The 144,179-nt window shown below is 38.5% G+C and overlaps 1 protein-coding gene across 5 annotated transcripts; it reads left to right on the top strand.

Annotated features, from left to right (window-relative positions):
- The first annotated feature begins 84,855 nt into the window (after positions 1–84,855).
- On the top strand, positions 84,856–122,111 carry THUMPD2 (THUMP domain containing 2). 5 transcript variants are annotated; one of them, XM_063078113.1, is made up of 11 exons: positions 84,856–84,998; positions 92,920–93,055; positions 94,195–94,604; positions 95,329–95,406; positions 97,448–97,500; positions 102,129–102,216; positions 108,633–108,704; positions 109,206–109,320; positions 111,911–112,019; positions 120,759–120,831; positions 121,305–121,430. In XM_063078113.1, the coding sequence occupies exons 1-11, from the start codon at positions 84,873–84,875 to the stop codon at positions 121,341–121,343; spliced, it is 1,299 nt and encodes a 432-aa protein (XP_062934183.1). In that variant the 5' UTR covers positions 84,856–84,872; the 3' UTR covers positions 121,344–121,430. The 5 variants fall into 5 exon arrangements, with proteins under 5 accessions (XP_062934183.1, XP_062934184.1, XP_062934182.1 ...); XM_063078114.1 differs by having other exon boundaries at positions 120,759–120,899; positions 121,305–121,383; XM_063078112.1 differs by lacking the exon at positions 120,759–120,831 and having other exon boundaries at positions 121,305–122,111.
- The last annotated feature ends 22,068 nt before the right edge of the window (positions 122,112–144,179 follow it).

Raw genomic sequence — 144,179 nt, 5'->3', positions numbered from 1 at the left:
TATTCCCATTTTATACATAAGGAAGCTAAGTGTAGGAAAGTGATTTATCTCATCCAGTGACTAAAAAGCAAATCCACTGCTCTAAACAGGTCTTCTGATTAAATCCATGGTTCTTTACACGATTTGTACTTAAACTTGGGTATGCACCAGAATCACCTGAAAAGTTTGTTAAGACACAGATTGCCAAGGCTGGAATCACAGAATCCATGTTTTTGACAAGCCCCCAGGGGCAGCCAGTCTTGGTTTCAGGATCAGCTGCCAAGTTGACCGACATTCCACCACAGCTGTCTGGAGAGCTTGAAGTTGGCCGAGTGCCCTCAATTGCCTAACAAATCCACTAATCTGGCTTAACCAAACTTTAGTTGGCCTTCCCCTCTCCCCACAGACCTCTGAACTTTTGCTTGCTCCAAACCTGAGCAAGCACTAAAATACAGAACATCTGGCCTGAACATCCCGTCCTGACAACTGGTCAACTAAGCCAGAAACATGTCCTGTCAAACCACCATCCCACTGTCCACCAACACTCAATTGCCCAATTTCTCCTCAAAAGTTCCTGCATGCTCCGCTTACCCCTTCCTATAAAAGCCTCTTTCTCTTTGGGTTTGAGACACTTGCAGATCCCAAGATTGGAGATTTCTCCCTATCGCAACAGACTCTTTGAATAAAGTTTCTCCTCACCTAAGCCCAGATTTGTTTTTGTTTGACAAAGTCCTTAGCCACTGACCAAGCCTCAAGCTTCATCGAGGCTTCTCCACAGAAGAAAGGATTTGGAGACACCATTTTGGGTTCTTTTCGTATATGCAGCAAACCGGCTGAGGATTTTACCCATGGGCAGGCTGATACGTGTTTGTTTATAGCTCACTGTAGACCTTTCTGATCTTAGCTGCAGGACTTACTTCCTGACGTTTGAACGTCAGGCCTGTAGGGATGGTAAGATGACAGGCTTTCTTCATCTCCAGTTTTCCTCAAAACTCCAAGAAGGTAAATGTGTCTGCTGTGAAATATTTCTCTCCCAAGATGTACCCAGCATCCACAGGTCCTTGGAAAATGTTTTGTCACGTTGCCAAGACACTTTCTGTCAAAGCAATCTTGAAAGCTGACTTCCTTCCCCCAAGGAGCTGCCTCCCTTGGCTTTTACAACTACTCAAGGTTGAGACATGCACTTTTCACAAACTCTGACTAAGCAAAGTCAAACAGTCCTAGTCTGCCTCTTCTACTCTCCTCCCAGCTGAATGCTTGGCCTTTGCAGAACTCTTGCCAAGAAATCACCCAGGCCCTTAAGATGCAAATTTTATGGGAAGAAGAGCGTGCCAAAGAACAAAATTAAAAGAACTTTCCTTTAACTCTAAAATCCTTCCCATCAGAGTTAGAAAGCATTAGGCTGTTTCCAGTCTAGTGCTCAAAATGATTTTATTTGGTGATTGTTTCTATTAATAATTATATAATGATGCCCTATTATAAAATTTTATGATAATGCCAACTTTGTCTTTTAGGCAAGAGAGAAAATAAAATAAATCTATATTTTTTTTCTTAAAAATTATGAGTATCACGGAAAATGCTGGTCTGAAAGATATATAGTATTGCCAGCACATTTCTGAAGAAACACTCTAGTACAGATTTCTGGGTAGGTAATGACTTCTTGTCTTTTCTACTGCCCTAAGAGAATCAAAAAGGTTAAAGAGCTAACCAATTTCTTTAATAGAAAGCAGCATGTGTTGACAAGAAGAAAAATCCTACAGTCAAAATACTTGCTTTAAATCCCAGCTCACCACTATCTCAGGCAAGTGTGGTCTTAGGCAAGTCACCAAACCACTCCAAGCCTCAATTTCTTAATCTACAGATCACATAACGATCCAGCCTAACCCATTTAGTTGAGAAAATGAGGGAATTCAAAGCATTGAAAAACAGTCAAGTGTTTTAGAAAAGCAAAGCAGTCAACAAACATAAAGTGCCATCATTCTGGCCTTCAAATTATTGCAGCATAATTATTTATCTGAAAAGAAGGGAGAAGAATTCTCACCTCTGTAATATATTTGTGAGTTTTCACACATGCTTTTATCAAGAGGATGACTATACAGGTGAATGCTGGCTCATTGACAAACACCAAAGTACATAATTTACACAAATCTAAGACAAATCTTAGATACTGTATACCATAAATTTAAATAATAATAACCAGTTGGGACTACCACATTGTGCAACTCTGGAGCTGTGTTTCACACAAAATACAATGTGAGTTACACAACAGGGCCTTCTCGACCACTCTTCACATTTTTGTGAATATATTTCAAATGTATCTGTTGGAGTAAGCAGGACTGAAGCCAGGTTGGGACTTAAAACCATATGTGTGGACACAGTTTTTTGTTTGTTTTGTTTCAGCATGCCTTTCTCTGAGTTCCCTCTTTTCCCATGGTTATTTGATATTTTTAAACTTTGATTACAAGGTGACACCAGGTAAGATGGCATGTCTTACATAAGTGTAAAGTTGTTTTCCAGTTGGCCTGGAGTTGCAAATTTGCCACAGGACAAGTACTATCCAGACCCCAAGAAACCAAAGAAGCCATCAATAAAACTATGCCGATTCCACCCTGAAGCAAATCAAAATCCTGCAGGACCCTAAGATAACATCAAGGATGAGAACAGAAGCCAGACAGAGCCTTGGTGAGAATTTGCACCTGGCCCCTTATACATCCTCCTCCCTCCTGCTTTTCATTTCCCATGTTCCATTCCCTCAATCTCCTCTTTAAAAACTCCTCCGTAAATCTGAGTCCTTGACATGGTTTTAGTCTGGCCAATCTCCTTCAGGTTTATCAGCGGGATGGGTTAGCCCAACATCTCTTCTTAGGTCGCCGATATTCCTGAATAAAGCTGACTTTCTATTCCACCAACATTTGACTTTCCAGGTTGTTTTTGTTAAGGGCAGGCAGCCGGATTTGGGTTCCATAACAAGATTTTGGAGAGCCAAGCCAGGAGCTGAATGCCCTGGGGTAACAGATTTTGGTGAGCAAAACCATGATTTTGGGGTGGGATAGGAAGCCTTACTTGGGTTCTGGTACATATCCTCCAAATAGAATTAAGGGTACCTACCATTTTTGAACCTGCTTTTTTTCATTGAAGGATATAATCATAAATACCTATGTTGTTAAATATTTCTAATGTACCATGTGATTTTTAATGACAGCATGGTGGTCCTTTTAGTGGATTTACTATAACTTTTAAAATCCCATATTGTTTGATATTTTGGTTATTTATAATTTGGAAGCTTAAGAAATATTACAATGAACAAATTATGGCTGTTGTTTTGTGCATGCCTGTGGTTTTTCCCATGAGGTAAATTCTAAGCAGAGAAGTTAAGAATAAGTTTGCTTTTATTTGCTCTTTGTACTGTAATTCTGTTCTTGATAGCAATGACTAAACTCTACATTTCAGAATCTTTCTGAGTTACCTGTTTATGTTTGTTCCGATAAATATGGCTAGGCTTTTTCTGTCTTTATTAATTACTGAAGCATCTAGATCAACAAGAATCAGTGAGAAAACACATGGATTGGTTTGCATGCTGTTTCGTTAATGAGAACTGAGATCCTAGCACCAAGAGGAAGTTTTCTTTCCAGACAAAGAAGGCCTGATGATTCACCATTAACAGCGATTATCCACATGCTTCCTGGAATCAGAACAGCTCCTTTCCTTATAGCTTTGCAGAAAGCTAATTAGCCAAGTTGAGGTCTGTCAGCTGAATCACATAGGAGAATTTTCCACCTCATGCCTGACGCTCTTTGGTCATTGAATTTCAGCTACTTTCTAGTATCTGGAATCCTTTAGTGGCCCTTTTTTAACTTCCACCTGTGACTAAATGGACCTTTAATCAATTTGCCTCGTGTAGAAGCAAAGCCACACTGGCATGGATGGCGTTCCCGTGCACTTGGTGCTGGCGGTGATATACTGCAGTCTTGCAAGCCTGCGAGCTCATAACAGGAGGCGTGACAGGCACTTCATAACCCTGAAGCACTGTGATTACAAGCTCCAGAGCCTGCCTTAGGCAGGCGGGCAAAAATCCCCACGTCGCCACAGCACAGTGAGGCCCCTCATTGGAGCACTGCAGTCGTTTGGCTGAAAGCTGCACGGCCTTCTCCAAGGCACCAGCTGTGGAGAGGAAATGAATCACACAATAAAACTGAACATGCTCACCACTCTGGCTGCCACATTTCTGTGTGCAGGCTGGTCCCTGGATTCTCAGCCCAACTAACTGGGGCTATTAACCAGTTTGCACGGGCTGCAGAGAATTTAGTTTCTCATCCTTCCAGATTTTAACTTGCTCTGCTGTGTTCCTCTTTCCTCCAGTGTATAGCAGGCACTGTATTACGTGGAGAGGGAAGCAATGTGGTCTAGGGGAGAAGGGGCTGGAGAAGTTGTGTGGAGGTGGAAATCATGACAGCCTTGGCTCCATTTCTTCCTCCTCCACAGATTCCTCGTGTTCTCCCCTGTAAACTAGTGAGAATGCCAGCTGTCCTCTCTCTCTCTCTCTCTTTCTCTCTCTCTATCTATCTATCTATCTATCTTTTGTGCAGTCTGTGAGGCATGACCAGCAATTTCTGTCATTTATGAACTACCCCTGAACTCTACTATTACCTTTAGTCTTTTTAATTTTTTTTTTTTTTTTTGTCTTTTTTGTGACCGGCACTCAGCCAGTGAGTGCACCAGCCATTCCTATATAGGATCCGAACCCACGGCGGGAGCGTCGCCGCTCTCCCAGTGCCACACTCTCCCAAGTGCGCCACGGGCTTTAGGGGCAAGCCCTGCAGTAATGGGGGGGTTAAGTATGTCAGAATTCAGAAATACATGTGTGCCTCATTTTGTCCATGTGAAGTGGTCTCTTCCCACTTATCCACCTATCCAAATCCTATTTACCCTTCAGTCACCCTTCTAAGTCATATCAAGTCCCAACTCCCACCCTGCACCTCACCACCAAGCTCTTTCAGACCACCCAGTTTGCAGTGGGCTCTCCCATCTCTAATCTCCTATAGCAGCTGTTATCCCTCCCACTCCCTTGGGGCTCATACTTGTTCATGTTATTTAATTTTTTGAATATATGTGTCTCACTTCTGCCACCAGACTGTAAACTCCTTACAGTCAGGGGTCATGAAGCATACAAGCACTTCCATGCATGCCCTACACCACCTTCCCATCACAGGACTCATCCTAAGAAAACAATCACTGGCCCCTATGGTTGATTAGTGGCAATCAATCTGTCAACAATAATAACTAGTCCAAATGATTATTTTCTCCCAATAGAGCCTGAAAGAGCAACAATATTCTGTCCTTCCTTCACTTATTGTCACTGTCACCTGCTTTCTAATTCCCTACATCCCAGGACCCAATCTCCTATAAAAGACTGTTCTCCAGTCCTCCAAGAGACTCTGAGATTGATGGACTAGGAGTTCAAACATCCCCAGTGTTTAACATTAAGATGCAATGGGTTGTTTCAGACCCTCTACCTAACGCAGGCTTTGATAGCAGAGCAATAAGAAGAGATGTCACTGAATGAAGACAGAGAATAGAAAAGAGCAAAAGTCTCTCTTCTGGGCCAAAAATGAATTTTATCCCTTTCTTTTAGCCTCAATTACATCTGCTCTAGAATAATAATAAATCAACAGACTCAAAAATAGCAACTTACTCTTGTAGAGTGGGTTGTAGTTTACAGAATACCTTCATGACTATCACCTAATCTGTCTCCCAGAACAACTCTGTGAAGAAGACATCATTCTCACTTGACTGGTGAAGAAAATAAGTTTCACGGAGACAAAGTGAGGACCCCAAGGTATCACAGGTAGTGAATAACAGAATCAGGTCTCAAAACTTGGCCATATGTCCATTTATTCAGCAAATAATTATGAAGGGCCTGTTATAGGCCAGACCTGTGCTGGGGATAAAATGATCAGCAAAACCCATCACAGACTCTGCCCTTATGGACCTGAGAGTCTAACAAAGGAGAGGCGCGCTAAGCAACTAGTCACAGAAAGAAACGTAGCATTTCAGAAATAAATGTGCCATTGCTCCAAGAGTAATGGGAGTGATAACAAGGAGACCTGTACTTGACGGGGGTGACTGAGCTGAAGGGAGAGTATTTCTGTTAGGGAGGAGTGGGACAAGAGTTTTCCAGATAGAGGGAGCTAGCACAAGCAAAGGCCGGGGGCAAAGAGCCCCTGTGCCTGCATTCCAGGAACTCTAAGAAGGCCAGCTGGGCAGCAGGCAGAGAGCAAGGGAGTGGATGGTGGGGATGGAGTTGGGGAGGTAGGCAGGGGCTAGATCATACCGGGTCTGGTTTGCCATGACATGGACTTCAGTCTTTCTGCTAAGAACAATTGATGTAGCTAAAATGTTTTAAGGAAGGGGATGATTTCGAGAGGTTTCCATGATTGAAAAGCATTGTTATGGATGTTGGCATCAGGTTCTCATCCCATAAACATTTCAATTCGAGCTGAGTAGCTACAGCATAGAGCCATAGCCCTGCCACTGGCCACAGCTGTCCAAATCCAAGGGGCCTGTACCTGGCATAAGGCCATTATCTCTTCTTTTTCCATCCAATCAGAAATCTCCAGAGAGCCTACATGCAAGGTTCCTTGCTGAGAGACCCTGCCAACAATGATGTCATAGACTCACACTTTGTTCGCAAGAAGCCCAAAGCCTAGGAAAGGAGAGGAGCTGTGTAGACAAAGAACTCTCAAAGAAGGTGGAGAGTGATGACTGTCTCCTGATAAAGGGAGAGGAAATAATCACAGAATGACAGAGCTGCAGTCTTTTCTCAAGCTTCAGGACCCTTGGGTTCCATTGTTTTGTGACACTTATTATAGCAGGAAGTCAGAGCCATGCTGATTCATTCTGCTTTATGCAATCTCTTTTTACTCTTTGGACATAAGCAAGCTTTATTCCTGTTTCCTTGCCATTCAAAAATTTGACTCTGACTCAAGTCTTTTCCATGATTTTGCCTACACTATAGATAGTGCTTTCAATCAGCCTATTCTAACCTTTTTCAACTCAGGAAAGTTTTCAAGTTTGACATGTTCTGGTACATCCTGAGGAACATGTATAAGGATTAAGTTGGTTTTCTGTTCTGTACTATATAAATAAATACTCGTGTATACATATACCTATACACATATGAATTTCAGATGATATTATATACTTGTACACGTATACATGAGCATATATCTGTGTATGTGCATCTACAAGGGAACTTCAAAAAGTTCATGGAAATTCATATTATCTTTTATTTCTATTTTTCTGCAAACTTTTTGAAGTATCCTCATGTATGTACATATACAGATATATGCACTTATGTATACATGTACAAGTATATCCTATCATCTGATATGCATACATGTAGGAGGTCACCTTATCTTTCATCCCTTATCTCTTTGTCCTTTTCCTCTGAATTCTGAGAGAGCTACTCCGTTTGCTTTCTACATCATTGATTTGATGTTTGCTTATATCCTTCTCCTCGCTGCTTCTGATGAGATTTTTTAAACTCTACTTGATTTATAATGTTTTCACCCTTTTTTATTACATTGGTAGCCCTGATTACATCTCTAGTTGTTCTCTCTTTATAGTTTTCTGCTTTTGTTTAATAAATACTGTGTCTTCAAGCTTTTTTGAAGCAGCTAAATAGCTATTAAACTTTCTCCGTGGCCCCTACAGTAAATAATTTTAATAAGTTTGCTCTTTCTCCAAATTTTCAGAATGATGTATCTTCTCACTTGTTTTGCAGAAAGTTTTGTCCCATTGCAAACATGTTTTTTATCTTATTTTTATTAAAATTCGGATGAAGAGAGACCTATCTAGGCCTGCATTTGCCAAGAAACAAGGAGTTTGAAAGGCCCTTGAGCCAACTCCCTGTTCTATTTAGTTTTTATTTAAAATCCATACTCACTTTAAACCACAGATTGCTTTGCACCATTCAGACAATAGTTTCCAGTCTTTTGACAACTGGCCAGTGTGCGGATCTGAACCCTTGATCTTGGTGTTACGAGTAAGTACTCTAACCAACTGAGTTCACCAGCCACCCCAGTATCTAGTCTTGAATGGACTTTTCCTCAAGAGCAACTCCTCCAGCCTTCTGTGACATCTTCTGTGACACAGGGAGTCAGCATCAACAGGGTTTTAAGAAATCCAGCAAGTCCTCCATTGCCACTTCCTGCACACTGGAGGCCCCAGTCCCAAAATGCAGGTGAAAAAGAGAGAGGGGATTGAATTGTGCTGACACTGAAGTCACATCGGCCATGCAGTAATAGAGATGACGCACAGTTTTCTGGTTGATACAAATCTTTCATTTCACCTGCAGGGAGCTCCTGTGAAGTGCATGCCATGGGCACTTTCTACCTCCTCTTAGGAAAGCCATCTACTTCACTTCTAATTACAGATGGGCTATGGATTGTTTTTCAACTCAGTTCTTCAGCCATGTAGTTTGTGGAAATTTCTCTCAAATTCTGGCAATGGATTAACTATCAGTTATGTTCCCTATATTTTTCAATGTCTTCCAGGGTACTTCATTCAGAAGCTGAGAGGGATTTTGTAGGGACCATTTTAAATACCATTCAACACATGTTTTTATAGAGGCATCTTCTCTATAGTGTCAGAACTCAACTGCAAGAATTATCTCCCAAGCTAAGAAGATGGCAGGATAGAGAATATGAGGGCTCGAAAAATTCAGTCCACTCCTCATGGGTCTGCACATTCTCATCTGTCTATTGAAAGGAGAAGCTACAAGTGAAAACATAAGCACCACAGGGTTCACTGTGTGCTGGTTGCTTCTTAGGCCCACTGCATCTTGGGCTGCACTTCTATGACTTGCCCAAGTCTGGTGAGACAGCACACTCGCACACGCAAGTCACACGAGGCAGGGTTATTACTTACAGGGAGGCAGTAAGGGACAACAGAAGCCTGGGATTCATGACGAGCTGTTCCCAAGTCTCAAGAAAGCTGTTCAGGGTGAATGGAGCCTTGTGTGCGTGCCCCACTTGCACCACAGCTGCAAGAGCCCAGAAAGCAGCCTGCCCTGGGTTTTACAACCCAGGAGCGACAGGAACCACTGGGATAAAGTGTTGAAGGACATCCTATTCTGGGAGGGGCTGGAACACAGCCTGGGCTGTTCCAGCCAGGTCCTCCCTATCTCGGGATGTCATGTTCTCAGCACATTCTACAGTTATTCTTGAGAACGACAACCCAGAAAGTGGGGAGAACTGGGTCAGTCCAAGGCCACCCTGAGAACTGTCCTGCAATAAGGACTTTAACCATTTGGGGTTTCTATTGCCTGCCCCAGAGAGAATGCTTCCAGGAGCACATGACAAATTCATGCCAGAAAACTTAGTGGCAATTAAACCAAAAATAAAAACAAATATAATATGAAGGTTTAACTAGCAGCTAGGACTTCTAGGTTCTAGGTCTAGCTCTGATTCTCACCTGGTTGTATGGCTTTGAGAAAATTACTTTACTCAAATCCTTGGGGGCACTCGGCCATTTTAAAAGGTTGCTGTTCTAAATCAGTGATTCTCCACTAGGAGAGATGTTACTGTGTCGCTGATAGGATGGTACCACACACCTGAATAGCTCAGAGGCAGATAAAAGGTTGAGAACTCCTAAATCCCTGCCCAAGGTGGCAGCCAGGTCTAAAATCCAACAATTTTATGAAAACTGAACTTGGCAAATGAGAAGTGAAGCTCTGGGTGATATTTGGTCCCACTTGCTGAAGGCTCATAACTTCCTCAAACTGCTGAGAAATGGTTTTGCCAAGATTACTGGAGTGGTTTAGCTCAAGATTACTTGAGGGCTGGTATGTGCTTTCCAAAGTGGTAACGTTCCTCAGATTGCCAAACCAGCTGTGCTGGATTCAAACAATGATAAACAATAAACGTAAAGTCTATTAAACCCAACCAGGCAGAAAGCAATTTAGGCAAATGTGTACTGTACAAAATGGATTTTATTTTTTCCTTTTTTTCTAGTGAGGTGGAGAAAGGGAGAGAAAACCTGGATCTCTTGGATTTCAATATGAAAAGAGGAAATGATGCCCTCTGGTGGTACCTTTATTATGTTTCCTTTGTTTCAGTTATTTCTTGCAGCCTTCTCCAAGTATCCGTGGGGCTCCCACTACTCCCACCTCTTTGCTCCTACACACACACACACACACACACACACACACACACACACACACACACACTTTCTCATTTTAGCAGTCTTTCAGGTCTTCATCTTATATATTCACTAGTACATTATGTGTATTTTTTTGTAATTATACCTACTATTTATTGGGTGCCTACTATATAGAAGATGCTTTTAATGTATTTCTATATTATTTCATTCTCACAGCATCTCTGAAAGATAGTTAGTAATTGTTCCCATTTTACAAAAAGAACCTGAAGCACAGAGAGAAGGAAACGTTCTCAAGGACCAACAACTAGTGTTAAAAAAATTAGGGAGAACATTAGGTTGAGGTGGCCCCAGTGCCTTGGGCACCTACATAAACGAACCAAAACCCAACCCAGTGTAAACAGTAAAATGAAATTTAAGCTTAACCAGTAAGAAACTGCCAGCTAACGTCTAACTAGGGACTTTCCACTAGAAGGGTCCAAATGAGGCTACTGCTCTGCTTTAACCAATCAAATATTTTCTTTGCCTTGCTTCCGTGTTCACCTTATAAAGGCCTTCCCCCATGCCCCATCATTAGAGACCCTGAACTGCTTGCGGTCTGGAGCTGCCTGGTTCGTGAACTGCTCTCTGGTCAAATAAACTATTCAAAATATTAATGTGCCTAAGTTTACCTTCCACACTAGAAAATGGCAGAGCAGGTATAAAACCAGGCATTCTGTCTTTAAAACTTATGTTCTTTTCACTTGGCACCCTGATTTCACTCTTTTCACCCCATAAAAACTCCTACCATTTCCATGCGCTGATCACAGCAATTATAAAGGTTGAAATCTGGTGAGCCAAAAGATGCTAAGATTTTTGAAATTCACATGCTGGATTTCATGTTAAGAAGATGCTGGATTCAGTTGCAGATAATGGAAACCACTATGGCCATGTTAAGAAGAAAGCAGCTTAATACAGGTGATCAGGTACTTACAAAATCAGTGGAAGACCTTAAAGGAGCAGGATCTAGGCTGGGCTGACTCCCAAAACACCACTGCAACCCTGGCCCACCAGTGGCACTTGCACCTCTGCCATAGTCAGGAATCCAGAACCCCTCCTGCACCACCACCCTTCTCCCTTCCGAAGCGAATTTCTGAATTTAAGTCTTCAAGTGCACCCAATTGGAGGAACCCAAATCATATCCAAATCCCTATTTCAAGGAAGTCTGGGAAATGAAGTTTATTGTTTTCAAGCCCCTGCGGTAAAACAAGGCACACAAGAAAGAATTTGAAGTAGGTGTCGAGAGACCCAATCTGCGGTCCTCACCCCATCATTTTTAACAGAAAGGAGTTTCTGCCTGCTCTGCCATCTTCTAGTGTGAAAGGTAAACTTAGGTACTAAATTTAACTCTAAAAAAGGAATTTCTGAAAGTGTATTATATGCAAGCAGGGGAGCCTCTCAGACATCAGCAAATAGCCCCTATTCTGACCACTAGTAAAGCTAAAACTTTATGCTAAGGAACCAGACTTGTCCTGGGAATTTTTTAAATATCCTACTTGTGACATTGAGGGACTCCAAAGATTACTACCCATTAAAGCCATCAATAGAGTAGAGAATTATGGGCCAAGCTACTCCCAGTCTCTAAACGGTGAGAGTATCTTTCACAACACTAAGAGAAGGCAGAAGGTACTAAATCGCCCCTCGATGGGTTGCAAGAGTTAAAGTACTTCCCAAGAGCCGTCATTTGCTGACCTCTCACCACCTGGATGTGGCCCAGCACTCGGCATTTCCGTTGGGCATGCTGAGGACTGGGCAGGGAGAGAAGCCACGCCAATCCAAACCAGGCAGAATGAAGCACTGCTCTCTCCTAGTGCTGAGGCCAAAATATGCAGCAGTGACTCCCTTCTTCCAAAATCACCTTGATTTTAATCAGTTGTGTTCACCTGACTTTCAGGTCAGATGGGCTGCAAACCAGAAGTGGCAAGCAAAGCAACTAAACATGTATTGAAAGATTCCTTTTTTAAAAAAGGAAAGAAAATTTATTTTTTAATACCTTCCATGGACCGGACACTGTTCTAAGAAATCTATACATTACTTGATAAGCCGTCACACCAAATCTATAAAGTAATTATTACTCTCTCAATTTTGCCTCTGGGGAAACTGAAATTAAGTCATTTGCTGCAGGCACACAGCTACTACACTGTGGAGCTGGGATTTAGACCTAAATCTCTGATTCCACAACTCTCGTAGTTCCCATTACATGGGTATTTCTCAGCCCTTTTTAACCATGTCCCAAAACTCTGACAAACATTCCTTTTGGTTACTTATATTACAAAAGCAATAGGCACTTTTTAAGTTTCCAGATATGAGTAGTTATGTTTTATTTACAAACACAGAACTATTATATCATCATATTGTTTCTACTCTTTCAAGCTTCACACACATCCCAGTTCCTTCAGGGGTTATAATCATACACTGTCTCCTTCACCACTGCTATTATGCCATAAAGGATTAAAATAACATCAACCAATGAAAAATAATTAAAAAGGAAGCTGAGGCAATTTCAAAACAAAGAGTCATGAACTTTAATCACCTTAGAATAATTAGCCCAAATTGAAGTTGGCTCTCTTGGGATTTGGCTTCTTCATTTATACATTTATGACATCCCACATCACTTAAAGAGTTGTGAAGATGAATTCTAAATTATGTGCTATGTAAAATACTTTATAAACTGAAATATTGTACAAAGGAATGTGAAGTGTTATTTTTGGATAATAAGACATTTACAACTAAGTTTGTCCCTATGACTTGAATAAGCCAAAACTCATACAAAAAGCAGTTGCTTTCTTCCTTAGGTAGATGTAAGCATAATACTCTGGAAGAGATTTGTCTCAGAGGCCTATGCATTAGACCCAGAAAGTGTGGCCTAGTGAAAGAAAGAGCACAGTACATGCTTTGGAGTCAGAAATCTGGGATTTAAATCCAGTTCCTCCATGCACTACTTGAGCAACAACTTGCTCTCTGTGAACCTTATTTTCTCATCTTGAAACTTAAGGGTTTACTTACATCACAGGCTTATGGTGCAAATCATGGGAGACAAAGTGTACGAAAGCTCTCAATATACACATTAATTATTACATTACATTCAATATATCATCAATACTGAATTGACCATGCATTAGAGAAAACACAAAGTTGGCTTTTGATAAAAAGTTGATTTTTTATTTAAAAAACAAGGGCTGTATATCTGTATTGTTCCTGAGGAAACAAAAAATAACCCACCTGCCCAAGTGCATGATGATATTCACTAAAGATCAAACCTTTCAGCTTCCGCAGCTTCTTCTCTGAAACATTAAGATGAATTTTTTGTATTCTTTTAGTTTTCTTCTCAAACATTTACAGGCCAATACTATTTGTCTAGCAGTAATATAATTTTGTTGATGTTACATGTAGCCCCATTAAGCTGAAGCAGTAGTGAGAGCTAACTCTCAGCAGCGCCACCTAGTGGGATGGAAAGCAAGTGCACACCCAGCCTCCACAATGTGCAGTAATTAACATTTCTCCAATTCTGAGACCTTTTCACAATCTTGTACTACCTACTAAGTTGTACTCTAGACATTGAGGTTTATTAAAGTAAGTAAGGTGATTTTATTTATTTACTTAATGTCTATTAAATATGAAAAATAGTTTATTGACTCTTTTTGAAAATATTTAAAGAAAATAACAGACCCTGTATACTTAGAACATGAGAAAAGCATGCTGCTAAAAATGTTGAAAATACCCTTTCTACACATAGATCTAAGAATATTTTTGGAGAAATTAAAATTAATATGACCAAAATATTTTAGCAAATTGTTCCCAAAATGGCAAAAATTGTATCTTTGTTCACATATTCCAAGTATCAAGGAACACAAAGTGGTTTTTAGGAAATGACACAAGATACATGAAAAATGCACATAACTTGATGGGGGAATGGACAGTGATGCAAAAAATATCTGAATAGCCATGAAGTGCCAAGGAAAAGCACATATACATGCACTCACGTGCACACACACACACTTACTTCAAGTTTGTGTGATGTACTTTTTCTGGGTCTACAAATACAATTGAGAGTCACTTTTATCTACATTGATGCAACTATTACACGGTGATGAGATAAAAGGATGTACGCCCCTGATAGCCCTGGGTAATTTGCCAACACCTGGCCTCGGCTGATTCTTTTCATTTAAAAATATAAATTTATGACAGTTCCTGGAAAATTATCATGTAGAACCCTAGAGAACAGATGCACACCAAACCCCATTTCATAGATTTGGTTTTTATTCTCTACTAGTAATATTTAATTATTTCAAACATTTGGGAAAGTGTAAAGAATAATGTAAGGGCTAGCCAGTTGGCTCAGTTAGAGTGCAGTGTTATAACACCAAGATCAAGAGTTCAGATCCCTGGCCAGCTGCCAAAAAAAAAAAAAAGTAATAATATAATTAACACACTTAACACACATGAAGTCACATGAACAAATGTTAACATTTTGCCCAATGTGCTTCATATATTTGTGTTTTGTTTTGAGGAATAAAATATTGCATAAATTATTGAAGCCCTCCATTTACTCCTCCCACATCCCCCATTCCTTCTCTTGCTGCCCAGAGGTGATCACAATCCCGAGATTTGTGTCTTCATCCCCATGCATGTTCTTATGCTCCTACTGCTACCTTTCTGTATATGGATGTATTCACAAATGAAATAGTATAGCAATGGGTATTTCAGCCTTAAAGAAATGCTATAATACTGTACATGCCACTCTGTAATTTGTCTTTTCACTCAACATTATTGTGTTTAATATCCATAATGATAAATGTGGTCCTAGTTCATTCAACTACAGTGTGGTATTCCCATGTATTCTTATCCCATGATTTATCTTTCTATCTCCCAATGATGGATATTTAAGTTATTTCCAACATTTCCTGTTTGCAAAAAAGGGCATCGATTAAAACTATTATATAAATCTCATTAAATAAACACATGTGCAAAAGTTTCTCTAGGATATATATATCATATATGTGATATGAGAGAGAGAGTGAGAGAGACAGACAGATCTGGCACTGTGTACAGTCCAAAGTAGAATTAGTAAACAGACATATCCTAAGCTTTATTAGCTATTGCCAGATTACTCATTAAAGTAGTTATATCAATTTACACTCCCACTAGTAATGTATGGGAATTCCTATTGCTCCATAGTCTTGTCAACACTTGGTCTTATCAAATTTTTTAAGTATTTACTAATCCTCTGAAATCATATTCCATTTTACTCTGTTTGCATATCCTTGACCACTACTGAGATTTGGCACATTGTCATGTGTTTGTCCATTCAGGTCCACTCTTAGGGAGCTATTTAAATTATTTGCCCATTTTTATATTGAATTGATGGTTCTTTTTTCATTGATTTCTGTGAGTTACTTATATATTCTAAATAGTAATCCTTTGACAGTTATGTGTGTCTTTTTATGGTCTGTGACTTGTATTTTCAATTTATTTGTGCTCTGTTGTATGAAAATATTTTGATGAAGTCAAATTTAGCAATATTTTTCTTCATAGTCCATGTTTTTTGGCATCTTAAGTCTTTTATTGTTTCCAAGGTTATAAAAATAGTCTCCTGTGTTTTCTTCTAAAAGTATTTAAATTATGTTTTTAACATACAGATCATATCCATCTGAATTTTTAAAAAATAAATGGTTAAAACAGGAAATAAGTCTAACTTTTTTTCTATATGAATAACCTAAATCATTTATTAAATAGCCCATCTGTTGCTTTGCCTCCCACGGGTATGTCACCCCTTCTCCCCCACCAAAGATTACTCAACGCCCATCTCTTCTGAGCAGTGAGAAGCCCTGAAAGGGGGTTACTCTCCCAGAACCCTCAAGAGAGAGGCATTCCTTCCATTTGAGAAATTAACCACAAATTGGGGTTCTCTTCCCACATTTATTCTCCAGACCAGGAAGTTACAGGAAGAGAACATAGGTGGGGTTTTTGCTAAGTATAGTTTAACAAGTTTAACAGTAGAAGCTGGTAACATTCAGTAAAACAAGCAAGGTGACCTTCTGTAATGCAATTTGCAACAAAAGCTTGATTTTAGCAAACATTCTCTTCTTACAGCAATTTCCCAGTATCTTTACATATCAATTGGTAACCCATCTGTCTTTAAGCCAGCAACCTTGCTATGTTACAACTGTTTGTCTTACAACAGAGACTATAGCCTGGGGGAAATGTCCTGTCCTTTGCAAGGTCAATATTTGAAACTGCAAGGCTTTGGAAGACCAGCCCCTATGAAATACATTTGCTTTATGTAAATGTATTCTTCACTGCCATAGAATACCACCTCTGTCATAAAGGAAGTTTCGTTTTTTTAATGTTACATATTTGGGGTTTCACTATGTCATTGGTCTACTTGCCTTTCCATATGTCGCTATCACCCTATCTAAATACCTATATCTTTATAGTCAGTTTAGATATCTGATAGGGAAAATGTTCTTACCTTACTCTTCTTCAAAATTATTTGGTTATTCTGGACATTTTAACCATCCATATGAATTTTAGTATTAATTTTGTTCCCCCCAAAAAGCCCAGTCTTTATTTTCATTGGAAATACATTTAGTTTATAGATGGAAAGTTGGTATTAAGATATTGAGTCATCTCAACTATCCCCTTCTTCTGGAACTCATATTAGATGTAGACTGGAGCCTGTTGATTTATCTCCTATATCTCTTAACTATTTTTTATATCTTCAAAATGTGCTTTCTGGTGAATTCCTCTTTGTTACTACAATTTGCTAATGTTCACTTTCACTGGATCAGTGACCACTTTTTATTTCCATGATTTATATTGTTTTACTTTTTTATATACCTGATATTATTTCACATCTCTGTGTTTTATTAATAATTTATTGTTCCTGTTTTAAAAAGAGAAATAAATGTCATTATGCCTTTGTGTATCTCTTTGACAAATTCCTTGACATACTATTAAACTATCAAACAGTTTTTAAAAGCTGATGTTCAAAGCTGCTTTATTATTTTAACATCAACTGGGTTGAATTCACCTTTTTCATATCCCTATTATTTATCGGATTGGCTTGGGGATTTTATTTGCAAGCTTATTTTTATGCTGATGTTATTTTTCTTACTTCCTCTTCCTCTCCTCCACCCTTTCCAGTCCAAGAGTTTTATGGTTACTCTACTCAGAATTAAGTCCATGTTGGTGGATAATGTGTTACCACCTTAGACTATTATTAGAAATACGGCAGATACCCATCCAGAGAGCACCTTGCTTCCATTATTAGTTAAAGGTTGGATATAGGTCACTTTCTAGGTGTTGCTCTTAAGAGCTTCAACCCAAGGCACTGGTCAGCAGCAGGGTTTTTCCCCGCTTCCTCTAACAAGAAGTAGAAGCCCTATGAAAGCCCTGGGTTCAAATGCTCAGCCTGACTCTGTTTCTCCACCTTATAAGGAGCAATTTTAGTACCATCAGCCCAAAGGAACCAAACTTCTAGGTACCAGAACATGTTTCCAATCCTGAATTCCAGCTGGTCTGTAGCTTCAGTCCCACCACCACTTTGCGTTTCTGATTCTGATCTTGTCCATGAGATGTTTACTCTGTTTTTGGTACATAAATGATTTTAATGTTCTCTTTTAAAATATATTATCCTTTATTAGGTAAAAAGGGAGTGACTTAAATACATAGAGCCAATTTTATTAGAAGTCTTTCTTCAGCTCTCATAATACATATCATCATAGAGTCAGTGCTTAGGATTTAAGTTCCAAAGAAGTTGAGTAGAGAAATGTTTCTCTAGGAGGTAGTTTAAGCAACCTATACCTAAGTGATACTCAGTGATTCCATGGAGAAGTTAGTGTCTACTTAAGTCAACGAATAACATGTTGTCAGATTACTAGAAGATCCAATGGAGATATTTTCTGGGTTTTTGGCTGAGGACTAATCTAAGAATAGTAGAAAACACCCATTTCTACCTTATTCCCTCCAAATCCAAAACAGACATCACTAATTAATCACCCCCTTAGACTAGAAGTAGCTTCAGAATACTTAACACAGAGCACTAGTCGACCAACTCTAATCAGTTGGTGCTGATGCAAGAAACGAAATCTATTTGCCATCTCTGGCTCAAGACAATAAATACACAGGTGTGGCCCAAACAAGAGTCACATGTATAAGAATTCATTATAACCAAATATTAGCTCCATTTAGTAAGACATGTTGGTATTCATGCTGACAATTATGAAAGAATATAAACAGTACTGGGTGAGAATAGAATGTTTTATCAATGGTAGAATGTTTTATCTTTTTTGTTTGTTTGCTTTATTTTAGAAAATAAACAAACTGATTAAAATATATCCCAGTGTAGAAAAAAAATCAACGTTTAAAAATTAAAACGGATAAGACTCTGTTACAAGGATGGCATTCTTTCTAGTCTGGGTGATTTTTTTCTCCAGGCACAACAATATCGGCCAAGAGGCTCAGTACTGCTTCATTTCTTTTGTTCCAACATCTTTGTTGGCAATATTTTTCCATTCTTCATGTGGTATTCATTACCCAGACTGTTCAGGATCATATCAGCAGCTTACATCAACAACCAATGGGATTTCTAAAAATGGCGGCAGTATTTCAAATCAGTCCATAGTCTTCTCTAACATTGACTGGTAACTCACTGTCATTAAACACTTGGTCTGCTGCTTCCTGGCTTTGTGGCCACATTTCCTGAAACCTCTATCATTTTAGAGCTATTTTCATGAACTCTACCATCTTATTAAGTAAATCACAAAGTCTCCATTCATCTCCTTTCTGAGATAACTTTCTGAAATCACCATAAAAGAACGAACTTTTAAAATCTTCTGTTGCCTCTTGTTTCAAAATTTTACATCATAAGCCAAGGAAGAATTGTGGAAGTACATCTTCCCAGCCAGAAAAGTGAAATATGTAGCACACCCAAACAGAAATAAATTCTGTTTGGAGGTGCTGAATCATTTGGTTTTGCCTGCTCTCAAACTGTCTATGTATTTATGTATAATACCAAAAGAGGCTACCTTTAACTGCAGGACTTTATGACAACAAAAGGAATTCTCAGGATGACTGAATCCACACTTGCCAGTGAAAATTATACACAATTTACGATACATAGTTACATATAACAGTGTATTAAGGTTCAGCAACTGGTAATAAGCTTTGACTGGCACAGCCAGGGGGACAGTTGTGGTGGTCTTTATTCAAGCTCTGCGTGGCTCTTCATCGCTGTTCTTTCCCTGAATGGTCGTATTTCAGAGTCCTTGTTACTCTCGCAGGTAATTTGTAGGCTTCTGTATTGAACCTGGGAAACTGCAAAATGCTGCAGCTCTCCCCCTCTGCCTCCACACCTGGAACCCGCTCTCTGCAGAGTAGCTTCACTGTAGCTCTGAGATCCATCTGAGCACGGTGGCACTGGAGGTACAGTAGAAGCATTGCCTTCTGCTGGTAACGCAGCTGCAAATGGATTCTACACTTGCATTGTACCACTTTCTGTGCATCAATACACACTTTCCAACCTCCTCATAAAAGTAACTTAGGAGTATCCAGGGCATTATTATTGAAGTAGCCTCATGCCCAGTCACTTAAGTACAGGTGTCCTTTGACAGTCATGAGGGACTATTAGAAGTCAACTGATCTATTTCCTGATCTTCCTGGCCTAAAATATCCTGACATTTTGAGCTGAATCTTGAAAATGATTGGCCATGAAAATGAGCTGAATATCATCAATATTAACATAAGAGGATCTTCATGGCCCTCTCTAGCTACAAGGAATGTGCAGCCACAGGAAATGGAGGTTCACTGACTCCAAGGCAGAAAAGAAAACAGATCATATGGCTGAATCCTATCTACCTTCAAATTCTACTTCTTTCACAAGCCCTGAATCTCTCACCCTTACTAATTCTTCCTTCTTTGAACTGCTGCATTTAATCTCTGCTATACATTATCACTTGGTTACCCACTGGACCGTGTACTCTGCTGTTGGTCTGTACCTTAGTCCTGACTCTGCAATTTATCTTTGAGAACAATTGCTCCCCAGTACATAAGAATCCCTCTCAGCATCTACCCTACATCTAAACATGTGTTACATGCTCACAAATACTATTGTTTGATAGCAGATTCACTGTCCTTTAAGAACTAAGAAGATATTCTTTGTATGTTAGCCTTCCCAAAATAAAAGCTAATAGGCTACAGAACCAAACTCTTTCAAGCAGAGCGATTGTCAAGCATTTCTTTGGTCAATGACAAAATCTAAGTGGAATAGGTACAGGATGGAAGTTGGAGAGTATGGAGAGTAATGAACCGACTGTGCCCCTGATACCCTACTAGTTACAGTGATGCCCTGTGTGCAGCTGTCACCCCAGCTGATCTTGGTATTAGGTGCAGAGCAAACCTGCATGATACCAGTGTCAGAGTGAATGTCACACTGTCATGCCAACTTCCCCTTGAAATGCCAACATCTTGCATCAGCCTTGTGTTCCCTCCAGTCAGGCCATGAGCCTTTTTTTTTTAAGAATAGGGGAGTGGGTAGAGAGGGGAGTTGTGGGGATGTCTACTTTTATCTTGGATCAATTCTGTTGTGTTCTTTTGTTCGTTTTTTGGCAACTGACTGTTATGGAAATCTGAACACTTGACCTTGGTGTTATAAGGCTGTGCTCTAACAAACTGAGCTAACTGGCCAGCCCCAGCCCATGAATCTTAATCAAGATTCTGTGTCATGGTGGGTATCCAAGGCAGAGCAACTATTGCTCTGTTTGGGGATGAAGAAAGTCTGACTCTAGGCCATTTTTGTCTTTCTTACATTGCTTTGCAACTGCTTAAAAAGAAATGAGTTGTGGGGCTAATTGTGATAAAGCCCCTATTACACCTGTGACCCTGAAAGAGTGAAGAGAGACCTGTGTGGCCCGCTGTGCCACTGAGGAATAAAATTCATTTCTTTCCCTTCTGAAATAACTGATTTCCACATCGACATTTATATCTGAGGCGTGCTGTGCTTGCAGACCACAGAGGGCCACATTCTTGCTCTTCAGAGTGTGTATTTCTTCTGAAAATTGAGTGTATCAGGAAAGCAGGCAACAATGCTAAACAAAAAATAAAATAAAAATAAAAGCAACACTTGCATTAAAGAGAAAAGAAATCAGCAGTACAACCAAAAAGAGATCTCTACATTAAGGCTGGACGTAGTATGCTATGGTCTGTCTTGTGGGTTATGGCTATGCCTGTAAGTAATCCCCAAAGTACTCTCCCATATTAATACTTCTCCTCCTTTGTAGCCTGACTTGATCAGTGGGACCTTATCTCTGGGCTAGACAACGTCAGAGGTACCCATAACCACACAACATATCTTTCTAAAACATCATTTTCACCTTGCTATGCCTCTGGTCAAAACCCATCAGAGCTTCTTTAATTAGACAAGGGATAAAGTATGACTTTGGTTATGCAACATCTAACACTTGCAGAGACTGCCATAAGTGAAATTCCAAATAGTATTTCCTGCTTTGCCTAATAAGCAAGCTTTTCATTGCAACTAATACAGCCCTCCCAAAATGCCTAACATTTTCCTGCCTTTACATCTTGTTCACCCTGTTTCTGTCTAGTTAGAATGCTCCTGCTCCCTAACGATCTAAATTTTATTCTTTCTTCAAGATCTAGCTTGAATTCTAGGCCTGAGAATGTAGAATCTGGTTGAGATTACTTTATTGATGAGAATATTGAAACCTAGAGTTGAGAAGTAATTTAACAAGTATCTCACTGCTAGGTAGCATCATAACAGGCACTCAGTCCGAGTCCTCTCGGTCTTCTTACCATACCACGCTATCTCTGTACAGGGTGTGTGTGCACGTAAATGCAATCGCTGTAAAGGTCCATTCTGTCTTATCAAAATTCTGCCTTTACTCAGGCAAAACCAAAGCAAAAACTCAATATGTAAGAGTTTGGGGCATACCAGTCACACTTCTTCACAGTGGCACACCTTTGAATCTGGTTTTACACTCACAATTTTCTGTTACTCTAAGTAATTCTCCTGTATTGTCAGTTGGCGACTTTGAGACTCAACTACTCCCTGCTTTACTGGCTCTCACCAGGCATTTCAAGATCCTCTGCAGGCATAGGGGCAAACAAGAAGTGGGCAGATTTATTTTTTCCTACATAATCCTAGAGCAAAAATAAACTGATCACTAGTTCTAACCTCTAAGCCAATTGCCATTATTAAACAAGATTCCCCCTTCAATTAATCTATAACTCCTTCTGTCTATAACAATGCCCTTCAACAATCCAAGTAACATCTATTTAACATCAAAACATAATCAAAACAAAAGCAGACTCCAACAGAACAGTTAAACTTTCATTTATTTATTCAGTCTATAGACAGTGCTTATTAAACATATAGGCACTCATGAATCCCGTGTAAGAATTGTGTGGCCCCTAGGAGGTAGGGTCCACAGATTTAGAATAATACTATTCATTTGACAAGTATGGCCAAAAATGAAGACTGTTTTGAATTACTATATTATTCATTTGAAAGTAAACTGTGTAAGGAGAGGGTTTTCATTTGTGTCATTCAGTTTTATCCCCAGGGCCTAGGACGGCGAGTGTCTGGATGTTATGTGAAGTCATATAATTTAAGTTTTCATGTATTCATGGTTTCTTTCCCCAATTAGATTGTACGCTACTGGGATGGGGGCTACTTTATTCCTTGCTGGCTCCAAAGCATCCAGCATTGTGAAATAGTTGCTCTTCAAATATTTGAGCATTTCCCAAATTGTAATCCATGACAAACTTTTCTAGGAGATTCTATTAGGGTGTGGGGAGAAATAAAGCATTCAGTGTTAAAATAAATTGGCAAAGTAAATATCTGTCTTGAAGATTCATAATACACATGAGCAAATGAAAGACCTTGGAAGTCCTACAGCAAAGGAACCCAGTTTTCTTTGTGCAACCAATTTTTCTCAAATTTGAGCATATTATTCTTTTCTCTGTGGCATATCTATTCTTATAGAACAATGTTCCATGTTATCTACCAGTTTGAAAATGCAGTTCTTCAAGTCTATGTCTCTGTACATAAATATGTTATCCACATAATGATAAAGTGGAAAGAGAGTTAGTTTAAGTACCAAAAGAACCAGGTTCTAGACCTAGTTCTCACATTAACAACATGATTGGGGCGAATCACTTCATGATAGGTTGTTTTAGGTGCGGCTCCTGCCAAGGACAGTTGCTGAAAAATGAAAAAACCAGTAGTGAATTTCTTTCTATTTTGAAATGATAACATAAAAGCCCTGACCATGGAGCTTTGAAATCTGAATTCCCAGCTATCTTAACTTCCACTGTGTCTTTCAATGTCATTGACTCACATTGGAAAAGTCACTTTATCTGGCAATAAGAAAGGAGCTGCCATGGAAAGAATATAAGCTAACTGGTATTGACTGATAGGCCATCGTGGTGGAAGTGCCTTTCCATACCCACTCTCCTCACCTTGTTCAACCTCCCTTGGAGCTACTGTTGCCATATGACTAAATTAGGGCTGATAAAATACAAATGGCAGTGTCATGTAGCATCCAGGGATCTTAGCAGGCATTTACCCTTTGCCTCTTAGTCTCCTTATTTCTCCTCTAACCAGCTCCTTGGGATGGAGATGTGATGCCTGGAGTTTATGTGGACATGGTCTATGCCCAGAGACAGTGAATCAGTGAGAAGGAAGGAGCCTTAGTCCCTTTGTGGAGGATTCTGTGGGCACAGCCACTATAGCAACTGCCAACCCCCAGACTTTCACATGAGAGAAACATAAGTTTCTACCTTGTTTAAGCCACTAGTATTTTGAGTTTTTCTGTTATCCTCAGCTGAACCGAATCTTAACAAATACAGAATTTTACACTTGGAAGTTGGGGGGGGGGGGCACATGCAACCAAACCTAGAATAAATGGCATTGACTTAGTGCACGCTACTGGGGAGAGTGAAAAGGACACAGAGATAGTAGGATGGAGAGCTGGTGTCCTTGTTTTGAGGTGGCAAAATATATGATTCTCCTGTTCTCTGCTTTACCTTAGGAGACCACATGCTGACCCGGGCTGAACATTCAGGGAAATGGTAGGGAAAAAAATCATAATGTTGTATTTTGGTTCTTCTTGACTATGAAAGAGATAAGCTCAACCTAGAGCCAATTAGTCTCCAAGCTGAGTTGGAATGTTAGAAGACTTATAACGATGTTCTTTCTGCCTGTAATTTGGAGCTTGCAGGACTGAAAGCCAACTGTTTTTGTATCCCATACTAAAGCAGTTATAAACAGGTTTCAAAGCTGCAGCCTTAACAAGAGGTGACTGATTTCTTCCATGTAAAGGTCACATAAAGGTCATAAAATCTTACCAGTACAGTCCAGAAGTGTTGCCTTCCCAGCCAATCTCATTGTTTTTTACACTCTTAGATAGACAGCATTAAATTGGGAGGGGGGAGAAGGACAAAGCACAGAGACCAGTAAGAAAAAAAATAAGTCTTCACCCTTAAAATTATGTCTAGACAAGACCTTAGCTATGGCTACTTGCACATGGAACTGCCTGGAAATTTACTAACTCACATGAGAATTTTATAACCAAAGAAACCATAAGCCAACTAAAGACCTTAACAGATACCTCACCAAAGAATATATACAGATGGCAAAAAAGCATACGAAAAGATGGTCAATATCACATGTCACCAGGGAAATGCAAATTAAAATACCAATGAAATATCACTACATACCCATTAGAACAGCCAAAATCTAGGACGCTGACAACACCAAATGCTGATGAGGATTTAAAGCAACAGGAACTCTTATTGCTGGTGGGAATGCCAAATGGTACATCCAATTTGGAAGACAGCTTGGCAAATTCTTAGAAAACTCCACATATTCTTTCCACGCAATCCAGCAACTGCACTCCTTACCCAAAGGAGTTGAAAACCTATGTCCACACAAAAACCTACACACAGATGCTTATAACAGCTTTATTTGTAATTGCCAAAACTTGGAAGGAACCAAGATATCCTTCAGTAGGTGAATGGATGGATACACTGTAGTAGAACCAGGCAATGAATATTACTCAGCACTAAAAAGAAATGAGCTATCAAGCTATGAAAAGATATGGAGGAATCTTAAATGCATATTATTAAGTGAAAGAAGCCAATCTGAAAAGATTCATTGTTAATCTTGAAAAGAGCCATTTGGGTATCGTAGGAGAAGGGGGGACAAAATCTTGATGAAAATGGAAAAAAGAGGAGTGGTAACTTCATGGACAGAGTGTCAGAAAAAAATGTGGAAAACTTTGAAACAAAAATTACTCAATGTCTTGTCTTGTACAACCTTCCAGTTATCTCTGTCTTTCATTGTCATTGAGTTATTTTATGACTCTGTAAGATATAAAATCGATAGCAGAGCAAATGACTCTTGTGCAAAGAAATGCAAGTGAGATTTGTCCAGTGGAGATGCAATTGATATGCCCACTGTGGAAAGGCAATTTCCAATCATGACTTTTTTTTTTGTCCTTTGGATATGGACCATTTTTTCTCTATTAACAAATTCATTTCAACATTTCCAAATATCTGTGTATGTGTCTGATTTTTGGATTCTCTTTTGAACCAATTTTAACATCTCCTGGTTACCTCACCAATTAATAAGTGAAATAAAAATCTGTGACATGTATTCATTTTATATTTGCACGTAAGACATGACTTTGTCTTTTTGAAAATTATACTTCAACACTCTTCTTCCTTGCTCAGATATTTGGAAAGACAGAAAACATAATTTTAAAAGAATATCACATAACAGCACAAAAAAGCAAGAAAGTAGACCATCAGCAGATCAAAAATCAGAGAAATCCTTGAAGGCAGAAAGCACTTGAAATCAGAATGACAGGGAAACAGGATGCAGGAAAAGCTGCTGCAGAGAGAACTGCAGTCCTTCCCCACAGAGCCTGAGAAACCCCAAACTCAGTCTTAACAAATACAAAGAATGGAGTCAACCTTGCAGGAATTAGTCAGTCAGGACTCTCTCCTTCCCCAAGGATGCATTTGCCCTTGGGATAAAATGCAAAAAACTCCTTTTCAAAATAAGCAAATATGCTTAGGGGAAAAATATCCTAGCAAGGAAATTGGAAGACTGAAAGAACCAGAGAGACTGATGGAACACTTCTACAACAGAAAAGGAGGAAAAGGGAAAGATTTAATTCAGGAGTGCATATACACCAAAGCAGCCCACCTCTGGAAGGAAGTCTCCTAATGCTGGCACATCAAGCAGTCACCAGCTTACTCCCACCTGCTCCCCGTTCAACAGTTCCCCAAAGCTACTATTTTCCATTAGAAATAGACTTGTGCATCCTCACCATGCTGGCACTTTTCCCATTCTCAATAACTGTACAAAGAGCACTGATATATCCTGGGATTATATTGACAAATTCCTTTTTACCAGGGCCAGTAAACTTGAACTCAATTTTCAAAACTAGTTACTCTCTATGGTCTTATCTAAGATTGACAATGTTTTCTCTGACTTTACCAATTTGAAAAGCACTCTTCTTGCTGTAGGAAATGAAAATAAATAGGAATTGAATAGGTCTACCTCCCTCTGTGATCTGTTCATTCCACCTTCCTCCTTAGGGGCCAGCCCTTCCAGTTATTGTTATGAGAGGAGGGAGCGTCGTAACTGCTCATCCCTCTAACAAAGGGTGCAATATTTGATTGCACAGCATACAAACTGCACAACTACGCATGGCAGGCTGGTCCTCCAAGTTTTATTCCTATGTCAGATGATTTCACCATGAAGCAACATACCTGACAGTAACAGCACACAAAACATCAACCAGAGTACTTCATGGCATTCACACGTATCATCTATTAGAGCAAAAAGCATGTGCAATGTTATTATTTACTTGTCTTTTTCTAGATCTGAGTCCCCCCTGGAAGGTTACCTCTTAGCCATACACTTCAGTGCTTTGACTCCGTAATTAACATAGGACTTTTGAGCGCTGTGCTAGAGCCCAAAAGAAAGATGTTTTAGGTACTGATTAAAGGAATTTCTTATGGCCCTCAAAATATACTGTATTGGTGTATTCCATTACATTGAAATGGCATCAGAGTCTTTTCATCTCAAAGCTAACTTCAATTGGGAGACGAAGCAAACCCTAGCAAATAATGACAATACAGAAGAAAATGCTCTATGAGAATATAACAAATCAGTGGCTATTCCCATAGATCTCTTGAGCTAGGGATGTGGAAGGGAGGAGTGAGGTAGAGCATGACGGAAGGGAAAATTTTCCAGCGATCTTCTATATGCAGCTTCAGACTTAATAAAAATGGAAATTTTAGGATTAAAAACCCCTTGAGCATCGTTAAGATAAGAGAAAGGACATTGAAGAACATTTAAATCATCTTTTTCTTGCAAAACAAATCAGAGTTGGAACATTTTTATGTCACAAAATAGAAAGACAGGTTTCAACCTTGTAGAAGAATAGGTGATTTTAAATTTGCAAATAGGGTTTGGGAATTAATAGTATAATTAACATTTAAAAACACTGTTCTGAGCACATGCACTAGAAAATTATAATACTATGAAGCTCCTGTATTTAACAGCTCACTGCTTCAATATACCCTGCTCTCAATTAGAGCAAACACATAAAATTGAAGAAGGGGCACATTTGCCCATTTGTCATCATGATCTACACAAATAATAGGCTGTCTCCAGTAGCCCCAATACTAAAATTATCAAATTTAATTAAGATAATACCAAAATTATCTTAATAATTGTGGTCCTCCATCAGTTTTCTTCCTATAGTTCTTCCATCTCTTGTAAAACAAAGACCACAGCAGGACTTAAATGTGGAATCCTTCAGAGATACCATATATTTTCTCTTTTAAAAACATGACAAGATATTGCAGTCATTTTTAATCTTTTTTCATTGATTCATTGAGCAATACCCTTGGTTCTCAGAGGCAATCAAATGTAATCTGTTAAGAAGTTGTTAATATTTAGATATAAGGAAACTATAAAGTCAAAATGTAAACATTACTTAAATCTTGCAATGCAAGTGAAATTAAGAAGAAAGCATAAATATGCTATTTTCTTCAAACATTTTTGCGTTCCACTTTCATTAACAGTAGAATTACTAAGGAGAGAAAGGGAACTATGTCTACTAAGACTGTACTTGTCTTTTCCTCTTTGTAGCATTAAAGATATGTTTGATCTAGAAGCAAAAATATCTGAATTTAATCTCAGCTCTGCCACCTAATAGCCGTGTAGCTTTGAGCAAAAGTGTCTTGGAGTTTTGATTCCCTCATTAATAACTCTATCCCAGACCCTTTCTAGAAATCCAGATAGCTAAACCCAGTTGTCTTTCTGACACCTTCACCTGGACAACCCCTAAAGTACCTCGGTCTAACAAGAATCCAACTTGTGATCTTCCACCATGAACTTGGTTCTCTTCCATTTTTCCTCACTCATCCACTTGTGCTAGCCAAAAATCTAAAACCCATGTCTGCCATTGCCCTCTCTTTTTATGTCCAATCTATTGCCAAGTTTGGTTAATGTATGTCTCTCATTCCTGCCCACCTCTCTTCATCTCTACCACCAGCACCATCACCATCCAAGCCACCCCCACTCCTCAGGAGTGTCATGAGAACTTCCTCACGGATGTCCTTCCATCTGCACTTGCTCCTCTCGTCATCTGCCCATCTAATTAGTATTCTTTTTGAAATGTAAATCTGATCAAGTCATCTCTCTACCTAAAATATTTCAGTGATTTAATCTAGCTATTTGGAAATCCAATAATGCTCTCCGACTCTCATACAGTCCTTCTTTCAGTCCCTTGAATGTGCCATGCTCCTGCACACCACAGGGCCTTTGTACATGCTATTCTCCTACCTGCCATATCCTCCAGTAAACATCTGTTCTTCCATCAGACCTCATCGCAATTCTCACTTGCTCAGAGAAGCTTTCTCTCACCTCGCGTATTACATCAGTACTCATTATAATACATGTTCACAGCATTATGACATGGTTAAAGCTGTAACTTTTCACTTATCTTGTGATTATTTAAATATTGTCTGCTTTCCCATTAGACTGGAAGCTCCATAGGGAAGAAATCAAATCTCACTTTTCTCACATGGCATATGCACAATAAAATTTGTCAAAAAATTGGATCAGTGAATATAAATTAATAAGGCTATAAAAGTAAGTACCCTCCCAGCATGAAAATCTTGTATCTGCTATTTAACTTCATAATGCAATCACTAGCAGCATTAAAATAAAGCAAAATTGTCTAAGTCCAGCATCATATCTCATTGCTAGCATGAATAAATGGGTCTTTAAATAATTAATTATAAATAAATAAATAAATAATTCCTGGTATATCTAAAATTCTTAGTAGATGAGCAAACCATCTATCAAGACACTAAAGAAAAGGTATACAGAAGGCAGCATTTTGATGGAGAGATTGAGAACAGGGAAGAAAGAATGACCCAGACAAATGCTGACAAAGGGAAGAGCCTAGATAAAGGATAGCTGAGGGCATGAGAGGCAAGGGAGCAGACAAACAAGAAGTATGAGCCGCCGAAGGAGAAAAGGAGGTAGGAAATTATGAAATAATAGACCTGAGTCATTTATTGTCAGGAACAACCTTACCTAATGCAGGCTCTGATTGAACAGGGGCCCTATAAAATAGTTCAAGTCTAATAGTAGAATATTTTTTGCTTGGGACAGCAGTTTTACTGCAGTGTTTTCATTTTTGGCAGCCTAAATGATATTACAGCAATGACTGTCTCCTGCCAGCAGTGTGCTATTCTGTTGGCTGTGCTTGTGGCAAAATAGTTTGATTCTGGCTGTAAATTAGATTACCCGCATGGAAAACCCTCACTACGGGCTCCATGAACAGATTTGGGGAAAGGGCAGCATCAAAGGAGCTTCAGGAGCTCCCAAGAGACTCTAAAACACACACACACACACACACACACACACACACACACACACACACACACACACACACACACACACACACACACACACACACACACACACACACACACACACACACACACTAAATGTGGGCCTCCAAGACAACATAGAGGTGATGCCTTACATGGCTTCTTCACTCAACTAAAAAGAAGAGAAGAGCACAAGCCAGCTTAGTTAGAAGTAAGCATCTTTTGTGGAAAACTCTCTTTTACAATGTTACATCCACATAGACAGAAATCTAAGAGACTCTATAATTTGCTCAAGTCCCTACCCAAGTGTTTACATCTAGAGTCCTGAAAATATTTGAGGGGTAATTGTCATTCTCCCTTCTTGGTGATGCATACAATGAAAGCCCAACAATTTGGTCCCTTCCCACAAGTCTTAAGCCAACAATTGGGACCTTGCCCTTTCTCAAGGGAGCTCCCAGGCCGGCTGGTCCACCTAGCAGCAGCTCTCGGGGAAGCACCTCGTCGGTGGTTGCCTCCGGGCTTCATGGTTCCTGGCCACATGCTGAGAGGTGCTAGTATTTCAGAGCCTCAGAAGGGTCCTGCTGAGCCCTCTCCTAACAACTATGTCTTCCAAGAAACAACTTTTGAAAGGAACTTGTTCAGGATCTCTTAGCATTGGTTTAGGGACTCCGGTCTCTGAAATGTCACCCAGTTCATACCTTCAAGTCTTCAGTTCTCTGAGGAAAGACACAGGTAAGCTGAGAGAAAACACATGCAACAAGAGAAGACACAGGTGAACTGACTTTCCATCACAAGTAAGTCCTTCCCACATGCAAAGGAGCCTCTCCTAGCAGTTCAGAAAAGAGCCCATAATTCTCCTCTGGCAAATTCAAACTCAGGTATTTTGGAGCTCTTATCTCCAAATTTCTCCCATATGCCCTTCCATAAGACACAGGGACACATTTGAGAATCAGGATTCGGAAAAACCCTGAACTTCCTAATATTGCCATTCTAACTAATCTGCAAAAAATGCACAGGACATTCAATTGTTTTTATAAGGAATCATACATAGATATAAGATGAAAATCATGCCTCCCGGATTATTTAGCATGAAGGTCACATTATCTCAGAGCAAATGAGCAGAGGAAATAGGAAAAATATAATTACTGTAAAAGATGAATAACCTGATAAATTATTCTGTTTAGTCTTTAGTATCTAATTTTCATCCCTGGGAAAAATCAAGGAAATACGGACATGTATATTGCTATAGACAATTGTATTGCTATGCTAATTGTCTGGCTAGGGGAATACACCAATTGTATTGCTAGGGCAATTCATAACTAAAGACAAAATGTTTCATTATTTTACTTACACTAGAATTGTCAGGGCCCACAAACCCTTCACATGTCAGGCTGGGTCACCAGACCCCTCACACAGGTCCACGAGTTAGGTAATTAGGAAAGATCCCAGGAGCTGTTGGCAGATGACAGAAGCTCAGTCCTCAGCTTCCTCAGCAGCAGCAGTGGCAATGGTGGCCTCTCGGAGGGTCCCAGGGGGCCCTCACAGCAACAGCTTGCAGCAACAGCCTCCAGCAGCAGTAGCAGCCTCCCCAGCCCACCCCCACCTCGGGACATCTGGTGGGAAAAGGGGTCGCCATGGCTTAGAGCCACTCGTCCTTTATACTTAAGTCCATAACCCAGGACACCTGCGCGCCCACACGCATCTACATCAGACCATAACCAAGGAACACCTGGGCACACGTGCATATTTACATCTAATGCTTAGCAAGACTCCAAACCCCCGAGGAACGCTGACCATTTATCTTTACTTTCCCTATGACTGAGGACAATATATATATATACATATACATATGTGTGTGTGTGTGTGTGTGTGTTAGGTTTAAGACAACTGTAAAAGTTACCCATTGAAAACCCCAATTAGAAAATAATGAGCACACTGACCATACAAATAAACTAAAGGGATTTGATATACATTTAGTAACTTGTGAGCTTGGTTATTAACCCAAATTTTGCATCTAGGCCTCGTTTACACTGAGAGGAGAAGAAGCTATTTATATTATCAAGAAACATATTATCATAAAAACATTTCATGGACCATGAAAAGACAATATGGACAGAAAGAAGGGGGAATGTTGCTTTCATCTAACATCAGTTCCCAAAATAATGCTTTTCAGAAGCAAGCCATCATCTCTGTGATTTATCTTTTCATGCCTTCAAAAACCACCTAAAATCTAAATTCTGCAAAATCTTTCCCAAAAAAGTGGAAGTAATATACCAATTGTTTCTCTCAGGATGCTACACTGACACCTCTTAAATGTGGACTATACATATGAACATCAAACCCAGCTTAGGACATAATTCACATGATCATGGTTCCTAAGCTTGCATGCAGAAATAAGAAGTCAATCACTGCAGGGTTTTTTCACTTTTTTCCTAATAGCAAACAATCACACTGATAAGCCTATTAAAGGACTGTGGAATCTAACTAGAGAAGCTCTAAATACTCATTCATAATGTTTCTACTCAGAATTTTCCCAAAGCAGGATGCCTCAAGAACTCAAAATAGATGCTAAGTACTTAATATCTTCTTAATAAGCCTCAGCAACATGTAAATACAATTATTTTCTGGTGCTTTCCACAGCAGAAGCAGAATCCAGTCTCTAAGAAGCTAAATGACTCTACCTACTCCGTACATAAAAGTATATGTACAGATGATGTATGCAGTAAAAAAAAAAATCTCCCAAAATGTTGCACCCTGATAGTAGTGCAATCTGTTGGCTCCATGGCCCCAGATAATGAACAGAGGGCTCACATTCTAGCTAAAAGCAATGCCAAATTTTAAATTTTTTCATTGCTGTCATACAGAAGGTTCATTCTAAGTCAACGAGTAAAAAACAAAATTATCATACCTAAAATCAAAATTCACATTTACCTCCTCAACCAAGTCCCCCCTCCTCCCTTGATTGCAAACCTTCTTGGTCATTTTGCAAAGTTTACAGAGTGTTTGACAACTACATGTCACATAATGTCCATTTCTGATTCTTTTGGAGTCAATTTCTTCCCCATACATGGGATGGCAGTTATGTGTTTCCTTGGTGTCTCGGCATCCGCTGATCAGCAAGGCCACATCAATGCCCTGTCTCACTGGGACTTTAGCCCATAACCCTTTAGTGGAGTGGCTGCCTGACGTCATCTCTATTTTCTTGTCCTTTCTCAAAGGCTGCACACCTTCACTTTGCTATGCGTATACCATAACACAGACAAGGGACTTCAAAAAATTCATGGAAAATGAAATTAAAAAATAAAAATAAAAAATATAAACTTTATTTCTCAATATAAGTTCCATCAAGTTCAAGACACTTTTGTAGGTAATGATACCAGCCATTTAGTCCATCCCTAAAGAAGGAAGAGTCCTGAGAATTTAACCACATCCATGCAGTCTTTTTCGATTATTAACTGAAGAAAAATAGGTGCCCTTTAAAGATTTTTTTAAGATTAGTAAACAAAAAGATGTCAGAATGAGCCAAATCAGGATTATAAGGTGAATGCCTAATGATTTCCCATCAAAACTCACAAAATCATCCTTGTTTGATGAGAGGAATGAGCAGGAGCATTGTTGTGGTGGAGAGGAATTCTGGAGAAACTTTCTCAGGCATTTCTCTGCTAAAGCTTTAGCTAACGTTCTTAAAACACTGTCATAATAAGCAGATGTTATTGTTCTTGGGTCCTCCAGAAAGTCAACATAAAAAATACCTTGATCATCCGAAAAAAACTGTTGCTGTGACCTTTGCTCTTGACTGGTCCACTTTTGCTTTGACTGTACCACTGCCATCTCTCGGTAGCTTTGAATGGTTTTGATTGTGCTCTGTCTCCAGGATCACAATAATAAAGCCACGGGTCATCTGCTGTTACAGTTCTTCAAAGAAATGCCTCAAGATCTTGATCCCACTTGTTTAAAATTTCCATGGGAAGCTCTGCCCTTGTCTGCAGCTGATCTGGGAACAACCATTTTGGCACCCATCAAGTATAAAGTTTGTACAACTGTAATTTTTCAGTCAGAATTGTGTAAGCTGAACCAATTGAGGTGTCTATGGTGTTGGCTGTTGTTTCTGCTGTTAATCATTGGTCCTTTTCAATTAGGGCACAAACAAGATTCATTTTTTTTTCCTTGCAAATTGATGCAGATGGTCTGCTGTTGTGGGCTTCATCTTCAACATTGTCTCATCCTCCCTAAATCAAGTTATCCATTTATAAATTGCTGATTTCTTTGTGGCGTTGTCCACATAAACTTTTTGTAAAGCATCAGTGATTCCACCATTCTTCCACCTGAGCTTCCATAAATTTGATGTTTTTTTCTTGATTCGATTTTAGCAGAATTTGTGTTGCTCTGATAGGAGCTTTTTTCAAACTAATGTCTTATCCTTTTTAGTGTGTCAAACGAGGTCCTGTTCAGACATTTTATAACTAGTTAGTACAAGTTTATTTTTGTGCAAAAAATTTTTGCATCCGTGCAAATTTTTTCATAATACACATTTTCCATGAGCTTTTTGATGGGTGATGTTACTGACAGTCCGGCACAGGCAAACTCACATGACATCCTTAGACTCTAGCGCAGGCCTGAAAAAGGTATGGCAAATACTCAGTTGTGGTGCTCTGTCTTGTTGAGCTGGAAGTGGTAAGGGGCTAAGCACTATTTTATGGAAAAATAGTGAGTAAATACTACCCTCCCCACTCTTTTCTAAAAAATTAAAACAAAATATTACCAGAAATGAGTAAAGAGCTTGAGACTGCCTATATTTTGAAGCCAGATTGACTCAAAAGCCCAACCCATTTGATATTGTCACATTATGTGTATCTAACTATTTAGATCACGATTCTTTAAGGGACCCACTATCTACAGTTCGAGAGAGTCACCTCCTAATCGTTTTTTTTTTTTTAATTTTAAGAAACTCAACAAAATTTAAAACAACTGCTGTTTACCCCACACCTTGATGAATTTCAACTGAAACATTCCTAACTCTTTAAAGCCCAGGAGGTGCCATAACAGAGGACAAATGTCTCCTTGTGGAGGGTGTTTTTCCTAAGGGCATTACTTACAGCAAACCCAAATACAGAACTAACAGTTAAGTTTCTCTACCTATGATCCCTTTGGATTTGGTTTTCAGAACCCAAGTCCAAAATTAAATTTTCTAACCATTGAGAAGCACTTTAGCATTTTACTTAAAAGCAAAACATTTCTTCCTAGAGAAATGTTGAGACATTGGTAAACGTGGAGAAGGGATTTGGCTTCAAGCTGTAGCAGTTTCTTCATGGCATTTCTTTCTGAATTTCTTAAAATCTGGAAAATTCCTGCTGAGTTAAAATAGCCCTCATTGGTGTAGCAATCATCCACAGAAAATGCTACCAAATGACAAAGACTCTGGGGAAAAAGGGAGAGTTCAGCCACAGTAATGCTCCCCCGCCTCACAGCAAACACGCCAACTTGAGCAACCCACCAAATGGAAGGAAGTGCACCTGCAGGTGGGGTGGGAGGGACTCAGCCTTCCTGAGTGATGCTGGCTGAAGATGAACTCTGTCCAAATGGTATCCTACCTACTTGGCTAGTTTCCCTGTTAACATGGCAGTTTCACACTAAGTGAGTTGCTATGAGTTAAGGAGTTATATAAGCAACCCAAATTCTGGTCCATACTGATATGTGGCACCCTTTACAACTCCCTGAGGTGCTCGCCTCCATATAAGAAAATATAAGAACACCAGAATTACAGAATAGTCATCAATAGATTTAAGGTACATATTTTCCTTTGCTTTTTCTTTCACTCTTCTGGTCAGAATGAAAGATTGGTTTAAGTCAGCATGTTTGTGCTTGTGTGTGTGTGTGTGTGTGTGTGTGTGTGTGTGTGTGTGTGTGTGTGTGTGTGTGTGTGTGTGTGAGTGTGTGAGTGTGTGTGTGTGTGTGTGTGTGTGTGTGTGGCATGTGACCGTGTAGTACATAAGTATTCCTGTTAATAATTTAAAGGTGGCATTTATGTTTAAGATTTTCTTCTTTTCAATTTCAGTATGAAAATTAGGCATATGAGTTCTGTCAGAAGAAGTTCTCATGCACTTCCAGATGGCAGTTCCTGCCTTTCACACGATTCGAGAAGTGCTTAGAAGTTACCAACTTTGCATCCATAGCTCAGCAGAGGTAAGAAGGAGGGAGAGAGTGAACATGAGAAAAGACGCACAATCCTAGCTCTCATCGAGGACTGAGTGTGGGCTAGTATTTTCCTAACACTCAAATCCTAAGAAATCTACTAGAAAGTTCTATAACCTTTTATTATTCCTCTTGACTATCTTCTTAAACTATTTGTGTGGTTAACTTCACAACATCATTGGAGCAGTGCTACTCCTGAAGAGATATTTTCTACACAAGACTAGCTAGTTTAAAAAGGAAACAATAATCTCACAAACCATTCTATGTAATGGAAACCAGCTAAGCACTTTACAAGACTTCTCTGTAATTCAATCCTTCAACAATCCTTTAGATAACTACCATTGTCTTCTTCATTTTACAGATGAGGAAACTATGGTCTAGAGAGTTTACCAAGGTCACAGGGCTAGTTAGTATCACAGCTTTAAGCCGAACAGTCAGTCTGGGTCCAGATTTCAATTTTTAATAACAATGATACTATGATGGAATAATGCAAAGCTCTTTGAAATAATATCACTTTTGAGTCTACCAGAAAAGAGCAAATGATTGAAGCAAAATTAAGGTTGTTTAATCTTTTTTTCTAAGCCAGTCATTAAATGTGTCATCACTTTCTTAGATGGACACATCCCTTCAGAATCTTCCTAGGTCCCACAGATCAAATGTCACCTATTTAATGGATGATATACTAATTTTTGAACACTGTTTCTTGAATTCAGATTTCAGACACATCTTCCAAATGTGAAAAGGAACCAGAACATATGTCCTATGAAGGATTTCTACGAAATCACGATTTTAATATTAGAATGTATTCTATAAGTGCAACTTTCTTTCTAATAAAGAAATCAGTTAGTACAACTTTTCATTAATAGGAGGAATCCCATCAAGCTCACCCTGGCTTTGCTGGAACATCATCAGTTATTCTAGGCTTACTCCCTCCAGAGGTAACACTATTCCACTGTTAGAAAATTCTAATTATTGTAACAGTGTTCCTTATATTGACTCTAATTCACTTTGTTGGGACTTTCACCTTCCCATCCTATTTTTGCCATCGTAGGGCATCAAGTTTACTCTCTTTTCCACCTAACAAATTAAATGTCCACCCAATCTCATTCTTTCAATAACTCTTCATTAGAGATGGTTTATAAAACTCTTAGTATCCTGATTCCCTCTTTCTACACACTCCCACTACTGCATCAGTGATCTTCCTAAAATATAGCACTCAACACTAAATATTCCACATGTAGTCAAAACAGTACAAAATAAAACAAAAATTTACTTTCTATTTTCTACATTTTATTCTTAGCAATCTAAGAGGAAATAAACAAAAAAGGAAACAGCTGTATCACTCTACTGAGTCATATTCAGTCTTGTTCATATAATCGGTTGTCAAGTGAAGTTGTCTATATTCCGTATCTGAAAAAATTTCTAAAAAACAATATTTCTGCAGCTAAATCATGTTTAATGAAAAAATATTGTATGTTTTCGTTTGAATATGAAAACAGGATAGAGATGTCCCTATCATCACTTCTTTTCAACGGTGTACAGGAGGCCTACCCAGTGAAATAAGGCAAGTTACAGAAACAAAAGTTACAAAGACAAGAAAAGAGGTAAAACTGTGTATGCCCTCACATAACATGACTGAATATAGGACATTGAAAAGAATGTACAATTTAATTGATAAGCGAATTTGGAAAGGTTGCTGGATATAAAGTCATTATACAAAATTCAACTTCTGTATACATGCAACAAACAACAAAAAATAAAATTTTTTAGTATAATATTTATAATAGTATCAAAAACCATAAAATACATAAAATAAATCTAATGAAAGAAAATCTTTCTGAGATAAATTAGTGAAGATGTATATAAATACCATGTTCATGAATTGACTCATTGTTTTTGTCAATACTCAATTTATCTAGAGAGTCACTGCAATTTCAATCAAAATCTCAGCAACCTTTTTTTACAGAGTGTATTACACTCTGTTGAAAGGAAAAAGCCAAACACAGAAGAACACATATGTATAATTCCATTTATATGGCATTCAAGAACTTATTTTTGTTAATAGATATATAATAGATAATATAATCTATGATAATAGAATGCAGAATATTGGTTACTTCTGAGGGGAGAGAGAATTGACTGGGAAGGGGCATGAAGGAACTTTCCAGGGTGCTGGAAAATTCTAGGACCTGGTTACATGGTGTACACATAAGTAAAAATTCATTGAGTTGTGACAAGATTTATGCACTTTATTGTACGTATGCATTATGTCTCATTTTCTAATGCTATTTACTCTAAAAAAGGCAATATAGAGGACTTAGGATTTATACCAATTAAATTTTCATCTCACAGATTTTGCTCGATGTTCCAAACCATTAAGAGAATCTTGAATCTGATTCATCATCGCTGGTAATAGCTATCTATAATTTAAATTGAATAGAATGAAACCAAGAACATAGCTTTTGGCACCAGAGAGTTTATACAAATTCTTTGGGTTATTTCATTCACTGAAATTCTCCTAACTTTATACTCATTGCTACATTTGTTCATTTATTCATTTTATCACAAGGTTATCATGAAAAACTTTGTGAAGTGATCCACTGAAACAGACTAGATCTCACTGATCTCCAAATAACACTATTTGACTCACATCAGTCAAGTATTTTATGTGCTTACAGATATTTCTATGCTCATTCTATCAGTTATAAAGAGAGATACATTAAATTTTCTACTGTTATTGTATATGTATCCATTTTTATTTTTATTTTGGCAATTGTTGAGGCTATTGTATAAAGTATATGCAAATTGAAGATTATTATAGTTTCCTAGTGAATTGTCATATCATTATGAGATGTCCTTACTCTTCTCTAATTATACTTATTACCTTAACATGTACTTTGTCTGTTGTTGGTATAACTACACCAGCTTAATTTTGGGTAATTTACAAGATATATTTGTTATATCCTTTTACTTTGAACGCTTCTGTAGCCTTATATTCAGAGTGTTATCTCTTGTAAACAACATATATTTAAACTCTGATTTTCTAATCCAGTTGAGCAATCTTTATTTTCTATTTTTTTAGTCCACTAACATTTGATGTAATTACTGATGTGTTTGGGTTTAAATCTACCATTTACCATTGTTTTTGTTTTGGTTTGGTTTGGGTTTTCTTGTCCCACCTGTTCTATATTTCTTTTTTCTTGCCTTCTTGCTTTATTCTGGATTATACGGCATTTTGTTATTCCATTTACCCCTTTATTAGCTTCCTAGATATATAACGTATCTGTTTACTATTCTTTTAATGATAACCATAGAAATTACAAAATGTACCCTTGTTTTATTAAAACCTAATTTAAATTTGTGGCTTTGCCAGTTGTTGTACAATACAAGGATCTTTGAACCTATTAATTCCACTTACCCCTTCTGTCTTTCATACTATTAATTGCCATGTATTTTAAATTTTCTCTGTATTTTAAACCCCACAAGTCCTTACCACCTTAATAGCTCTCTGATGTGCACACGTACACACAAATACACACACACACAAAGCTTTTCTAATGTTTTTCAATGAAAGAGTTGTTTTAAAATAAGGTAGTCTGCCATTGTTGGATATAGAAATCCAATTAATTCTATTTTAAATGGGATTAGTAAACTATGAATTGTTCATTATTGTTCCTGAAGATCACATCTGTTATATTCTTATGATACAATTTAGCCTGTCATACTTAATAACAGATCTTATAGATTTTATATTTTCTCCAGCCATTGACTTTAAACATCCTTTATTCAATTCAGGGATTGGAAAACTATAGCCTGTGGACCAAATCAAGCCTTTCGTAAATAAAGTTTACTAGAAAAGGAGCACACCACATCCATTTACATATCGCCTACGGCTGTTTGCACACTACAAAGACCACATGGAATGCAAAGCCAAAAATATTTACTATCTGGTGGGTCCTTTACAAAAAATGTTTGCTGACTCCTGAGTTCCCAAAATACGTCATTTTCTCACTTTGCAAATCAAGGCTTTTATCCATTCTTATTTCCCTGGTCTCTTTACCTCCAATCTCTGTATTCCAACCCACTCTATCACTGGTGGATTAATAGTCCCACCTCAGTTTTAATCACATTACTTCTGCTCAAAAATGATAGTATTCTGCCTTATATGAGTTATTTGTATATAATTATTTTCTTACTAAAGCATTTATAGTATTCTTTCCTTGAAAGCAGAATTTGTCTTTTTTATTATAAAATTCCTTTTTACTGTACTAACAGGCTTTTAGTATTTATCCACTTAATTGAATAACAAGTTTATTCATTGTTAGAAAACTTAAAATTTTCATTTTTACTGCACAGTCTGAACATTAGCTGTTAGGCATCTGAAATGATACATATTATTTCCAAATCATTTCACTGCAATTTCACTTGAAAATAATTCACCACCACCTCCACTAGGCTGCTTCCTTTTCTGCAGTGTATTATCCCCCTTAGGACCCAATTTTATCCTTTTCTACCAGTCTCTGCTCCCAACTGCCAATTCATTTATGAGAACTCCTAATGATTTAAACATTCTTCCTTGCAACCACATCCTTCTCAGTCTTTATGAGATGTATTTTGTCTTTTGTCTTGTTCTCTTGTTCAGAAGTCATGGTTTAGTATATATAATCCTGTTCTGCTGATCTATATTTATAACCAGCTCACTTCCCCATCCTTCTTTCTATTCTAAAGCCACAGAGTTTTACTAGAGGATAAAAGAATATAAAATCGGCTCAATCTTTGCTCTTCTTTATTTTCTTGCCCCAAGACTCAAATCTCTGAAGAAAATGAAAGATGACTCACCCCAGGTGACTCAACAAATGTAGAGAAATTTTGGGTGGGGAAGATGAGCTACAAGACTTAGAATACACACTGAAATTTAGTCTGAAAATTGATCTCCAACCAACTTTTTCTGTATCCCTTTGTTTATTGTTGAGATATATTTCTTTAACTCAGGGCTTTGCATAAATTGTTCTTCAGAGCACGGGCATTCCTTGAAATGTTCATAGGGGTTGTTAAAAAATGACTTCCTTAGTTATAAGTTTGGGAAGTTATAAGTTAAATAAAGCTTCTGAGAGCCTTCAATACTCTAATGTGTATTATGGATCTGCAAAGGAGGAGACCATAGCAAGGAATTTCCCTAAGCTTATTTTACCTCACTTTTGGAGAATAGCTGTTCACATCCTAATGAACTACTAGACTTCCCTGTGAAAACCATCTGGTAAATGCTGATAGAACTCCTAAATACAGCTTGGTTGGGAGGGGGGAGGATCTTTTCCAAGCAAGGTCACTAAAGAAGATGGCTTAGCATCTAGTAGGACTTTTGTTGAACTATATTCCTCTCAGTATTTCTCTGTATTGAAGTACTGTCACACTGTCAACTTACATTCATAGTTCTCACAAAAGCTTAATTTCTTACAGCACAGTACTCCCAGCAAAACCTCGGCTATCTGTGCATGAGTTTGCCCAGGAGCTGTAAATAGTAATGTATCTCCTGATGGTGGATTACTTCTGAGGACAAAGGTGAGGTTAACCAGCCACAGCAACTACAGAAAAATCTAGTTTGGAGTCTTTATACCTCTATATTTTTATTTCACTTTATCTTGTTTGTTTGATTTCAAATTGCTTAAATGATATTCAGGGTCAAAAGAAAGAGCACATATCAGTTGCCTTCCTGGGCCCTTCTCCTTGTGTTTGCCTTCCCCATCCCCACCCTTGTCTCTTTTTTGCCTTAACAAAAATATTTCTGCATGGTTTATTATGTGTTTTCTTTTCCTCTGTGGATAAGATCATTAATCAATTGGGTATTGGTGAAGCATTTATCATTGGGCCATCTTGCAGAATTGTTTCAAGCATATTTCCCATCTCTAACACATTGAGGAAGATGTACACAAGGGGTTTATGAACAGATATTCACTGCACCTTTTTCCAATAATGTAGTCACTGAAACATGTTTTAAGAAGCAACCTCATCAGTCCACACATGGTGATCAGAGAAGCCTCGTGGAATGCTGGTAAGAAGTGAATGACAGGAGAAGGTTACATGTTTCATGCCCAGCTGAATTTTTAAAAACCCATTTCCATGCCTGTTATTTTACTACCAGTGGTGAAAATAGAAATGACTTCATCTCAAAAACTTAAAATATTCTTGTAAAGAGATTGTCCACTTGCAGAACTAGTAAGACATAAAAAGGCATCCATATGCATTTTTCCTATCTCTTCTCCTTTCCCAATTTGTACTCCTTTTAACATGGGATGAAAAGAGAAACCTGAATGTGATTATTCAGGAATGATTTGGTCACTCAAGGCTTGATGACCTACTAACTTCACTACTAGGAATTTATTCTAGAAAAATAGTTTAACAAAAAACAAGTACTATATTCATCAAGCAGTTACCATAACATTTATAGCAAAAAAAAAAAGATATAACCTAAGTATTTAATAATAGAGAAATGTCAAATAATTTATCTACAACATAAAATTATACAGCAGGTTTGAAATATAGGTATAGAAAATTGTATGTATTAACTAAAAAGGCAAAACACAAAATACATAATTTTTAAACTTTAAAAGAAACATATACATATATGGATAGGCTGGGAAATGTGAATTACTGGGCAATTTTTAACTTATAAAATATTACATCATTTTATGTGGTAGGGGTTTATCTTTACTCTTTGATGAAGATTTATGTAGCACAGAAATCATCTCAGAACCCTCACATATCCTTTGTATGCTACTTAGGTTTACATTTAGCAAATAAAAATACAGTACACCAGTTAATTTCAGATTTAAAATAACAATAAAATTTAAGTGTAATTAGTACAAAATATAATTTAGTGCAACAGTTCAATTTTTAGTGCAATATTTAGGACATAATTATACTCCCCAATTTATTTTTTATCTGAAATCCAAATTTAACTGGGTGTTCTAGACACCAAGCCTAATGGAGACTGGAAAAAGAGACTAGTATAGTGTTTGGGAGAAAAAGACGATTTAAACTCTAATGACCCATCTTCTTCTCATTTATGTCCCAGTAGAGAGAATATGTTGAACTCGTTCTGTCACTGTCAATATGGAGTCCCCCATATTTGGTAGAGTTTCATGCCAAGCTTCTCCAATGATCATCTCACCTGAGATGCCTTTGACTTAGACATTGATTCTTACTGCGGCTACACATGACCAGTCCAGAAGAAATGCTTTCATCCTCTAAACTTGGCACAAACTACATGCAGAAACAAAAATTTGAGCTGATTTTTCAGATAGGGAATAACAGGAGTTCATACTTTCTGGTCTCTTCTCCATAACAAAAACTCAAATGGAAAAAATAAGGATAAAATATAAAATGCTTCTGTCATGTTAACCTTAAAAATTAGTGTATCTAGGGCCAGTCCGTGGCTCACTTGGGAGAGTGTGGTGCTGACAACACCAAGTCAAGGGCTAAGATACCCTCACTAGTCATCTTTATATCGGGATAAAAAAATTAGGGTTTCTATATGCAAACAATTTTTTGTAGCTATACTTTTAGGACATTGCTATAGGAGGCAGAGTAGTTTGTAGAAATAGGACTATGGAAATAACATCAGAATTTAATATAGTATCCCTTCAAATTCCAAATATTTTCTTCACTAACCACACTGGTCATCTGGCTCTCAGAGTTTTTAATGAGGGGGAGTCATAAAAATCTCCTCGAAAGTATAGAAGACAACTTAGAGAGCAGCCAGTAAAATGTTTCATTTTAAAAATTAAAATGGAGGTACTGACAGGTGGAATAAGTCATTCAAGGTCACATCTACTTCATGACTTCCCTTTAGGAAAAATAACTCAAATTTTTCAATTTTCATTTTTGTTTACCAACACAGAAAGGTGATTGAAGGTCAGCCATTGACAGCAGCAGATGGATTATACTAAGACTAGAAGGTTCTTGGTGAGTGAAAGGCAAAAGACTAGGGCAACATAGGTGTAGTGGATTGAATTATGTCCCCCCAAAACTCATTGAAGCTTGAATTGTGTCCCCCAAGTTTTATGTATTAGAAATTTAGCCCCCACTGTGACTGTTAAGAGGGTTGGAAATCCTATTATGGGAAATAATAGGATTGAAAGGTGGAGCCTTAAAGAGGTGATTAGATTGTAGGACCATGCCATAGTGAATAGATTGATAATAGTGGTCCAGGGCATTGTTCGGAGGGCTTTAAAAGGAGAGGAGAGTCTGTCTGTTTCTTTCTCCTGCTCTCCCTGCTTCCACCGTCTTGCAATGTGAGACCCCTGAGTCACTGTCACCACCACCAGATGGACTTTGGACTTCCCAGCCTCAGAAACTATAAGCAATAAATTTTGTTTTTCTTTATAAATCACCCAGTTCCAGATATTTTGTTATAGCAACACAAAAACAGACTAATACAATAGGTAATTCTTGACATTTCGTTTTCAGCAAAACTCAAAGGTGAAATCAAGGCTTATGATTAATAAATATGTATTGATTCCAGCTGCAAATACAAAGAATATTTGATTACAAACTACACTGATTTCCATTTTACAAGTCAATAACTTTTTGCTATGGCAGCTTTCAACTTTACGCTCAGATGACTGTGTATTGAATGTAGAGAGAAAGGTGGTTTTTCACAGAAGTAACCCATCTAACAAATAATCAAAAACAAATCCCATATCTATTTTTTGCTGCCACAGACAAGAGATCTAAACATCTCTCCTGGAGAAATTGGGAGCTTAAAATGGTGGATAGTGACAATATGTTATTCTGTGGCCTTTTGTAATATCTTGTCTATACATCAGCAGCTAGACTAACACCAGGAACCCAAAGTAATAAAGCTTGCACACAAAATGATGATCCATTGTCAGATAAAATGAAAAAGTAATGTTTCTGCAGCAGTTTAAAGGAGTGTGGGAAATTGTTAACAAGGAGCTAGTTTCTTTCCTGGCACCAGAATATTGCACAACAAAATATAAGTGCTTTTCTTTCATCCGAGAAGAAACTGCATTGATGTAAAAGTGTGAGCAATGAACTCATTGTATTTAGTTACCTTTAGTCTCTTCTTTATAAGGGAAGGGTGGCATCTTGTGGCACAAATGCGACTTGCTTCAATACGCTTACTTTCCCTGTGAGCAAGACAATCTGGAAAACGACATCTGGTTCTGAGCAACTATGCCTATTTTTAAATCTCTTTTCCCTCCGGGATCAGCTCCTCTCCTGCCCTTGGGTGGCAGCAGTTGCTGTCAGGAGAGAGAGAGCAGTGGGCGGGAGGTGCTTGGTGTATTATACACAATCTGACAGTCAAACCACCAAAATGAGATGCTTCTCGCACAGCTGGCTCTCACTTCTCCCCTACTCTGTTCCATTGGGGGTGGCGGGGACATTTATTTTCCGATTTCCTGAGGTTTTTCTCTCCCTGCTTACTTAGCCTGAGAGATTAACCCTTTCTATAATTACAGTCTCAGTCACTTTGTTTCTTAAAGCACTTGGCCTATTTGTGGGATAGAGAACAGTCGCAGTGGGTTTATAGTAATTCCATGTTAGAGTTTTAAACACAGTACAGGGAAGGAGAAAAGCCCTGAGCACTTGGAGCCATGGAGGAAGCAAAAATGTTTCAAAAATGTTTATTTTATACCAACCTTCAAAAAGGCAAGAACTCTCACACTATAATGACTTTGGTTGAAGTTAACTTTAATTGTGAACTTTTGGCTTCACAGATCTGGCTTGGAGGGGAAGGGCATTTTCCTTCACTTGTCAGTGACATACAAGACTTAAGTCAAGTTGTGTTTTCTCCTCACTGAAACCATGCGCCTGGGTATGGCAGACACACACACACACACAGTACACACAGCATAGCAACCCATGCATTCAGCTCTTTTTTAGACTGTCGTATCACAACAGCAGCAAATCAAAAGATTTGCAAAGATATTTCAAATCCTATTTACTAGTGCCAATAGTTTCTAATTTCTCCCAAAAGTTACATTTCTGGGTAAAACAATATGAATATTTTACAAGTTCTAAACTATACTGCCAAATTGACCACCTCAAAGATTGTACCAATTTACATTCCTTTCAGCAACGCTTCACACAATTTCCATTTTATTGCTTTTTTAAATCTTGTCATTTTGATAAATGAAAACCAGTGTATCTTACTTAAAGATGGATTTGTATGATTCTTACTGCGTAGAATACTTATTTATATTTTTTTCTCCATAAGAATTTCTCCTTTTGTTTTTACTTATTCAAGCCCTTTGGTCATTTTTCTATTAGATTGTTTATCCTCCTTCTTTATATTACTCGGTATAATCTTTGTATATTTTAAGAAAATCAGCCCTTTATCATATAAGAAGAAAATATCCCAACCTGCTCCTAACACCATCTTTTCAATCTTAGAAATGCTGTCTCCAATCTTCCCTTTCCACAAGCCAAAAACACAGTGTCATCTTTCTCTCAAATCCCATGTCCAATCCAATTGTAAATACTTTGAGCACTAACTTCAGAATCTGGCGAATCTTTACCACCTGCAATCTAAGATAGTAAACTTTGTCTAAGTCTTTACTACCTCTTGCCTGGTCAGTACCTTGAAATCTATTTTGTAAAACAAATAATTGCATGTAATCAAAAGTATGAAAATATTATAGTTTATTTAACTACTCTATTTTTCATTAGATTGCTTTCAGTTTTGCAATATTAAAAATTAATAGCATTGAAATAAACAAGTCACAAAAAAACAAATACTGTATGAGTCCGCTCATATGAGGTAGCTAGAGTAGTCAAACTCATAGAAAGAGAAAGAAGAGGAATCAAGAGTAGACTTTGGTCTTACTAAGCCTGATATGTAGCTGACATCGATAGCTCCACATGCTGCAGAAGTAGGATCATTTGAAAACATTCATTTTAACTCTCATGACTTTAGGTGAGATCAATACATTTTTTAAAAGGATTCAGTAACTTTAACTGCCTGGCTTAAAAAATTTTTCAACATTACAAAAATGAACATCATATGTAAATATGATCTTTTAGCCAAATTTGCATTTTAATATGGTGGCCTATTATACAATGCTACCACCTGTGTAGAATGAGTCAATCATAGCTTAATAAGACTCGGGTACAATGAAGCAATTTATAATGTAAAATAGAATTACCACATTTGGTGATTATCAAAACTACAAGCTGATTAAAATGAGAAGTTCCATCTGTTATGATCTACCTTTCACCCCTACGTGAAGGAAACATAAAAGGGAAGAGAGTTATATGAGCTGCTCCAAGTGGTTGCATAGAATGAAAAGTTGCCATTTGGCAGTGACTGTGTTATTCATTTTTGTATCACCCACAGTGGCTTGTGTGTAGTAGGCGTCCAATTAACATTTGTGGAATTTAATCAAAGCCTATTTAGCTGTGAAGAAAAATGTCATGGTCTTTATTCAATACATTTGCACAAGCATTTATTACAGAATGTAAAAAGGAAAAAAACAGCTTAACTAACTTCTGTCAACTTCAAGTATCCACAACACAGACAGTAACAGAAAATAAGTGAAAAAAGATTAACTGCTATAAAAACACTTGTACTTTACTACCTAAGAGAAGTCAGTGGTCACCTTTAGGCCAGAGAATGTCCTAAAATTCATTGGTTTAATAATTTAAAAGAGTAAATAACAAGCATCAGATACAGCCATTTTAACTGACACATACTGGTAAATAATAACTACAAATGGGGGAAAGAAAGAAGGATTACCAATTATAAAGTTAATAATCTAAATAATGTATTAACTGCTGGTAGCATTTTTCTCTTACAGCAAAATGTCATAATTGATGTGTACCATGATTGAAAAAAGATTCAGTTCCACAAATATGTCAACAGATAGCACATCATTAGATGCTACAGGGATTCAAAAGTCTGTAAGACATAGACTCAGCTGCCAATGATCTAAAAGTATAAGAGAAAAGGTAAGAAAAGAATATTGCTGTAAGCAAATGCAGCCTATGAAGTTTACACAGAGTCAAGAATGCAAAAGAAAGGCAAGTAAGAAAGATATGCTCCATGGAGGGAGTCCGGTGTCTTTCCAGGTAAAGCAAAGATCAGGAAACTTTACCAGGTTACCCAATGCATAGAAATAAGTAGGGGATTAATGAAGGACATAAATGGAAAGTTTGTCGGGAGCCATATTATGGAAGGCATACATACTAAGATGATTTTTTTTTAACTTAGGGTGGGCATTTGAGAGTCATAGAAGGATTTTGAGCAAGGAAATAAGATGATAAGAATTTGGGCAATGAGAAGAAGGTCTAACAGCATTGTGTAGACCTGACTACTCAAGGTATGCTTCCCAGATCAGCAGCATCAATTCATTCGAAGTACAGACTCTCAGGCCCCATCCCAGATCTACAGAATCAGAAGCCAATAACATCCCAGAGAAGAAGTTTGGGATAGCCCGGAGGAATGGAACACGAATTAACAGTTCATTGCAATAATGCAATCAAGAGGTAATGAAAAATTGAAATCCACTACTTCCATGCGCCATGTATGTATTGACAGCCCTCAGAAGAGAACAGGGTGCAGCCTGTAGGTCACTGCTCAATGAACATGATATTTACTAGGCTTCTGGCCCTTCCTTCTTGAAGCCCTAGACTGAAGCCCTAGTTCCACTCAGCTCCATCATTTCCTTTTTCTCCACAGGCTGAAGTCCCAGCTTCTCCTGAACCAAATCTGTCAAGGTTCTCTGTCCTATATTGTATGATAACTATCTGCAACTAGGAAAATGGTTCCAATTAACATTGGAAAGGAGTTTGATAAGTCATGACCTAAATCATTACACTCAACCTGAATCCCAGGTATCTTAGAAGTCAAAATTTGTTCTTAAGAAAACTTTTGTTGAAAGCACCATGATGCATTTTGAACCATTTTTCTCATGAAATAGAATATTTTACAGATGATTGTACTGGTGAGCCTGGAAGGAAACTGAGGCACAACTTAAACAGTTTCTTTGAGTCAAATTTTAGTGACTGCCACCTGGGAGGCACTTTCAAGTTATCGTTAAGAAGTGCTCCAGAGAAACAAAGAAGTTGGGCTTATGAAGGAAGATGAACCTATCCAAAGGGGAGATGATTACAAAATTGCTTGTCTAAGATTAGGATTGGTGCTAGCATCTCTGCACATAACAGTAACAGTATGTAACAGTACGTAAGACAATCCTCAGCTAGAAATTCTTCATTTTGACAGAAAGTATGTGGAAAAACAGCCAGATGGTCAGCAGACAGATGGTCAACAGATGTTATGACCTCATGATTAATTAGAAAAGTCTGAAAGTTCAGAATTTTCTTTGGATGTGCAAGAGTCCAATAGTTGAGGTACCTGAAGCTCAAGTTAAAATGGTCTCTTGATTCCATTTTCGGTGTCTTAAACAGACTGATGACATTTTCCTTCATCACACTTTATAAGCTGTCACACCAAGTAGACACTCAGCTGTGCCTATCTCCCACCACATAAACTTCCCCAAATGTAACTAACACCCTTCCCACTGTTCTTTACCCTTGCACATGCTGTTCCCTGTGCTATGTATGCCTTCCAGCCATCCAGCTGTTCTCACCTGACAAATTCCTAGTCATCCTTCACCATCTTTTCTGGGTGGCCTCTACACTCCCTCTTCTGTCCCGACATAGTTGAGTTGCCTTCTGTCTTCCTGTCCTGGTCAGGGAGGACCAAAGTCTCCACTCCAGTAGATGGTCCACTACAGAGTTAGTCCATAGTTTCTATAAAAAGCTTCATATTGTAGATTGTAAGCTAGAGCACTAAATATAACTAGAGGTACACATTAGTAGAAAGAAAAAAAGAGGAAGAAAGGAAACAAGAAAAACAACAAATACCATCCAGTATATTACAATTTTTTCAACACTAATACCTGGCCATTTTCTCATTTAAAATGAGGAAGTTTGATAAGATATCCTTTAGTACTAGATGATTAACCCATAACATAATGGCTGGAACTTACTAAGTTTCTAATGTCTTATAGCTCAATTGTTTTATGCCTGATCAAAAAAAAAAAAACAAAAATACTTCATTTTCAAGAGGTTTTTCTCTGATACTAGTTTCACTATCTGCACTTTTTAAATAATTTTGTATTCTATTGCGTTTTGGGCAACTGCTTAAATTGCAACACATATGTCTCAAATGCAAGATTAGAGAATGCAAAATTAACAGCAGAAATGGTTTTATTTTCATACCAATATCTTACTGGATTGGAATACTAGGCACAGAGCTTTGAAAAACAATGTATGTTTCACAAACAACCCATTGTTAGCGGTATGAAATACTTAAATAGATTTTCAAGTGTGAACTCCCAATTGTTTTCATCCCAAGTAGTAAAAATAAACTGACTTTCAGAACAAATTTCCGAAATGGTGATCTATAGTGAAATATACGCTTCTGGTGTAGCTGAGATGATTTGTATCTTTATCCAAAAAATGCTAATTTACATTTGCCAGTAAGGATGAGACAGCTGAGAGCTGAAAGATGGTGTTCACTGCTGGATTGATCACGACCCACTGCCTCAGCGGGGGCTTCAGGAAGCAGTTCCCGAGGGGCCTCTCAAAGCCTTTCCCTCCTTCAAATGCACTTACTATCTCAGTACAAAGAGCTTGTTTGCCAGTCAAATGCAGCTTCAACCCTACACCAAATAAAAGTACAATGTAAGTAAGTAAAACACATACACAAATGAACACACACAGAGCATGTTATATATTTGGGGGAAGAGGGAACAAAATATACACACTGTGCAGAATTAATTTCATCTTTCTCTAGATCCCTGTTCCTTCTGATGGTGGAAAAATATTTGCAATTTTTAACTGAAACCTAATTGCAGTCTAACTCAGTCTCTTTTGATAATGCCCAGTGATTCCAGATTTCCAACACCTCCCATCCCCCTTTTTAAGGTGGTGCCTGCATGCAAGTGAAGCTCATTCAAGCTCCTGTGGAGAGAGGGACCCATGTTCCACATGAAGCCCTGGCAGTAAGTTGTGCCCTTATTTGGTCATGGAGGCTGGCATTTCTGAAGCCTGGCTTCTTTCAGCATCCCTGTTCTCCCCTGGAAGGTCGAAGAATTCATGGTTGCTTTCTCCACACCTCTCAGGGCTCTGAAAAACTGCCCTGTAGCCCACCCACCTACACAACTTTCTCAACTACTATAAAATCACTGCCCATACAACACAATGTTGTTCTTGCACTTTACCAAACTGAGAGGCATAGTAATTGTCCCATGACACCCACCTGTAGAGGGCAGAATAAAGGTTCATTCCCCAAAGAAGTCCATGTCCTAATTCTCAGAACCTGTGCATATGGTACTTGGCAAGGGGGAATTAAGGTTGCAGAAGAAATTAAAGGTGCTAAACAGCTGACCTTGAGATGGGGAAGTTGTCCTGGATATCTGGATGGGTACAAGGTAATCACAGTGTCCTTTTTTTTAAATTATAATTCTTTTTATTTTTATGACTGAAAGTTCTCAGTGCTAAAAATTTTATCTGAATTTAGTTAACATTACAATAGATATTAAAACATGACTGATCAAAACAATGTAACTATATTATAAATTTTAGTAAGTACTTATTAAATATAAGAAATAAAATTTTATTGAAAGGTCTTTTTTTTACTTTATTAAACTTATTTTTCTTAATCGATACATGATAATTGTGTATATTAATGAGCTACAATGTGATATTTAGGTGTATGTATACAGTATGCAATGATCATATCAGGGTGATTAGCATATCCATTACCTCAAACATTTGTTATTTCTTTGCATTAGGAACATTTAAAATCCTCTCTACTAACTATTTGAAATTATACAATAAATTGTTGATAACAAGTTCTTTCCCTACTGTGCTATAGAACACTACAACATATTCTTTCTATCTAGCTGCAATTTTGTATCCATTGACCACCCCGTCCCTACTCCACTCTCCCCTTCCCCTTACCAATCTCTAGTAACTACTATTCTACTCTTTACTTCTATGAGATCAGCTTTTTTAGCTTCCACATATGAGTAAGACCATGTAGTATTTCTTTCTGTGTGATAGTTCAGACCCACCAAAACTGATGTGACGATCTGATCCCCAATGAGGCAGTGTTGGGAACTGTTTGAGTCATGGGGGCGGATCCTTCATGAATGGATTAATGCTCTCCCTGGAGGAGGGTCCCTGCAAGAGCTCTCACTCTATTAGTTCCCATGGGAGCTGATTGTTTAAAAGACACTGGCACCTCCCCTCTCTCTCTCTCTTGCTTCCTCTCGCCATGTGATCTGCTTATACCACCCCGGCTGCCTGCCACTTTCCGCCATGAGTAGAAGCAGCCTGAGGCCCACACCAGATGCAGCTGTCCCAGAATCATAAGTCAAATAAACCTCTGTTCTTTATAAATTACCCAGTCTCAGGTATTCTGTTACAGCAACACAAAACAGACTAATACACTGTGCATAGCTTATTTCACTTAACATAATTTTTTCCAAGCTCATTTATGTTGCCACAAATGGCAGGATTTTATTCTTTTTTTATGGCTGAGTAGTATTCCCTTTTGTATATATTCCACAATTTCCTTATGCAATCCTCTGTTGATGGACACTTACATAGGTTCCAAATTTTGACTATTTTAAATAGAGCTGTGATAAACATTGGTGTACAGGGATCCCTTCAACATGCTGGTTTCCTTTCCTTTGGATATATACCTAATACTGGATTGCTGGATCACACAGTACTTTCCTTTGTAGTTTTTTTGAGAAACCTCCACATTGTTTTCCACAGTGGCTGTACTAATTTACATTCCCATCAAGAATGCATAAGACTTCCCCTTTCTCCGCATCCTAGCCAGCATTTTTTACATTTTGTCTTTTTGATAACAGCCATTCTAACTGGGATAAGATGATTTTTTTTATTTGCACTTAGTTTTATGGTTTTGATTTGTGTTTCCCTAATGATTAGTGATGGTGAGCACTTTTTCATACACTGTTGACCATTTGTATGTGTTCTTTTGAGAAATGTATATTCAGGTCATTTGCCCATTTTTAAATCAGATTATTTGGTTTTTTACTATTGAGTTGTTTTAGTTCCTTGTATATTAATCACAAGTGTCCTTAAAAGTGGAGACAGGAGGGAGAAGAGTCCAAGTCAGAGTGATGTGATGTGAGAAGACATCAACCAGACCATTGCCTATGAAAATGGAAGAAGGGACCACAAGCCAAGGAATACAGGTGGCCTCTAGAAGCTGGAAAAGGCAAGAAAATGGATTCTCCCTTAAGCTTCCAGAAGGGAAGATAGCCCTACTGACATCTTGATTTTAGCCAAGTGAAACTAATTTCTGACTTCCCACTTCCAGAACTGTAAGATAATAAATTTGTGTCATTTAAGCCACTAAGTTTGTATTAATTTGTTACAGCAGCAATGGAAAACAAATACACTACCCCTCTGGTACTCTGAAAGAGGAAAGAAGCAATTCCCTGCTGCCCTGATATTTCCCCACACACAACCACCTGCACCATCAACCCTTCTGTCTAACACTGGACCACGGTGTAGCAAGTGAGAACATGTCCAGCCTCTAGGCATCTCCCCAATTCTCTCTTCCCTGCTCTCCTCTAAGAATATGAAAGATGGCAAACTCTGCTACTGCCTTTCTCCCCTTAAGGCATCTCTCTACTGAAGCACAAAATAAATTCAGCATTCAAACATCCAAGTTTTCTCTTGATATTTAAAGGAATTTTTAGAATTTAGAAATCTCTGTTCTCTCTCTTCAAAGCCTAACTTTCAAGACAATTATCTCAAGGCTGAAGAAAGACTGCCTTCAGAGTCAAGATTTTATTCTAAATGGGATCTGCTCTATCCCAGTAGGAGATAAAGCCCAACAGTCTATAAGTGGAAAAATACTTCAAGGAATGAAAATAAATCAGAAATATATTTTTTAAATATTATCTATGACACCCATGGAAATGTGGCACCAAGGCAAGTTTCTTAATCTCCTCCCACAATCTTCCAACCAGATTGCTGTCTCTAAGCCCCTCTATACAAAAGTCTAGAGATGCCACTGGTGTAGATAACCTCCATAAATAAAATGCTTTAATCTTAACAGAGAGAAAGAGAGAGAGAGAATCCTCATCCTGGTGATTCAATCAACAAATGTTTATTGAGCTCCTATTATGTCCCAGATGCTGTTCAGAGAACTTGAGGAGCAACAGGGAAAATGGAAGTAGCTTTTTCTAGGACCAACCTCCAGATATTGTCTTCAGACCTGCTCCATGCTGACCACCCGTGGCATCCAAAATGGGGCATCAAATGAATCAAGTCTGAGGAACCAGGTTGAGCAAATAGAATTCGGTGGATGGTGAATTGTCTTTATTTGAAAATGCTTGAGATTCAGCTTGGCTTTAGGCCTTCCCTGAGGTGAGAGGCTTACTTGAAGGTACTTATAGTACAGAAACCAATTTCCAATGCAAGTCATACTGCAATATCCCAGAAGAAAGATTTAGTTCTGTGGAAGTACAGGATGCCAGACAATTCTATTTGACTATTGAGTGTCAAAAAGTAAGATCTACTCCAATATCTGGAGCCATTCAGAGGACTTAATTGGAGTGGCCCAGGTAGGCATCAGCTGTGCTGGGCCTGTTAGGTTCTGCAGTGAGCTCTGAGCCAGGGCTAATACTTAATCTGACAGAAAATACCCTGAAAGGTCAGATATATATAGATATAGATATAGATATCGATATAGATATATACACACACCTCATATGCACACACAAACTTAATTATAATAAAGATGAGACCATTACTCAATGGTAAGGAACAAATTGCTTAATGGTAGGTATTGGGGAGAGTGGCTCATAATAAAGAAACAAAAGACTATATGACCACCTAACATCAAATACAAGTGCAGACACCAGATGAATTAAAGACTTAATGTAAAAGGAAAAAAAATATATTGTTAATAGGGGGGAAAATACCTTTGTGATGAAGAGGTGACATAGACTATGAGGCAAGAATTCTATTTTCCATTTATAGCATGGACAAAGTTAACAGATGAATGACAGAATGGGAGGAGGTGACTTCTATTTTTAACATCAGTGAGGTACTAATATTTAGAATATGAAAGGATCTACTGAAAATCAATTGGGAAAAAAAGAATGACTTTCAATACAAAAATGGGAAAGAATATGAACAGAAAATTTAGAGAAAAAAAGATGGAAAACATAAAAAAGGTATCCACATTCATTAATAATCATGGAAATGCACATAAAAGCAATAGTAATATACATTAAGTTAAATGGAAAGAAAAAAGAATATTAGACCAAGTTAAATGTTGGCAAAGGTATGAATACAAATGGATCCACATGCAGTGCTGGTAGAGGTAGAAAGGAGCAGCCATTCTGAAAAGTACTTACAGTACTTAGTTAAATTAGTCTATGCATAATCCATGGCCCAGAAATTTTGCTCCCAACTATATATACCAAAGAAATTCTCACATAGGCTTATAAGAGCATATAGAAAGAAAATCATTGAGCATTACTTGATGGTGGCAGGTGTTGGTGGTAACCTAAGAAAATAGATTGGCAAGGGTGGATGCACACCATGCAACCATGCAACTAGAATCAAAGGACCCTATATACAGGATAAAAACATACATAGATTTTGAAAATAAGGTGTTTCAAAGAAACTTTAAAAAACTGAATGAGATATAGTACATAAAATAATTTGTGTAAACTAAAAATACATGCACATAAAACAAGAAGACACAACTTACTAGAACATAGGCAAAAAGATCCATAGTAAACACTTTAGAATGGTTGCCTGTGGAGATCTTTAGTATAAAGGTCAAAAGACAAAACTATTAAAAATAATAATAGCTATAATAATTTGTTAATGGATACACAATACAAAAATATGTAAATTGTGACATCAAAAATTTTAAATGTAGGGAAGGGGATGAAATAAAAGTGTACAGTTTTCATGTGTTATGAAAGTTAAGTTGTTATCAGCTTAATATTGCTTGCTATAAGATGTTTTATGTAAGCTTCATGGTAACCACAGAGAAAAAAACTTTAGTATACACACACAAAACATAAAAAGTAAGAAATCAAAGCATATCACTAGAGAAAATCACCTAACTGCAAAGGAAGGCAGCAAGAGAGGAAGAAAGGAGCAATAATCTACAAAACAATCAGAAAATCATTAAGACAGCAGTAGTAAGTCTTTACCTATCAAGAATTACCTTGAAAGTAAATGGATTACATTCTCCAATTAAAAGATATAGAGTGACTGAATGGATTTTTAAATATGAGACTCCACTGTATGCTGCTTGCAAGATACTCACTTCACCTATAATGACACACACAGACAGAAAGGGAAGGGATGGAAAAAGATATTTCATGGAAATGGAAAACAAAAGAAAATGGGGGTAGCTGTTTTTACATCAAAAACTGTAAAATGTAACAAAGAAGGTGATCATATAATGATAAAAGGGTCAATTCATCAAGAGGATAAAAAAATTGTAAGTATATAAGCACCCAACATTGGAGCACCTCAATATATAAAGGAAATATTAATAGATCTGAAGGGATAGATATACTGGAACACAATAATAGTAGGGGACTTCAACACCCCACTTTTAGAAATGAACAGATCATCCAGACAGAAAATCATTAAGAAAACACTGGACTTAAACTACACTTTAGACCCAACAGACCTACCAGACACATACAGAACATTCCATCCAACAGCTGCAGAACACACATTCTTTTCAAGTGCATGTAGAACATTCTCTGTGATAGATCCTATGTTAGGATGCAAAACAAATGTTAACAAATTTAAGAAGATTGAAATCATATCAAGTATCTTTTCTGACCACAATAGTATAAAGCTAGAAATCAACAGCAGCACAAACTTCAGAAACTTTATAAATACATTGAAATTAAACAACTTTCTCCTGAATAGTCAACATGGGTGAACCTGGAGGTTATTAGGTTAAATGAAACAAGCCAGGCACAAGAAGACAAATATCACATGATCTCACTTATGTGTGGAAACAAAAAGAGTTGAATTCATAGAAGTAGAGGGTAGAATTGTGGTTCACAAGGGCTGAGGGGGCTGGAAGAAGGGATGTTGTTAGAAAGATATTGGTCAAAGGATGCAAAATTTCAGTTACATAGTAAATTTCAGTTACATAGTAAGAGTAAGTTCAAGAGATCTATTGTACAACATGGTGACTAAAAGTTAATAACACTGTATTGTATTCTTGAAAACAGCTAAGAGTGTAGAATTTTAGTGTTCTCATTACAAAAAAATAATAAGTATGTGAGGTGATGCATATGTTAATTAGCTTGATCCAGCCATTCCACAACATATGTATATATATTTCAAAATACAATTACAAAATAATTTTTTATTTATACATATACACAATGAACATATATAGTTTGGTTGATTTAAATTAATTACAAATTAATTTTTTTTGAGGAATGGAGTTGAGAATGGATACTAAAGGGAATGAATGAGTACATGAATAAAAAAGACACAAATGAGAAAGAGGTCTTGCAAGGACAACATGTCATGAACTGAGGGGTAAGATAACACAACCTCCTGCATCTGGCTCCAAAGTAATAATGAAAATAATAAAGGAATTCCCTGACCTATCAGTGTGAGCTTTCGGTTACTCTCCAAAACTCACCTCGTGTCTTTCATCCTCATTTATGTGGTCCTCATCCAGCCTGTCCTTCCTCTCTACTATTCACTCTCATCCTCTTCCTTCTCCAGCATTCTCTTTCCAACCTCTATTTTATGTCCCTCTTCCTCTTTCTGTCCTTCATTGTTTAATCTCCCTCCTCCATCTCCCTTTTTCCCCTTCATTTCCATTCTTCCCAGAATGAAGGCTTTTAACAGGTAGGTATCATAAATTTACCATTGTGATAATAACGGCAACAATAGCTAGCATTTCTTGACAACATTCTATATGCCAAGCACCAGTTCAAGCTCCTTATACAAATTAGTCCTTACAACTGCTATTGTTTGAATGTGGCCACTCCAAAATTCAAGTGTTGCCAGTGTGACAGTATTAAGAGGTGGGTTAAGAGGTGATTAGGCTATGAAGACTTCTCCTTCATGGATGCGATTGAGGTCCCCTATAAAAGAGGATTTACTCAGCCTTTGGCTCTCTTGTCCTTCCACCTTCTAACATGTGAGGACACAGTGCCTTCTTAGAAGCAGAGAGCAGCCCCCACCAGACAATCGAGCCGGCCAGTGCCTTGATCTTAGACTCCCCAGTCTCAAGAACTGTGAGAAATAAATTTCTGTTCTTTATAAATTACCCAGTCTGTGGTATTCTATTATAGCAGCACAAAACAAACTCCAACACCAACTCAGGTGTATACTGTCCTTAGGCTCATCTGACAAGGAAGAAAGTAAAGCACAGACAGGTTCAATAACTTACTCAAGGCCACATAGCTAATAAAGAGCAAATAAATAAAGAAATAAAACTCCAGGCAGCCTGGCACCAGAATCCATGCTATTAATCATGATGGTTTGCTGCCTGCCCAAATCTACAGATATACTCTCAAAAGCATTCCAAATCTCAAATGTTTATTGCAGCATTGTGTAAAATAGAAATAAAAATCCTGGTATTAATCAAAATGTTCACTAATAGCTGTCCATATGCCTATATGTTTGATGCCCGTAAAGAATGAGCTAGATCTGCATCTATTCACATGAAGAGATCTAAAACATAAATAAAATATGTAAGTAGCAAAATATTGTGTATAATTTACTTTGTATAATTTTTTTTCTAAAAATTTGTGCGTGTGTGTGTGTGCACACGCGCACACGAAATTGTATGTCTATCTGCAAAAATATTTGGGGGATATGATACCTTGAATATGTTCATAGTAGTTTAAGTTGGAAAAGGGGTTAGAAAAAGGGTAGAAAGAAAAAAAATTAACTTTACATTCATTCTCTGGATTCTTTAAACCTTCTAACCACAAATTATTATTTTGTTTTTTAACAATAAGGGTTACAAGAATGGTGAGATTATAAGCCATTTTTCGTTTGCTCTTTATATTTTTTATGCTAAAAGAAAATAACATTATTTGAAAAATTCATATACTAATACTTCAAACCCATGATGGCATGAATGATCGATACTTTCATAATTGAAAATTTCATTTTATATTTGACATTGTGAATGAAGCAGTACATGCTGGTACGGAATACAATTTTGGGGGGGGGAGTAGCTTCTCTTCACAAAAAGCTTGCAGGTCGTGGCTGATGAAATATTAGGCTATAGATGGCATATCTCCAAAATGACAGCATGTGGCCTTTCAAATGGAGCTTTACATTAGAGCTGAAAAACACCCTTTCCTAATGAGAATATGAAGCCCGGGGTGGGGGTAGCGTGGAGCAGTGAGGAATCCAGATTGTTTAAGAATTCTTTGCAAATCTGTTTAATGCAATTGAACATTTTACTTGCCAAAGACTACTCAGGAAAATTAGACATAAAATACGAATAATACGAAGTGATCTGGATGATATCCAATGTCCAGGTAGTAAACAGAGTCACTGTTACTTGGTTCCCACGTAAGAATATTATAAGCATTACACTCAGGCACAGCATCATTAAACTTGAATTCAGGTGCAACATCAGCACATGACATCCCAATATGTTGATTGTTCTCTAGCCAGTAAGAGACCCAAATAAATGCACTGTTACCTACCACCATTACATAATTTTCATGGCACCAATGAAACATTTTTCTCCTCTAAGAAATTTGGAAGGTGGTCCTCTGTTTTTAACTAAGCGTTTTTTCTCTAAGAGGATTTTATGATTTTGACATATTTTAAATTAATGTAATGTGCTTTTTTAAATGAAGTTTGAAAGAAACTGATTTGTAGCATTTGAGAACTACCGTTACTAGCTTCAACCATTCAGAAGTTATACTAAGAGAAAAAGACCCCATTTTCAATAGCAACAACAAAAAAAAATAATATGCAAAACACATAATAAGGGTAAGAATTCTCCTAAAAGAACCAAAAGGTAAGTTGAAAATATGAAAAATCAACATCAGTAATGACGGTAAGTCTCCTCCAAGTTACTCTATAAATCTGAGACAAGCTCTAACAACAAATTCCAACCGTATCTTTGGAAGCTAACTAAGAAGATCTATCAAAATTCTAAATGCACATACAAATCTTATTTCCAGGAATTTATCCAACAAATCTACTAGTACCATGATTCGTGTTCAAGGTCATTCACTGTAGCATTATTTGTAAAAGCAAAAGATTGCAAACAACCTAAGTGATCATCAGTGGAAGATCAATTAAATAAATTACTTCATATTTATCCAGTGAAATATTATGTATCTGTTTAAAAGCAAAATATTATAAAGCTTATGATCAGTTATAATTTTAATTTAAACTTTTCTTGTTTGTTTCTTTGGTTTGGCTTGGTTTTGGCCAGTACAAGGCAACCAGCTGGTAGGGGATCCAGATTCTTGACCTTCGTGTTATCGGCACCGCACTCCAATTGAGTGAGCTATCCAGCCAGCCCTAATGTTCATTTCAAGCCAACATCACTCTTTCAGACTTATCCATAAAAATTTATTATTTATCACTATTGTGCATACATAAAAAGGAAAACATAAGTGGAATAAGTTGGTTAAGGAATTTCTAAAACTTCTTCATTCAGAGTCCAGCTTTTCTGAATCATTTTTATTCAGAGTTGTAGAAATCCATATTTTGCCATGGAATACCATCTTCTGTGCTCCACTATCATCTCCAAGATCTTTTTCAAAAATGCTGACACAAGTTATGCTAGAACCTTCTTAATTTTTATTAGAAAAGGAATTGGAAGGTTTTTAGACATAGTCCGGGACTCATATTTCTCCCAAAATAGTTTTTCAATGGTCTATTAACCAAACATCAAGGATTTGCAATTGTCCAGTTCATCCATGCAGACAGTGATGATGTATCATGACTCGTGCTAACAACAAAGATTGTAAGACGCCATTGAATGCAAGCCTCATCATAATTTAAGGTGCTAAAATATGAAGGGAAAAAAAGTGACTTTTTATTCTTGATTCTTGAAATACCCTAAGTGAAAAGAGCAAAGTGGAATATAGTGTGTAAATCAAACCACCATTTGTGTAAAAATGTGATAAAGAATATTTTTGTATGATTGTGGATACACAACATATCTCTGGAAGAGTACTCAAAAACACACATCCATTATCTGGGGGATGGAAACAGAGTGGCTGTGGATGGTGTGTAAAGGAGTACTTTATTGTACAGCCTTTTATTTCTCATGAATTGTAAACAATGGGAATGTATTGTCAGTTCAAAAAACAATACATTAAAAATTAACAGGTTTGCTTTTGCTGTTTTGAAAATAAAATTGGAAGTGAGGTATCATTTTATTCTTATCACAAATTAAAGCAACAGTTTTCAATGCCAGATAAAATGTGTTTGCCTAAGAAGTAGCTAAATTCATTGCTTTATGCAGTTATTTCAAAAGCAAACAGACCCCCCCCCCCCAAGGATGCATTACCTCAAATAAAATCTAAAGGAAAGTACAGATCAGTTGGTAAATCACTTCAGGGCTGCCATTTAAATCCTTACTAGTTGGATTTAAAAATGCATTAAAAAGCTGTGCACCATAGGGAAATTGAAAAATCCTATTTCTAATCCATCTTTTTGAGCTGTTTGTTCAAATACATAAAAAATAGCTGTCATTCATTCAATAAACTATTGAGTGGCTATTATTATGGGAATATAAAGACAAAAGTACTGACCTCCACGACCTCAGATTCTGGAGAGGGTAAAGGATAAGTGACCCTATGTTAGGATTCAACGGGGGAATGCACACAGTGCAATGGGAACAAGGAGCATGTCTAACTTATCTTAGGAGTATATGAGGAGACTTACTGCTATAGACTGAATTTTGTCCCCTTTAAAATTCATGTGTTTAGTCCTAATGTCCAATGTGACAGTATTAGGAGGTGGGGCATTCAGGAGATGATTAGGGCATGAGGGCAGAGGGCTTGTGAATGGGATTAGTCCCCTCATAGAAAGAACTCAGAAAACTCCCTCACCCCTTCTACCACGTGAGGACACAGCAAGAAGACAGCTGTCTGTGAACCAGGACGCAAGCCCTCACCAGATGCTACATCTGTCAGCACTTGATCTTAGACTTCCCAGCCTCCAGAGCTGTGAGAAATATATTTCTGTTGTTTATAAACCAACCAGTGCATAGTATTTTGTTATAGCATCCCAGACAGATTAAGATACTTACTTACCCTAGGAGCCGGATCCTAAAGGTCCCTAAGGCTGAAGCAAACTCAGTGGAAGCTGTGTTCAAATTCTGGCCAGAGGATCAACTCACCTCTACTCTTGAGCCTATCCCCATCTAATAATTGATGGAATTAATTATTCTATCAGTTCTCTCTCTTATATCCTCAACCTCTCCTTTCATACTAGTTTTTCCTTCTCAGCATAGAAATATGCTCAGTTTTTCCATCTTTAAGTTGTCTTCCATTCCCATGACTCCTTCTCTCTTCCTTCCTTTACGGTCAAGCTTTTTCTAAAACATGCTACATTTGCTATCCCTTCTCCCTCCACTTGCATTCATTCTGACCACTTCACCAATAATTTCTCTTGCCCAGGTCGCCAATGAACCCTTGACTGCCAAATCCAATTAATACCCTATTATGTTTTACTTGACCTCTTCATCTTCTTTCTTAGATTCTCAATCTTTCAATGACTCTCTTTTGACTTTATTATAAAAATCCAAGCTAACAGCATGGCATATGAGGACTTTCCTGCTTGGAGAAACTTCTTTTCATTTCAGAAACAAATGCCTAGAGAAGAACAGATTAGGATACATCACAGAGAAGTCCCAAAAAAGTATATCATATTTAGACAGACAATCAATTGACAAATACAACTTTAAAAGCATGTGCCAGAAGTATAGGCCTCAATAGGGCCTTTACTCCCAAGCAAAGTTCATGGCCAAGAGCAGACCAAAGTTTCTGATATACACAGGCAGAGAGTTCTCAAGGAACATAAGAGTAGCAGACTAGGTCATTTGAACTGACCCTCTCACTGAGGACACTAAGAAAACTTAACAAAAACAAACAAGCAACCTGCAAAGTATTGAGGTCTTGGTAGCCCAACATTAGAAGAAAATAACCAAGAAAAGTAAGCCCAGTCACTCAAAGCTGCATTTTTCCCAAAGGCATTTGCTTATGATAAAAAAGAAACTGAAGTTCATTTGTATTTTGCAGTCCTCTTAGAGCCAAGGAGACAGAAATTAATGCCTGGACACTGCCAAAGGATGGAATTCTGATAAATTAATCCCTACTTTCAACTAGAAAAGCAATCTAGAATTCCAAACCAAGTAAAAATATCTTTCAAAAATGAAGAGAAAATACTGACATTTTCAGATTGAAAAAAAAAAAAAAAGACATTATTTCCATGCTAAAGGAAATTCTAAAGAATATACGTCAGGCAAAATAAAAATGATGTGAGATGGGAGCTTCAAAATGCAGCAAAGAATAAAGGGCAAATAAGGTGGCAAATATGTGGGTAAATATGAAAGACTATTGGCTGTAAAATAAAGACAATGTCTTATGGATTTTAAAATATTTGGAACAAAATTACCTGGCAACAATAGCATATAAGTTAGGAGGGTAATAAGTGGAATTAAACTATTCTTTCTTTGTATCATCCAGGATAAGGGTAAATATCTTGATTAGTATTAGACTTTCATAAATTATTAGTGAATATGTTTGATAATTATAAATGCATGTCAATTTTGAGGGTAATCACTAAAAGAATTTAAAAAGTATAATTTCCAAAAATGTATAATTTGAAAAATGTATAATTTCCTTTAAAAAATGGAATCATAATTAAATCCAAAAAAAGCAATAAAGGAAGGAAAAAGAAACAAAAGATGGGTGGGACAAATAAAAGGCACAAAATAAGAGGGTAGATTTCAATCTAAACCATTATTTCAGTAAACGGACTGAACCTCAGAATTATAGAGCTTTCCCCACCCAGTCACAGGAAGTGCTGGAACAATCACAGGCTTCCCCTGGGCACAGATGGAAGCCAGCTGCCCTCTAAATTTTGCAGCATTGAGCAGCAGAACAAACTACGTGCTCTCATGGGGCAACTTGGTCAACTAGATCCTATGAGAAAACAGGAGGAGAAGGGGCTGGGCCTTTTCATGCCCACTTCCTGTTCCCAAGTTTACCAGGAAAATAATTCACTTTTCTACTGTGAAAAATGAAGGGGAGGGCAGAGAGAGGTAAAAAATATGTATATTACAATAATTGATAAAGCTAGAGAAAAGTCAGGCCATTTCAGACAAGTCAGAACAATACCTATTGTTCTGGTCTAGGCCTTTGTGACATATTTTTGTTTAAGGGGTGCGAGTAGGAGAGGTTAGGAAGGAAAAAGTGAGCACGCACATAGGGCAAATCTTAAGAAAGCTATGAACTCTATACCAGAGTCAGGGAAGAGCAAAGAGAACATCTGAGATATTTTCAGGAGTTGTTAGGACAAAAATAAAGAGCAATAGGAGGAGAAAGAAATGGCTGGGAGAGATAGAGAAAAATAATTGGTTAATCCAAAATTTCAGATGACGTATAATTCCTTCAAGGTATGTCTGTCTTTACCTATATCCCCTACAAATATCAGTTGCCCAAAAGCACTTTTTAAAAGGGTGTATTTTTCAGCTAAAATTGAAGAGCAGTTTCAATCAGAGGGCTCAAATAGAGCTAAAAAAGATATCATCTCAAGCCTTCCATCTTTAAAAATATCCCTAAGCCAGCCACCTCAGAAAGATAAAAGCATATCCTATATTTAAAGACCTCCAAAGAAAGATTTTACACATCACCTCGATAATTAATTTCAGGACTTAACATAACTTCTTTTTATCAATTAACTATCATTCAGAACCTTAATAGGAGTTTTAAAAAAAAAAAAACTAACGTCATTTAACCTACAGCTTTGATCTAATTTTTCTTTTCTTTCTCCCAGAAGACAGGTATTATACAAGCTCCACGGGGCTGGTGGTAAGATGCCCTGTTGAACTCTTAAGCAAATCTCCCCACAAGAAGACTTACAAAAGTAGGAACTTGCATGAAAATAAGAACAGAAAGAGCATCGCCCTTTGTCAACACTGCTTGACAGATCTGGTGTGAGTGCAAGATTTATGATGCTGAAGTGAATTGCTTGACTTTGTGGAAATCAATGAAAGTAAAATTCAATTTAAACTTTTTATTAAAATAACATAAATTGTAAGTTCTGACTTTACTGTCATAGTAAATCATCAAGAGTGGTAAGGATTACTAGAGGTAGAACCAGAAAATCATCATTCGAGTACATGAATTATACCCTTGCAAGTAGAGTATTGGCCCTTTGGGATCCATCAAGAAAAGAAAATTTGAGCCAACTCCATATACTACCGGCACACTGAATTGCAGCATAGCATTCTACTCTTGTCAGCAGTCCCCAGAGATAGTGACCAGTGTGGCCAAGTAAATTATTCAATAATATGCATCAATTATCAAAATTACTGAAATTTGGAAGGCAGCCATTTTATACACTGTCCTTTTCAAACATGGTGATACAGCTTGGGAATATTATAAAAAATGCACACTGTGGCTTGACATTGAACTAGCCTGGGCTGCTGGCTCACTCTCCTGAGCCTGATCCTAAAGAAGCAAAATGAAACAAAAAACAACCAACAGGGAATAACATGCATTTTAAAAGCTAACCTAAAACCCCAAAGAGACCCTTGGGGATCCAGAAGGTGAGGAGAACACGGCAGCTCAAATCCACCAAGAGGTTTACAAACTAGGGCCTGAGATGTGGTTTGCTCTCCCTGAATATTCATTATAAGCTGAGATACTACCAGGAGAATATATGCTCAGAAGGAAAAATGGCATTTAAAGGGCATCAGTGGTATAAAACAAAAGACAACAAACAATAGCACACAGCAGACAGAGATGAATTAATGGAAGAAACAAATTAAGAATTTACAGTATGCATAAAATCAAGTATTGGTTACATGATACAGAAAACAAGAATTTTAAAGAACCAATGAACAACCATGAAAAGCAGCCTGGGTAGACCAGAAAATGAACTTAGGCAGCTGGAAGGCCAAGTGAAACAACCATCCCAGAGGATTCAGGAATGGATTAACAGATAGAATATATGAAAGATATTATAAACATATGTAAAAGAGATGAGAATAGAGTGTTCCCATGTATATAATAATATAATGGAAGTCCCAAAATAAGATAACAAAGTAAATAGAAGGAATCAAATAAGTGAAAAATTAATGACTAACAATTTCTCTGAATTAAAGATGAAACACCTCAGATTGTAAAGGCTCATAGAGTGCAAAGAGCCAAGCAGAAGGGAGAGAAGGAAAAGAAAATCCAAAATCTAGACATCAATGGAGAAAACTCAAAGTCTTCAAAGTCTAAGCAAAAATGCTAAAAGCTTCCAGAAAGAAAGAGCAATTCAACTATAAAGAGTAAAACTCAGATTGTTATCAGTCTTCTCAACAGCTACACTAGAGACAATGAAAAAATATTTTTAAAGTGTCTCAGGAAGAGAACATTGAATATAGAATTTCGTGTTTGGTAAAGCTACTGTTGAAATATGAGAAGACAGTAAGAATATTCTTTGTATGCAAAGTCTTAGAAGGTTCACCACGCAATGACCTACTGTGAAAACACTCTGAGAAAAAGTACTCTAACAGGAGGAATAAAAATATAAAGCCAAATATATGGGAAGTTGGTAAGCAAATAATTCAGCAAAGCTTATTTTATCTGAAAAAAACAAGGACAAAAAAATGAATATACTTAATAATCCAGAAGTACAACTGGATGATACTAAATGGCCTTTTTTCAGGAAAGAGGGAGGTAGAAGCTGCAGTCAGAGGGAAGTAAGACTCCATTTTACAGATGAGGAAACTGCACAAAGAGGTTAAGAAATCTGAACAAGAGGCAGTGCACAGATTCAAACACAGGGAGTCTGACTTAGAGTCTGTAGTCTTCAGGGGAAGATACAAATATTTATAATATCAAGAACTATGAAAAAGAAAATATAATAAGAGTTGGTCTTAATAAGTTTTAGGTAGTATACATAAAATAAATAAAAATAATATAAATAAAACCAGATAAATAAAAATAAAAGTATAACTTTCTAACCAGCAGAAGAAAATTTGATTTATTTAAGGGAAGGAAGGAGAGAAGAAATAAATTGAATAAATGAAAGTATGATAAAGAGATGATGTGAATTAGTCAATAACTCTAAATATGACAACAATTAAAATAAATGTGAATAGTTAAACTAATCATTTAAAGAAAAAGGGTATTAGACTGGCTTAAAAACAAACAAAAAATAAGATGCAAAAATCAGTTTTCTACAGAGACACACTTAAATGCAGAAAAGTTGAAAATTAAGGGAAGGAGAGTTCTGGTCAAGATGGCAGAATAGCCAGTCCCCAGTGTCACTCTCGCCCACAAATCAAAGAATTTACAACTAGAAAAATGTAACATCGGCCAAGCTGGGGCCGCTGGAGCTCAGGTGAAGACGAGGAGAGACCTATGGAACTCATGAAGGTGGGAGAAAGAAAAAGCTGCTCTGAGCATTTCGGGCCGTGGCTGCTTTAAGGCTTGAGCTGATGAGCACATGGAGCAGGAGCCAGAAGCAGCCGCAGCTCTGCCCTTCAGGTGGTGTTACTTAGAGGCAGCAGGAGAGAATAGGGCCCTGGTGGCCCCCAGGACAGCAAGACCGCTAATAGGGTTCCTGTGGACCCACGCAGGAGCGAGGAGCCAAAACAGCTGAAAAAGGGGAGCCATTCAGAGGCCAGTGAGTCATCATAAGGGACCGGTGCAGGGCCGGTCCCATGGGAAGTGATTGGAGTACAGGTAGTGGGGGAGATGGGCCCACCCGGAGCACACTGGGACACAGCAAAGACAGCTGATCCACCCCCCAATCAGTGCAGGACCAGTCAGAGGAGACTGGTCGGAAATGCAGAATTGCATGGGGTGCAGAAAAGCTCAGGCCCAGATCAGAGTTTCTACACAACCCAGGTGCACCAGGTCTCTTGAGAGCCGGAAGTAACTATAAGGTCAACCATTAAACCCTGAGCTGCACAAAAAGCCTTCCCTAGGGAAACAGCTACAAAGCAGCAATTTAGTTCAACCACAGCTCTAGTACTGGTTCCCACAGGAAGTTTCCCCGTATTAGAAGCAAGCAAAGGACAAAAACTTAGTTCCAGCCCAGGCACACCACCAATGCCTTGGGGCCCAGCAGGGGACATGAGGCATGGAGCCAGGGGCAGGACCCCCACCAACAACCACTCACACAGCCAGCACCTTGGGGCCCTGCACAGGAACCCTAGGATTGGAGCTCGGGACCAGACCCCACTCCCATGTACAGGCACGACAACAATGCCTAGGGGCCTGTCTGGGGACCCGGGGCTTGCAGCCAGGGACCAGACCCCCTTCCCACAACCAGGCACGCAGTGACAGCACCTCAGGGCCCCGCTCTGGGGGCCGAGACATGGAGAAGGGGACCAGACCCCCCACACACACACACACACAACCAGGCACCCTACACCAGCACCTCGTGACCCACTCGGGAACCCAGGGCATGAAACTGGGTATCACACACTCTCTACAACCAGGCACACTGCCAGCACCAAGGAGCAAGCCAAAAACATCTCCTCCATGTGGGTGGCCCACCACAGTCACCACGATAGCCATGGCTGCCATGAAGGTGGCTAGACGCCACAACCCTCCACCCAGATGGTCCACCAGCCACTGAAGTAAGTTGACACAAGGAGAGTCGCCAGCAGAAATAAAGAAAGGAGGAGGATGTCTCTCTCCACAGAGCCCATTTCAGAGTGACAGAAGCATCTGCTCTATGATAGTATTGGGGGACCTGATCATGCCTCTCAGCATCGGACAGATCATCTGGGCAGCAAATCAACGGAGTAACCATTATTCTTTCAGTGGGAGAGAAGAAATCTAGGGTGATTAGAGGGGGGAGGGGGGAGGGAGAGGGGGAGGGGGGAGGGAGAGGGGGATGGGGTGGGATTGGACAAGGGGCACAAAGAATAATTACGATTTGTAACAATATATATGCTAGTAATATTGATTTGATTAACATATCTCAATGTCGAAACCCAAAAATATGTATAATCAATTTTGATTCAATAAAAGTTAAAAAAAAAAAGAAGAAAGTATTAACTCACAATTACCCAATAAAGTGTCTTGTAAATCGAAAAAAAAAAAAAGAAAATTAAGGGAAGGAAAAAGATATAGAAGGCATGTTGAACCAACAGAAAGCCAGAGAAGCAATTTTAATATCAGAGGAGAGTGAATTCAAGGCCAAAAATAGCAGAGGAAAATACAAGTATGAATATTATATACAGATAAAAAGAATACAAATCAAAACGGTAAAATGATTATATAGCTAGGTGTATCTAACATCATATCAAATAACAATAGTTAACCTTTACTGAGTGCTTAACATATTCAAACACTGTTCTGAGAGCCATACATATATTAACTCTTCAACAGCCCTATGGTGTAAATACTATCATCCTTCATAACGATAGTAGGTAAGGGAATTGAGGCAGAGAGAGCTTAAGAGACATATAAGGACACTCTCAAACTGTCTGACTCAGAGTTCACATTCTTAACCTCCATTTTCTACTTCTATTTTAAATTATAAAGTAACAACTGACAGGTGTTTAAGGAAATAAATCGAGAATAAATCATAAATTCATTCAGAAATTTTAACACATCCTACAGAAACTGATAGATCAGACAGACAACAAAAAAACAAAATTAATAAAACAGAATCAGCAAATTATGGCTTGTAGGCTAGCTGCCTATTTTTGTAAATAAAATTTTATTGGAATGCAGCTATGCTCACTCATTTACATATTGTCTATGGCTGCTTTTGCATTATAACAGTAGAGCTGAATAGTTACACAACGAAAACCATACGGTCTGCAAAGCCTAAAATATTTACCTGTCTTTTAAGGAAAGTTTGCCAACGCTTGCTACAGAAGATTTAAACAAAATTAACCAGCTCAGCCATTGACATATAGAGCAATTTTACACCCATAGAAGAGTGTACACATCTCCCAAAAGTGCATCAAATTTATGACTGTAACTATCCTCCTTGCACAATATCACAGTTGACTAAAATATAACCCTAGCCAAGATATTAGAGAATAAAACAAACATAACGATCAGGTAAATAAGAGGAGAATTAATGTCTCAAGAAAAGGCAGTTGAGAGTGATAGTTAAGTGCACAGGACTTTAATGCTAATTTAAATGACTATATTGGGCCGAGCCTGTGGCACACTCGGGAGAGTGCAGCGCTGGGAGCGCGGCGACGCTCCCACCTTGGGTTCGGATCCTATATAGGAATGGCCGGTGCACTCACTGGCTGAGTGCCGGTCACAAAAAAAAAATATATATATATATATATATATAAATGACTATAGAGGTCTAAGTTAGCAAATTATCTCAATGCAACTGTGAACATTTGTCAACACATTTTTAATAAGCATTCACTGCACAGTTACTTGAAGAACCTGCTGCATATCCCTTGAAGGAGAAAGACTGAAGTATAGCAGATAAGAGTTTGGGCTTTAGAGTCGAGCAGCAAGAATCCCATGCTCTGCTCTACCCCTCAGCAGTGTGTGTCTTTGGAGGAACTCACTTAACCACTCTGTGCCTCAATTTTTTGATCTGTGAAATGAGGCTAATAGTAGTACCACCTGATCATAGAGTTCTGGGGAAATAATAAGTGAGATCATGCAAATGAAAGGTCTTAACATAGTTCCTAGCACAAAAGAGGTTTTCAATAGATACTATTGAATAATATCTATCAGGGATACTATAGATACTATAGAATAGCATACTATTGAATAGTATCTATTGAGGATACTATAAATAACTGAGAAATCACCATGACTCCAGAAACAATGTGCTATAAATTAATTACTTTTATCATCATTTTCCTGCTGTAGGAGCTGAACCGGCCATATATTGAGAGCACAGATTACTGCTACTATTTTCTCATTCACAAGGAATATTCATATATAGAAACAAGAACAGGGGAGGGGTGTGGAATATACTATAAAGCATATGTACTTCACAGGGCCTGGTTTTCCAAAGCCTTGCAGTTTCAAATATTGACTTTGTGGAGGACTGGAAATTTTCCGCGGGCTATAAAGTCTCTGGTGTAAGATAAAGATTTGTGGCACAGCATGGTTGCCGGCTCAAGGACAGACTAGTTACTGATTATTATGTAAAGATTCTGAGAAATCGCTGTAAGAAGGAATGTTTTCTAAGATCAAGCTTTCGTTGATAGCCTTACTGGAATGTCATCTGGCTTGTTTCACTGAAAGTTACCAGCCTGTATTAAACTATAACCCCACCTATGTCTCTTCCTGTAACTTCCTGGTCTGGAAAATAAATGCAGGAAGAGAACCCCAATTCGGGGTTACTTTCCCGAGGAAGGGTTGCCTCTCACTTAAGGGTCCCAACAGGAGATTAACCACTTCAGGGTCTCTCACTGCTCAGAAGAGATGGGCTTTGAGTAATCCTTTGTGTCTCCATCACCCAGAGGAAGAGGGGTGACGAATCTGGGGGGGGCGGGAGGGCGAAGCAACACAAAGCAACAGAGGGGACAGGGGAAAGAGGCTGATATCTGTAATAAGGGAAGAAAAGAGCTCAAAATGTAAGGAAACCCATATTTAGGTGGTTATTTTTATTTAGTCTTGTGAATACCTCCTAGTAACGACTATTATGAATAATAGGGCAGAAATGTTTCTATGACCAGCACCATAGAAAGCAAGATGTTAGCACTAAGGTCCTCGCTGGTAGGAAACCTATTTTAAGAATAGAAGTGCAAAGAATATTTTCTTTTAAGTCTAACCATGATGCTGTTGGTCAAAAAACTACATCTCATTTGGATCGGGGACAGAAAAGATATAGAAACAGGGTTATCAGAATTCAAAAGTGTCAAAAGACAAAATTACAACAAATTTAGTTTAAAGATCTTATTTGGTTTTTACTTGTGATTCTAGAATTGGGCAGCACCTCATTTATAGAATAAGTGTTCTGATGAGTGAGCTGAGCAGAGGAGGTTGGCTTTAGAGACAGCAAAGGGCTGAGGAAAGCAGAAACAGAGAACAAAAATCAATTGGTCGTTTCAAAGTTACTTTCCTTGCAAAGGTTAAAGCAGAGAGGACTTCCTTATCATGCCTGCTAAAACTGGCCTGTCTAGGGATTTTGGCTATTATCTGTCTCTCTTCTGATTTCTCAGAAGGTCAGATAAACAACTTAGTTTCATCTTGGTGGCATGGAAATTCGTCATGAGTGATTCCATTTTGGTTTGGTCTGTTGGACCTAGTGCAGGAGCTTGGTCCAAACAAATGGCCTCCTACAAATTTTATTTAACAAAAGTAGGATATCTTTACCAAAATTCAGAGGATCCATTTCTTATCATACAGGCATCAGAAATAAAAGCAAAGCAAGAAAAATCGGCAAAGCTCATGACTCAAAGATCTGGTTCAAGAGCAGAACCTGAATACAGAATATGTAATTAACAATGCTTGCGGGGGAGTGTAACTTTACATATTGTACCTCTGGATAAACATTTCAATTTGAACACTCAAACTCAAAGAGTAACCATAACTTCTGTAACAAAGGAAGCCTACAGGGGAAGATTAGAATACGTTCAACGTCTTAGGTGAAGTTTCTTACAAAGCTGTGACTCTCTTTGGGAGAAATCTCTAATTGGGAATATTATCATTTATTTAAATAGACTGTTTGACTCAAGGCTGATGTACTTCATGGGCTTCATGTGATCTGGGACTGTAGGTAAAATGTGGGACTCTACTGTGTGATCACTGGAACCCTTTAAACCCACTTTTTTTCTAAAGCCTTTTTTCTTCTCTGTGCAAGTCCTCAGACAGCAGCTTGTTCTGTTAGCTCATGAAGCCTGATCAATACTTAACACAATTGGTTACTTCAATTCAGGCAATGATATAGAAGTATTCCCAAAATAAACTGTGAAAAATTAATAGCTTGAGTTGTATCATCCTTTTGTCAAATGTTAGACTTGTTGTATTCAAATCTGTACTTAAGTAAATTATACTACAACTCCAAAGGAAAAATAATTAGAACTATTTTATTTTAACACTCCATCTACTAATCCACCTTTTCCTAGTACATATAGGAAAAAGATTTTCTTTGGCTTCTAAATATTTTTATTGAATTAGGCCTAACCATGCACAAAACAGATAGCTGTGTTCATTTTCAAAATCACAGAAGCAGCACCAAGCAACTTGGAATTTGACACAGATTTCCTTCAGACATTTATTTACTGAAATATTTGTTGAACAGTAAAAAAAGAATTGTCACATCATAAAAATCTCATTTCTGTAGGCAATGCTAGTGCTAATGCAATCACATGGAATAAACAGGAAAAGCTTATTAAAAAACTGTTTCCAGTAGTGATTATTATTTTTTAAACTTGTTCCTTGGGTTGTATCTTATCACACTTCCATTTACACTTTATCCAGGATGTAAGATTAGATGATTTGCTTCTGTCAGATGCTGAAGCTTGGGTAAAATAAACAGTTTTCATTTTGTGCCATAAAACTTCAGCCCAGAAGGCCAGCACAATAACTCATGGAAAAAAGAGCAGCACATAGAGCAGTCCAAAAAGAACATTTTTAATTCTCCTCTCACTGTGTCAGACCAAATTGGGCTGAAAATATTCAGCCATGAAAAATTAACCAGCTCTAGAACACACCCCTTGAAGGCCCTGACCTCCAGAGATTTCTGTTTGTTCTGCATGGTTTTTTCATAAGCAAAATCTTATGACTAACAGTTGCCCTAAAGAAAACATAAGGAACCCCATACATTGCTGAAGGTGAACCTGTTTCCCCTTTTGTGGCTATTTTACCAAAAGAACAGCCTTCTTGGTTTTCAGTGTTTGTTCTATTCCTCACCTTCCAAGGACATTTTTTAAAAAGACTTTTACTTAGAAAAATAAGCCAAGAGGTAGCTATTGGAAAATTTTCCCCACTGGACTCCCTACAAGAACTTTTATGTTTAGATGAAAATAGTTAAATAGTACTCTAGCTCAGGACCATGGAGATCTTAGTATTTTTAAAAATAACTAGCTTTCTACCATTGTCTCAAAAGTAATTTTTAAAAGCTTTTTAAAATGCTTTAAACAACAATTAATAACTTAGGTACATGATTTTTATAAATATCTCAAGAAATCAAATAGGTAAAATCTGAGGAAGACTCTAGAAACAGACTAACTCGTATATCTATCTCTTTCCCATCTCTTCGCATTCATGGTTGGTGGGGTTTCCTTGGGAACTCACAAAACTTCTTTTATATCTACCAAAGCATGTCAAAGAGCCAAGAGTAACAAGAGTGGCACCTGCCATAGATCAGAGGAATGCCCACTACCGGTTATATCCCTTCTCTATCGCCAAATAGAGCAACAGGTTGTCATTGAAATGTCCCGCCATGTCAATCTTGCTAAAATAAACCAAGATCCAAATCGTCCTTTAAAAAGGAAGGAAATTCTGCCATATGCCACAACCATGCATAAATCTGGAGGACATCATGTTAAGTGAAATAAGCCAATCACAGAAGGACAAATGATACTACATGATTCCACTTATGCAAAATATCTAAAATAGTCAAACTCATGGAAAACAAAGAGTAAAATGGTAATTTCTGGTGGAAGGGGGAAATTGGGAGCTGCTAATCAGTGGGCATAAAGTCTCAATTATGCAAGATGAATAATTCTAGAGATGTGCTGTAAAATATCGTGCCTATAGTTAACAATAATGTACTGTGCACTTAAAAACTTGTTAAGGGGGTACATCTCATGTTAAGTGTTCTTACCACAATAAAAAAGAAAAGTAAAAGGGAAAAGAACAATGGATTAAATCAGAAAAACAGGGTGTAGCCCAGACCACATATTAAATGTGCTAAGATGGGGAAAGTTATTTAACACTTTTTATCTTTATTGTCCTCATTTGTAAGAACAAGACTGATTATACCATCTTATCCAACACATTCAGCCACCTCAGTCATTTGTTACATATTTACTGAACACTAACACACACACACACACACACACACACCCATACACACACACACACACACACACACACACACACAGAGGCAACAGGGGAACTCTCACACGCTTACTAAACTATAGAAGCACTTCCTTCCTTTTTCAGAAAGTTAGCTCCATGAACAATGGGCCTCTCTAGGCTTGTTCACTCCATATCCCCAGCCCCTAGAGCAGACATAAATATGATTTTTAAAAACCATTGTTTTTAATTCTGTAAATTCAACCTGCAGGAAATAATGCCAACTTTTGGTTTCCAAAGATTATACACCATAAAATGTTCAATGAGAATATGAGATAGACAGGAGGATTTATAATCTCAACATAATCAAGAACCAATCTTTTTTCCCTTATCTGTGGTTAACAAATTTAAACTTCATTTGCCCTTTGCAGAACATAGATCTGTTACATTACATATACAGAAAATGAATCTAGTACTTAAGATTATATCATTTCATTCTTTATAAGCATGCTTTTATCTAAGTATTTAAAAGATATATCAAGTGTCATAAGTAAAATCTTGCAAGGCCTGCCTCCTCCACCTGACTGAAAACTATAAACTGAGCTCTCTCCTGCATTCCTGATCCCCTTAGCTTCTTCTGTTTTTTTTTTTTAATAACACTTTCACCTTCTAACACACCATGTATCTTATTTATTATGATGATGACTTTCTTGCCTCTTGCCCCCCAATTAGAAAACATATGTCACAAGGGGATTTTTAAGGACAGGGATATTTGTCTTTTTCACTGATGCTTCCTTATGCTTAGCTAAAACAGTGCCTGGCAGAGAGCTGATGCTCAGAAAGTAATCGTTGAATGAATGAATTTTTTAAAAATTAGATATACCATTCTATTATGCTTTTATTAATAACTAGAAATATAAAAATATAAATGCAAAACTGGATAAGAATTACCAACCCTGGTCTGTTTTTGGTAATGGCATGAGGAAGTGTTTTATGGGAAATAGCATGGACTTTTTGATAACAGTTATACATTTAGGTAAATAGTATTAGAAACAGGCTTTCTCAAAACCATTTCAACCAGGGGACTTACCTGCACTCAATTTATGAATTTGGTCCAGGATACTCTTTGTTTCAGCTCAGAATGCTTTTGTAAGCAAGTAACAACAAAAAGGTTTAAAGGGATTAAACCATAATGACATTTATTGTTTAGTTAACGAGAAAAGGTAAGGAGTTCCAGGTTCAACAATGTCATTAATTGTCCAGGCTCTTTCCAATTTTCTGCTTCCCCATTCTTCACTCATTGGGAGTTTTTGCTTAGTATCTCATGGTTGCAAGATGGCTGCCATTGCACAAGGTATCTTACCTGCACTCAGGACAGAAAAAAAGAGGAAGGTACAGCACCATTCAAGTTCTCTGGTATTTGCCCTTTTTATCAGAAAAGCAAAAGGTTTTCCAGAAAATCCAGCAACATTTCACCGGCTAGAACCAGGTCACTTGGCCATCCAAAGGAATTAAAAAGCCCAGGAAGCAAATATCCGGCAAAGAAGAACACAATTGCCTGATGGTTCTCTACCCTAGTAGGAGATTTTTAAATTCCTAAAGGTTAGGCCCCACATCAGACCAATTAAATCAGAACTGTGGAGGGGGAGAAGGAATCTGTATTTTTAAAAACTACCCAGAAGATTCTACTGTGCAGCCCAGGCCAATAGACGGCCACAGACTGGACCACTGAGAGACATTGCTAGGACCAGGCATACTGTCATCTTGAGCGAAATCTGGGTTTTGTTAATTAGAGAAGTCAAGGGGATGGGTTAGGGAAGGCAGTAACAGCAGCAGGCACACCCTCCAAATTACTATTATCGTCACACCTACTTGAAAAGACTCATTCTGTTGTTCCTTCTCACATTCATTTAGCAGACATATATTAAGCACCTACTAAGTGATAGGCACTGGAGACAAAAAAAAAAATTCCATAACTTAGAGTCTAGTGAGGGAGACAAACATAAAAAAAAAAAAATTAAAACTATATTAGTCTGTTTTCTGCTGTTTCTAACAGAAAACCTGAACCTTGGTAATTTATAAAGAAATGAAATGTATTCCTTACAGTATGGGAGGCTGGGAAGCCTAAGGTCCAGGGAATACATCTGGTAAGGGCCTTCTTCTTGGTAGTGACTCTGTACAGCGTCCCATGGCAACCACGGTATCACATGGTGAGCATGGCATGAGCAAGAGAGTTAACACACTCGCTTGCTCTCCTTATAAAGCCTTCGGAACAACTCCCTGTTAACCCATTACACCATGAACCCATTACCCCGTGAATAGATTAATCCATTCACAAGGGCAAGTTTTTGATTATCACTTTGATGGTGTCTGAGTAAAAGGCCAACTATAATTTAAAGGAGAGCAAGAAATTTCACAATCGATTTATCACCTAGCAAAGTTCTGAATAAAGTTATGCACATGAATTTTTTAAACTATATGTATACCCAGTTTGAAATAGCAAATACTTACCATAACTGGGCCACACATTTAAAACATATGGGTATCAAATTTATCTGGAATTGTATGAATTAACAATGGTTCCCAGTTTTTGTTATAGCCCTCTATGTCTTATGTCTTTATTTATTGGATACTCAGTACCAAAATTGTCTTCCAGGAAATTCACCCCTCGAAAACTGTAGCTGCTATTCTCAGCCCACAGACAAAGCGCCTCAGAGGTAACAGTATTTCTTCCTTTCCAGAACACACACCGTTTCACAACTTCAGGAAGTCATCATTTAAAGAAGCCAAGCTCACCACCACTGTTAAAAAGAATGCTGCCAATTTAAAGAGTGTGTGTGCCCAGCCTAAAAAGTCTGGAAAGTCTACACTGTAATCTACTCTTAATGTAGACAGACAATATAACATCCAATACAATCTACATACAATGTCTAGATAACAGATTGAAGCAATTTTGATTAACATGATTAATCCATGTGCTAGCGGAAAGTTAGTACTATTTTAAATTAAAAAAAAAAAATTAGAATAAATGATCATCCAAAATTATAAAACTGAAAATTTAGACCCAACCCCTGATTATAATTCCCGTTAATTAACCTGCCCTGAGTTAGCCAAGACTGCATTATCTACACCTATCAATAGTAAGTGACAAGCACTTAAACATCAGACACTTGACATATAAAATCTGTTGTTTTGGGGGAGGAATAAATTCAGCCGAACCCATATGTCAACTGGTTCATCTTCATTTGAGATTGGCTCGCATCCCATCTCATGGCAGTGATGACCCAGCACCCCTGTCTGTGTACTCCCTGGTGACAGCCCCAGATGCTTGGATGTCACTTTTCTACTTCTGCTCTGACATCCTGATTCAGATTAATTTACTCAGTCTAAAGACCTCTTCAACCCATGTAGAGGTTACCACTTTTTTCCACATCACAACACCATACTTTGGGCATCACCCTGATACTTTTATTCCTACCATCTGAGGCAAATGGCTGTGTTTTGTTTATTCGTTTATTTTACTGAAAGTTTGGGCCACTAGAGAGGGTTTAACCTGGCAGTGCCACAAACAAGTTTGAGTATTGAACATCCTTCTTATTAGAAATTCTTAAGCTACCACCCCACAGGGACTCTCTCACTGGCAGCTCATCCTCACTGGCCTGAGCTTTGCACAGTGTTGTCGCACACATTTCCTCCCTTATCTGACCTTCCCATTTGACCTTTATGCAGAACACTGTAATTATCTCTTCATTTCTCTGGTCCTTGACTTAAGAGCCTCGCTGAACTCCACCAAGGAATTTTCTTAAACAAAGACTATTTTGCAGCTAAGATGCATTCCTGGGCCAGCTTTTGAGACCATTTTTCCCAACCTAGCTACATTTCTATTTTGAAGTTTATGAGGCAGAAGATCCATGTCTTCTAAGCTGATAACAGTGCCTGGGCAATAAAGCCACACATGGCGATTGAAGATACAAATATTATTATTTGTCTGTGATCTAGAAGCTTAACTGGTATCAAATAATTTCAGGCATTATATCATATTCTGAAAGTATTTTATAAAAGAACCAAACGATTGCCTAAGCTCATGCCTCAGGTTGTGTTACAGGCACCCCAAGTTCAGCCGCCCTCTCGCCAGGAATAAAGGACTCGAGAGTCCAGTGTTGATGAAAGGTTTGGCAGCTTTATTCTCAGGCCTGGGAGACAGTCAGACAAGAAACTGTCTCAAAGGCTCAGGAGCCTCAGCAGGGCCTGTAAAGGGAAAAGTGTGAGAAACAAAAGGGGAAGGATATTCCCATCAAGGGGCTGTTACGTGCAGTCTTGAAGACTCTGGGCTTTTGTTACTTCATGGTCAGTTCTGTAATTCTTCAGCTCTTTTTTGGGACATGGGTATTTCCTGCTCCCATAAGCTGGATGTCATCTTGTTCCTGGGCAGCTGCGACTCTCAAGGAAAAATGGTTAGTTCACCAAGTTCCTGATTATCTTATTATCGTGCTCTTCCTGAGCACTAGGTCCTGCAGGGTTTTCCCATGAGCTATGCCATGAGCAAGGTTACAGAAAGACTTTTTTTATGGCTAGCATTCTGCTTAAAGCTGTATTCTATAAAATGGCTCCTCTAAGGCTAATTGTTTATGACTCTTTGCTGTGGTAGGGTCTTACAGGTGTATGTTTTATTTTGTATCTATATTATTTTTCTGTTAAGCCAAGTAATTCATACTCATTACATAGTGGAAGAAAAGTTAACTAAATTAAGCCAATGTTCTCATAAACTCTTCAGATTCTATTCTGCCAAATACCATTCACAATAAAACAGGGTACTCTACCTGTATTTTTGAGAAAATAAAATCTACCCCTTGGTTGTTTTTGTTTATTTGCTGATCATATCTGCTTGAGTTTTAAGGTGATCTTTTTTCCAATTACCACTGAGAAAACATGAAAAATAAATGACTATCTACTAGAAAGGGGGAAGACTTACATGAAAATAAAAGGCAGAAATAGCTGAGCATTTCTGGGGCTTTCTTGGGACCAAGAAATAGAAAAAGATAGGTAATAACAAACCTCTAAAGGAAAATAATTCATAGTAAATATAATCATAAAAGCAGCAAGAGAAGAGGAATATTAAAACAACGGTCCGACTGAGTGAAAGAAGAAAATGGATTTGTTTTATTTAGGCAATATAGTTCATTCAAGTAAATTGAAGAAAATTGCGGAGTCAGTCATCTGTTCAGTCAACAAATGTATGAAAGAAATAATTTCCATACACTCCCTTCCAACTGGGGCATCATGAGGGCCTATCAGATACAGATACAGTTTTATGGACTCAAAATATATTTAAACAAATAAAATCACATTAAACAGCCTAGTAGTTTGAAATATGTAATAAGCACATGGCAAACTTTTCAGTAAAAGCACTGAATAGACTCAATTGTATTTGTATATCAAAATAATAATTGCATGGACTACATAAAGCCAAGATAACACATAAAAAAGAACTGTCTTCCTAGATCAGGGCACAAAGGTTGCGTCTTTTGAATTCTGATGCTACATTAAAACTATAGGGATATAAACACTCCTTAGAAAATATCATTTTAAAGACGTATTTACATATATTATGCAACAATTTTCTGCTGAATTTTCTCTCCTTTGTGGTTGTATGTTCAAAGAAGCACCATTCAAAGTGATTACTGTGTGCGCATAAGTGGTTTAAACGATCAGTATGTGACTAATAGCTTTTTCCCAAATGGCTTGCAGTTGCAGTCATAAAAATATGCTGATTCTCTGTTTTGCCATCTGCAAGGACTTGGTAGGAATGTGTCTGTCTGACAGATCTGTGTGTCTGTATCTGTGGTCTTACTGCAATGCCACAATGCAATTGAATTCCAAAAATTGATAAAATCCTACTCTTTTCAAGTTGCTCTGTGGAGTTGCATGGGCAGAAATTCATCATATCTCCACGGCGCTTACAAACGAATGGGGGGAAAGATATAGGATAATCCAAATCACAGAGAGAAAAGCAAACCAGAGAGAGTGGGTGCATGTATCCATCAAGGTTCTTTGTGGCAAGACATAGGATGAGAAAACAAAAACATGACAAAGGCTCACTCAACTTCAGAATAAGTTCATTTATCCACCCTCATTTATTAAGTGGCCACTACATGCCAGGCCCAGTTGCTTTCTTTTCATTCCCACATATCACATTGTATTCTCATCCTTTGTATGTCTCTCTTGGCAATCCAGCCCTATCATCATTGCCCATTAGATTGAAAGAAAGATTCTCAAAGGCTGGGACCTTGTCATATTAACTGACACATTGTCATGTACTCAATAAATATTTATGAATGAATAAGTAAATGATAAAGGTATAAAATAATGTGTAAGTAAAAGGGTGCAAGAACGGCAGGAAAGAGCATCATAGAAGATGTGGCATTCTGCTTAGCCTTAAAGAAAAAAAATAGAACAGTGTCCATCCAGGCAAAGGGAACAGTGTAATCAAAGGCCTGGGAGGAAGGAAGTCACTGGCATTTTGAAGAAGCTGGAAGATGAATCAGTTGGTATATAGCAGTGGTTCTTAACGTCCTGCAGAGAAGGGGCCGAGGCTTTTCACCAACCCACTCCACTGTACCAGACACAGGAGAGGGGGTGGCTAGCATGACATATTGAAAAGCCTTCCAGGTAATTCTGAGTATTCCTGGCTAAGAAACATCATTTATAAAGTGTACAGAGAGAATAGAGGAGGCGATGAGCAAGAGGAGAGGTAGCAAGGAAAGTTGTGAAACATTCATCTTTGGGCTCCTTCTACCCCCTTAATGCCTAATCCCTGCCTAACTGGCATCACGACCTTACCCTTCTTCCATATTCCACTCACAAAGGCCCCTGCTGATATGTGGCTACAGCCATCCTCCTCACTGGCAGATGCCCAGTTTGCTGGCCTTCCATTTAGTTACATTCTATCCAATTCAGCACACATTGACTGAGAGCCTGCCACGTGCAAGCCAGTGTGCTCTGTACGGATGCCCAGAGGAATAAAGTCATCCCATCCTCAAGGATCTCACAATCTAAAGCATTTGCATTTTAATATCTATGTATACACATCAAATGTTTTTAAGAATTAAAGGAATTGCCGGTCACACCAAAATAGGGTGATATTTTGAAGCAAATGGTCTTGCCCTAAATTCCCAAATCACCCCCACTTACAAGTATATCTGTTCTAAAATTGTTTCCAACAACTTCCAATTTCCTACGTGTTGAATATGAAATATTCAAATAGGAAATAAAAGCTGTATATTCTAAGTTTATCTAAAGGGATCAGTGGTTCTTTCTCATTAGGGACATTTTTTTAACGAGAAGAAATGATGGAAGAAAAGTACTTGAGTAATGGGCAAGAGAATTCCAAGCAACTCTCCTCCCAGGAAACCAATTATTTTCTCCCTAAAGAGGCAAGAACTCCACCTATTCCATCTCATGGCAAACATTTTGGGAAGGACATTGGGGGAGGTGATGTGCTGCAGCAGGGTCCAAAGGTGAACAAATGCACATGACCCCCAACTGGAACAAGACTAGTCCTTGACCTTGCTGATCAAAGGCTCCTGGAGGGGGAAAGACATCAGAATGATGGGAAAGAGAGGGATGGAAGAGGAAGATTAGCTCTGCAAGCTGCAGCCTCAGGTCCCCTGTGGCTCCATCCAGGAAACCACACTGCTGGTCAGCACTAGGCTGCAGAGGTCATTTTTTCTGCAAGCTGCAGCCTCAGCTCCCCTGTGGCTCCATCCAGGAGACCACACTGCTGGTCAGCACTAGGCTGCAGAGGTCATTTTTTCAGCTGCCTTGGGCAGCACTGACATAACCTGGCCTCTGCCCACCTCTCTACCTTTATCTCTATCTACTGTTCAACTCATAGTTTCTGCTCTTACAATGCTGAATCACTATCCTTGCCTTCCTGTCCTCCACCCTACCCCCACAGTCTCAGACATCTGCATCTGCTGCTGCTGCCTCCTACACGTCCTTCAGTGCTTGGCTCAGCAGTGATTTTCTCCAGGCAGCTCTCCCTGCCTCCTCTCTGTCGGTATTGCCACATCTCCCTGGGTATGCCTTCGGTAAGTCGGCATCCTCTAAGCTCCTTGAAGTCCAGACGCTTGCTTACTCATCTTTGAAACCTCAAAATTTAGCGGGGTGACTGGCAGAGAGTAGGTGTTCAGTATTGGTGTAACTAAATGGGACACGTTGTATCTGTGTGCTTACCACCTTGGGTACAGAAGGTAGGAGAACTACATGGTTCTCTCCAGACAGACTTGAGAGTCAGAGCCTCAAAGTACAGAGAAGTTGGAATGAGCTATGTCAACAGCCAAGAGAAAGAGAACATGTCAGAAGGCAATAAAAGAAAAGTCACCAAAATGGAAGGATTTGAGAAGTCAGAGAAGTCATCGTAGGACTGAACATTTGAAAAGTTCATGTTACTGGACTCCATGAAGAATTTTTGCGACACTGTCCCAGCAGATCTTTGGCTGGGGAGTTGGGGGAGGTGAAGGAGTACCAGTTATTCACTTGGTATCCCACTGTGAACTGCATGGGAGGCACTTGCCAAAGACATTGACATATTCACTTAGCAATATCTACATATCTGACTCAATACCTAACTACAGAGCTAATTTAATGCTGTTCATTCTGTAATACGGATTCTATTCTTCCCCAGTAATATTTCCATTGCCATTTTAAAATTCAGAGTTTAAAAAAATCCCTTCAAATACTGTTAGGAGAGCCACTGAAATCAAGTGACCAACCATTCACTGCCTATACGGTTAACTAAGTAGTGCAAAAATGTGACCTGTTCCATGAACATAAAAACATTCTGCTGGAGAAGAGAAATTTCTGCTCTCGGTCCTGGGGATTCGCAGGTTTGGCCCAATTCTTGGTGAAGACAGACAGAGCAGGGCTCCTTCTATGGGAAGAGTAGTGGGGAGGGATGGAGGAAAGGGAAGGAGGGCGTTGGGAGGAATGGAGGAAAATTCCTTACACTAGATACGGAGAAACCTAGGTTCCAGCCTCAGCTGTGCCGCTGACTCCTGGTGTCTCGGCCTCAGTTTCCTCAATCTGAAAAATAAGGCAAGTGGATTAAATGATCGATGACAGCCCTCCCTCTGTGATTCTAAACAATTCCAGATGCCTGATCAGGAGCTTCCACGTAGTTAACCAAGGAGACCCCCGGGGCGGGCTCGCAGGCGACCCTCGGGGCTCCCCCTCTCGCGCGGGCCTCTGGCACCACCCGCCCTGCGCGCCGCCTCCGGGAGCGAGGGAGCGCGCCGCGCGCGCCCGAGGCCACGTGACCCGGAGCCGGGGGGCCGCGCCCGAGCCGCCATGTCGGCCTCGCAGGGAGAGCCCGGGTCGGGCCCTGCGGCGGGAGCCCGGTTCTTCTGCACCGCGGGCCGCGGCCTGGAGCCCTTCCTGATGCGGGAGGTGCGGGCGCGGCTGGCGGCCACGCAGGTGAGTCGGCCTCGCTGCGCGCCCGGGAGGGCGGGCGGCCCCGGTCCTGCCCCGTCCCCCTCTTACCTCTCCCGGCCGGGCCCGCCTCGGCCCCGGGAGAGCCACGCGAGACCCCCGCTCTCATCCTCCGGACCCACCCAGGCGACGTCCCCGCGCTCGGAGTTTGACTGAGGGTCCTTTAGATCCCTTTTGTCCCTACAAATCCTGTTACCGCACATCTTTCAGACTAAAGCATTTAAAAGAGAGAAGTTGAGGCACGTTATTTCCTAGATTCTTTAAAAATAAGCATTTAATAGTGCCTGTAACTGGAATTCGATTGTCAGAGTTAGAATCCCTCCTTCCTTTAAGTGCAAACATGACCCTCAGGTTCAGTGACTTGACTCTTCGCTTCTTGACGGTGTATTTCCCTCAAAGGATTGTCTTGAGAGTTAAATGATATAGGTTGTGTGAAGTACACCCTAAACACGCAAGAAATAGTAGCGAGAAAAGATAGACTCTTGCAGGCCTCATAGTTACCTGTTGTTAATGTCAATGAAATGAACACGGTTTTAAACATCAGTTTATGTTCTAGAACGTGCTGAGCTGGTTTCTTCAAAGCAAAGGGAAAACATGTGATAGGAAAAGTATCTTGGTGGGGTATATGTGACCGTGTGGATGATGTGTTTTGGAAAAAAAGGAGAGCTTACTAAATGAAATTGACCACTCCCCTCTGGCAGCTCCTACAGACGGAAGCCCATAGAATCTTCTGCAATGGGTGTGGGCATTGGGACTGAGTCATGAATGACATCAGTCTTGGCAGACTACATGCCATTTGTGGTTTAGGTCACAGAATTTGACAGAATATTGAATATATAATAACTGCCAACATTTACTAAGCATTTAATAGGTGTCAGGCACATGTTCTTAGGTGCTTACCTTGTATTTACTTAATTTTCACAACAACTCAATGAGTTAAATGTTCCACATTTAACAGAAGTGGAAAATGAAGCACAGGTAAGTACAGTAATTTATTCAAGTCATGCAACTAGAAAATGGCAAAGCTGGGATGCAAACCCAAGCCGTCTGTGAAGTCAAGCGTGGGTTCATCCCAGGCTCCCTATGTGGCCATGACATAATGCTGCATTGTTTCGTTGTTATTGTTGTTGTAGTTTAATGTTAACTTAAGAATGCTTGGTATGAAAAATAGAAGTCTTAACCCAATCTGGGTATGTAGAATTATTAGAAAAAGAGAAAGATCCTCTCTGCTTGTTCTCTGTCTTCTCTAAAGACAAAATGAGATAAGGGAAACTTTAATTACTGCAAGAAAATCCAATTAAGTATAGGGAAAATCTTGTTGACAATGAGAGTAATTAAAAGCCGAGAAATTTGGGAATTTTCATATTCTGCTCTTGTATGTTTTAAAGGTAGACATGGAAATGGGATCTGAATAAATAACTGCTGAAATTTCATTCCAGTTGCATAAGGTGAACTCTCTAAGTTAAGGCATTTCTGAAATAATATGATAGCAACTAACATTTACGAAGTACTTACAATGTTAGACACTTTATGTACATGTTATGGTTTAATCCTCACTAGACTCCTATGTGATAGGTCCTTTTTACCTCCATTTTACAAAGAAATAAAGGGAAAACTGACACTAAGTGGTAGTGGTAGAACTGGGACTTGAGGCCAAATCTCTTTAGCTTTGAGGCCCACGTGCTTTACCTCTAGGCTAAATTACTGGAACATCACAGTCAAGAGTGTATGTAGACTTTAAAATCAAAAGACATGTTCAAGTCTTATCATCCTTTAATTTGTAACTTTGGGCAGATTACTCAAATTTCTGAGCCTCACTTTCTTTGGATCTAAAACAGAGATGATAATACAAACTTTAAGGTATTAATGCAATCCTTGAAATAAAGATAGATAGCACAGGTAACACAGTGCCTGGCAAATAGTTGGTGCTCACTAAATGTTAGTTCCCGCAGAATGAGTTGCACATTCAAGAATACTTAAAATCATTCTAGCAATGACAAGAGTCTGTTAGAAACTTTAATTCACTTCAAGAAAATTAACACTGAAATTTGAATTTACAAAACAAATTAATTCAGAATCGATTGTTTACTTTTAGAAAGTAATCACTCTATTTTAATCAGTGTTTTTCCAGTTTTATTGAACATAAGAATCACTGGAGGAGCTTGTTAAAAGTGCATACCCCTGAGTGCCAACCTCAATAGTTTTTCTTTCAGTAGGGCTGCCAGTAAGCCCAGTGTTTGCATTTTAACATGAAAAACACTCTCCCCTTCCAGGCGACTCAGATGTGAGTACTTCCTCCATCACACAGCTTATAAAAGAAAATTTCCTGCTTATTCTTTTTAGCTTTTTATCATGGAGAATTTCACACATATACAAAAGTAAACAGAATACATGAGGAATCCCTACCTACTCATCAACCAGCTGCAACAAAGATCAACCCATGGTGAATTCTGCTCCATTCACACCTCCCTCCACCCCGTGTTATTTTGAAGCAAATCCCTAGGGACTTTTCATCTGTAAATATTTGCCTGTATATCTCTAAAATATAAGGACTTATTTTTATAGCATAATATATGCAGTATAATATAAAAGATAATACATGTCAGCACTCTTAAAAATGTAAGCCATAATACCATTATCACATCTAAAACTATTTCTTGTCAAATATCTAGTCATTTCAAATTTCAACTTGTCTCATAAATGTCACTTTTGTTTTTAAGTTGATGTATTTGAATCAGGAGTCAAGTAAGGTTCACACATTGTGATTCACTGATATTCTTTTAAGTCCCTTAATCTATAGATTTCCCCTCCATCTCTTTTTTTCTCCTTGCATTTTATATGTTAAAGAATCTGGGTTGTTTGTCCCATAGTTTAGAGGAGGGGTCAGCAAACTTTTTGTGTAAAGGGCCAGGTATTATATTTTTTAGGCTTTGCAACTCAGCTCACCAGTCCTAGTTTTGTGACCCCTGGTCTATGGCTTTGCTGTCCAATAGAGTCACCACTACCCACAATGGCTATTTCAATTAAAATTAGTAAAAATAAAAATGCATTAGTCACATTTCATGTGCTCAGGAGCCACATGGGCTGGCGACTACTGTATTGGACAGCATAGGTTATAGAACATTTCCATCATCACAGAAAGTTGTCAGACAGCACTAATAGAGCTTCCCCTGGTCCAGATTTTGCCAACTGCATCTCCATGGTGTAGTTTAACATGTTCCTCTATCCTCTGTATTTCTTGTAAATTAGAATCCTGTAAGTTCTGTCTAGAGCTTGGTCAGATTCAGGTTTGAAATCCACTCCACCCCCCAACTCCCCTGCCATGGTGGGGCAAACTTCTACATAGGTTCCTGATGTTTTTAAATATTTACATCTGCATGTATGTATGTATATATATTTACTTAAATTACTTTGAAGAAATAAATATATTGGGAAAAATTAAGCTTTATAACAATATTTAATGCATTAAATACTGTTATTTATTGTAACAATAATAGTAGAAACAGTTATTTTTAATACAAAATTGAATATAGTAGAGATGTCCTTAATGCCAGCTAACCAGAATGGTCCTGCCAGGTGATTCATGGGTCTTTTTAAACTCACATATCAAAGACTATTAACCCAAGTCCTGAATAGGCCAACCGTTTCTTAGTTTTTTGATGGTGTCATAATGGTAGGGGGTAGTGGGTTAGAGCTAACCAGATAGTCATGTTGTTTTATAGTTATTTTCATTTAATGGGATGATTGTGTAAGATTTTCAAGATTCTCTACATTACCTTTAGGTTGAATGCCTTTTTAAAAGTTAAAGAAAATATATTTTTAAATTCCCTCTTCTAAAATGAACCAAAACAAACTCAAACACCACCTTAACTCATCCCTTAGCACTTTAAAATTAGTTCTGAAACTAAATGACATCTGTAGAATTTGGAGAACCTTGGTACCTCCCTATATTACTACACATTTTTGCCTAGATTTAAACTTTTAATTTTTGCATTAAACTTGAATCCATGAATTTTAAAAGGAAGGAAAAAATGCTAACTGCTTAGATGTGCTAGCAGATAATAAAGCTGTTATTACTTTAATAAAGACTGTTATTTTATCTTCAGAAGTGTTAGACATAAAACCAGCTGGTTTTAGATACTTCATCATTAATTAATTCCAAGTGGAAAAAAACAGATTATATATATAAATAAATTTTCAAGTAACAAATATAAGTATGAAATATTCTAAAATGCCACATTTCTCCCTAAATATTATAATTGAATATGATCAGGTATAAGCAATAAACTGAAGAAAAAGGGAAATACTAATTTTAGCAGTTTTTGAAATCATAAGCAGCAAAATTCATTCTCCCTAATGCTTTAAGATACAATACCTATCTTCCCAAGGGGTAATGTGCATTCACATATAAAATTATTTAATTCTCACAATGACTGTTTCACAATTTAGTAAACTACTTCTGATTATATGCTTACTTGTAAAAGGAATGTAGGCTTTATTTTAGTTCTTGAATAAAGAGAGTAATGTTGCTGCTTTTGGTTTTGAGAATGTAATTGGCATTTTAATGCATACACACATAATATTCTTAGGATTTGAAGCCCTAAATAAATTAAACTTTTTAGGTCCTTTTAATTAAGTTGATAATCATGTTCTTTTTGGAAATCTTCACTGACCCCCCTCCCCCCCAAGAGAGGATATTTTTAGAGAAAGCTCATTATATAAAATGTTGCCCTAGACATTCAAATGAGTGAAAAAAGATCTTTGTACAATTAAGTAACTATAGATTGATGTCTAGATGATTGGCTGTTTAAGTTAAAATCTCTGGACCAAACATTTGCATCAATTTACTTGTTTATAGGACTTGAATCTTGAAACAATACATGATCAGTAAAATATTTACAGTAGACTCTTGAACAGTACAGGTTTGAACTGCACAGGTCCACTTATACATGGATTCTTTTCAGTAAATACTACAGTTGGTCTTCCATATCTATGGGTTCTGCATCTGCGGATTCAACTAACTGTGGATGGAAAATACAGTATTCCATAGTTCTTTTGTCCATTAATCCTTTCGTGGGCATTTAGATTGATTCCATCTCCTCTCTATTGTGAATAGTGTTGTGATAAACATGGGAGTGCAGGTATCTTTTTGATATACTGATTTCATTTCCTTTGGGTATATACCCAGTAATGCAATATCGGGATCATAAGGGAGATCTATTTTTAGTTCTCTGATGAATCTTTATATCGTTTTCTACAATGGCTGTACCAATTTACATTCCCATCAACAATGTAGGAGAGTTCCCTTTTCTTCACATCCTCACCAGCATTTGTTACTTACTGTCTTGTTGATTATAGCTATTCTAACTGGGGTGACATGGTATTTCATTGTGGTTTTACTTTATATTTCCCTGATGGGTAGTGATTTTGAGCATCTTTTCATATGCTTGGCAATTTGTATGGCTTCTTTTGAGAAACGTCTGTTCAGGTTCTTTGCCCATTTTGTAATTGGGCTTTTGGGGGGATTTTTTATTTTTTTGGCTGTTGAGTTGTTTGAGTTCCTTATATATATTCTGGATATTAGCTGCATGTCTGATGTGTCATTTGCAAACACTTTCTCCCGTTCTGTAGGTTGTCTCTTCACTTTGTCTCTTCACTCTCGTGGGAGCGGAGGGAAGTGGAGTGGAGGGAGGGGAGAGAAATGGTGGACTAACAGATACAAAACTGTGCTATCTACCCTAAATGAATCATTGTGCAATATATGCATGTATTGAAACAACACACTGCATCCCACATGTATGTACAAATAAATGTTAAAATAACAATAAACCACTGAGCACAAAAAAAGGAGAGAAGATACAGTATTAGCAAGATGCAGAACCCGTGGATAATAAGGGCTGACTTTACATATCACAAGGTTGCACAGGATGAACTTCAGGACTTGAGCATCTGGGGATTTTATCCCCAGAGGGTCCTGGAACCAGTCCCCTGCATATACCGAGGGATGACTACAATTCAGTTCCCCCAGAATCTTGGCAAGTTATTTCATGTCTGTTTAATTGTTCTGTGATGGTTTTAATATCTGCTATATTCTTGTCAGGTAACAACAGCTAAATTTTTTAAAACTGACTTTTGAAAACTTTGTTTTCAAGTTCAAAGCATTTTGAGGTATATATTTAGTTCTGAAAAAAAATGTCACCTATGTAATAAGAATAATAAATCCTAGAAACCAGAAGTTATTGTTTTGCTTACTACACTGTCTCCTTAAATGTTGGTTCCTAAACATTCTTCTCATTCCCTGTTTCTCCCCATGATGTCATCATCTGTTCCTCCATCTATCTTGGTCAGCTGCATTGCTGGTATTTAAGCTATTTCGGTTTTAATTGGTGACAACCTAGGGCTTCTTTGACAAAGATTCTCCTTCATCAACCTGGAGTAGTAACCCCAGAAATTACCATCCCAAAAGCTTAATTCAACCATGTCAGACCCCAAAAACAAACAAAAAATTGCTAGGGTTCAAGTTCCCATCAATGTCAGCCACCTAAACACATGGGATACCCCAAATTCCTTGGTGCCTTAGTTCTACGAAATAACTTAGAACCATATTAATCAGCCCCTGGCCACTGCTAAAAGGAGAATAATTCCAAGACAATTCTCTTCTATCCTGAACTTAAGAGAGTTGGGTTGACCCATAAAATTTAGGATTCCATTGGTATTGAGCAGCATTTGTCATGGCACATTAGGCCCCCTATGAGTCTGTGTTCTTTTCATTTTCCTTTCTTCCTTGACTTTTACCACATATCCAGCCTGTCCCCAAAGCCTGTTTCTGTGTGCTGGCTATTCCTTCTGTCCATTATCCAATCCCCACAGCCAAGTGTCTCGTCATTTCTACCTCTGTAATCTACTTCTCCCTCTAGCATCATATTCTACACTCTGCCTTTTATGCCTCTTCCAAAGTAATTTTTCCTGCTAGCTATTTCAGTGCTGTCACAGTTTTCATCAAAAGTCTATAATGGTTAACTGTTACCATCTATGGTGCTCAAAATATCATGACCATTTATCAGGCTGACCTAAACTATACCATCCATCCTCCTGACACTACCAATCAGCATAATACAGCAAATGCTGCCAAGCTCACCTGTAGCTTACTTCAGCCAGCTTTGCACTCCCACTCTGCATCTGCCCCTTAGTCTTTGTTAGAATCCCTCTTCCCAAATCTTATAGGATTCTTCCCGAAGACTTTCAGTAATGTTGGCTTTTATATTCAGTGCTACTTATTGTACCTACAGCTTATCAATACATTATAATATTAAAACTTTTTAGTTTTCTTCTGGGTTTAATTCAAGTTATTGTCTTATAAATTTTACATTTAATTTGTATGTCTATTACATTATTATTCTGGTTACATTCTGTATGCCTCCTAGTAGACCACAGGCAGGTGTTTAAATAAATACCTTGGGCTAGACACCTAATTTGTCCAATTCTTTGTAGCTTTCTTTTCCCCACTTCTAAAGAGTATATGAGGTTTGGTAACGTAATTCCCAAACACAGTATACTGTGTTTTAGTTTTCTAGTAGTGTGCATGTAGGTATGTGTGTGCTTTGCAATAAGAAACATAACAGAGGAAAACTATGATCTTGGTCACTGACTATATAACCTTATACAAATTATTTAACCTGCCTAAACCTCACTTTCCTAATGTGTAAGAATGGGGGTGATAAAATCTACTTTAGAGGGTTGTAATAGGGATGTGGAGAAAATAATATGTATCCAGAGTGCCTAGTACAGTGCTTGACAAATAGCATAGTATTGTTAATCTAGATGCAGCTTTAATTGATTAAGGGGGGAAAAGGAAATGATTCTTCTCTAACACTGGACTACATTAATATCTGTTTTCTATCTCTAGGTTGAATATATTTCAGGAAAGGTTTTTTTCACCACCTGTTGTGATTTGAATATGCTGAAGAAATTAAAGTCTGCAGAGAGGTTATTTTTGCTGATTAAAAAGCAGGTTCCACTTACTGTTTCTTCTGTAAGTAAAGGTACTGTATATGCCTTTTGCTTTTACCCCCACAATATATTGTACTCCAGAATTTTGATAATTAATATGCAGTTATTTCACATTTTTAAGATGCATTCATATGTATAGGATCCTTAATTATGCATTTTTCTGTATTTCCTGAATATTATCACCTGATTGTGGTAGAATCTGTCTCTTCTCTTTGCAACCTGCTGCTGAGATTTTAGTGTCCTAAGCCACATTTCTTTTTTGAAAATTATGATCAGGTGCCTTTTCCACAGATATTGCATTTATTGAGATTTAGAAACATGTAATAACCCCAAATCCATTATTTTAATAATGAAGTGGTGAAAACTGTCCACTTGCAGGAGCAAACACTGCGTTAAACTTCAATTTGATTCTTAGCGGTGGATCACTTTATTGCCTATTGTGCACAAGAAATTATGTAATTATATAGTCTATAATAAGCTATTTTAAGAAAGATACAAATGACAAGAAATCAAGATGGGACAGAAAAAAATGGTAAAGCAAATTCCAAGGTATTATACTGTGGGGCCAATATAATTTCCTCCAAGTATTCCATACACTCTCATTCATTAAGAAAAGATTACATTTTGCTGAGTGTACTGGCAGTCCCTAAGACTGAATGAATGGCTTATGAATAGGTTGCATATCTAAAGTGTTACTTTATAGAAATTCATTTTAAGATATATGCTAATATAGCATGATCTAAAATGAAATAGACCCAAGATTCAGCTGCTCTGTTACTGAGCTCTGTGTTTTGTAGTTTATTTACTTTTTTAAAACTTAATTTTTTTAGGCAAGATTACTGTTATTTCAAAGATTGATGTACATTCTAGGTCTATGCATATATTAAAGAGATACATCTATTATTATAGGACAAATGATCTTCCTAAAGTATTACATGGTACTCCTATAGGAATTTTAATACAGTTTGGGTGCTATATATGTAAAATAAGAATGAACATTATTCTGCACAGTATTTTTATGATAAATTATATAAATGAAAGTGAAGTTATTCACATAGCAATTTAATAAAACTTATTTTAAAGAAATAAAGCTAGTCGAATTTGGGAGCAATGAATGTAATGGATGGTCTTTAAAGCTTCAATATAGGATTAACAGATTTTATTTATTTAGGAAAAATATTTAGTGAAATGCAAAGACTTATAAATGATGATCCAGGAAGTTGGTTGAATGCCATGTCTATTTGGAAAAATCTTCTTGAACCTGATGCAAAAAAGCAAAAACTCTCTCAAAGAGATGCTAACCCACTAAAAAGAAAAGTGGTAGAAAATGAAATCATTGTTGCAAAGAAATTAAGGATAGAACAAATGCAGAAGATAGAAGAGCACTGGGAATGCCAACTGGAAAAACAAATAGACCAAGAAGCACTGGAGCAAAGGGATTTTATCACTAAAAGAGAAAAATTTCAAGAAGAATTTCAGAATGATGTAAAGAAAACAACTAATACTCTTAACCAGAACGACCTGACTTTCAGAGTTTCTTGTCGCTGCAGTGGAGCTATTAGAAAGGCCTTTACTTCACAGGTATGCTTACCTCCCAAAGTGGGATCCTGTTTCCTAAAAGAGTTGATTACTTAGATTTAAAATGAGCTGTGAACCTCCTACAGAACAGATAAGTAAGCCCAGATGGATAATTAGTTCTTATATAATTAAGTATGTTTAAAAATGCATTTTCTTTTTTAACTTCACCTCAGGTGATTACGAGGAATGGTCTGCCACTGCGTGTAATGACCTTCTTCTACTTCCTGCCTAAAGACTCATAGATGTCCTTTGCATTTAGAAATCTTGACATCATGGCCCTAAGTTTTGGGATTTGTCTTTAGTTCAATTTTATGCTTATTGAGTGGATACTCTGTATCAGGCCTTGTAGTGGGATTGTCACCGGGACCTAGACTACAAATACACAAATATACATGCGGTCTCAATAGTTAACCTTTCAGCTTGCGTCCGTTTCCCAAAACCCAGAATGACCATATCTATTAGGTTGTGATCTGGTTATTTCATGTACCTAAAATTGCAAGAATAGAAATTACAGATGAGCGAACGGGTGGGGGAGGTAAAACGCAGCTTTATTGCCTTGAATAGAAAATGCCTTAGTGTAATATTTTAATATCACAATCGTGAGTTACCATCAGATAGTCTGAATTGATTCTCATACAGGCTCTGTTAGTTTTTGCTTATGATTAAACTTATATTTTTCATTTTTATTTAGTATTCTTATCTTTTCCATAACTTGCTACTTTTCCAGGAAGCAGGAAGAGTAATTGGAATTGCTCTTATGAAACAGTTTGGTTGGAAAGCAGATTTGAGGAATCCAAATTTAGAGGTAATGAGTATTTGTTTTATATGTTTGTAACCTAATTCTTTAAAGACAGTGTCATCTATTTTTATCGTACTTTCCAATTTTACTTCAGAGTTTTAAAAAGCATGTCTACATAGATCCAGAAGTCTGTTTTCTCTTTAGCAGTAGAATAATACAGATAGTTTTGCTAGTGGTTTTCACTGTGAAAATGTTTTGTCTAAACTCCAAAAAAAGACATTTGGAGTGGAGTTGTTTGGTCAGAGGTGAAGAAAAAAACATTTATTATAGTGTTGCGGAGATGCTTTCTATTATCTCTATAAAATATAATAATAATAAATTCTATAATAAATTCTAGCTAATGTTCAAAAAATGAATAACAACAAAAAGGCTTGCACAGAATTTCATAGTATGTTAATAGTGGTTTTGTTAGGGTTACGAGGTTATGTTCTTCTTTATTCTCTATTTTAAATTAATTTAATAAAATTACACTATGTTTAATTGGAACAAACAAAAAATACTCTTCCTTATTTTTTGAAAACCATCTTGTGAATTTGACAGGTTACTTACATGATTCATTAATTCATAATTTTATTATGAATACTATATAACTTTAAGTAGGGTAATACCTGGCCAAATAAATGAGAACATTTTTGAGTTGTTTTATTTTTTAATTTTCTCTTATTTGATGTTTTTCACTTTGAAAAACTAATACCTAATGAATATCCTTTATTGCTTTTCATGCAAAATACTTTGACTACAAGAATGTTTTGATGTGAGAGTGTCTTACCTCCCATCTTTTCTTTTCCAGTTCTCTTCTCTCCTGGTTTCCTCCTCTTCATCTCCCCTGACTCCATCTCACTGTCAGAATTATAGTTTTCTCATGGATTAGCTCATTAGTAAATATTGCAAATTTCATTCTTATCAGCCATTCAGTGCAATTAGTAATAGCTATAATTTGGTGGGAATAATCATACAAAACAAAATTGACAGGACTAACATCACATACAGTAAAATTTGTGACTAAAATTTGACAGAAGAATCAAATCTTAACAAACTTTGTTCTGCAAAATTGATAAGAGAAAATTTTTAGGTGGGGGAAGCTATTCTTAGTAACATTCAATGTAAAAACAAGATCAGTATGTTATATCCTTGCTATAAATTGTAAACAAAAAAATTCTAATAAATAATTTTGCTAAAATGCATAATATATAAAATTGGCAAGTTTAGCAGTGATGTATCAATTGATTGAGGAATTAAATTGGCTAAATGGAGTCACTCCAGATTATTCTTTTCTTGATGAAAACTTATCAGTATTGAAATAATTCTGATTAAATGTATATATTAAAAATAACCTTGAGGTGAAAGTATCAGGAATCAATTGTTCTTGAAGTTCAAAACAGCAGTTAGAAAATTCTATAAGCCTTATCAGTCTATAAAAGTATAAATTTTATAATTAGTAATAAAAAATTATAAATTTTAACTTTTAAAATTTATGTGGGCTCCTCATAACTTGAGGCATTTAAATCCTCCTTATGGCCTAACAGAAGAAAGGAAATAAAGAGAGGCAGAAACTCACCTATAGATAATAGAGAGAGAAAGGGGTACCCTTGTTACCATATATTTGAACTAAATAAAGTTTTCTCTTGCCCTGCAAGTGTTTGAAGCCTGTGACAGCCCTGTGTGGCCTCGAGTCTCATTTGAGGCTAGAATTCGGATAGATTTAGGAAATCTCTAAGCCAAAATGCTGAAAAGTCTGATCCAGTTATGATAATTCAGAAAATCACTGGGAAGAAAGTTAATCTTCAGTTCTAGGTAACATGATTCTCCATGTAACTTGTATACCAAATTGACCTCAGAATTTTTCTATGAAATGTACTTAAAATTTGGTTTAACTTTGCTTAAGAAAAAAAGGTTATGGAACATTTTTTCAGATATGACAAATAAAGCCTTGGAATTTCTTATTAAAATAGAGTTCGTATAAGTTCAAAATGGAAGTTTTCAAATTGTCGGTAATTTAGTGACGGAGTTTTCTGTTTCATTCTAACTTCTGTGTTTGTTCTTTCAGATCTTTATACACCTAAATGACATTTACTCTGTGATGGGGATTCCTATGTTCAGGTAGATATTGTATTCTGAGCTTCAAGTTTGGCACTTAGGAGAGTTTGTAAAATTAAGAACTTTATGCTTTTTCTTTATAGTATAAAACATTGATATAGCAGAGGAGCCTAAAGGCAAAGTGTTTGAGTTCTTTGCTTAAGCAGTAAAATGTTTTTATGGAGCTTAGCGGATGTGATTTGATCTGACCAGTTAGAGCTGTGAAATATGTGATCACAGTAATCCATTGATTACATGATTAATGCTGAAAATTATATTTAATTATTTCTATTATTAAATGATTTTCACAGGCTCATGTTTAAGCTAAAATTTTTAGTCTGTTGGCATCTTGGAATTTTAATTAAAATAGAAAATACAACACAGTTCTTTAGCTTCACCTTCACCATTCTCAAAATTTCATTGCCATTATTCTTTTACTGTAGGAGGTTATTCTAGTTTTCAATATCTTCTTCAGGTGTCTCCCTAGTCATGCAGAATACTAAGTAATAAATGCAAAATGATTTATTTCTCTATTCGAAAATATTTATTGAACTCTTATTGTGCAATCAGTACCTTTTTTTCTAGGTGCTTTGCAGAGAGGCGGTTGTATGAAAATAGTGATTTTCACCTTCTTGGGAGCATGCAAAATATTGCATCTTCAAAATATTTTATATGCATAGCCCTGCTTACATAATATAAAGCAATTTAGATACCCTTTTTCTAGGTAATTTTAAACGTGGAATGTCTTAAAGATCATGTAAGTCCTATGGGAATACTGCATTTGCCTTAAGCTTACATTTATGCATCTGCAAGCCTAAATCAAGATGTTTAGAAAAATGCTTTAGATTGTTAGAATACCTTTTGTCTAATGGTGAGCTATAGCAGAAGATTAACATAATGCTGAGAACATTGTAGATGTCCAAGAAATACTGAATGATTGAGTTCTTGCTGTGTACTAGTCATATAAAAGGCTCCACCAGCATCTAGATTACACATATCGTGAGCTGAATGAAGTTTCTTGTCACCATAACAACTGTGAACTCATCACATGCCTCAATATCCTGTTGATTTTCCTTGGCTCCTACTTGCCCTAATACCTTACAAGCTCTTCCAGACCAAATCTAACCCACTCTCTTATACCTATACCTGACAGATTTCCAGGCTGACCTACTCCAGCGCCTTGAGGATCCCTAACCCCTGCAAAATGTTTGTAAAGCTGGACTTTAATTTGAACTATTTTGCCTATTTAGCCTTTTTGAAATTCCCTAATAGCTGACAGAGTGAGGGAAACTGAAAGATGACCACATTTCAACCCAGTATAATTATTGATGGTCACCAAGATGAGGATAGGAAAGACTAGCAAAAACAAGCAAAATATGAAATATATTTTTACAAGAATTCATAAAGTAGTTAAACATTGTTTGATACTTTGACCCCAAAAAAGGTGAGCCTATGGATGTAGAAAATTGACTTACAAGCATCTCATCTGTAGCAGTGCTAGGTACAGCACTAATGTATTTAGATTCTTAGCACCAAGTAAAAGAACTATTTTTTTTAATTTTTATGCATAAAAATCTAAATTTTATGCTCCTGTATTTAACAAATACATATATATAAAACTTTATATTAATGTTTTTAAAAGGCATTAAATTTTATTATTTAAAATTATTTGAATGCTTGATAGAAACACTCAAGAAGTCATGCTTATGGTATCTCACCTAATAACTGGTAATACACCTAAAAGTTTATAAATGAAAGGTATGTATCTGAAAATTAACACTCAGAACTTGAGTGAGCAGAGGTCGAGAATAAGATTACTATGTATGCTCTGTGATTAGTTAGTTTGACTACCTCAGTGAAAGAAGGAAGCAGTCTCACTGATGTGTGTTAGCTAAAAAGAACAATTTGCTGGGCTGTGAGGAAAAGGGAGACACAAAAATTTGAACAGCAGATAGCATTGGACAAGAAAAGTGACAGTGAAGATCAGAAACTGCCAGCTGGTGACCCTGACAACAGAAGTCAGAAATAATGAAATAGAGTATCGAGCAGCCATGACGTTTGAGGGTCACATAAAAATGTATATCTTAGTAGTTCCTAAAGACATTGTTTATAATAGAGTTCTATTTTCTTTAGAAAACAACCCTTTGGGTATCAACAGCCACATAGGGCATTAACTGTATGTAGCCATGCCACAGTGTACACATCATCTAGTACAGTATAGCATAGTAGATAAGAACTGTGGGCTTGAATTCTGCCTTCTCCACAAATTAACTTAGCAAGTTTAGGCAAATTATCATATTTCTTTGTTATAAAGTCAGGAAAACAATAGTACCTACTTTATAGCTTCATGGTTGGGATTAAATGAGATAGCTCACGTGAAAATGCTTGGTACTGTTTCTAGGATACAGTAAGTGTTGAATAAATTTCCACTGTTTTATTTTTGAAACAGTTCAGCAACTGGGCAGGGAAGGGAAAAGCATTTACTAGAAGGGTAAGATTAATTCATTCAATTAATTTCAGTTGAAACATCTGTTTTGTACTTACTGTATGCTAAGCAATGGGCTAGACATCCAAAACTCAAAGATGAATAAGTTGGTCATTAAGTTCAAGTAATTCAGTCAAGTGGTAGAACCGACATGTGATAAATGCTTGACTAGATTTAGGAAAGAGGACCTAACTCCAGCGGAGGTCAGGTGAGCAGAGAATGTGAAGGAGTATCACGTAAAAGGAAACTTGAAGGTAATAAGTAAAGTTTTGTCAAATGGATGAGAGAAGGAAAGGATCTTACAGGCAAGGAAGAGCATGTGCAAAAGTACGGAGGTATGAGGTAGCTGGATTTATGTGGGAGACCATAAGTAGTTTCAGTGTAGTTGGGACAGAATGTATAGGGAGAGTGCTGGAAAATTAGACTGAACAATTAATTAGAAACAAGTCTTTAAGTGTCTTGTAAGTTATGTTAAACAGCTTGGATTTTATTCAAAAAGCAGTAAGAATTTGCAGCAGAGGAGTAATGTTATCAGATCTGTGATTTCAAAAAATTACCAAGGAAATTAAAGGAAATGAAAGAAATGAAAAAGACAGAAGGAGAGGTTTAAACTCACACAATAGTCCAGGCAGTGAAAGATGAGTAATAGCAGGTCAGTTTTGCCCAGGTTTAAGCAAAGTAAGACCATATTCACTTTTGTCACATATTAATGGGGTTGGCTCCCAGAAAGTAAAACTTCTATTAGTAAAAATATATATGTACTTATTGAAACTTTCAAAGATTCCACATAAATTCCTCCTTCTTAGAAGAGCAAGAAGAGCACTTTCTAATATATGTGGGCAAAGACAGTTTTCCATACCGTGTCTACTTCTATTTGGTATCTAGAGTGCAGACGAACATGTTTTATAGCAAGACAATTGCCGAGCTTACCCTGTAGAAGCAAAATTCATTGACCAAAATATTTTATAGTCTTTTCACCATTCAATTCACATTGCTGATTCCAAGTCTATGATACAGTACTATTTACAATGTTAATCATTATTTCCTTAAAAAAAAAAAAAAACTTTGTTAAAAAGCCAAATTCCCATGGGTTTACTATGCAGAGCTTCTTCATTATAGTAGTAAGCATGCAATTACTGTTCTATTTGAAAGGGATCACCTAATTCTAAGATGTTAAGAGGCCTGCAATAAATACACACAAAAGCAGGATAACTTAAAAGTCAAAGAAAGATGAGAAATAAAATGGTGAAAGACAGAAATGTTTAATAGATACTTGGAATTCTGTTGAAAGTCTTTAAGAAGAGTTTGGAGAACATTGTATCTTTGTTTAATGTTCATAGAAGAGCCCTCTTAGTGGTTCTGAAACAAGCCAACCCCAAAACAAACCAACACAAATTTTTGAAATCATATCTAACCAACAAGTTGTAGAAGTGAACTAGAAAAGCACATTAAAATTTCCAAGGAGATGTTGGTTTGTTGCATTAGAAAGGTAGAAATTAAACATGATATTTGAAAATTTCTATTAAATCTGGAAACACTTAAATAGCAATGACAAAGCAGAAGATAAAGTATGAAGTGATACATAATAGAGACCAGTGAATTCATTTGGGAGATGCCTGCTTCAGGCTTTCATTCAATAAATTATTGTAGATTAATGCAATGTCATGCTTCTCATCTTTTGAGCAAAGTACAACTGATAAAAAGCAAACTTAGAAAAGGGATGTTTTATAGAAAACAGATTTTAAGGGTTAGTCTATTCTGCCCTACTTCCCATAATACATCCATATCACAAAACAGTATGTTTCCTCTTCATGACTCCAGATAACAGGAAATGGTCTTTCCGTTTGGGAAGACAGGCAAGTATAAGAAAGATCTCCTCATGTGTGATTAAATTTTTATAAATTAGACACATGGGAGTTTAAATTTCAGCTATCTAAAAAATTTACCTTTATGAAATACCACACTGGCAGACTAGAAAGGTGCTGACTAGAGAAGGTATTTTTGTAATAAGGTTAAAATGTTCTTTAACTTTAGGGAATACTTTAGCTTATGTTGGATGAATGTGTTAAAATGATTCTCAGATATGACAGGTTTATCATCTTTATTTATATACTGTTCTTTAACATATAGAAATATTTGATATATAATGAGATTCTTATCTTTGTAGGGTGCCTTTAGCCAGCAGAGCTTACATCAAGACAGCTGGACTGCGATCCACCATAGCATGGGCAATGGCATCTCTTGCTGAAATTGAGGTAAGGAAAGTATGTTCATTCTTGTTAATAGCAAGGTCCTTTCCATAATTAACTTACACAGCCTCTTATTGATGGACATCTGGGTTGCTTGCTTTTTCTTCTCTTTTTTTATTTTTTTCTTTTCCTTTTTTTCTTGTTGCTATTACACCCACAAACTGATATGGTGATACATTTTTATATTATTGTTGAACTTCTGAGAGTATTTTGGCTATGAAAAACCTAAGTCAAAGGTTAGCTACATTTTATTTCTAATTTTTTGTGTCACGATCAGAAAATGTGGCCTATAAAACCTCTACTTCTTAAAATTTAAGTTTTTCACTGTGTCTAAGATCTTGATCAATTTTTGTAAATGTTCCATAGACATAAGTTTTATTTTCTGGTCAAGAAATGTTCTCTATTATCTTTACTTACAATTTTACTATCTGCTCCATTCTGAAAGAGGTATTTTGAAATCTCATTGTATTTGTTAAGTATTTGCATTTTTGTCAGTTGTATTATTCAGCAGTTATGCACTTTGGTATATACACATGTACGACTGTTACTGCTTCATCATGAATTATACCTTTTTATAGTTACATGAAGTCTTCTTTATCTTGATTAGTGAGTTTAAACTTAAATTTCACCATCTTAATATATTTACTTATTTCTTTTTATTTGCATTTACCTAACATTTCTTTGCCACTGCTTTATTTTCAACTTTAAGTGTTTTCTTACAAACACAAAGCCATTTCTATCACACTCTGATGGTCCCTGTCTCTCAATGAGAGAATTCAGTAAGTGTTGTGACAGGTACACTTAATTGTATTCTTTCTATTTTACTTTGTTCATAACTTCTTACACTTTACTTTTTTTGTGCTGGCTAGATTGATCAACTTACTTGCTAATCATTCCATTGTCTCCCTGAGGGTGGAGATTTTACTTATTGTTCTGTTCCATTAAGTTCCTTTTCTATGCTCTTTTAATTAAATACCTGTGACCCTGCTGTTACTTTAAAACAGGATGTCAACTGTTTCCTCTGCCAAGACACACTGTTTTTATCAAGACTCTATTTTTCCCCAACTTGCCCGTCCTCCCTCTCATGAGACCTTTACATCATTTTTTTCTCTTCTCCCTACCTTTACCTCTCCCTACAGTGAGACCTTTGACACATTTCACCACCTTCTCTCCCACCCCCAACTGCTAGATTGAACTAAATTACTTACCTAAGAGGATACTTCAAAGTTTGTGGAAAAATAGAATTAAAAGATACTATGAATCTTTCCGTGAACTTTAGAAGTTCCCATTAGAACTTCCCTTAAAGTATGCCTCTTTTGCTTCAGAAGTTCTTAGCTTTCATGACACAGCCTATCCTGTAGTCAAGATGGAATCGTGTGTAACACACACACATTTTTGTATACACATGCAAATATATATTGCAAGGAGTATCTCTCCTTACCATTTTTGTTCTTTTTATCTTTCCCCATTTGAGGTCTCTGCTCTGGTTTATTTGCTGCTTGGTTAACGTCTTTTCTTACGTATTTTCCTCAAGTGTGTTATTTGAATAATATGCTGTCTGAATTCCTTTATGTTTTCAAATTTCTTCCTTTCATCCAGGGTATACCCATCTTGGCTGGGTATGAGATTCTTGAGTTTTCTCTTGGAGGTCTTGTAGGTGCTGTTTCATTGTGTTTAAGCTTCTGGCCATGCCAGTGTGCATTTTTTCCTTTATAGCTGCTTTGTTCTTTTTTCTTGGAAGCTTGTAAGATTTTTCTCTTTAATCTTAAAGTTCAGGAATATTACCAGAATGTGCTTATATATGTATTTTTTCTATTGAGCCCAAAGTTTGGTGAGTCTGACTGCCTGCGTTCCAATTCTGGCTTCACCACTTACTGGCTGGGAAACTTTGGGCAAGATACACAACATCTCTGTCCCTTGGTTTCTCATTTGCAAGATGAAAATAGTAATAGTATATCATAGGATCATGTCAGGATTAAATGAATTAGCATTAATAAAGTGATTAAAACAGTGCCTGGTATATAGAAAGTATATAAGTATTAGCCATTGTTACAGTAATAATAATTAAAGTTATAATAATTATTATTTGGAATATATAATTATGAAAATTATTATTTATTATTGTCATTATTTCTCCAGCACAGGCACCCTTTCTTATATTATTTATTTAATTATTATTGCCTCAACTGATTAACAAATTTAACTTTAAACAATTCTCTTTTCTCTATTTCTGAAATTCCTGTTATAAACATGTTAAGCTTCCTGGTTCTATCTTCCAAGTCTCGTATTCTCTCTCACATGGTTTCCATCTCTTTGTACTTTGGCTCTGCATTATGAGTTATTCTTGGAACATTATCTTCCAAGTTATAAGCATCATAAAGATATACTCTGTTTCAGTTCATTTATTGATATTTTTAGTTTATACATCATGGTGTTTTAAGTTCAGAAAGGTGTATGTGTTACATTTGAATATCTCTAAAAGCTCTTCTTTTATTCAAATATTTATCTGCCTCTCCGGCAGTGAATAGTACTCTTTCACTAGGTATGTATTCTGATTGTTCCACCTTTTTACTCTCTAGCTACTAAGGGATCTCCTCCCCTTAGATGTGCCATTATTTTTCTTTGTTGGCTCCCAGGGGCTAAAGTGTGGTTATTTAATGGCCAGAATCCTATCAATAGTAAAAGACAAATGCATCTCTGGCACCCTAGGGTTCGGCAGTGTAAGGAGGATCTGTCAGCCCTGCTGAGATACCTGGAGGAAACTTCTGCTCACTGGGTTCCTTCGGGCCCACAGATCTCTGAAAACCAAGACCTTCCCTGGTTCCACTGGTTCTTCCCCAGGGCTCCAGTGCTGTTCTCTAATCACTCACCCAACACACAACAAGGAGATCCCATACTAGTTCCATCTTCTGGGACCACAGCAGAGCCCAGGGTTTCTCTTAGCACCAGTTGCCTCCGGGTCTGAGCATCTGTAGGCTCAGTGCAAGTAAGTTGCTTGGAGTTGGGAGTAGAGGAAGGAGCTGCCTTTAGTTACTACGTACCGAGCATGATTTTCTTTATTTTATTTAAATTTTAGTACAAATTTATTTTAGTATAAGGAGAGAGATATGGTTACAGTTTTTTTTTTTTCCAAATTGCCAGTGGTTTTTACAACAGTTTGTATTTAAATATAAATTTAAATAACCAACCACAAATTTGAAATGACACCTTTATCATGATATGAACACATTTTTCAGAGAAGTCAAAAGTAAGTGATCAAAAATATCCAAAGGCAGTGCTCAATAAAATTTTTTCTTACTGTGAATTTGCCCTGCTAATACCAAGAGTAAGAAATGTCTCCCTAAATGTGACCACCAGCAAAGGAGGTCAGTTAAAGCAGGTAAGAAGTAGCAGAGCAGACCTCATTTGGAGGGAATGTAATGACGACTCACAGCGTAAGCGGTCCCAATATCCAACTTGATCCAGTTTTGGAGCTCAGTACCCAGAGCAGTGCACAGACAGCTCAACCTTGGCTAGAACAATGCCACTAAAAATGAAGATTAAAAATGGGGATATTAGATATTTTTGTGTTTACTATAAATTGTTCTCCCTACATGTCATAACAAATAAGGAAGACTGAGTCCTATAAATCTTGCTTGTTATAAGTATACCAAAATACCTCTCTACTTCAGCCTGTGCCCACAAATGTCATGACTAGGAAAGGTACTAAGGTAAAATAAAGACATTTAAAGACAATTTAGGTTAGATTATAATGTTCGACACAGACCATGGGGGAGGAGGAGCACAGTGTTCGCACATTTTAAGATCTTAATAAAAATTAGTTCTCTTACCATTATTAACTTTAACAAAATTGCCATTTAAACCATTAACCTTTTGTTATTTACTGCACCTGCATGGGTGATCATGAAATCCGCCTAGAATTTAGTGCTGGTGGAAGTTTCTCTCTCCTGAAGAACGTTTTCTTTCTTTCCATCAGGTACCCTCTGGTTCTGACTGACACCTGGCTGTCCACTGAGGACTCTGCGTCCTCTGTAGACATATCAAATGATGGATGCTTTTTCTCCCACATCCCCAGTACCGCTGGGCCTGCAGGTGGGGTAGGTGTCCCACTCGCTCTTCATTGCCCCTTCTGGATGGTTCTTTCCTCTTGTCTGTGCAGAATGTGCAGAACCTGATGAGATCATCCCAGCATATACAGATCTCTCTCCATATCATTTTTATTAGCATATAGACTGTCATTCCTGCCATAATTCTTTATGATCTTCATAGCCACTCAATAATCTGCCACTTAGTTTCTTGGCTTCCCTACTTCTAACAGTCCACCTTAGTCATATCCTAGAACTTGTCCTTCCTGGAAGGATATCCCTCCCACAAATCTCAGTTTCAAGAATCTTGTTCTAAACCACCATATCTTTCCTGTTTGCTTCCTCTAGCCCCCTAATACTAACCTTTAACCCCCCAGGGACCTCAAACCCTTTGGCCAGCCTACTGTCTGTTACTCTCCACCAGTCCTCACCCATCTTTCACATTATATCATTATAGTCATTTCCTTGCCCATACTCTCAACTCTCTTGCTTCTTGTTTGACTTAAATATCAGAATCAGAAGAGAACTTCAGCATGCTCTCCTCACCAGAGCTACCGGCACACCAGAGTCTGTGCCCACATAGTCTGCCTTACCATCATTAAAAGAGACGAACTGTCCTTGTTCACCCCAATACTGGTGTACTGGACTGCATATGTAAGGGCTTTTCTTTTTACTGGGTCACTCTATCAGCATTCATGCCTGCTCTGATATCTTGCAACTTCAATAAAAAGCCTTTCCTGAACCCACAGGTTTCTTCAGCTACTACTCATTTCTCTGCTCCCCTTTACAGAAAAACTCTTAAAAACGATGGTGTATGTTTACCATTTCTACTTCCTTTCTTCCCATCTTCCCATTCTCTCATGTACCCATTTCCATCACCAACACTCCCCTGAAACTGCTCTTCTTAATTACCCAATAAGCACTTGGACACCATGATCTTTCTCCTTCTTGAAACTGTGTTTTTCACTTTGTTTTGGGACCACCACTCTCCATACTCCTCCTTCATCAGTATGTGCTTCTCAGTATGCATGGATGTATCTTCATCTTCCAAATTTCTACACTTAGGAGATCACCGCAGCCCAGTCTATGGACATCTCTTTTTAATTTCGCTTGCTTCCTAGATGATCACATTCAGTTCTGATGCTTTAAATACGATTTATAAACTGACTCATTTTTCCCAAATTTATATCTGTAGCCTGAACCTCTCCCTTGAACTCTAGATTCAAATGTCCATTGACTCAACATCCATACTTGGAGGTCTAAGAGGTATCTCCAGATTAACATGCCCAAAAGTATACTCTTGTCTCCCCCAAGGCTTCTCCTCCCCAACTCTTCTTATCTCAGTAGCAAGCAACTCCATTCTTTCAGTTGCTCAGGTCAAAATCTTAATCTTTCCAGACTGTCGTCTTTCTTTAACATTCCTCATCCAATCCATCCTGTTGGCTCTACCTTTTGAAATCTATCCAGAATCCAACCACTTCTCACCACTTCAGCTAATGCTACTCTTAATTCAAGCCACCATCATCTCTTGCCCAGACTGCCTAACTAGCTTCCCTGTCAGCATTCTTACCCTTCTGTGGTCTGTTCTCGACAGAGTAGCCAGAATGATCCCATTGAAATGTTATGTTCTGTGACTCTTCTACTCAGAAACCTCCAGTAGCTTCCCACGCTTCAGAATAGAACCAGAATCCTTGCAGAACTGACAAGATCTGACATGATGTGATCCCCAGAGAGGGAATAAGTAGTTTTTTCTCCAGGTTTCCTATTCTCGCAGGTACAAGTAAGATTACACATTCCTGGCCCCTTGAAACTGAGTGCGGCATGTGACTAACATGCTTTGCCAGTTAAGTGCTGGTGGGAGTTGTGTGTCACTTTCAAGCGGCAACTTTCTGAACCAGTACACAATTTTTTATGCTTTCTTTCCCTCTGCCACAGAGATGGCAGCACTGTAGATGATGACCACTTCATCAGTGTGGGTTCCAGAGTAGGTCCCCTACTGTGAGTCTGTAGCATGAACTCCATGTTGTTTTAAATCTCTAAGATTTGGGGGTTGTGCACACACAGCATACCCAGCCCACCTTGATGGAAGAACTTGGCTACCTCTGGTGTCATCACCTTTTCCCTCTCACTCTCTGTGCTTTGGCCACAGTGGCTACTCCCTAATCTTTAAACATGACATGCACACTCCGGCCTTAGGGCTTTAACTACTGAAATTCCCAGTAAAGTGTAAAAAGGAATCTTTACTCTTGAAACATTGATTCCTCACGTTTTAAGGTTTCTTTTAAAACACCTATTATGGTAGACTTAATAATACCAAATTAATATTTCTGTCTACAGGATGGTGCATTTGTTTTGGATCCAATGTGTGGACTTGGAACAATACTTTTGGAAGCTGCTAAAGAATGGCCAGTAAGTTCTAAAGTTTGTTAAACCAGGCAATATATTTCTTTTAATTAGTATATATATGGTCACTTGACAATTATTTACAAGTAGATTGTCTGTTTGGGGATTATTATTTTTAATTATTTGAGTTACTATTTACTGTAGTTAAGATAGATAATGAAGGGTTAATTAAGTTGCTATGTTATTGCTTTAAATACTGTGATAAATTTAGGAAAATATAACAAAATTTCAATAATTAGTCATGACCTAGATCATACTAATCCTCAAGTTCTTTAGGCATTTGTAATTGTGAAATCTTAATAGACTTTAAAATCGTAATAGAAACTTTTGATTTTTTACTATTAATTAATATTTTAAAAGAATACTCTAAATATTTTTTAATCTGAATTTTAAAATCTGTGAATTTCACTTTCATCATTTCAGAAAATGCAAGTAGATTTTCTTGACTACATAAATTATTTAATAGTTTTATTTATTTACTTAAAGTATGAATTTCTTTCCCCATAGGATGTGTATTATGTGGGTGCTGATGTCAGCGACTCACAGTTACTAGGTGCATGTGACAATCTGAAAGCTGCAGGCCTGAAGGCTAAAATTGAGTTACTTAAAGTCTCTGTTATAGGTAAGATAATAAAAATGCAAAAATTGGGGCAAATGAACGTATGTAAATACATTTACACTCATAAAACAAGACTCATTTTCCATATATAAAGGTTTGTTTATACCCTGTAATATGTCTGTGGGGCTAATTCTCAGTTTACTTCAAGTGTCATAAATTGTTTATTTTTCAAAAGGTTCATGATTGAGAAGGAGCATTTATATAGTTTCGGTAAGCATTTAAGTAAAAGCATGGCTTTTTAAGATGTTTGTTGCATCTAAACCATTTCTCATATCATAATCAGGGATCACTTAATATGGGCATAAAATAAAGAGCAGTATGACAATAATAAAATCTCTGGATTTCTTTAAGATAAACCATATAAAATGTTCTGAATCATCTTACCTTCTTCTTGCCTCACAGAACAGTATCCCAGAGATACACAGGGGTAAGGAAATCACTCTTCCCAGTTTGCTAAATCAGTCCTGAAATAGGAAAGTCTGTGGCAAAGTGGGAAAGTTGGTCACCCTGTGAGGTAGAGAGAAAACATCACCCTCTCTTTACTAAAGGAGAATTATCAGTAACAAATGTGACTAGGAATCGAGTGTACTGAGTCCAGTCAAAATGGTATTTCCCTAAGATCCATGGCACTTAGACTACTTTAAAGAAGCCTCACATTCCTTGTTTCTCTCCTGTTCCCTTAGTACTCCTCTCTCCTGTAAAAGATTAGCACCTTTAATTCCCAGCTAAGAAAATTATATTCTCTTGGCAGTGGATAGGTCCCAGTATCAAACCTATAATCAGGAGAAACAAGATATTCTTTAAAAAAATCTTTTTATTATAGTGGAAAACTTGTAAAAATGAGTATCAACAGAAGAAAATATTAGGATGACTTCTGTGTTAAAGTTAATAAAGCAGCCCCAAAGAAGAAGTTGTGTTATTGATTGAGATCTAATAGCTGTTTGCTGATGATGATTAGTTTTCCAGCCTTTTTGCCAAGATTTTTAATAGGACTTTTTGTATGTAATACACAGCAAACTGGGGGGTGATTAGACTTTCATGAACCCTGATTTCTTTAAGAATGCTATTTCTATGAGACCTTTAAGAACACTGAAATTGCTGCATAAGTTGCTCCAGAGCAGTGGGTTTTCAAACACTTTACATTCTCCAAAGCACCTTGTAGGCATGAGGGAGGATTGTACAGAGTTGGCCATCGGACCTCTGCTGCACTCCCAATTGCACTTTTATCTTTTTTTTTATTTTGGGCATTTTCACTAAGATTTCACTTTTAAAACAAGCAAAAGTGCTCCGTTATTTAAAAAAAAAAAAAAACGGTTCTCTGTAGTACCAGGTAGCCAAATGAATCCTAGCTTTTGAAAGGACCACTCTAACTGCCATATTAAGAGCAGACTGTAGTGGGGGAAGTATGGAAACAGAGACTCGTTGATCTGGGTAAGGTATGATGGTGGCTTGGGCCAAAGAGGTATTCGTGGAGATGGTGAGAAGAGGTCAGATATATACTCATATCTTTGAAGGTAGAGCCAATAAGATTTTCCCAGATCACAGATTTTTTTGTTTCATTTTTAAATTTCCTGCCAACAAAAATTTATATAGTATTTAGTAAAGTTTATTTAAATTTCATTACATTTCTACAGAACTAGATACTATTCAAAATGAAAATTAGAACATCTTCTATCTTATCTACATCAAACTTAATTTAGAAGATTGATGGGAAGTAAAAAAGTACAAAGTATACTCAGAAGATGTGGATGTTAAGATTGGGTGTATTACCTTATGATAGTGTAACTTCTGAGAAGAAAATGTTAATATGAGACAGAAATTTAGATTTAATAATCAGATACTGTATTTAATTTTGTTTAGTGATAGTAGTCATTGTATTGATTATTGATTGTGTAGCCTTTCTCTAGTCTTAGGATTTAAGTAAGTGTTTGTAACCTTTTGTGTTCCCTTTAAAAATACAATGATGGCTATGGATACTCTACCTTAAAAACAAATAGATCTAAACATGCAAAATTTTATTAATTATGAAAAGGGAAATAAAAGTTGTAGAATATAATTTTATAAAAGGTTTTTCTAGACAACTACATGTATTTCTTCCTGGATCTGGCAACTTTCTGTGCAAGCAATATATTTAGAGATTTGAGTTTTCTGGTTAATTTAAAGTTTTACTTAACATATCATATTTTATCACACCTGAAAAACCAATTTTCAAAGAACAGAATATGATACTGTACCATTTATCTGTAGTGATTCTTTTTTTTTTTTTTGACCGGTAAGGGGATCGCAACCCTTGGCACAGTGTGATCTGCACTACGCACAGCCAGTGAGCACACCAGCCATCCCTGTATAGGACCCGAACCCGTGGCCTCGGCACTACCAGCGCCACACTCTCCCGAATGAGCCACGGGGCTGGCCCATCTGTAGTGATTCTGAAAGCATTTCAGAATCTTGTAATTCCTTAGAAACAATTTTATTAGCAATTCTAAATTTTATTTAATATGCAAAAATAATCCTGTGTACTTCAACTTTCTCATTATTTACGTTGTAAATATTTGACCTTTATGTAAGAGGATCTCTGATTTCTGTATTTCAGAATTGCCATTGCCTTCAGAAAGTGTCAGTGTTATTATTTCTGACATTCCATTTGGGAAAAAGTTTAAGTTGGGAAAGGATATCAAAAGCATTCTACAAGAAATGGAAAGGTAAGTTGTTGAATTTATTTCCATAATTTTTTTAGCTACTAGGCATTTAACCAAAATATATCATAGCTCTTCAGTTAAGGTCTGATTTCATTATAGTAATTTCCTAGAGTTTTTGTAATTTTCTAACATTTCAAGTCTGAAGTTCATCAATGAAATAAACAGTATTCCATATCATATTACACTATAAATTTTATTCAGAAAAAGTATTGATTTCTCATTATTGCCTGAAATTTGAATGTATGAAATAGCAACTATATTTCAATCACTGGGCTAGGTAATTTACATCTAATACTTATCAAAAAACCCACCTCCTATATATTAATCCCCCACACTTTACAGATGAGAAACTGGGGCCAAGAAAGATTAACTTTCTCATGATCACACCGCTACTAAACGACAGATCAGAATTCTGTTACATAAGGAACATTCACTAACACAAAATGGACAGCACCTTTATGATTGGCTGTGAAATGAAAATGCAGAAGTGTTATTCATCTTAATGGTTTCTAATGTTGGCCTAGAGAAATATAATTCGTTAGTAGTATTTCTTTGAGAGGTTCAAATGGTGAGGCCTAGATATATAACTTTCTGATCATTTAAGTTGATAAAGGAGAGAACCTAGAATGCACACAAGAATGAATGGACATGAATGAGAGGTCAGTTCATATTAAATTGTCTCAGCTGGGCATTCGATAAGAGTAGGTCAATGTAAATGTTCAAGAGCCTGCTATGTAAATAATGTGTCACCAGTTGAAAAAATGAGCCATGTGTTTTGGATAGAGAAAATTTATTGTCAAGGCTAACTTCTGTAAAGAAAATTAAAGTTTGACATGATGTCTAAGCCAAGCTAGCAGCCATCTCACTACATCTTGTGAGTGGGGTGCTCCATATGTTTCTTTTTGGGTTATTTTATTTCTAAACAATTTTCGCTGTTACCCAGTTACTTAACTCTTAACATATTACCTCAGATCTCTCTTTCTGGGCAGCCCCTACAATTCAGCATTTCCTGAGCACCTATACTCCCTTCTGCCCAGTATTACATTCCCTCGAGCACATTTTTGCAACCCTGACTTCATATTAAAATCATTTTGGGAGCTTTTAAAAACTATGATGCCCATTCTCCATCTCTCCCCACCAGGGCTGTAAATTAGTTGATCTGGGGTAGGACCTAGGCATCAGTATTTCTTTTTTTCCTTGGAATTGAAACATAATTGATTATACATATTTATGGGGTACAGACTTGACTATTAGTATTTATATATAATATATGATGATCAAATCAATGTTATTAGCATGTTCATCATTACAGATCATAAGTATTCTTTGTGTTCCTTACCCAATTACTCTCTAACCCCCCTCCCACACCCCCTCCCCCTTTCCCACCTCTAGTAACTATAGGTCTGTTCTCCCCTTCTGAAAGTTCAACGCTTTATTGTGTTCTTTCTTTCTCTTTCTTTCCTTCTTTTCTTTCTTTCCTTCTTCCTTTCTTTCTTTCTTTCTTTACTCCCTCCCTCTTTCCCACTTATGACTGAGGACATACAGTATTTCTCTTTCTGTACCTGGCTTATTTCACTTAACATGATTTTCTCCAAGCTCATCTATGTTGCTGCAAATGGCAGAATTTCATTCTTTTTTATGGCTGAGTAGTATTCCCTTGTGTATATATCCCACATTTTCCTTACCTAGTCATTTGTCAATGGACATTTAGGTTGGCTCCATATCTTGGCTATTGTAAGTAGAGCTGCAGTAAAACATGGGAATGCAGGTATCCCTTCAACATGATGATTTCTATTCTTTTGGGTATATACCCAGCAGTGGGATTGCTGGATTGTACGGCAGCTATCTGTAGTTGTTTGAGAAACCTCCATACTGTTTCTATAATGGCTTTACTAATTTATAGTCCCACCAGCAGTGTAGAAGAGTTCCCCTTTCTCCACATCCTCACCAACATGTGTTATTCTCAGTCTTTTTGATAATGGCCAGTCTAACTTGGGTGAGATGATCTCAGTGTGGTTTTGATTTTCATTTCCCTGATGATTAGTGATGCTGAGCATTTTTTTCAGGTACTTGTTGGCTATTAGTATGTCTTCCTTAAAAAATGGCTATTTTAGCTTCTTTGCCCATTTTTTAATTGGATTCTTTGTTTTTTTACTGTGAAGTTGTTTGAGTTCCTTTTGTATTCTGAATATTAATCCCTGTCAGATATATAGTTTGCAAATATTTTCTCACATTCTGTAGCTTGTCTTTTCACTCTGTTGATTGTTTCCTTTGCTGTGCAGAAGCTTTTTAGTTTGTTATAATCCCATTTATTTTTTCTTTGATTCTTGTGCTTTGGGGGTCATATTCATAAAGTCTATGCCCAGTCCTACATCCTGAAGCGTTTCCCCTGTGATTTCTTCTAGGAGTTTTATAGTTTCAGGTCTTATACTTAAGTCTTTAATCCATTTTGAGTTGATTGCTATATGATGAGAGGTATGGTTCCAGTTTCATTCTTCTACACATGAATATCCAGTTATCCCAACAGCATTTACTGAAGAGGCAGTCCTTTCCCCAATGTATGTTTTTTGTGCCTTTGTCAAAGATCAGTTGGCTGTAATTATGTGGGTTGATTTCTGGGTTCTCTATTCTGTTCCATTGGTCCATGTGTCTTTGGCATCAGTATTTCTTTTTTTATTATTTTTTTTAATTTTTTTTATTTTTTTTTTATTATTTTTTTTTTTACCTTTTAATTCAGTTTCTCTATGAACTTTTTTTTTTTTTTTAATTTTATTTTGTCGATATACATTGTGGCTGATTATTGCTCCCCATCACCAAAACCTCCCTCCCTTCTCCCTCCCCCCCTCCCCCCCAACAATGTCCTTTCTGTTTGCTTGTCGTATCAACTTCAAATAATTGTGGTTGTTATATCTTCTTCCCCCCCCCCATCAGTATTTCTTAAAAGCTCCCAGGTGATCTGTTGTGCAGCCAGGGCTAATACCTACCACCTTTGAGCCTAAGCAGGTAATTTACCATCTATACCATTACCCAATTCATGACGAGATACTGATAGGTGAGAGCAGTGACTTGCATTTAACCTGGGACTTTCCAGAGAGACAATGGCTTAACCTAACTGAAAATCTTATTTTCCACAAGCCGGTGGAAGGCACTATTTGAGTAGACAGTCCTTTCAGCACTAGTAAATTCACCAAGCCTTTCTCTTGTCTGGGTTTGATTTTTATTCTAGGTAATTAAAAATGGGGCAGTAATGGATATGACTGCCCTCACATTGTAGCAGCTAGCTTAAATATTTACCCGAGAAGTAGGAAGATGAATATTCAGGATTTCCTACATAGAGTGCCTCAATAGTGCCTCAGTTCAAAGTGTATGTATTTTTTAATATGAGGGACTTTTCCTTCTCCTGCCACCAGCCCCCAGCCTTTATAATCTGACTTTTGACCTTTTATGGTTTGAGGTTTTATACAGGCAACATAGCATAATATAGTGGTTAACGTACAGCCTTTGGAGCCAGATTACCTGAGTTCGAATCTTGGCTCTACGATTTAATAGTCCTTCAGTTACAGGTAAATTGCTTAACCACTTTGTGCATACTCATTAAATAATACCTACTTCATGGCATTGTTTGGAGAATACAGTAGGTTTAGAACTCTTAGACCAGTGCTAGGCACCTAGAAAGTGCTCAGTTACTGTTAACTGTTACCTGATTTTTTAGTATAAGTCAGTTCAAATCCTTTTGAGAAGTAGGTGGGGATATATAAAAATATATCTAAGTACACATAATTTTTCTGCCAGTGGTTTACTGATAGTTTAAGGCTCTAGACATAAAATGAAGAAGATGGGGATTGTGTTAGTAAAAATAAGAAAAAAATACAAGAGGTCAGTAAGCCTGTTTATAAAAGGCAGTAGAAATAGTTGTTCCTATATGTTGTATAGAACTGAATTCTTCAAGAAAAAACATGCATTCAGAATCAAAGATTGTCAAACAAGTGCTTACTGTGGTGGCATGAGCTATGTACTCTCAGCTCAGTTTTTCCTCCTTTAATTTATTAAAGGATTAACCATTTCATGAGAACAGAGCATTGTGAGGAATTCAGAGAAGTATAATACTTGAGCTTTCTTCTCAAGTATAACCAGGTAAAACACATGAGAAAAATTAGAAATTCAACTTGCTCAACTTGCAGGACGGAGAAGGCACTGTGGGCCAAAGAGGCTTGAGATGGTTTTAAGAAAAAAAGCAAGATGTCAGTGAGATTTGGAAGTAAGGAAAGAATAAGAAAGGAGACCGCATCGTATTTTATATATGCAGATGTTCAGTAAGTATTTCTTGAGTGAATAAGTGAAGCAAAAGGCATGTTCAAGGAACAGGACGTATACCAGACTGCCTGGAGCAGAGAATTTGTAGTAGGTGGTTAAGACCTACTGTGTTCCATCATGAAATCATTTAGTGTTATTTGTGTCATCTACCACTAGTCTTATAGGTTCATATGCAAAAGAGAAATCTTTTATGTTGTTTGATACATAGTTTCCCCAATTTATTGACCACAGAATTTTTTTTCAAGAAATAATATTTTATACTCATCATCAAATACTCATATACATATTAGTGTTCAGAGGAATACAATTTAGGAAATGTTGCTTTATAATTTCCAAGTAGCCTTCTTAGTAAGAGATTCTGTGCATATTGTACATGGAAAGATATCTAGAAGGACATTCATCAAAAATGTTAATCTCGGGCTGAGCCCGTGGCGCACTCGGTAGCGTGCTGCGCTAGCAGCGCGGCGACGCTCCCGCCGCCGCGGGTTCAGATCCTATATAAGGATGAGCGGTGCACTCCCTGGCTGAGCGCCGGTCACGGAAAAAAAAAAAAAAAAATGTTAATCTCTGAGTAGCAGGATTTCAGGTGATTTTTTTCTATTTTCTACCTTATTTGAAAGATTTACAGTAAATACATTAGCGAACATCCTGCTAGGCATCTTGTCATGTATGTATGCGTGAATAGATACATGCTTTTAGTTGTACATAAATAGGATTGTCCTTAATTTACTGTACTGTAACTTGCTTTTTTTCACTCAATGATATGTCATGAATCTCCTTTCTGATCAGTTGCTGTAATGTACATTATAATTTTCTATGGTTGCCATAGTATTATGCTATGTATTTGTACCATTATATTTCTAGTATTTATGGATGAACATGTGGGTAATTCTCAGGTTTTTTTTATTTTAATAAAAACAGTGCTCTGAACATCCTTGTACAAACATTTTTTCGAATTTACTATATGACCAAGTTGCTTAAAACCACAGTGCCTCAGTTTCTTCATCTGCAAAATGATTCTAATACAAGGGGACTTCAAAAAGTTTCTGGAAAAAATGGGATTAAAATATAAAAATGAAAAATACAAACTTTATTTCTCAACATAATCTCCATCAAGTATAAGATACTTTTGTAAGTGATGATACCAGCCATTTAGTTCATCCCCAAAGAATGGAGGGTCCTGGCTAAACCAAGTGAAGAAAAATATGTGCTCTTTAAAGATTTTTTAAGACTAGGAAACAAAAAGAAGTCAGAGGGAGCCAAATCAAGACTGTAAGGTAAATGCCTAATGATTTCCATCAAAACTTGCAAAATTGCCCTTGTTTGATGAGAAGGAATGAGCCGGAGCAGTGTCATGGTGGAGAAGGACTCTCTGGTGAATGTTTCCTGCACGTTTTCCGGCTAAAGCTTTGGCTGACTTTCTCCAAACACTCTCATTATAAGCAGATGTTTTCATTCTTTCACCTCCAGAAAGTCAATAAGCAAAATGCCTTGAGCATCCCAAAAAACTGTTGCTGTGACCTTTGTTCTTGACCGGTCCACTTTTGCTTTGACTGGACCACTTTCCCCTCTTGGTAACCAGTGCTTTGGTTGTGCTTTGTCTTCAGGATCATGCTGGTGAAGCCACGTTTCATCTCCTGTTACAGATCTTTGAAAAAAACGCTTCAGGATATTGATCCCATTTGTTTAAAATTTTCATCGAAAGCTCTGCTCTTGTAGTTGTGGCCCCTATCAAGCAGAAAAATATGCTTAACTGTAATTTTTCAGTCTGAATTGTGTAAGCTGAACCAACTGAGATGTCTGTGGTGTTGTCACTGTTTCTGCTGGTAAACGTGGGTCCTCTCATATTAGGGTGTGAACAAGATTAATTTCTTCTTCACAAATTGATATAGATGGTCTGCTGCTGTGGGCTTCATCTCCAACATTGTCTTATCCCTTCTTAAAAAGAGTTATCCACTTGTAAACTGCTGATTTCTTTAGGGGCAGTGTCCCCAGAAGCTTTTCCTGAAGCATCAGTGATTCCACCATTCTGCCACCCAAGCTTTGCCATAAATTTGATGTTTGTTTTTGTTTCAACTTTAGCAGAATTCGTGTTGCAGTAATAGGGGCGCTTTTCAAACTGATGTCTTGTTCTTTTCAGTGCCTCAAACTAGATCCTGTTCAGACATGTTATAACAAGTTAGTATGAGTTTATTTTGGCACAAAAAAATTTTGAAATCCATGCACTTTTTTCATAATATGCGTTTTCATGAACCTTTCGAAGACCCCTCATAGAACATACTTGAAAGGATAATTCTGAGAGTTAAATGATATGTAATACAAAGCATTTAAAATAGTGCCTAGCACATAATAAGTGTTCATAATAATAAGCACATAATAAGCTAATTATTAGCTGTCATCACCATTATCATCACTATTATTCCACTTCTACTATCATATCTTTTTATGAGTGAGATTGCTGGATCAAAGGTTTTATATATACATTTTGTATTTTTGATACACTATTGCTAAATTACTGTCAAAAAAAGTTATACCACTTTCTGTCTTAAGGAGTACTCATTTTTTCATAATCTTGCCATCCTAAGTATCACAGCTTTTATCTTTAATACAGTAGATAAAAAGTTCTCTCTCTATTATTTTAATTATAGTTTACATGTTTAGAGATTTGTGTGTTTGCTTGCCTCTGTCCCATGGTGTACAGCAACATCCGTCTTCATCCCACCTCCTCCTCGTCTCTCAGTAGAAGTTTTTCTCTCCTAGCCAGGGTTTATCCTCTCACTTCCGTCCTCCTCACCCATTGTGCTCTGCCCGCTTCTCATTCTTATCTTCAGCCTGTTCCTCTCCTCGTTCTTTCCAGGAGGTTCAGTTATCCCTTCCCGGGTACTCTTGGTGGTCTTTGCATATCCCATGCACTGTGCCAGGCCCTGGGGATAGAGCAGTGAGTAGGACAGGCAGGGTCCCTGACCATCCAGTGTGGGAAGACTGATTGCTAATGAGTAAACAAACAGGGTAAGTTCAGACCATGATTGGCACGATGAAGGAAATAAGACAGGATACTTTGCTGGAGTTTGAGGGAAAAGCAGTGGCTGTCTTAGAGAGGTGGTCAGGAGAGGCCTGTCCAGAGAGGTAAAATTTGAACTCTGGGACCTGAACGGTGAGACAGCACGCCTGGCGATGAGGTTAAACACAGAGGGCGCAGTAAGGCCACGTGTCCAAAGGGGAGCAGCAGCTTGGTGAGTTTGAGCAAGGGCAGGAGGGTCGGTGAGCACAGGGAAGCCGGCAGGCAAGGAAGGAGAGGGGGCGAGGGTCCCCTCACAGGGGACCTTATGTGTGCAGCGTTTAGAACTTACCTGAAGTAATATGAAGCGACTGGAGAGTCAGCAGGGATTTACGTTTGTCTTCTGTGTGGGAGGAGCGACAATGGAAAAGACCTGTCCGTCAGGAGATTGCTGCTGCCATCCAAGCAGAATATGAAGTCAGTGAATATGTGATCGAGTTTGGAGACAGAACTGTCTTTATTTGTTGATGGCTTGGAGGATGGGGAGCTACCAAACTCCTTCCGTCTGTGCCGGGCATGATGCAGATTCCCTTTAGCTCTCGGTCTTCCCGCTGTCATGATGCTTCCTACCTGTAGTTCACACTTGACATCTCTGCTTCCTCTCTTCCAGTCCTCACTGGACTCCAGCAGACCAGCACCTGCACTCAACGAGAATTACTGTCCCCAGTTCACCAACGACTCCTTATAATCCTGGTCACCTGTTAGTCCTGTAGCATTTGACACTTTTGAGACGGCTCCCTCCTTGAAACTGTATTCCTTTGGCTTCCATGACATCACTACTGGCCAGATTTTCTCTTAGGAGATCTGCTTCATGAGCTTCCCTACTCTGTCCCTCCTGAAATGTTGAGTCCCTACTCCTTGGCCCTTTCTTCTCCCTCTGGACTGCCACCCCAGATGATCCCATGTGGCTTTAGCCACCAGTTACCATTGGACACTCGTACATCTCTGCCTTGAGTCCGGGTCTTTCTCGTGACCTCCATGCCGTGTAGCCAGCTGTTGGTTGGAATCCGTACTTAAATGGTCCTTGGGCATGTCAGCACACTCTGGACTAAACCCTGCTGTCTTCCTCTTCCTCCTCTGCTTTGCCCCCGCGCTGAGCCGCTTTCAGTGCTCCTCCTCTTCACTGCATCCTGTCTCTGCTGCTTTTCCTGCCTCCAGCACCCTCTCTTGCTCCTGCCCCTCACTGTCACTTTGCTTGGCTCACAGCATGGCTATCTCATCCTCTGGGATGTGCTCCCACTCTCCTGTGCCTGGTTCAGGACCCAGCTGATGTGTTCCCAGGCACCTCACAGGTGCCCTAATTGTAGCATTTATCACACACTTTATCTCTTCACTTACCTCTCTCTCCCTCTGTTCCACAATCCCTGCAGTAACTCACAGGACTGTATGTTCACGGGGCTGGGTCACGGGACCCAGGAAAGAGCATCTTCATCCCTTTTCCCCGTAAGTGCCATACAGACTGTGGTTGAATGATTGAGAAATGAACTCTCCTCAGAAGCTGACATTTCAAGGTCTGCCCTTCTTTTTCTAATCTTCCCTTTGCCATTCCTTTGCTCACGTCCCAGCTCTTTCCTGGTGACTTTCGTCTGCCTTTAATATGTGCTGATTCTTTAGGATTCTGTCATTCCCATTTTCCTTTGTACAGTCATTTGTTAGAATGTGCCTACAAATTACTTTGAGGCTTGCCTCTTAAGTAGAGCAAAAATAGATAATTAAAGCAGATTTGTACTAGGAATTTCATAATTACTATAATGAATATGTATTATGGAAGATACTATCTAATTATCAAAAGTCCTGTATTTAAATAGATAAAATTTAATTTCAAATTAGAGACACCAAATATTTTAAGTAAAGTGGGTTTGTTTGCTGTCTAAAAAGAAAGAAATACTCACACCAATTAACATTTTTTGTCACAGAGTGCTTCATGTCAGTGGAACCATTGTATTGTTGCTTAGCGAAGATCACCGCAAGTGCCTTAAAGATTGCAAAGAGAGCGGCAGCCCTTTGAATTCCAAGGGCAGCGACACAGATGAACCTGGGATTGAAAGGTGCCCGAATCCTGAAGAAAAAACTAACATATCTAAAACAGTGTTATCTTCATTCAAAGCCAATAACCAGGAATGCTTAGACAAAATGCCACCGTTTGGCTCTTTGGTGCCAGTGGAATGCTACAAAGTTAGCCTTGGAAAAACAGATGCATTCATATGTAAATATAAGAAGTCACACTCTTCTAGACTATAGCAGGCTGCCTGTCATAAGCCCGACTCAAGTCCTTGCACATAGCTGTACAGGAGAAGTTTGTTGTCTCTAGGATTCTTCATAGTGTCCGCAGAGTTCCAAGGAAACAAATTGCCTTGAAGTCAGGAGGTGTGACTCGCGGACACAGGTTTTAGAGGTTCTGCTTTATACTCTAAAGTGCTTACTGTTTTGGCAAAGAACATTTAGTGAATATTTTTAAAAGACTCCTTAAGTTCTGTCTTCTGCCAGAATGTAAAAAGATCCGTTCTGCCATGCATTTTTTCTGAGCAGAAGCTTCAACTTCACAATAAAAGTTTTCAGGGGTTCACATAAGTGTATCAAAACACAGGGTCAGTGATATTTTAACTCTCAGATTTTTAGAAATGTAAAAACCTTTATATGTAACTTCTTTTGATATTAAACTTGATTTTTTGTACCTGTAATTTTCTTCTCCATTGGAATGAAAGTAATTTTATTTGCAATGAGTTTGATGTGTCCCATATTATGTAAAACATCAGTGAGAATAATAATAATATGAATTAAGCCAGTCTCCTTCAACATGACGGAAAAAGAAGTTTGCTTTTTTTCTAAAAGTAGTAATTGTCACCTCACCTTTATTTATAGAAATCCAATGTGTTTCTTGTATTATTGAGAAAAAGAAACAGGAAGTTGATGAAACTATATGTTCTAATTTAATTTTTTTCAATAACCTGATATAGTGTGGTTCAACTTTTTGGCTGCGTTAGTAGCATTTGAAAAACCTATCTAGGGTTAGGAAATTTCTCACCTGAATCTCACCTCTCCAGAGCAGAAGTCAAAACATTTGCTTTCCAGCCAGAGTGTGGATGTAACCTAGGCCCCTGGTATCAGGGTACACTCACATGTGCAAGCTGTGGCGTTTGTGCCCACCAGAATATTCCTGTCCTGAGGCTTCGGCAGTGCCCCTGGCTGTGTATCCTCAAAGCTTCTCTCTGGACTTCCTAGAAAATTCTAGTAGCTACCTATTACTCTTGAACACATTCCATTTTTCCTAAAACTACCTAGATTTGGTTGTGTTGTTAGCAACTAGATCTCTGATATGGATATTGATACTTTGAAGGGTTTCAAGCAACAAGCCCCCAGAAATGTGAATCTGTTTTTGGTTATCTGGCCTGGTTGGGTTAAAAGCAGTGAGGATACAGCCAGTATTATAGAAAGTTTATGGCATGTGATGGTGAAAAAATTCAGTATTCATGTGCTTACCTGATGCTATAGGAAACGTCAGGAACCTGAGGAATATGAGCACTATGGGTGGGCTGTCTGGTCTCAACAGAACATGACAGCTGAAAGAAAAAGAACAAGATTCCCATAGTCCTTAATCCTTAGGTTAAAGCAGTGGTCTCAGTCAGGGGCAATTTTGCCCCCCAAGGGATATTTGACATTGTCTGCAGACATTTTTGGTTGCTGCAATGTGGGGGCAGGACGGGTGGGGAATACTACTAGCATCTAGTGGATAAAGAACAAGGATGCTGCTAAACATTCTACACTGCACAGAACAGCCTCTCACAGCAAAGAATTATCTGGTCCAAACGTCAACAGTGTCAAAGTAGAGAAACCTTGGTTTAAGGCATAGCAGGAGGTGCCAGGAATTTCCTATGAATATGCCAAGAGAACCTCTTACTTCTGGTATCTGTAGGACTGAGGTAGCTGAAAAGCAGAGTGTGACCATGTGGAATGCTGAATATTATCGTTGAATTCACATCCTAGCTGGATCCCGTAGGTGAAAAATCAGTGTTTGGTTAGGAAAGAGAGGGACCCTGAGGATTGGGAGTGGAGACACAGGAAAGGATTTGGATGACTCAGATTACTTCAAACCCCACTCTGCCTCCTGTGCCAGTGCGAAGCAGCTCCTGCCTCCTTGACTGATGAGGCTCTCTTGAAGATGCTGGGGTAAGCCAGTAGTAGTCCCTTACAAGGAGAGACCAGTTTTCTTCATGCCTTTCATACCTCATTTCTTCTAGGACTGTAACTAACATCAGAATCAAGAAGTCTTTGGGATCTGGGAGGAAAGGGCTGGCACGTCAAAATTCCAAACATTGCTAATTGGTAAGACAAAATCTTGGCAAACACGAGAGGATGGATTATGTCACAGCCAAGAAAGGTGTGACAAGATAAGATATGATTTTAGATCAGGTTAAATTTGTTGATTTGGGTGCACTTAGCAAAGGTTCTGGATTGGACATGCTAGGATGAGCAGCTGGGAGGGGTTCTAATGGTATGATCAGTTGGTTGAAACCTGGATTCAATGGTGGCACACACAAAATGAAGTTAAATGTCAGAAATTTGTAGATAGAATATAGAGGAAGAATTCCAAAGACTTAGGGAGGTAGGAATATTGGAATGGTTTTATGATGCTTACCTGTTCTCCACCTATGTCCCCAAAAGGCCCAGAGAGCATGTCCTTCACCACAGCATTGAAAATGCATTGGGGGTGGGGAAAGCTCGGTGTGGTTGGGCTCCGTAGGCTAAGGGTGCAGGCAGGGCACCGCCATTGCAATGAGCTTCCTGACCTCAGTAGAGAAGATCAGATCTCTGAGTGGCCAAAAAGCAGTACATAAAGGCCAGAGAAAAAGAAGCATGGGAACTAATGGGCAGCAAGGCTGATGTGTCTGAAAGGTCTCATCCTCAGGGTCTTGGGTAACGGCTAATCAAGCATGATATCCCTAGAGTCCCTCAAATTCCAAATAGATGAAAGTCTACTAAAGTCCTACTTCATATGCATAACCAAAAAAGTAACTTTAGGACTGGCAAGGCGGGATCTAACTTGAACCACTGTAAAGTCATAGCCCATTAGCCAATTCCCAGACCTGAGTCATTTCACAGTCTACAGCCCTTTGAATGAGGAGGAAGGAAGCTGGATACCTTTGAGAAAGGAGCCCTCCCATCCTTCCTAAAAAAAGATCCCAACAACTTACCGAGATAACTGTTCACTGAACTTTCAGGTACTGGCTGGCAGTGGCTCCAAACCAGCCCTAGTCCCTGGGAACCAAGTGCCACTGCAGTCCTTTGGTCAGAGTGGAGCTGGGGGGCTTAGGTGATAAGTGGATGTTTGACCCTAGACCACCTCACAGTAAGTCCTATCACTTATTCATACAACAAATACTTATTGCACATCTACTATGTGCCAATTCCTTGGGGAACATTAGTGAACCGAAGATCCCTGACCTGATAGGACTTAAACATTCTAGTAGGGGATACAGATAAGAAACAATAGACATAATAAGTAATTTATTTGGTTTGCAAGGTGATAACAGTAAGGGACAGGGAGTAAAGCAGGGTAAAGTGTTTGGGGAGCACAGGAAGATAGGGATAGAAGTATTTTGCATTTTTAAATAGGTCATCCCTCATTGAGAATGTGAGATTTCAGCAAATATTTAAAGGAGATGGGGGACTGTTCCAGGCAGAAGGAACAGCCAAGGCAAAGGCACTGATGCGCTTGAGAAATAGCAGAAAAAAAGCAAATGTGACTGAAGTAGAGTGAGTGAGGGGCAGAATGAGAGATTAGGTTAAAGATTAGATAGTAGGCGACAGGAGGGGGTGGCAGGTTAGATCAGATGGGGCCTTGAAGACTATTATAAGGACATTGGCTTTTAAAACCACTGAGAGAGTTTTGAACAGGATCTAACATATATTTAAAGGATCACTAACTGCTGCATTGCAAATCGATTGTAGGGAGGCAAGGGTGGAAATCAGTTGGGAGTTTTGTGCAATAATTTAACCAAGAGCAAGTGGTAGTTCACCCCAGGATAGCAGCAGTGGAGGTGGTGGGAGGTAGATAGATTCTGAGTATATTTTGAAAGCAGAACTGGCAGGATCTGCTGATGTGTTTGATGTGTGGTGTGATAGAGAGGAGACAGGAATAACAACACGATTTTTGGCCAAGCACCTGTAACAATGGAACTTCCGTCAAGTGAGAGAGGAAAGGCTGCAGATGGGAGGGAGGGCAGGTTCGGTGGGGGATATCAGAAATTCAGTTTTGGACTTTCTAGTCTAGACATTCTAATTTAGACTTCCTAAACAGTTTGAGACTTGCTAATTTTGAAACGTGCATTAAACAAAGTGAAGATGTCAAGTAGGCAACTGAATATAGTTTAAGAAAAAAATCTGCTCTGGAGATATATTAGGGAATTGTCAGTATTTAGGCGGCATGAAACTGAATGGGATCACCAAAGGATTGAGTGTGGGAGAAAAAGAAAGAGGATGAAGACTGAGCCTTGGATTCCTCCCATACTAAGAGGTTGGGAGAAGAGGAGGAATCTGCAAGGGAGACAGATGGAGCAACCTGTGAGGTAGGAGGAAATCCATGTGCGTGGTTGCCTGAAAGGCAAATTAACAAAAAGTATGGAGGAGGGAGTGATGGACCCTATAAATGCTGCTAACTCACCAAGTAAGGTAAGGACTGGAAATTGACCATTGGATGTAGCAGTGGGAAGTCTTTAGTGACCTTGACTGGGAATTTTGGTAAAGTGGAGGGGGAGCGAACCCAGACTGCAGTGGGCTTAAGAGAACATAGGAAAGACCTGAAGGTACTAAGCATAGATAACTGTTTCAACTAGTTTTTCAAAGAAATGGAAGAATTAGCATATAATTTAACCATGGTTACCGGTGGAAAGGCAGCATACGGACATTTCTTTTATGATATACGTGTTCCTGAAAATATTTTAATTCTCAAATTCATGCACTAGAAATAACAATTTGTGGGGAAAAAATAGGGTTGGGCTGACCATTCCAAAACTATCTAACTTTGCAACCTGAGCACTAACTAAAATACCCATCTCAATCAAATATTAGCATAATTAAAAGACATGTTATATTTCTAATAAATGAATGCATCAGTAAATAAAGGACTTCACCTTTCCAAGAAAAGAGGAAAGGCACCTTGATAGAATTGGGTACAAGGAACAGCAGAAACTGCTGAGTTACACAATAAGCACTTCCAAGGTAGAACCTGTGACCAAGCTGAACCAAGAGCATGCGATGATGGCATCACATAAAGTGCTTTATTCTTCTGCAGCTTGCGCATTCAGCCCATGCCACTGGTGTCCTTCACATTCAGCTGCTCTTATCTGGTGACAAACATTAATGTGCTAAGGGGGGAAAAGATCACTTATGAACCAACCCAATTTCCACATTATAGTGACATCATCCCCCTACTTAGCAATCATATTTGATTTAATGCCCATTACAGAAGCACATATTGTAGGAGAAGAGACTGTATGTGGAAGCAGATGCTGGAAGGTGGGCGGATGTGGTGGTGGTAGACTGTGGAAGTTCTGACTCCTTCAATTTCTCACAGAAGAACTATATGGTAATTTACCCAGCTCCTAAGTCTGTAGTTAGAATAGCTACCCTCAGCAATTGCAAGATCCCCACAATTACTTTCTGGACCATGGAGCAAGGGTGTCAGTTTATTAGAAGGGCCAAGTTCACACTCCTTAGGCTCCCTTTTCCTACCAAAATAGCCAACAAAAGCAGTACCATACTTTTGCAGAAGCTGCAGATATTAGTACTGATAAGAAAGGCACTCATGCTTGATGGAACTCTTCAGTATCCAAAGGCAGCCTGTGTCACCTTTGGATTTGCTGCTCTGGCTCATTTACTTTTAATGGAGGCCTGGGCAGGAGAGGGCTGTCCAGCTGGTGCAAGCCACGCTGTAAGCAGCTCTACATTAACGCCCTCATGACCCAGGAGATTAAGAACATTGGGAGTGTCTGGGGCAGATCTGGATGCTGTGTGGCACTCACAGCAAATCCCAACAGGGGAAGCACAGCTGCAGCCTCTCAGCTTTTGGAGCAAAGCCAAGCTCTCTTATGCAAGTAATTATTCTCCTTCTGGAAATAACTCTTGGCTTGCTGCTGGGCTTGCTACTGAGGGCCTGACCACAGGACACTGGGTGACAGTGTGACATTTTGAACAGGAGGTGATCTGAGCCAGCAAGCCCAAAGCTCTGCAGGCACAGCCCAGCAGCCCCCCGCATCAGGTGGCAGTGGTGTGTGTCAGCACTCCACATGGCCAACCGTGTTCAGAGCTGCAGGGGAGCTCAGTGCCTCATCCCCACAGTGTGTCCCCTCCCACACCGCTGTGGTCGCATGGAGAATTCCTGATGAGCAGCTCCCCAAGGAGGAACAAAGTCAAATCTGGCTTACAGATGACTGCAAGTTTTGCCCACTCCTGCAGGAATTTACCTGCAGGGGCATTTCCACCCCACTCGGGGCAAGGAACCATGGGGAAATGGAAGCCTCCCAGAGAGCAGAACTTGAAGTGGGCCACTTTGCACGCTGTGCCTAGAGAGACGGCCTGAGAGGCAGAGCCTCACCAAGTCACGGGCAGTGGCTAACAGTTTGGGTGGATGGCCAAGGACATGAACGAAGGTCTGGGGAAGAGGCATGTGGATGGATATCTCATAATGGGCCCCAGTATGGGAGAATGTTTGTGTCCATTGGAACTGTTAAGTTTGGCCTAAAGGTTTCTCAGGCCGTAGACATCACATACACATCTACCTAACTTGATGTGTAAACAGACCTACTCTGTAACAAGTAGCCAAGTCTCAGCCAATTGCAGCAGCCGAACATCTGTTCAAACCATATTCAAATCAGGCAAATGACCAGCTGTAACCAATCCATCTATTTCTGTGCCTCACTTTCATTTTCTGTACATCATTTTCCATTTTCTGCTCATAAATGTTATCAGGCCACGTGGCAGCCTGGGAGTCACTCTGAACCTATTCTGGATCTGGAGGTTGCCTGACTGGCAAATTGTTCTTTGTTCAATCTCTCTTAAATTTAATTTGTCTAAAGTTTTTCTTTTAACAGAATGGCTACAAGAGGCCCCACCATGGAGGAGGTTCTAAGCGTGCAGGTGGCAGACTGGCCTGCCCTGTGCCCTGTGGACCTCAGTCTGCCCACTCCACAGCCACCCAGGTACTTGTTCAGGGGCCTCGTGGACAAAGTGGCCCTGGCTGCAGGGGTGGAGACAATGCACTGGCCCAACAGGGACTTCTCACCAAGGCTGACATGACCACTGCCACTGCTCATTAATTTGCAGCAGCAGCAACCAACCCTGAGATTTGTTATAACACTACAAATTGGAGGGGAATTATATTGGAGACCCTTCCCTCATGGAGAGGGCACTAATTTGTCCTCACTGAAATAACATTTGTTCTGGAGTTGGATTCTCCATACCTGCCAGCAAATTTCTTTGGACTCACCAAATTGCCTTCATTACTATCATGCATTTCCATACAACAGTGCTTCTCACCAAAGAGCTCACCTTACACTGTTATGAGTGAAAGAAGAGACTGAGGCTTACAGGATTTCTTTTTTTTTCCCATTTATCCCCACCTGAAACACATGGCCGTATGGCACAGTGGCACTGAACGCTCGGTTATGGCGCCAGCAGGAAGATAACTTCTTGAGAGGGTGAGATGCCATGTGTGCGGGGGGTGGGGTGGGGGAGGCAGTTGTGTGGGAATCTGAGCTTGAATGCAGCCAGCCCCTACTTCTGCGGGAAGGAGTGCCTCAAATTCCTAGCTGCCCTTTGTCTGTGTGATCCACTGTGAGCACCCAGGATCATCCATGTGCAACCCTGCTCCTTACAAAATAGTTTCTAAGACAGGATTTCTTCTGTCAGCAGACACAACAATGAAGCCATTGAATTAGGAGGTAAGACCACCACCTGTTTATTTTGGATTCTTGAGTCCACTGCACAGAAAGGCACAAAGGGGGTTAACTGCGTGGGCTTCAGTGTTTGCTCCTAAGAATCAGGAAGAGGTATGTCTAGAACCCAGGGCCAGCCTAGGTTCCCACCAAGACCACAGCAGAGACAAATATGTCCTTGCAGATAATTTACATGGAGAGTGGGGGACTAGAAGGAGAGAGAATGGAAAGGTAATCCAAGAACGCACGATTGAGTGGATCACCACTATGAGAAGCTGGGATCTGAACGTGTAGAGCCCCTCCAAAGAGCTGTGTAGAATGCAAGCCAGAACTGTCCACCCAAGGGGCAAAAAAATAGAGTATTCACCAGCTCCTGTCCCCCATTGGTCAAGAGAAGGATGACTTTCAACTCCCTCCCACTTTTAGGGCTTTACCTTGTTGGGAAAATAGAATGGTTTGGTCAGGACCCTCGCCTCAGGGCCAGTTGGGGTGGTTCAGTAAACAACTTGTGTGTGTGAGGGTGGAGTTAGTGTGCATGCACGGTGCCACAGCTTGGCAAGCATCTACCTCAGGCGTCCACTCCGCATGGCCAAGCTCTCAAACCTATGGCTCCAAGGACCTTTCTGCCAGTTACCTAGCTCACAGACCTGCATGTGAGGGGTCTGGTGACCCAGCCTGGCTTGTGAAGGGTTTGGGACCCAGTCTGGACAATGGGCTTGAGGGGTCCGTGAGCTCCAGACCCAGCCCGAGTGGGACAATTGGCGCAGTCAGCAGGATTACAGGCACATAAAAGAGCTCGACAACTGGCGTAGTCATGTAGCTTTACAATTGGCGACGTCAGCAGGACTCTGACATTAGCCCCAGCACCACACACCTCAACAATTTAATGTGTAATTTACAGAATGTCAAATGGAACTAGAAGAGGAATAGAAACCACCCAGAAATCATGTTCTTGAAGTGGACGTGTTATCTTTATCAAAAGGAGAGAAAATAAAAGAGGATAAGCAGGTTTTATTTGTATAAAGGATAACTGCATTATGATCCATGGAAACACTGACTGGAAGAAATTTAAATATGGAATAAGAAAGGCTGTTGGTGTCGGGCATCCAAAGGGTGAATCAGAGTGGTAAATTATCACATTTTCAGGCTACTCAGCACCTTTTAAACACTTTCCCAGTGTTTGGGGAATTTTCCACCTTTTGGGTCCAACCTCTCCAAGGCAGAACCAGAACACGAATTTTCCCAGCCTGCATAATAGGTGGAATGGAGGCCAGACACTGACATAAGATTGTTTGATACAGACGTGAGCGATGTTGAGCAAGCAGGTGCCATGGAACCCACTTTCTAGGAGGGTGGCAGCAGAAGCACCTGGCCTCAGGGACCAGCAGGGCAGAGGACAGCCTTCAGGGCCCAGCACCAACAGTGTGAGCTGCAACATGGGTGCCTAGTGGGTCTTTGAGGCAACCATCCTATTGTATGGTTTGGATGGTGTTCCTGGTTGTATGGCCCCAGACTCATTTTCTGGCCCTCTGGACCTTTAAACCATATGTTTAAAATAAACTCCTTTTCTTCTCATCTGCCTAGAGTGGATTCTGTTTACTGTGACTGAAGAGTCCCACACACCGAGGTTACTGAAGCGCAGTCCCATCCTGCAGCCACCGCATGTGTCGTTCTCAGTGGGCTGCCTCCATAGCTTTCGCATTTTTTCTTTTACCATATTTTCCAGGCATCGAGTTTATCATTCTTTGCTCCCCGCTCCCCAAAACCACTTTTAGTGTTTTGGCCTCTCAAAGATTTTGAATAATACAGTCTTTTTCAGTGTGTGCCTAAGCCTGAATTCCATCTTTAGGAGAAAAGAAAAAAATGTGTGCGAGTGACCGTCTTTGAGTATGTGACCAAGATGCAGCAAATGGCAGGTAGAAAAATGCATTTCTTCATTGACTTGAGTGACGGTGGCATAGATCATAGGAGGTACAGATCATAACATTCTGACGGTCTCAGTGTCCTTCACAGAATTGAATCGTGGTTTTAGTTTCTGCTAAAATGTCTTCAATATCAAATGCACAAGACAATAATTTTTTTGAGAATTTTCCGAAATTTAAGGATATCTTCTTGTTGGAGCGTTATTTTACAGTATTTTTTTCTCCTCCAGCACAGGGCACAGGGTGTGGCACACAAGAACAATGAATATTTCTTGAACTAAATTGAACTAGCTCCTGGTAGGAGGGAACGAATAAATGCCCATAGATCTGAGAACAGTGACTCAAGGGGACATTCTGAAACCATCCACATGATGAATATAGTTAATAATAGAGTACTGTACCTTTCAAAATTGCTGAGAGAGTGATTTCAAAATGTTCTCACCACAAAAAAACGTTAAGTATCTGAGATGATGGATATGTGAACTGGCTTGATTTAATTATTCCAGATTGTGTTTTTAAATCATAACATCACTTTGTATCCCATAAATTTATACAATTGTAAATCGTCAATTTATAATAAAAAAAGAAAGGAAAAGAAATCCTTCAGGAGACAGACAGCGGCCAGAGAGACACTGACTTTTCACATAACCTAGAAAGCTAAGGCTCGTTAGGGATTCCAAGTAAACTGAGTTTCAGGAGGAACTGCTCACTTAGATGTTAGGTAAACATGACTGTTCAGGGAGCTGTGCAAGAAAGCCTTTGCACTAAAATTAGGTGAGATGCAAAGTCTTAACCGAGAAATCCTGCTAACTAAGAAATCTCAAGTGAGTCTTTTTATATATGCTTATAGTGCTTATGTAGCCTGTTCGAGTCTCTTATTCATTCACTCGTCCAGTTGCTCCTCGGCTCATTCAGTTCTCAGGCGTTCCTGAGGACGCTGTGTGGCAGGCTCTGGGGACGCTCGTGGGTAAACTGGCCCTGCTTGCGCTGCTGCGATGACAGCTTCTGAAAGCGAGCCGTGCAGGATGGGAGGGCGCCTGCCACAAACCCGGCCTTATGAGAGAGAGGAATTTCCCTGACCTTTGGAAACGGAGGGATAAAACCACTCTCTGAAAAACCTTGACACAGAGAAAACTAAACAGCATCCAGGAAAACACTAGAGAGGAAAGTGATGGTTGGGAATTTAAAGAAACAACTGAAAACATGCCTGAGTCCATGAAGAACTCAGCTTTTTCTTTTGGTGAAATTCCATGCATTTATTACGTCCAAAAGAATCAGGAGATTCGAAGTGTAACTTGGCCATCTGAGTGCCACAATCATTTAACATTGTCAGTCTCATTGTCAGTCCTTCCGTGAGCAACAGCCTTCTCAAGGATGAAAAAAGGAGAGCGATGGCTTCAGGTCCCCTCCCCGTCTTCTCTTCCACATTATTTATACCATTTTTGGTTCCCTTCTAGCTGCCCTTTCATGACTCTGCCCTTGATATCTCTACACTATTTGAGACTAATTTCACCTTGGAAGAGTGGGATTATTACCACGTATCTTGTCAGGGAGCCCCAAATGCCTAATACCGACCTCTGGGCATTAACATAGGAACCAAGGAAAATTAGTTCATTAGGCCGGAGGTTTTCTGTCTTTATTTTTAGGTCAGATTATATCACTCTTCTGCTCAAAATCTTCCAGTGACTTTCCATTTTACTCAAAATAAAACCTCAGTCTTGAAGTGGCCCCTGACACTCCTCTTCCTTCCATCCCACCTTTTGCTGACCCTGGAGTGTGCAAAGCTCATTCCCAGTCGTGCCTCTGTACGTGCTGATTCCTCTCCCTGGCCCAGGCTCTCTGCTCAAATGTCCCCTTATACAGAGGCCATCACAGGCCTCCCTGTCTAAACTAGCCACCACCTCGTCCTTCACGTTCTGTTCCCCTGGCCACCTCCTTTTCTCTTCCTAATGCATATCACCACCAATTCTATGGGACGTGTTTGTTTCTTGTCTGTCTCTCCACCATTACCATGGCAGCTCCTTGAGGGCAGCGACTTTGTTTGACGTGTCCACTATTTGTACCCTGCACTTAGTCTCTGGCACATAGTTGGCACTCAATGTAAATTCAATAAGTGAATAGCCACGTGAATGAATGAGCAAGCAAATGGAGCTGATCGTTCTTTCTGTGACCATGTGTCTTTGTTCCATAGTGTGGCAATGTCTCTATTTTCTCTGAGGCCCCAGAACCTTTTCACTACTGTGGGCCTGCTCTTAAAGAGACCACAAAGAGTTCAGATCTAAAATCATAAGTGGAGCTTCTGAATAACAAAAGAAAAGTAACCTGGAGAAATAAAAACTGTGAGGCAGCAAGTCTACTCTACAAATTCAGGGACCATCTCTGCGGCACTTCATCCATTTATTCCCTCGTTCCTTCAGCACACACTTATAGGCCTTTACTCCATACCCCATGGCCCCCCAAACAAGTTACATTCCATGCTCATCCATCAATCAAGTGACCAGAGCCAGAAAAGTCCAGGATGCTAGACCAAGTTCCCCCTTGCTTTGACCAAATCCATGCATTTCAATGTCACGAAGAGAAAAAGAAAAAACATTTCTCCCTGAAGCAAAATTTTTTTCTTTCATGACATTGAAATGTATGGAATCATGCAGCACAGAACCAGCTGCTAACTGTTACTAGGTAAAAGCTTGACATTTTCTGTGACACCTTCTTGATTATGTAGGCGTATCACAGAACCACAGGCTGATTGCTTTAAAAAATAATTTAAAAAAAATAACTAAATTCATCTTAACCCATTGCATTCTTACTCATCTGGCTCCCCACGGTCACTGGTAATTCTTCCCCCCACCCCCCCAACAGGGCTGTGAGAAGAGGGCATGTGTCCTACTCAGCATGGCTCCACGTGGTTTTTCTGCATTGTCCCTGCATTTCTCTTGAAAATCATTCCCCACTCTTGTGAATACTTTCAACGGTTACTTTATTTGGAGAATTCTTTGTTTAAGAACGGGCTCATCCTCTGAGTCAATACTGCATGAATCACTTGTGTTATCTCCCCAGATTACCCTTCACAGTTGGTTTCGTTTCAATTCCCGAGTTCATTTTATTTGAGAAACAAGTTGGCATGATAGTGATTTACGGTAGTCACAACAGAGGCATAGAAAACAGAGGACAATGCTCATCAACATATTTGCAGGAATTACAGATACTCAGATACGTAGATCTGGAAATCTAGCTAGCTCCTTTGCTGGGGAGTTAGATCTCCTGCTAAAAACTGGTTGAGAGATCTTGGGTTAATGCTCAGGGTCTCAATTCCTCTACTAACAACAGGGATGATAATCACAGCCTCCATATACCTCAAGGCTGTCCTGAGGTTTGTTTTGTAATTTGAGGGGTTTTTTTCCTTAGTCACTTCACAGACCAATCTCTCAAAGAGAAAATATAAAATATTCTCCTTAATATGTAATAAAAAACTTGGAAGGTATTCCTGTATTGACTAAACATCAGATGGCTTTATTTTATTGTTTGTGCAATTTAGTATGCTATGTTTTAAAAATTAGTTCACATTCAACTTGAATAAAGAATATAAAAGCTTATAGAGGTGTTCAAAGTGTTATTCAGGCTTCTTAAATGTGTGATTATTGCCATCATCCCTGAAAGGTGCATCAGCTCACAGAGGTCTCCAGAGACATTCAGAACCAATGACTGACATTCACAGCCACACAGTCACGAAGCAAGAACTAAAATTTGTGAGTCTCCAAGTTGCTATCCTACCTCTAGCCACAAGGCTATATAGCCTCCTTTTTTGAGTAATTGCTTTCATTTAATAATTTTTTAAAAAGCCATCAGGGATGCTTCCACAGGACAAAGTGAGGAGGACCTGCCCTCTTAAATATTAACCTTTGAGCATCCCTGGTAATATGGGAATTTCTCATAATGTTCTGTGGGGGGAGTGCCAAGAAGGTAATTAAAATTGCTCTCATACCTTTAGGCTACTACAGACTGCAGGGTCTCCTGAAGGTCAGTCATGTAAGGAGAGGTTCTGTGCTTGTGAAAATAGGTCTGGCATTCTTTACCAAGGCCACTGTGTGCTGTGGTTTAGAAATACAGCCTCTTCATTAAAAACTATAGAGTGGTTAACGTCCAAGGGGAACCATGAAAAATGCAGGGAAATGTGAACCTGCTTAGAAGTATAAAATTTTGAGACTTAGGCTCAGATATGGTTAGAGACTCAGTACTGTTGTGTGTGCTGGGTCTTGGTGGAAAGACTTTGGAGTGAGCAGGCTGGAAACCAAAACTTGGCTGTGCCACTTAGTACCGTAGGGAAGACTGTACACCCTCTATGTGCCTCAGTTTCTCCATCTATGCAGTGGGAGTAATGATAATAAGGTAAGGTATATAAAGGACATGGCCTGAAAGAGTCATTGAGGAGATGGCTGAGTCAGTCCTTCACTCAGGGACTGTCTCGTCAATGCCAAGAGACAGAACTTTGAGAATCCGAGATTTCTCTTCCACTTATTTATATCTGACATTTACAAGAATGAAGGAGACCTAGGAATTGACATGAAAGTGACTCCTAACTGCCATCCTCTTAGAATCAAGTGCTTTAAAAGAGTTGGTTTGTATTTTTAGCACCCAACTAGCGACTTCAGAACTAAGAAATGGCAAATCAGGGCTTAAGGGGAAAATGAGAAAACCTCAACAATTTATTCAGGTCTTTGGGATCAGTTTAAGCACTTATGGTTAACAGATTCAATCAGTATACTGAGGTGTATATTAGCTTGTTTTCTGTTGCTTATAAGAGAATACTTGCAACTGGATAATTTCTAAAGAAACGAAATTTATTTCTTACAGTTTTGGAGGCTGGGGAGTCCAAGATCCAGGGAACCCATCTGGTGAGGGCTGCCTTCTCGGTGGGGGCTCTGTACGAATGACGAGCATGAGAGCTAACCTTCTTACTCTTCTTATAAAATCATCAGAACCTCGCCCATGACGATGCATTAAACCATCAGTCAATTCATGAAGGCTTAGTGGTCATAATCCAATTACCTCTTAAAGGCCCCACCTCCCACCACCGTATTAGAGGTTAAGTTCCAACATGAGCTTGGGGAGACATTTAAACCACAGCAACGTGTAATGTGTTTTATGTGTGGAGAATAAATTTGAATCCCACTGAAGCCACAGCTGAGTGAAGTTCAGTTCAGGCATGCCCATGTTTGTAAAGCAAGTATTTATGTGTTCATCACTGTCAACTTGACGGACAAGCAAAGCTATGAGGACAGAAATGAAAGGTGTTTTATGATTCAAGAATGGAATGCCCTGAGCTTGACAACTGGCTGTGATTGTGAGGGACCTATTGTGTTCTGGGAGCATAGTCAATGCAGCCCAGACCCTTGTTGTCAGGATCCAGCAGAGCCTCTATGAACCTTGCTATATAGTAAGTCTTCCATGCACTTTCCAGAATCCCCAGAGGACATCACTTCACATATATGCAGATATTGAGGGAATTTACCTCTAAGATCCTGATTTAGATTCAGAACACTTTCTGAACAGTCTGAGGGTACATTCATCCATCCTCACAACCCACACTCAAGGTGGTGGCATAGTCAGAGTCTTGGCCATCCAAGATGAGTAGATCATCAGGGCCATTGTCTGCACATTTTTTGAACATTAAGAATGTCAGCCCTAAAACATGGTGTGGCTTAGTCTCAGAATTTCTCAGTGAGCTCTAGAAAAGGGAAATGCTTAACTGAAGCAGACCAATCATCAGGTGCGATTTAAGCTGGGGGTGGCCAGTGTGTGACATCTGCCTTTCCCCACTCACTCACAATCGCATTCTTTCCCTCTTGCGTCTGGACTGAAATCTTCCCAGTCACCACTATTTGATCAAGTTTCTACTCATACTGAATTCTATTTCCAACCTTGGTACAGGCAACTTCTGAGAACAACTAAAACTCAAAGAGAAATCAGCCGGCAGTTGGATCAATGAAAGAAGAGCACTGGGACAATTGAACCATATTCTCAACTACAATTTTCAATCCCAGCCAATGTTAAATAAATGCCATCCTATGTGACACTGAGTTTACCATCAAACTTAGCATTTCTTCCCTTTTTTTCCAAATTAATTTGTCCTTTTTGACACATGAACCACAGTTTCCTTAGTAAATAACCTAACTCTAAAACTTCTTTAGGCATCATCCTTGATAACTTCCCTTCCGTTTCCCCTTTCATCCAATTTACCAGCGAGTGTTTTCAATTCCATCTCTAAAATATGTCCACCCACTTCTCTTCTCATTCATGGTTGTGCAGCAACACAGAAAATGTGTTCTCCTTTCAGTCAAAGGACAAGACCCTGGAGAAATTCAAATGCAATTTAAAAGAGTCAGTATAGCTATTTGCATTCAAAGGAAGTCATTTCTGAATCATTCCTTTCAAAATTCCAATTAGAGATTTAAAACATACTCACACATAAATGGGAAAGCTGTAAATTGAGGTGTAGAACCATATTGAGGTTACTAACTTAATAATGTTTGAGCCATCAAATAAATGTTCCATAGTGCTTAGTTCATAACACATTTCAAGTTATGTCTGGGTTAGTTTGGGTTAATAGCCCCTTTAATTATTCTAATGAGGCTTGCTTGCCAAGCTATATTCTCTCTCCATTTGGCCTCATCATACCACTGTATATTTTTTATGAGCTCCCTAAAATTGATGCTAAGGGAGTCAGTTCTGTCCAGGGAAGAGGAGAGTTTATCTGTGACTGAATTCATTCACCAATTCCAAAGATTTAAGAGCACCAACTGTGTGTCAGGCACTGGGCTAAGTGCTGGAGGCAAAGCACGAACAAGACACTGTTTCCACCTTGCCAGAGTCTATGATCCTATTGGGGTGAACAGGTAATTAGCATGTAAATTGTAACTGGTCAGGAATGGGGTTAAAGCAGTATAGCATGTATAATGAAGGCATCCAGGAGTGTTGTGTCAAAGCTGAGACACAAGGAAAAGTCAGAGTAAGCCAGCTAGAGAAGTGGGTGTCCCCAGCAGAGGGAACTGCCTAAGCAAAGACCTGGGGGCAGTGCCCAGGCGGCATGAGCATCCCAGATGCACCAGCCTCCATGGGTAGTTTATGGTGAGCTCATGGACCTCCATCTACCTCCGTCTCCAGGATCCCGGCTTCCTCTTATCCCCTTTAGCTCACCTGTGTAGTACACTTTTGTCATTCTCACATTTAAATGTCAAATGCTAAATCTTCAAGAGTCCCCTCACCCCAAAGTTAATAACATACTTTCTATTTTGTCAAGAATAAATTCAAATAATAAAAATGATGTAAAGTGAAATGTACAGCAAGCAGGAATGTAATTCCAAGAAACTTCCTTTAACAACTGTCTGACTTACTTCAATCCTGGACTTATGAAATCATTTAGGGCCAGCAACAGCAATTTTTATTTTTACTTGTAGTTTACTGCACTTTAGTAGAACATAAGCTTCCCAAGGGCAAGAACCTTTATCTGTTTTGCTTCATTGATATTTTCCAAGTGCCTAGAATAGTGCTTGGCACATATTAGGCACTCAACAAATATTTGTGGAAAGATGCAGTGAATTTTATGGGCGATATATCCTGTGGAGGTTTCCCACATCCTGAAAACTCTTGACTATCAAGGGTCCATGGTGATCCAAAGAAAGAGGGGTTTTTTGGTTTGTTTTTTTGTTGTTGTTTTTTTCTCCCCAGGATGGCTGAGTAGGGAGGTCTGGCCCTAGTCCTTCCCCCCCACACACACAAAAAGAGACCAAAACAACAGACCAACAAACATGTTTTGACTAGAATGACTGAGGAAATACACTGCAGAGCGCTAGGAGATCAACGAGATGTTTGTGAAGCGTGGATGACGGGGAAAGCACCACTGAGAGCAGATCAGGGCATCCAGCCTCTGCCCCGCCATGGGGACTGACTCAAAATCAGGCAGAGAGAACATAAGCTGGGAAAGACCCCAGCTGTTTCCACACCCACCACAAATGCCAGCAATCCCTACCACAAGAGAGTCTCCCAGTCTTTTCAGGACCCAGGCCCAGTTGGAGAGTATCTGGGAGTCAGTGCAGCTGCACAGTCTCAAAGTAGAAGCCCAGAGACAGGAAACTCCCTCCTGCGCTGAGCAGCTCCGATGCAGCACCGTCTTGGAGTCATACCCACAGCTGGAGTGTGTCGTGCTCTGGAGCTGGTAAGACTGACTCCCTTTGTCCAGACGCCCTGCCTGTGTTCTACTGCATTCATACAGGTGGCTGGCAGGACGACGGCCCTGGCTGCCTGGAGCTTAGGAGAGAAAGACCAAAACCACAGTGTCTGAACCCATGCAGCACCCCCTCCACCTCCAGGTGAGCAGGCAGACCAGCTGAGCAGAAGAGCCACCAATGCACAGTGGTTCCCCACATTTGTACTTGCCTGCCCTGCATGGCCTGTGAATCCACTGAACCTACAGGTGGCCACACCAGCACACAGCCAGCCTGGCAGTAGCCCTACCTCCCCTGTGACCCTCCACACATTTGTACAGGCATTGGCAGGACCACAACCCCAGCTGCCTAACACCTTGGCCAGACAGAGAGACCGAGACCCCAGCCTCTGAGCCCACGTGACACTCCCTCCTCTCCACCCAGGCTGGGCAGGGAAGCTACCAGTAAGCAGCTATTCCCCACACCTGTGTGCACCTGTCCTGCACAGCCTGTGGACCTGCTGAGACCACGGGTGCCCCCACCAGCCAACAGCCAGCCCAATGGTGGCCCCTCGTCCCCACACAGCCCTCCAGAGAGCCACTGGGAGATGCTGCTTCCTTGCAGGTTTGCTATAGGCTCAACGGCTGATCCAGTGGCCTCTGCAGAGCTGCCAGGACCTGTTGCACCAGTGTATACCTGCTCCCAGGCAGGAGCTTTGACTCTCCGAAGCAGGCCTCTACAGAGCTGGGCTCAGCTGCACCCTTGCAGGCTGGCACCAGTCTCAACAGCTGATCAGGTGACCACCTGCAGAACCCTGCAGAACCTGTATATTCCTACTCCGTGACCAACCACAGATTAGGTAGCAGAATTTCCTCTCCACAGCATTCCTCTAGAGAGCCACTGGGTCCTATGACATCCATGCAGGCTTGCTCCAGTCTCAACAGCTGATCCAGCAGCCCTCTACAGAGCTTCTACACCTTCTCACTGACCAACAGCAGATCAGGAGACCAGGCAAGGGCTTCAACCCTCCAAAGCAGGCCTCTACAGAACTGCCAGACCCACAGCCACAACTACCCTCCCCAGGAACACCTACCCCAACAAGAAACTATAGAGAGCCCCATTGCCTAGGCCACAAAGGCATCCACAGACAACTCCAAGATTGAATACAGTTGAAGAAGTTGCACAAAGCCTGTGCTATATCACCCAGATTCAAACTTAAAACGCCCAATTTGTCAATACAGAACACTTCTACAGGAAAGTCTCTCCCTTCAAAATTCACTCCTAAAATTAAAAGAGGCAACTATACCACCAGATGCCCCAACATCAATGCAGAGATACAAGAAGCATGAAAAAACAGGGAAACCTGACTCCCCCAAAAGAAGACTACAATTCTTCAATACCAGAACCCAAACATCAGGAAATTGGTGAATTGCCTGAAAAGGAATTCCAAATAGCAATATTCAGGAAGCTAAACATGATAGATGAAAAAAAATAGATAGAAATCATAATGAAGTGGGGAAAAAAAAAAAAAGCACAACCAATCCAGGACATTTATGAGAAATTCAGCAAAGAGATAGAAACAATAGAAAAGAATCAAGGAGAAATCCTGGAACTGAAGAATTCATTCAATGAAATAAAAAATAACAACTGAGAGCATAAGCAGCAGGTTAGAACAAATGGAAGAAAGAATTTCTGAACTAGAAGACAGGCTTTTTGTATTAATACAGTTGAACCAAAAAAAAAAGAAAAGAGATTTTTTAAAAATGAAGAAAGCCTACAAGATCTTTATAAAAACCTTAAGCATACAAACATCTGTATTACAGGTATACCAGAAGAGGTAAACCAGAAGAGGAAGAGACAGGAAAAGGCATTGAAAGCCTGTTTAATGAAATAAAAGCTGAAAATTTCCAAGTATTGGGAGAGATACAGTCTCACAGATCCAAAAAGCTCAAAGATCCCCAAACAGATTTAACCCAAGAAGGACCTCCCCAAGACACTAAATACAGACACTAAATTCCCCAAGAATTCTAAATACAATAAGAGAAAAGTGTCAAATCACCTATAAGGGAATCCCTATCAGGCTTATAGCAGACTTCTCAGCAGAAACCCTACAGCCAGGAGAGAGTGGGATGACATGTTCAAAGTCCTAAAAGAAAAAAATTCCAACCAAGAATACTATAACCAGCAAAGCCTTCCCTCAGAAATGAAGGAGAAATAGTACCTTCCCTGGACAAACAAAAGCTGTGGGAATTCACTACCAGAAGACCAGCCCTTCAACAAATCCTCAAGGTAGTCCTACATCTGGAATCAAAAGAGTGATATATATCACCATAAATACATGAGAAAGAAAAAAAAACATTAATAGAACAGATATGCAAATGAGAAAAAAAGAAAATGTCTTATCACTACAAAAAAACAAATAAAACAAGCAAAACAAAAACAACACAAAATGGCAAAGACAAACAATAAAAGGGAAAGAAAGGAACAAAAGAAATATAAAAACACCACCAAAAAATAATAAAATGCCAGGAACAAGGCAATACCTTTCAATAACAACCTTGAATGTAAATGGATTAAATTCCCTGCTTAAAAGACATAATTGGCTGAATGGATTAGAAAATTAGACCTAACTATATGCCGCCTCTCAACAAATCAGGTATAGATGAAAAGTATCTCAACACAATAAAAGCCATATATTACAAACCTACCCACTGCAAACATCATCCTGAATGGGGAAAAGCTGGAAGCTTTTCCTTTAAGAACAGGAACAAGACACTCATTCAACATAGTATTGGAAGTACTAGCCAGAGCAATCAGGCAAGAGAAAGAAATAAAGGGCATCCAAATGGGAAAAGATGAATTCAAATTGTCCCTGTTTATCTATGATCCTATACATAGATAAACCTAGAAACTACCAAAAAACTCCTAGAGCTGATAAATAAATGAATTCAGTAAAGTTTCAGGGTACAAAATCAATACACAAAAACCAGCAGCATTTTTATACACCAATAGCAAACTAGCACAAAAAGGAATCAAGAAAGCAAGCCCATTTATAATAGCTACAAAAAGAATAAAATACCTAGGAATAAATTTTACCAAGCAGGTGAAAGATCTATACCATGAGAACTACAAAACACTAATGAAATTGAAAGGACACCAAAAGATGGAAAGACACTCCATTTTCATAAATAGAAAGAATTAATCTTGTGAAAATGTCCATACTACCTGAAGTGATCCACATATTCAATGCAATCTCCATCAAAATACCAATGACATTCTTCAAAGAAATAGAAAAAACAATACTAACATTCAGATAGAACAACAAAAGACCCCAAATAGCCAAAGCAATCCTGAGCAAAAAAATAAAGCTGGATGCATTACACTACGCAACTACAAAGCAATAGTAACCAAAACAGCATGGTACTGGCATAAAAACAGACACACAGACCAATGGAACAGAACAAAGAACCCAGAAATCAACTCACATACTTACAGCCAACTGATCTTTAATAAAGGCAACAATAACATACATTAGGGAAAATAGTGCCTTTTCAATAAATGGTGCTGGAAAAATTGGACATCTATAGTAGATTGAATTATTTCCCCTCAAAACTCATTGAAGTTTGAATTGTGCCCCCCAAGTTTTATGTATTAAAAACTTGGCCCCCACTGTGACTGTTAAGAGGGTGGGAAATCCTATTATGGTAATGGAAAGGTGGAGCCTTGAAGAGGTGATTAGATTGTAGGACCGGGCAGTAGTGAATGGAATAAAAATGGTGGTCAGGGGTGTGGTTCTGAGGGCTTTAAAAAGAGAAAGGAGAGTCTGTCTTTCTCTCTCTGCTCCACTATTTTCATGATGTGATATACCCTGCCGTTACTGAAGCCACAACCAAAGGAAGGCTTCACCAGCTGTGTTCCCTGGACTTTGGACTTCTGAGCCTCTGAAACTGTAAGCAATAAATTTCATTTTCCTATAAATCACCCAGTTCCATGTATTTTGTTGTAAGCAACAGAAATGGACGAATACAACATCCATGTGCAGAAGAGTGAAACCAGACCTGTACCTCTTGCCATACACTAAAACCAACTCAAAATGGATTAAAGACTTAAGACCCCAAACCATAAAACTACTAAAAAAAAAAAAATAGTGGAAACACTTCAGGAAGTAGGACTGGGCAAAGTGTTTCTGAATAAGGCCTCAAAAGCATAGGCAACAAAAGAAAAAATAAACAAATGGGATTATAGCAAACTAAAAAGCTTCTGCACAGAAAAGGAAACAATCAACTGAAAAGACAACCTACAGAATGGGAGAAAATATCTGCAAGCTATGCATTCAACAAGGGATTAATATACAGATTACACAAGGAACTCAAACAACTTCACATTAAAAAAAAAAAAAAAGAATCCAATTAAAAAATGGGTAAAGGACCTGAATAGACATTTTTCAAAGGAAGACATAAATGGCCAACAGGTACATGAAAAAATGCTCAACATCACCAATCATCAGTGAAATGCAAATCAAAACCACACTGAGATACCATCTCACCCCATTTTAAAAGACTGAAAATAACACATGGTGGTGAGGATGTGGAGAAAGAGAAACTCTTCTATACTGTTGGTGGACTGTAAAGTAGTACAGCAATTATGCAAAACAGTATGGAGGTTTCTCAAACAACTACAGATAGAACTACCACACAATCCATCAATCCCACTACTGGGTATAAACCCAAAGGAAT

Source organism: Cynocephalus volans, chromosome 14, assembly GCF_027409185.1.
Source record: "Cynocephalus volans isolate mCynVol1 chromosome 14, mCynVol1.pri, whole genome shotgun sequence".
Lineage (NCBI taxonomy): Eukaryota > Metazoa > Chordata > Mammalia > Dermoptera > Cynocephalidae > Cynocephalus > Cynocephalus volans.
Note: the sequence above shows the minus strand (reverse complement) of the source record. Positions and strands in the feature narration are given on the sequence as shown.

Coding starts and splice junctions, on each gene's coding strand:
- THUMPD2 (XM_063078112.1), top strand. CDS start 84,873: ATGTCGGCCTCGCAGGGAGAGCCCGGGTCGGGCCCTGCGGCGGGAGCC. Junction 84,999..92,919: donor CGCGGCTGGCGGCCACGCAG/GTGAGTCGGCCT, acceptor TTCTATCTCTAG/GTTGAATATATTTCAGGAAA. Junction 95,407..97,447: donor TGAGGAATCCAAATTTAGAG/GTAATGAGTATT, acceptor TTGTTCTTTCAG/ATCTTTATACACCTAAATGA.